Source organism: Carassius auratus, unplaced genomic scaffold, assembly GCF_003368295.1.
Source record: "Carassius auratus strain Wakin unplaced genomic scaffold, ASM336829v1 scaf_tig00004546, whole genome shotgun sequence".
In the NCBI taxonomy this organism is placed as follows: domain Eukaryota; kingdom Metazoa; phylum Chordata; class Actinopteri; order Cypriniformes; family Cyprinidae; genus Carassius; species Carassius auratus.
In genome coordinates this window covers 1-101,451 of record NW_020523602.1, presented here as the reverse complement: position 1 = coordinate 101,451, position 101,451 = coordinate 1, and the positions used below count along the sequence as shown (strand labels likewise).

The following is a 101,451-nucleotide window of genomic DNA, read 5'->3' as shown; positions in this document are numbered from 1 at the left end:
AAAATAAATAAGTATTGATCGTCATTTTTTAATAGCACAAACCATTGCTCAAATCAATATTTCACAGTTTTGCTTCTATCAAAAGAGTGATTACCTTTTTTAAAATAAATGGAAAATGAAGGTAGTAATAAAAGGTAGTTTTATCAAATTTGTGACCTGGGGAAAGGTGATTATAAATCATAAATGGAATCATCAGTCCATTTGTCTTTGGACATTTAATGGATTCATCACCATCCTTCATGAGGTCTGATAAAGCTCATTAATACATTACAGTCAGAGTCACATAACTGATGCAGGGACATTTCTACATTCCTGGACTTGACATCATCCTGGTCATCGTGAATAACTCATTCCTGTCTGAGGGCTATTTAGAGTGTGCCATGATCGATTGGATTTAGGATGTTAGAAGTTGGAACTAATTACCCATGGTGATGAGATGACAAATGCTGCCCTTTAATCTGCCCTTAAAGACAGTAATCACCAGTGTCCCGTATCTGCCTTCTTATCTCTAGATACCAGGTTCATCTCGGCCCTCCACCTGTCTCTCTGATCTCTCTTGTTCATGCATGACTCCAGCATCATCAGCCTCTGTGGAACATCAGAACAAGTTTGTATCATTAAAGCAATTACAGCCCCTCCAACAACCAGAACAGCTACTAATGGCATAATTTATTACTCTTAAAACTTTGCAGGGTGCATATAGAATACACCTGTATGAAATGAATAAATGTATGAACTACTACTTTTGCTAAAATGTGCAGTTTACAACAGAACACATTGCAAGGAATATATTTATGGAATAAAATCCCACAATACAATGGACTCAACCTAACCTTCTATTTCCAGAATAACAAATTACCTAAAAGTTTAAATATTTTTACACAAAAGTTAGGTTAAAACTGCAAAACACCTCAATTAAACATGCACATTGTGACAACAGTATAGTGTACTGTACTATTGTATAAAAAAGGTTTAACATTAGGTTTAACATATTTAAAAAAAAAAAGCTTTGAGTACAAATTGCGCAGTATGCAGTAAGCTATTATTTCACTCCGAACATAGCCTTTGACATCCAGTCTGTTTATAGGATGATATACAGAAAATCAATATAAGTTTATGCATTTCAAGCACCAGAGATGAAATGCAAAGCTTGCTAATCATGTTGCAATGCAGTGAAATAATGACTTAACAGTAATTATAAAGTCAGAATTTTCTGTTTGTTACATTTTCTTTATCACATTAGTATTTACTAGCATTATTTATTGACTCTCTCAGTCTATTTCTGTCTCAAATGTTAACTAAACCACTTTCCTGTTAAAAGAGTAATAAAGAAGAACAAATGTTGCTGGCATCACCTAAAAGCAGACATATAAACTCTGTTAGCAGCGAGTTTCTTTAGTCTAATAGACAAAGCATCATTTTTCACCACAAAATATTAAGAAAGTCAAGTATATCGGTTTGTCTGTAAAATGGAAAGCTTGTTACGATTCGGACTCCGACACAGTTTGATGCTGGTGTATGTGGGACACAAAAAAGACACTTTATACCTGAGCAGAACATCAAAGCAGACCTCAGTAGAACAACCGCAACATAAGTGGCACATCTGATGGCAGGAATAAGAGCCATCATGCACAAACACCTGCTTAACAGCCTGAGAAGCCTGAATAAAAAAGAACATTTTAAAAAGCATCATCAGCCTCTTTATACATAAGTAAATATATAAATAGTACATTGCATGTAGTACATTGCAGCTATAGCTTTTTTGTGTGTACAGTGAAGAGTAGAAGGCCCATTGGACTTCCATAGTAAGTACATCACTGTAAACATTAACATTTGCTTTTATAAACTGATTGATGAGCAGAATTTATAGTCTATGGAAATTGAACCTTCATTTAATATTTATTGTTTTACTCCACCTTGTTCTAGGTTCTCCGGATGATGAACAATGTTCCAACAAAACACATTTACAGTAGTAGTCTCTCTTTGATGAGAGAATGAGACTCATGCATAGGGATGTTTATTGATGGATTTTATGATTACATCATGAAATCCAGCGAGTTTATTAGCTGATAGCACATCACATGGCATCCTTTAAATGAATCTGACTGAATCTGTATATGAATGAGTGCTCTAATTGTCCCTTCTTCTCTTTCGCTCAGCTTTGTGTGGGGTATAAATAATACTTGGATAATCACTCTGAAAACCCTGAAAACATCTCCTCCTAGAGCCTTTGATTCATTTTTAAACTTTGCCTTAAAAAAAACTATGAGGAATGGCTCCAAATCGCAGCTGTCTGTCAAAGACACAGAGGTTTCTAATGTTCAATAAACCTCAGCCTACACTAGAACTACTGCAATGATGACATTCATGTTATACAGAGAAGAGGAATGCCTTTAACTTTCTAAGCGGAGATCATTTCCAGGATTTCATCGCCTCACTGCAGTACGTCTATGGTCAAGCTGTCATCTAAAGATTAATGGGTAGCTTACTGCCCCATTGAGGCTCTTACAATCATGACAGATAGAGGAAAAAAGAATGACACTGTATCATAGCTAGGAGCAATGCAATACCTTTATAGCATCAAGCTTTTTGTCTGTCCAGGGGGGAAAGGAAAAAAGCTGCAGTATGTGACCAAGTCAAGCAAAACACATTTGATACTTGATATACAGCAGGATTTTTGACCACTTTGAGACAGATTTAACTTAATCTCATCATGCCTGGTTAGGACTGTTTGTGGTCATGAGGTTGTTAAGTTCCATCACAAGGCACTCTTTCTTTGATCTATACTATACCGCCTGTGTATTTGAAAAAAAGCAGTGCTTAAAATGAGATTAGGCAGTGCATTCTGGGTATTTCAGTTTATGCTGTATATCAAAATCACTATAATGTCAGCCAAAGTTCACAATATCAACTCCATTTACAAACAAGTCAAACCAGACGGACTGACAATGCCTAATTATGACTGTCATATAAAAAATAAACTGAACATGGAGAACTCAATCATCTGTTTTTCTTTATCCTTTAAGAAAAATTTTTTTTTTTAAATTAATTAACTAATTAATGCATGCATGAGTGAATGAACAGAATGTTTGCCTTCCGCATCCTAGATGATGAATGAAGACCATCAGAAGTCATCATAAAATGAGAGAGACAGAAATGGCCATCCATCCATCTGTGGACTACTTTATACCTGTCAGAAACACATGACACAACCATAACAATCAACCACACCTATACACTCTGAAATGTTAAAACTCTCTCTCTCTTTCTCTCTCACACACACACACACGCACACACACACACCCACGCACGCACACACACACACACACAATCATTGACCTGTTGCTTAGACTGCACTGTAAATTGATTTGACTTGAATACTTAAGAACTATACAGTATCTTAGGTTTACTTACTACACTAGGAAAACTAAAAAAAAAAAAAACCATCAAGCATATCTGGCAGATTGCCTCTTACACCCTCTTAGATGCTTTCACTGATGCCAGAAGAAGACACGTGCCATATAGATATGACCTGTCTTGATAAATAATGGCATACGATACATAATTTAAGCCTTCCTCAACAAGAGGAAGCACTGTGGTTAAAAGCATCTTTATAGCTGAGCTGATGGCATATATCACGGAGCTTCCCCCCATTTAATGCTGTTAATGGTGCAGATGGTTATTAAGTTCATATGAACTGTTACTGCAATAGAATATGTTTTATCAAAATTGGTTAATAATATGGTTTTCTCTTTCCTTTGTATTACATAACAGTTTAGGATCAGTGTTACGTGAACATGCATTTAAGCACTAAACATTGTGACACCAATGACTCAATGACCTGCAATACAGTTTCAGTTGTGCATTAAATGTTGTGCATTTATCAACAACATCACAGTAGAGAATTACATGGTATCATTTGTTGGCTTCATTGTAGCAGTACCATTATGAAATATTCTTATCTTCCTTTTTTGTATGGAGTATGGAGTATGGAGATCACATGATGACATTTCTAGCATTATATAGAGAAATTGTTGAATATCTGGTTACTTAGTGGCCCGAGACACACCTAGACCATTTGAGACCTTAACATGTCTCTGCTTGTGTCTATCATGAAAGAAAAGTGATAAACAGGTTTAACCTTTACATCAAGAACAAGCTGATGTCCATTTAATAATTTAACCAGCTGGTTAATCCTGCTAAAAGCTACACATGTAATTTGATTGGTCCATCAAAGCCTTGGTTTTCTCTGTACCTTTTCCCTAACCATGACTCAGACTTCTGGGACTTTCAGAACGACAGCAAGGCCGTTTATGATGCAACATGACTGAATAATTGGATTAGAGGTTCAAATTTGTAATTTGTTGACAAAGCAAAGCCCGTCACAGGGTCTGACTCCGGAAGGACTTTTTATCTCTATGAATTTATTGCATGTTTAATCCCCAGCCTTATTAAGATTCTCCCTCAAACCCACTGGACCCTGCACGCATTGGGCAGGGGGTTGCAATTTTTTGACCTTATACAGAGAAGCTCTTCACCTGGGAGCAGCATACATTCCTAGAAGGATTTCAGCAAAAAGAGAGGAAGATGAACAAAACTAGGTTGACTTTGTTGAGGTCACACCATGAAAGAATCTTAACTCTAGCAGTAAACACTAAAACAATCATAGATTCATCACTCTGTAACTGCTGCATGTCAGAGCTGGTAGATGGTATGGGCACATGTGCTGTTTAGTAAAATGAAGAGAAGAGAACAGGGTAACTGTGTCTAATAATTGAGCGTTTCAAAAAAGAGGATTAGAAAATCCTTCTATGAACCCTAAAAAAACAGGACAGGACAAGACATTGAGATTACTGTTTTTATTTGGACCTGTACAAGAGCATGTCTGTCCTAAACTGGCGCAGGAAATGATATATTCAAGTTTTCTGGAAGAGCAATTCTTGAACCTTAATAATCAACCAATAAACACATCTTTGGATTTGTTTGTCTAACGGTGTGGAATATGGCTTTAAAGTTAAACTAGCTTTATTTTTTATTTCTATAGTATGGATTTTCATGGAGTGCTAAATCTGTCTACAGTGTGAAGGAATTAGTGCTTTAATGAGACATGATCAGCTTGTGGCTGATGGAAGACAAAATAGCTTCAAGGGCCTTTAATCTTTTTAGACAGAGGCGTCTATGAAAATTCACCCTGTCCACTACAAGAGGGTTCAGCATAAGGGCATGGAAGAACAGGTTTGATCTAGAGAAGCATATGATGCGTGTGCATCACTTAAAAAGCTCCAGCTGGTAACGGGTGCTTGTTATTCCCAGAAGTCTCTCCACCATTCCCAAGAAGATAAAGGTCTTCTAATGAGCCTGGTGTCTCTGTGTCTGGAGTAAGAACTAGTCTAGGAGGAGGATAAGCCACCCATCCTCTGTCTTCCTCATCCTCAGGTCCTGTGGTCGCAGCTGCGGCCGCCGCACACTCCTCTTTAAAGAGCCTGTCGTGCTCCTGTTTCAGCTCCTGGTAGGAGCGGGAAAACATGTGGAAAATGGAAGTGGCTGGGAAGGCCATGATTAGGATCCCACTCAGGATGCTACTGAGAGCCACTACCTGACCAGGTATGCTCCTGGGTACCATGTCCCCATAACCCACTGTAGTCATGGAGATGATCGCCCACCAGTAAGAAGCGGGGATGCTGCTGAAATCCTGTGCTCCGGTCAGCTCGCTCTCCGCCAGGTGCACAAGAGGTGAAAAGAGTGTCACGGCTACGCAGAGAAAGAGCATCAACAGGCCAAATTCGCGCGTACTCCGCCGCACCGTCATCCCCAGAGTCTGCAAGCCCAGAGAGTGGCGGGCCAGCCGCATGACGTACAGGATCCGAAGGGCACGTAGGATCCGCAGTACTAGCCCGAGCTTGTCCAGGTAGCCCTTACCTCCAGAGGGTCGCTCATGTTCACTGGTGGGGTTCTCATCCACTATCAGAGACACATAGTAGGGCAGGATAGCCATGACGTCGATGATGTTCAAGGGTCCACGGAGAAACTCCAGCTTGCTGTGCGCCTGCACGAACCGTAGCAGAAACTCCAGTGAGAACCAGCCCACACAAACAGTCTCGACGATGAACATGTGGTAGCATTTCTGGGAACACACACCCTGTGGAGGGAGAGTGAGTGAGAAACTAATTTAATTCTCGATTCAATTCAGTTAAAATGCTTTGTATCTAAATTTAAAATCAATGCATTTAGGCTCAGTATATTAGAAGATTGAGTAGAAAAAATGTTTGTGAAAGGGAGGTTTAAAATACGCCAGAGATTAAAAGGTTGGTAAACAATACAAAAAAATAGGAAAGGAAAATAAAGATAAGGAGAGGGCAGACTGCCACTACATTTTCCAGAAAACCCAGTGTTTACTTTTAGTATTCAAGCCACATTTACCGATAAGTCAAGCTGTATCAGTTAATTAGCCGTTTTTAGGTGGTCAGGGAAGGAGTGCAAACAGAAAAGACAAACCAGACCACTTTGATCTTGAAATGTCTGATTTACCCCCCCCCCCATTCCATTAACACATTGGAAGTGACCTAAATTTGATTTTCCATTCATGTGACATGCCTCTAGATGTGATCCTTGAAACTACACATCTGATGCAGCCAGATCTGAAATCACCCATTCTTTTAACATGTGCATACAGTATCACCACATCATTTTATCATGTCATTATCATTCAGTGCCAGTAAGTGCTTTGCTAAAATCTTAAAAACGGAGGGAGGAGCAAGCAGAATCAGTGGAAAGATGCTGAGATTTAATTAATATTTGGTGAGATGCATTAGTTCAAGCAAAACTCGAGGGAATGTACCACAGTCATGCCATGTTAGCAAATTAGCTGTTCAATATGCAGATACTTGAAGGCCCTTGAAGATGTAATGGTTTTGATGTTGTAATAAGCATATGCTGGTATAACGTGTGATGTTATTGTTTCTGTACATGCTCACTAACAGGTAATTACTGGCTGTTCACAATGATGCAGGTGTAATTCAAAAACACAAATGTGAACAGTCAAAGAAAAAAGATGAAGGAAGGTGCAGTAAGATCTTTGATGTGAAACCTAGCCTCAGAAAACAAATGTAAGGAATAACCAATCATGCATTGTTTCACTGTCACACATGTTTCCTTTTTAATGTGCTTACCTCAAAAAAAAAAAAAAAAAAAAGAAAAAAAAAAAAAATACATGCCGAAATATTTCAAATTAATATTAAACAACCAAAAAGGAGGAAATATATATACATATTTATTATACTGGAATAAATGTTACTATTACTACTACTAATAATGATAAATAAAAATAGAATAACAAATATTTCTAATGCATTTGTTTTATATTATTGTACTCAAATGATTTATTATTTATTTATTGTGTCTTCATTTTGGTCATTGGACCCTTAAACATAAAGATCATTGGTATTGGCATTGATAGTAAAACAACAACAAAAACATTCTGTCAATCTCTAGTTGCAAGTGCAAACTGTGAACTACTTCAAAGCAATGCAGTAAAAAAAAAAAAAAAAACGGCCTTCCCTGCTCCACAAACACCCTGCCTTGCCAAAAGAAACGTACTCTACAACTCTTACATCTTTCAAAAACCTTTCAAAACACATTCATGTTTTTGCTTGTCGAGTCTGAAAAAACTCTGTAAATTTTCAGGCTTCCACTACAGCAATAAACTCACAGTTAGAGAGGACATATTATCAAACTGCAGCAGTTCTGATGTGATTCATTTGTGTAAATTCAGCAATTTTAAATGCCCAGCACATAATTTCTCCCTCTCCATCCAGCACAAACATCCATTCTGCCACTCTCCCCAGTTCTCAGTCATTCTCATTCCCTTCTTCTACTCTACCACCTTTTTTCCATCTAATTTCTCTGACTTTTACTCCTCATTTCCCAGTGGTGGGGTGAAGTGGTTGTGACTGCAGCAGCTGCAGACATTATGCATGTTAAAGAAGGATAACAATTTGCAACTTGTCAGACAGATTGTCAATTTCTCAGTACTAATGCACTTAGGGTGACCTTATCTCTGCGTTGCCACTAGAAATGTCAATGAAACCCCCCCTCCTTTGTGCCCAAAACCAATCAACCACAGCCCCTAAATCTATACAGTCTGTATACATCTAGAAGTCACTTACAGAGCTGACAAACAGATTACCATTAAGACTTATACCAGGGCTTCTGAGATCAGCATACATAGTGGTAGGATTGCACAAATAATCAAAATAAAACCAAAATGTGATGCTTCCGGTGCTTTTAGCATTACAATCTAAGCAACAGAATGATGCAATGTTAAATATTCATGGGAAAGTATTGTGATAATTATTACACTTTTCACAATATTTAATTAGTAGACTTAAGAATTCAAAGAGCATGATTTTGTGACCAAACTTCAGCTTTGAATATCGGGACTTTACAGTTGGCTCAAATCAAATGCCGCTGTCTCAGAGAAAAATGAAGACATGAAACAACCAAAATGAACTACCACAACAGTTTTGCCAGCACTTTACAGCCTTTGTTAGCACTAAACAGGTTATATGAACTGACAACCACCTTTCCGGTATGAGACTTTGATTGAATGTTAGGTGGAAAGGCTGGTTGTTTGAATCTAAAAGGGAGGGTCTGAGAATGCATAAATGGATGTATTGAATACGAAATGCTTTTGGGATAATCCAATCTTTGAGCTGATTAGTGAATGAGATATGGGGACCTGGGAATGGGGATGCCAGAAACAGACAAGGGGCTGGACAGAGAGTTAAATATTCTGTGTTCCTGTGATCCACCGTAAAGCAGGAAGAAGAAGATGGTGAACATAGGTAAATAACGATATAAATACTGTTCAGTTTCTTGCACAGACCAATCGTTTTGTGTCTTTACACATCAGTGTATATTCACGAGCCGCAGGGTTTAATTTGGTTTTGTTTTTGTATATTTTTTTGACTCTCAAAGCCGTGATCCCAATTCAGTTCCATTATATGACTGACATATTGCAACAGTTCGAGTTAAAAACCTTTGATTGTGTTCTACTCAAGAAACAAAGTCACTTACATCTTGGATGCCAATCCGAGTAAAAAAACCTTTGTTTGTGTTCTACTCAAGAAACAAATCTTGGATGCCCTGGGGGTAAGCAGATTAACATAAAATTGTAATTTTGGGGTGAACTATCCCTTTAAGCAAGCACATATACACACACACTCATGCACAAAAGAGAGAGAGAGAGACAGAGAGGTGGAAGTGAGACTAGGAGGACAGCAGATATCACAAAGCTTGCAGACTTTCCAAGACTGATGTCCTGTCTCTGGCTCAAGAAACAAATTCTGACTTAGTCACAAAAGTGATAAAAAATTAGGCTGAGGACTCTCTCAGAATTCTTTCTACAGGCAAGAGTGATGGGTGATGCCCAAAAAACATAAAAACAATGAAAGAGAAGTAAATTGATATTTAATATTGTGCAGGGAAAGAAGCTGTTTAGTGTGATATGATGTAATGAGATTAAGTCTGCTCTAACACATCAGACATGAGCACATACCCGTTTCTCTTTCCATACCTAGCTTCAGTCATCTAAGTCTATATTACTCATTATCTGTCTCACTGTTTTCCACTTTCTATTGCCAACATTTGTGTTGTCGAACATTCTCTGACACAGAGTCAATAATGCCACATCATTCTTAGCTGCTAGAAAAAGACTGCAGGCAGGAAATTGTTGAGGTCAACATATTGCTTTTATTTAAATCAGTGTACTCTTTCCTCCCCTGGCTGCTATCTATTCAATATTCGCATTGAACATTGTTTCAAAGACATAAAGTATAAAGTAAGCAAAAAAATCTGTAACAGCGTGCTCAATCTGTCATGTTGGGTATTTACCAGGTTGTGTGTGCTGATGAAGGCATATGTCAAAATGACCTTGAGGTCACTTCCAGGGATTGAAAGAGATGCAGAGACAGAGATGGATTGAGTGGGACATTGAAAGAACTCTTGTGTGCTACATCGCAGTAACCCAGAAACCCTCACACTTCTGCTGTGTACTAATACAGTCAAAGAGCGGCGACAGACAGGAACATGACAGATGATCAGATATACTCATGTCTAGGTCTTTCTGGCAGCCAACCTCCATTTTACTCCCTTGAAAATACAAACACACACACACACACACACACACACACACACACACACACACACACACGCACACACACACACACACACAAACACACAAACAAACACACACATTTTAAATAAGAACAAAGATGCATATAACAAAAACAGGACAATTAAATAATAAGAAGGATATAAATTAAATAAACAGTGCTTTAAGTTTTTCAGTTAAAGCAGGTGTAACAGTAGCTTTCATGAAATAAATGCACAGAAATGTAATCAAAAGTTATTTTTTATATATGAAAAAGCAGCTTTTTAACAAATAATGTTTGTCCTAAAATTGCAATAGAACATGTCCTTAGTAGAGAAATGACAGAAACATGACAGCTCAAGTTAGGGCTGTGCGATATGGGGAAAATATCTAATTGCGATTTTTTTGACAAATATTGCGATTGCAATTTGATTTGCGATTTTACATTTGCAAAGTCAAGCTTCAAATCAATATTGTCAATAATGTGCAGCACAGTATGAGTAGCATTACCATGCTGAAAAAAAAAAGAAATAAAAATCTTACAGTTTCCATGAAACCATTACAAAATTCATTTTTGTTTTTGGCATTATTTCAATAGGAATTACTATTGTTCTATCTAATACACTTCCCATTATAATCCTGAAATCCTTTCAATTTTCAATTGTGTTTTGGGAGGGGTTCTATATATATATATATATATATATATATATATATATATATATATATATATATATATATATATACACACATACATACATACATATACATACATATATACAAACTTTTTTTCAGCAGACAAGATTATAATTGTATAAGTCTTGAATCGGGTCCTGCACAAGCTCCCATTCTAGATGTTGACGCAGAAACGTGTTATCAAATGCGTTCAATCCCAGGATTGGTTTGCAGCGATCTTGTAAACTGGCTCATCATGGCCCAGTCCCAAGTTGAGTTGTGCAATCACAGGGATCTGGTGCTTCGGCACCTCAGTCAGTTGGGGCTTCAGGTCATCAGAGAGAAGAGCAAGCTCTCCCTTGTGCAGAGAATATCTAATCTCGTTATTTAGTTAGACTCAGTATGACAGTGCATCTCACCAGCAAGCGTGCCCAGTCGGTGCTGAACTTCAGAGTTCCTTCAGAGGCAGGACAGAGGTACCACTGAAATATTTTCAGAGGCTCCTGGGGCATATAGCATCACGCTCTAATTGCTTCATATGAGACCACTTTGACACTGGTTACACTTCCAAGTCCTGAGATGGGCATGGCGCTGCGGGACACATCGTGTCACAATCACACCGATGTGTCGCTGCCTATTCAGCCCCTGGTCGGACCTGGCTTTTTTTATGGGCTGGGGTGCCCTTAGAACAAGTGTCCCAGCATGTTTTTGCCATGACAGATGCCTGGGCTGGGGCGCAACGTGCAAAGGGCAGGCAGCTTCAGGGTCCTGGACAGGACCTCGACTGCTTTGGAGTTGCTGGCAGTGCATCTAGTTTTTCAGTGGTTTTGGCTGCTGTTGCTAGACAAGCACGTGTTGGTCCGCACGGACAACACTGCGGCTGTTTCCTTCATCAACCGACAGGGCGATCTACGAACACGTCACACATCTCAACTCGCCTGCCATCTCCTTCACTGGGGTCAAGTCGCTGCTCGCTGTCCACATTTTGGGGTAACTCAATCGTGCATCCGATGCGCTCTCATGGCAGCTAACTTTTCCCGGGGAATGGTGTTTCCATCCAATAGTTCAAGTCTTCTGGTTTTTAAATCTCATCTTAGAATCCAGGCTTTTATGTGATTTTAATGTGTTTGTTGTACTGGTTTTATGGACTTTGTAAGTTGTCCTTGAGTGCCATGAAGGTGCCTATAAATAAAATGTATAATAATAATAATAATAATTGTATCAGTCATATTGAATATTTGATTGCAGACTTCACTAAGTTGGCTCATTTGCTCTCCATTTACTCACACTGGTATTTGGGAGAAACTGTTAATAAAGTTAAATATAAAGGCAAAAACTAAACCTTACTTCTTAATACATGTTGCTGATCTTATTGTTATTTCAAAGTTAAATGTTTGTCTGCATAATCTATAATAAAAACACAAAGCTTGCTCTGCATCTGAAATGACCTTACTCTCTAGGTTGTCACCTTACCTTCTTATTTTTTAAAGTCTCTTTCTTTATCTCATCAAGTCTTTCTAACAACGCATGCACACCCAGTTTAAGCCTGATGCTTTAATCTGTGTAATCCTCCAAAATGCACTCCACTCAATTTTTCCTCCTGAATAATAATTTGTCAAACAACAATACATTGCTCCCTCTTTCTCTATCTCCATCCATCCTAGCCCAGAAACCCGAAGTATTGTTTTCCAGATTCTGTGCTTTACGATTTAATACAAATGTAATATCAAAAATGTTGGTAATTAAATTAATGATTTTTATTAACACACAATTGAATTAATCTTTTAAAATGTAATGAATACAATTTTATTTTTCGGCAAACAAATTGCTCCACAACAGAGGTTTACTCTTATATTAACTAAAAACTTTGTTTTAATAAACTGTCTAAATATTATTATTTCTTTGAGAAGTAGATTCTAATGTAAAAATATACAATTGCCAAATTCCTTGACATTATGGATTACACAGTAAATTAAATTTTTATGATTAGAGTCTGCGATTTTAGTCTGTACATTGGGAGGATTTTGAGTACCTTTCGTAATATCTGTCACGGTGCCCATCTGAACTTGACTGTGATCAGCTGTTTGTAGAGAAAGGCTGCAAAGGGTTGTCTGCCGAAAGAGTTCAGATATTGACTCACCCACATATCTCTGACACAAAAACGAATACCATTGCAACTATGACTATAACACGATCTTTGGAGGGACTGGTCACCCACCCACATCTTCCATCTAACTGAATTGCTCTCATTCTGTTCAGTGTCTTCAGCATCCTCCTTCCCCCATCCCCAAAGACCAACGCTGCACTCTGCCCATTTGATCTGTCCTTTATGGCAGGTGACTGCAAATCCTGTCATGCAAGGTTTACTACTGTAGTCCTGCACCTGCAGTTTTGTGGTCTCCTTCTGCCAGAGCATCTCTACATCAGACTATAGACTCTAGAAATCAGAGGTGTAGTCAGTAAGTGAAGATAGTCAATTAATTTAGCTTGCATGACTGTAGTAGAGAAAATACTTTCACATTATTCTTGCTATTTACCAGTTGTAGCTATCTACTTGTCACAGTAACATAACAATGCATGGAAAGTGTATATACAATGGGACAGTCTACTTCCGCTGTTGGCCATGCATTCAAGTATGTTTCTGGCCTAAGTGTAAACGGCACTGTAACATCCTCTCATTCCCTTTCAGAGCAGCATCTCTAGCTTTTAGTTAGGACCCAGGAGACATTGAACAGACATGGATACCTAACAGCCAGCCCATAAACATCACAGTGGAAAAATAACCAAGAGGTCAACGGGTAGATTTATTCATCCTGCTAGTCTGTAAAGAGAAAGTATGAATGCAGTGGGTGCTTGTTGGAAATATACAATTCTTATTTCACCCAAAAATTCTAGTTTTGCCAAAATTTTCTCAACCTCTGACCTTTCTATATTCTGTGGAACACAACAGATGATATTTTGAGGAATTCCAGTGTTTTTGTCATTAAAATGGCAGTCAATGGGCACCAAAATGGTTTGGTTACCAATCTTATTCAACTTATCTTTGTTTGTATTCTCGTTTCATTGAGTTGCATGATATCCCTGGTGTATATAACCGAAAGAAAAACTGCTTCCTGAAAATTAAAAATCGGTGGATTTTTTGATGTATACTATGAGGCTGGAAGACAAAACTGACACTAAATAAATGTTTAATGTTACATGCTAATGCTGCTATACTGCAACTCCCTTAACACATTTTCATAAAACAACTCAAAACTGAGCATATACAGCAATAAGTGTCTGCATTCATGGACTTGCATAGGCTAAGATTCAGGCCTTTGAGTAAAGCTTAGAGATGTGCGCATAATGCTATGCTTCTCTACAGCACTAAGACTTCAAGGGTGATTCATCTTCAAACAGGACAAATACCTGAAGCATACAGCAAAATACACACTTACAACACTAATGTCCAGGAGAGATTCATTCATTCTAATTAAGCATCTGTGAAATGACTTAAACTCTGTAGTTTGCAAACAGTTCCCGCTTAACTTATTGAAGTTGAGGCATCTATCGGTTTTATGTTCGATAGACACAGTAATTGTTGTCAAAGTTCACCCTACTAAGTATTAATTCTAGAAAGAGAGTAAATTACTAAAACATTAAATATTTATATATTATTATAATTCAGTTATTATGCATATTTTATAAGTATTATTTTTAATTACACACATTTGAGTGCCACATATTTTCTTTTTCAAAGTTCACAAATATGAAAAAGCTTCACAAAGTTTATATTGCCTCGTGACTTTAAAACAATGTGAAAAAGTTTGAAACTGTGATTGAAACTGTGGCTTTGTAAAAAAAAAGTGTTTGTATTATATGTCTATGCACAAGCAAGTAGTAAAAGAGTGAGCTAAAATGTAATAAAATAACCCACAATGTGTAGCCTGCACAAGTTGTGTACATCTTGCAATTGAATCCCAGAAAATTATACAGTAGGTGAAGACAACAAGCGGGCAAGCATTAAAAATGCATCTTTAACTCTGGGATGAGGCTACTTGTGGAAAGAATCTTCTGATGGATGGCACGATTAACACCATTTACTATCTCTACATCTGCTGACTCAAAAATGAGTATGCAGCACAAGAAGAAAAATGATCAGACGTGCCCACATACATTAATGGCCTTATAGCACCACACAATCTATCCCATGCATCTTCTCACTGTCGTTTCCTAGCTTCTCTTCTATTGAATTAAATGGAAAGCAAGAAGCCCATTACATTTTTGTATTATCAAACTTTTTGTATACGATGCATTCAGGCCGTCTTGAAGCAACCAGAGTTTGAGTGACTTGCCAATCTGACTAAAACCATCAACCTTACCGTTACCCTGAGCTTGTAACCACTTCACCATATCACCAACAAAGACAAGCACTACAGCATACAGTCAGCCACCTGAGTGCTTGTTTTATACGTACACCTGTGATACGTACACTTTTTGTGAACCCTGTAACCTTGGAACTGAAAAGATGTTAGTGCTCAGAATCGTAAACAGCAGGCCACATTTTCTTTCAAGTCATGCTATTCATTTAAAGAGTTAAAGCAAGTCAATTCATTCGGGACCTCAGCTCCAGCTTTAACAAAGGTGATTCTGGTGCAATATCACTTTTGACCTACACTGACACTTTGTAACTTGAAAACTCCTGCTGTTGAGTGTTATATAAAAACCTATTCTGTAACCTGCATGTGAGAGCAATAATCTCCCAATATCTCCTGTATCAACATTGGAGCACCACAGGGTACCCAGCTCTCTTTCTTCCTATATACGCATGATCAAATGTAGAACTACTACTACTACAAAAAGTCAGCCCATTTGCAGGAGAAAGGCAGTCTGCATTCTCGTAAATTGGAAAAAATTAAACTCAACTCACAAAAAGCCATTGAATTAGTGATTGACCCTCCCAACCCACAGTACAGTATTTTCAAATTTACAAAATATGAACTTTTGTACTAGCTTACTAAAGGTTCTTCCTTTGTCAGAGCATCAGTCAAATCAATTCATGGTTTGACTCAAAGTCATGACTTTAAAATAGTTAGGATAGTTTAAATAGTTTCTAAGAATGACCCACTAAACTCCATCTAATTTCTGTCATTCGTATGTGGTTTAGAATAAACTAGTGGTGCTCAGAAAGGGGCCCGGGGCCCACTATGGGGTCTCAGAAAGATTCCAGGGAGCCTAAAGATCACTTAAAATTATTTAAATCAAGGACAAACAAATAACTTAATATCCCCTCAACTTTTTTCTTTAACTAAAGAACAAGGATTGCCATGGACAAGGTTAAATATAAAATAATATATAAGTAAAAAAAATAAAATAAAAGTGTTATTCTTAGACCTGGAAAAGTCATGTAAATTAATAGAATTTTAAATACCATGGGAATTTTTATAAAGAATATATATTTTTTTCTTTTTAATCTCAAGCTCTAAAATATTTTATTGGGTTGAAAATGTAAAAAGAAACACAAATGAAAACGTCATGGGGCCTGTAAATTTAGTTGGGTATTGGTAAGGGCCTTGAGTCAAAAAGATTGAGAACCACTGGAATAAATCTCATCACTGTCTAATGTGCACATTTGTAAACCAATGTTAATAATGCAAATTGTTGAGGTCTGTATCATGTAAATCAGACCAATAAATTAGTGAGAACATTCTAAAAGATGCAACAACAACAACAAAAACAACAGATCCTGCAAATGCCAAGTATTTAGAGGAACTTATTTGTTTTAGACATTATTACTTAATGTAAATTGCATAAAAAAACATGCCATTAATAGAAACATGCAAGTTCACCCAGTCTTCATCTAGAGTTTCTTTTCCCTTTTCTCACTTACTCACCTGGGCTTATCATGATGGTTCTGACCAGTCAAAACCATCATCTTCCCACTCAAGAGGAAACCTGTGGCGGATTGCACAGTGGATTTTTCACCTTCTCCTGTTTTATAGTAAAAACCCAGGCCAAAGAACATTAGCTGAGATCATTGCTAACCCTGCATCATCACCTGCTCCAGGAACTCCCCTTCTGGCAAATTATAGAGCCAAAATGCAAAACAGCAACACAACACCAAAACCACTCATGCCCTGCACCTGTACCGACACCATCTGACCCTCAGTTATACTCTGTCCAACATAGCATGAACAGGACATGTATAGCGTTAGCTAGTCTGTCACTGATGGTGTGTGGAAACTATGATTGGTCAAGAGGAAAATGAAACCAGCTTTGGTGCACTGACTAAAGGTTCAGAGACCAGCTTCATATGTCTCATGAGTCTCACAGGCGTGAAAGTGATGCAGAGCTGTAAAATGGCTTTAAATGTTCTCTTCTTCTGTGTGCTTAAGTGCAGTCAGGAGGACAGATGATTAATTTACCTATTCATTTTTTTCCTCAGTATTTCATTTAGAATATGTACTGTAGATAACGTGCTCACCTTTGTGGCTCAGAAACAAGGCTGTTCATTATGTCTTAATGCATGTCTAGTGAATACATCTGCAGTATAAAAGATTTTTATTGCTGTAGAGGTAAGTATATGCCAGGTCAAGCGAGGAAGGTTTCCATCAAATCAAACTGATTATGTTGTCTTTTTGTAGCAAATACAAATCCACTTTTTGCTTGATGCACTGGAGACTTTTAGCCAAATTAAAAAGACTGAGTTCATGACATCATACTAAATGATTTATTCTCCTCTACATTTTTCAATTCAGGCCATTTCAAACATGCTTTAGTGTATAATTTGCATATATATTTGCATAATTGTCCTGTTTTTTTTTTTTGCTCAAATGTACTACTAATCTAAATAGTCAATCCTCCAACTAAAACAAGCTCAAAATATTTTTTTAATTTTAATAAATTTTACATTAATTTTATTAGAGCCAGACTGCCGGTGATTTAAATAGCACACTGACAGTGTGCAATATCTTGGTTGTTAGAAAGTAATGAAACTGTAGCATCACATCTTGCACTTTTTATTGAATGCTAACAATGCTAAAAAATGCCAAAAGCTTTGCATTTTTTAAGTAGTGACTCAAAAGGTCCAACTTTCAAAAACAAATCTCCATATCAGGTTAACTCAAAATCAGCCTAATTATTAATGTTTTAAAACTAAAATTTTCAAGTTAAAAAAGGAGGTTGTCAATATTTACTTTTCCTTATGCCATTCTAAATTCTATATCTCTGTCTTTACCTCTTTGAAAAAATTTAATAAATAAAAGCAAAACTATATATATATATATATATGTATATATATATATATATATATATATATATATATATATATATATATATATGTGTATATATATATATATATATATATATATATATATATATATATATATATATATATATATATATATATATACAGTATATAATTATATAAATATATATAAGAGAGAGAGAAAGAGAGATTGAAAATATGTAGTTTTATCCTTAATATTGTCAGTGATACAGCTACATTTTTACAGGACACTTTGAAAAAATGTGTGTGCCACCAGCGCTTGGTGAGTGAGAGGATGCTCATGGCATACAAACACCTTCAATTCGAGTTCTTGCTGCTGTAGTTCAAACAAAGCAAAATTTACACCCGCAGCTCCAGGGAGAAGAAAAGGAGAGAGTGCATAAGACAGCATGGGGGAAGAAAGGGGCAGAGAGTGGTAAACAAGAGTAAAGGTGAGGAAAGGCAGAGAAAAGGAAAGAGGGCAGAGAAGATAGATTGTTTCCAGAAGATAGACTTTATTTCAGAGAGAAACGAAGCCGAGATGTTCTCTGCGAGAAGATCTCTCGAATGCTAGGTTGTATCTCCATATATAGAGAGTTTTCTTGTTTTTAACAGGGTGTTTTCTTTTCACTATAGTTTTCCTTATGCTTACATTTCAGTTCCTCCCTAGAGAGTTGAGACTTGTCATGGTAAAGAAAAAGGCCCATTTGTATGTTTTTCCAGACGTTTCCTATCTGTGGGTCAGGATGTTTTTTTGCAGACAGGCACAGGCTATATATATATATGACTAGATTGTCCTTGATTATACTTGAGTAATACAAATCTTATTAATAAAAATCTTCCACACTGCCTACTAAAAAAATAAAATAAAACATCTGTGGTGCCCAACCTTTCATTCTTCACATGTATTTAGTTAAAGAGGTCATATGATGCAATAAAGAATATCTGTAAAGTTTCAAAGACTAAAGTCTCAAATCTAAAGAGATATTCTTTATAAAAATTAAGAGTCAACTACACCCTCCCAAAATGGCTCATTCTAACATTCCCCCACATGTCTGCATCACAATGTGGGAATATTTGCATAACGCCGCCCAAATGCATAACTGATTCTCGCTGTTGTGCCGGCGTCATATTGTGGAGGCTGTGTTTCATTGTGAAAGAGAAGCTACTTTGTTTGTCCTTGGCTTCTAAAAGAAGATGTAAAATATTATTTCCAATCATACTTTCCCTGCGAGTATATGAAACATGGTATGATTTCTGCTAATAATCCCACATATATTCAAATCAGGTGCCAGGCCACTGGAATTTCTCCCGGTGCTCCCAATCTGGGACATTTCAATGTCTATATACTCTCAAAATATAACTTTAATCTCGTAATTGCTATGACTTTATTCTCGTAATTGTTACTTTATTCTCAAAATATTATGACTTTATTCTCGTAATCTTCTTCTTATTATTACTATTTTTTTTTTCGTGGCACTAAAGCACCTTCATACATATCACAACGAAATATCAAACAAAATTTACTGGGGCACTTAAAATGCCTGAATGTAGTTGCATAATTTATGCTAGCCTTTATTGCAGTCAGGAACCCAGGATTTTTCTTTACTACTGTGGGGCAGCAGGCTGTACACATGTCAATGCCAAACGTTTACGTTTGGGTCCAGTCAGGTTTGAAAATAAATGCCATTGGGTAAGGTCGGACTCGGGTCTAATTCCATCGAGTCTGTCTCAGGTGGGGTTTTTCTTTTAAAAAATGTATTTATACATGTCTGTTTAGGGTAAGAAGTTATTCGGTCAGGAACAGATTTTAAGACCCGAGAAGACCTCTATCCTGTCACACTAATGTCAAGCATTCAGATGAGCCTGTGGGTTATTCACTGCTTTTCTCTATCAGCTAATTGCAAGTTTGCTCAAAGTGTTTTTTTTCTCTGTTTCCTGTTTACTAGAGATTTGCTGCCTTGTCTTTCCGTATCTGATATTGAGATCTAAGTTAAAATTAAAAAATGCAGAAAAGTTTTGTTTGTAAACATACAAAACTGTGAAACATTAATCTGTACATCTACACATTCGAGTACACAAAGAATTGAAAATGCTGCGAGAGATAGAGGAGGTCATCTTGTTATTACTCAATGTACACATGCACACCCATGTATCTGTGCACACACACACATTTATGAACAGAGATGAATGACTCCATGCTCAGGCCTTTCCTTTTCTACCATGCCGCTGACATTGACAAACGGCCCGGTAGTGTGAATTATATATGACAGTCCTGCTGCTTCCAGCGGGACTCTGCCTGTTGGACGCTACATGCTGGCGTAACTGCCTAGACACCGCCAGAATCTTACCTTGACGTATACACAAGCACATCCAATCACAGACGCACAGTATTCGTTTTTTCGATGCAAACATGTGGAGCGAAACTTCAGGCAAATGAAGCTAAAACCAGTGGTCTACCACTTCCACTTTGGATGTTGTGATGCGTCTGCCTAAGGGCGATTAAAATGCATAGTCTTTTAACAGCAAAAAGGTCTAGTCTTTTCAAGTGGACCCCCCTGTGTGCCTGCTGACATTCCAGAGGTCGCTATGGAGCTGGTTCATTATTCTCTGTGTGTGTTTGGTGACATTGTGGAGGCATTGCTGGTCCAGTTCATTACTCTCTGGGTATTTACTGACATTGGGGAGCCCTGCTGAGGTGCATTCATTATTTCTCACTAGCTACAGCATGCACAGGTACAGGTCTGCTTGAAGACCGGAAACACACCTCCAGTCACAAACTCGCATTCTACCTGAGGAGAAGTGAGTCTTCGTTAACAGCTGAACATGCATTTGGATTTTTCTGCTTGAATCTTGTATAAACTCAAAGATTAAGATTAAGAGAATAAGACGTACCAAAGAGAAATGTAAGACATGCATTCCATATAAATCATTTTATTTTCAGTGTGTTGGCTCAGTATGAAAGGATCTATGGGTTTGAGAGCACAGAAATGTTTCAGATTATATAGAATACATTAGTTCAACTAAAAATTAAAATTCTGTCATCATTCATTTAAATCTGTTCATCATATGAAGTGATTGTATACCTTCACAAAACTTAGTTTTGGACAGAGATTTGCAGGGAGGGTGGCAATATGCTTTCAGTGCTATCAGGCTAAAGTTAGCATTTTCCCAGATCTCCTATTGCACATTTAAACCACTCGATTCATATAAATTAATTTTATGATGCTTTTTTGACTTTATGATCTTCTAAGTTTTGCTTATTTGATCTTATGATCTTCTAAGATTTGGTTACCTGGACTTTCAATGGGGGTACAGAAACCACCCAGGTTTCATTTAAAATAACTTAGATTGTGTTTTAAAACTTAAGCAAAGTCTTATGGGTTTGGAAGGACATGAGAATGAGAAAATCCACTAACTCACCCTCATGTCATTCCAAACCTGTATGACTTTCTTTCTCTGGTGGAACACAAACAAAGATATTTTGAACAATTCATACTGGTTTGGAAAGACACAATGACAGACTTTTCATTTTTGGGGTGAAACATCCTCTTGATCAGGCTAGATCAGATAATTTGTTCGCACTCACCCTGTTCTCCTCCTCTCTGAGGTCTGGCATGGTGCTGATGCACAGGCTGATTACTGTTACTGCCACCATCAACACAGACATGCAGGCGAACATCTTTCCTGGCAAACCCGATTGAGGGTTCTCCACCATGTCCCTCAAATCATTCATAAACTTGCGGTAACCTGTCTCCTCAGCAGGAGGGCACAGCTGCATATTGCGTTGACGGCGTTCCTCCTCCCGTCGCTCGAGCTCAGCGACTTCCTCAATCCGAGTGTAGATCTTGCGCTTACAGCAGCGTTCCATGTAGGCCATCTCTATGCCCCAATAGTTGAGCTCCTCATGCAGCGAGAGCGCACACATTTCCCGTAACATTCGGAGCTTTCCTGCTGCTAGGAAGTTGAGGATTACACGGAATGCACTGGGACTACGGTCAAAGAAGAATTCACGGCATGCCTCATCATAATCGTCACAAACACAAGCAATCTCCTCGGGACTGCTGCAGGGTCTGAGACGTCCTAAACGCGTCAAGGGGAACTGCTCTAACGTACTCCAAGGGAAGGTGTAACGGTTGCCCCCCACATTGATGAGGGCCTGCAGGCTGTGGTCAACAGTAAGTAGATCTTCTGGTCGGCGAAGGAACTGAGCCCGCTGATAATAAACTCCCTTGATGGTCTCAGTTTCCGGGATCTCTGTAAAGATGTGGTCCAAGCTGCTGTCGTCACTGACTGAGAGGTTGCTGAAGTCATGATTGGCATTGCTGATGATTGGCATGATGGCACTGAAGAGGAAAGTTAATAAAATGGGTTGGGTGAAGCTCAGGTTGTCTTAGCGTTAGCCTGATACCTGGGTTTTGGGCACTGAGGTATTCATTCGAAGGTAGATCCAAAAGGATTTCATGCACAGTTCAGTGAAGACCCAAACAGCCCACATCTTTTGCACACTGTTGGCGAAAAAAATAAAAAAAAATACAAAGAAGTCAATAAGTTGTGTACATAAAACAGCAAAGCTTCCAATAGTCCTATAACTTTCTAAAATGACATGGAAACTGCATGAAATGTTCTTCGTATTTCAGTAAAGAAGGACACTGTTGTTTGGCGGTCTCTGGAGGCTGGGAGTATTAGCAGAAACCTCCAGACATCCCACAACTTCTAACAGAGATTGAATAATTTGCTGTTGTCAGGGTGTTCCATTATGCTAGGGTGGGAGCTAGAGCGATAAACTATTTTCAATTCCTGTCGGGAGCGAGGCTTGCTTTACTGTGTGGAAAGTTCATTGAGGGAGGTGTGTTAAGCAGCCCAGTGGCAGTGGCTCTATCAGGAACATTCTCTCCAGTACAGGCCGATGAACAGAAAGTGACGGGAGCAAGATTCTTCATAATCACACATAAGCAGGTGTTAAAATACAGAAGGGTGGAAATTAGGAAGGATGTGAACCAAGCACACAATGCATGATAATTGCAAATGTGTCTAAACAATGGCAAAATAATGAGTGATTTACCAACTTTAGCTAATTTAAAAGATCATTATACTGTATAGCTAACTTTAACTCAGAGGGAGTTCTGTAAAAAAAAAAAAAACACATTTCCACAGTGTTCATATCTGGCATCTGGTGGCAAAAAGCATTTTTCTTCATTGACAACCATTCAAAAACTTCTATTCTGACTAATCGTTTTGCAAGCAACATTTAAATCCCAAAATGTTTAAAGTATAGCATGTTATAATATATTATTTCTGAAGAAAAAGTCTGATAATTTTAGTGAATCAGAAATCTGAATTAATCTAACTCACTTACTGAATAGCAATTAGTTATATTTTAGCATTTTATTCAACAATTTTAGAAGCCATTTTTTAAGGATCATTTATGCCATCACTAAAAAAATAAAATAAGTCTTTCAAAAGTCTATGGAAACACATTTTGCAATAACTGAATTAAATTTATTTCTGACTTGCTCTATACACGTTCTGTTGAAATCTGAAATGATCTGATCATCTGTCATGTGTCAACACAGACCAGAAGGCAGCACAAAACGCAATTGTTTAATACAGATAACGTTATTTCTTCCTCAAAAGTACCGACAGAATCGTTCATGGAACCGTTAAGGAATCAGAACCGTTTAAGAAGAATCAGAATCGACAAGATGAATAATTACATTCCTTATCCCTATCCCATCACTGTCAGGTACCATCACAAATACGTACTTAAACTCATTCACGGACCATATAACAATAGAAAATATACTGCTGAATTGTATATGTTCAAATAACATACATTATAGATTAGAAAATGAAATTAAAAATTTCTATGAATACAATTATTAGGCTGTGTGCAGTAAATTCAAGAAAGAACAGACATCAAATCAAGCTAAGCGAAATCAAAAAGCTCAGTTGACAGTCTAAAAGTCGATAAACAAGAAATAAATACAACGATACATACGTTAATGATTAAATAAGTTTATTAAATGAAATCTACAAGAGCATCAAAGTAGAAACTCCCAACTCACCCCACGACAGGACTCCGGTCTTCACTTTCCCCGGCAGAGAAATGTTCTCTCCACAATGCTCCATAACCGGTTTAACGAACTCACTTTAGTATTTACTTAACGGTTCTTGGTGGAATGCTGAAGTCAGGAGCGGGAAAATGATCAGAACGCTAATATTCTTCGCTGACACATCATCACTGTCCCGCACTCAGACCCGAGCTCGTGTGTGTGAGTGAACGCAGGTCGGTCGCGCGCCCCACTCACGCTTGAGAGATTCATTCTAAGTTCAGAGCGAAGTCTAAACCATCGTTGGGATGTTCTGAATGTATCCCTGGTCACGTACCGTTCGCTCTCCTACAATAAACCTTATAAACAGCAGATTATTTTATTATCTTCTCCGGTTTTAAACGAGTTTGATATTCGTGCAAGTCATTGCGTGATGAATTACTATTACACTTGCAATAACACTTGACTTTTCCATTTGAACACTTTTGTGGTCACAATGGCAGTTTTCAAGCTATTTCTGAATTTATTAAATTAATATGAAGAGCATAAGGCATAGTCTGCATTCCCAGCAGGATATCTGTCTCATTAGGGTTGTTTCAGCCGCAATGTAGTTCCATTATACGACTATTCACAGATCTACAGGTAAGTGCATCTAGATTCTATGTTTGCTGCACACACTGTAGATATCATTGTGTCGTATTTATGCATTGCAAACAGTGCAAACACCTCAGGAAAGCCCAGTTAGTTTGATTCAGTATTTGCACACATGCTGTTCAACTGGCAGTACTATTATTGAGTCCACAGCTTACAAACAGGACATTGTGCACTCACACATAGAACCCATGAATAATCACATAGATATGCACTTGCCACCCATCATTTTATTTGGATTTGCACCCTTCAATTATACTGTACATTTACTTCTTTTCTGACATAATAAAGCTGTATTAAGTTTTAGTGCCTTTTTAATACCGTGTACACTGGGGAAGAAAACTGCATTTTCACAATTTTCTCTCAGAAGTTGCTATTAAAATTCACAAATGATTACATAGAAATGGCAAGTAACACACAGAATTAAGCATGAAACTTTGAAGTACAAATGTTATTGTATGAAATTTTGAAATAATATTTTCTTGTAAAATACACTCCAATAATCTTTGTTTTATTTACAATTTAGAAAAAAAATATTTTGATAATTTAATCTTAAATGTTTCCTCCATTTGATTTCCTTCAACCAAGGAAGTATAACATATAAATAGTTAATTTATGTATTTAGTTTAACGATGAGAGCAACATTTAACGTTTAATCACTTGCTAATTTTTTTTTACACAATATAAAAGCATATATACAGAAAACTTTAACTTAATGTGTTCTTTCTGCATAGAATAGTTTTTTAATGCTTTGATCAAGACAACATGGAGATCTGTCTTCAATCATTTTCATTACATATGTTATTGATTTTAGTGATTAGTGGTCCCAATCCTACTCTACTGTATATGCGATTTCAGGGCCATTAGTTGATTCACAGTCCTGAAGAACACTCATACCTTAGTGCACTCCCCAAGGGCACAGGACAATGTTTCTGGTTGTCTCCCAGACAACACCCTTCTGTGGTGTTATCTTATATACATAAACAGGAGGATAAGGATACAGTGGTTGAAGCGACAGACCTACAACATTTTAGAGAGAAAGACTGTTTGAGAATGAGATGGATGGGAAAAAGGACAGGAATCAGTTGGAGGATTAAACTGTAATCCCCAGCGACAGCGAGATGGGGTCAGACTGAGGAGAGAATTGCGCTGGAGACGGGACAGGGAGCAGCTCTGGCAGCTGATGGGCAGTGTTATGTGGTCTTCACATGAGCCACTGAATGTTCGGATCAACCTAACTGCTCCTCAAGCAGATGTGTGAATAGCTACACTGTAATGAATTGCTGTAAAAATTACAGCATTATTTTACAGCCGCGGACTGTTTTTTAATAATACAGCATATTGCTGTAAACTGCAATGCATTCTGGGGTCACGTGTAGGTCTGACTCAAATTTACAGAATTTTGCTGTAAATTTCAAATCTTCGGAGCCGCATCGTCAACGGTCGAGGAGATTAACGTTAAAGACAAGAGGAGTGATTCACAACTGTGGTAAGTGACTTCAGTTTTTTATATTTCTTGTTTGGTAGTTTATAGTATATGAATGCATCTACATTCGCGGATTATATTGGTAACCCCAGATTCAAGCATCATCCGTCCGCGGGGCGCGAGGCAGAATTGCGCGGGGTTTCAGTAGCGCGGTCGCGGTAGGATTTCACACATCCCCCGGCGCTATAGCAGCCATGGACAGAAAATCTCTGGAATCCTTCGTTATGAATGACATGTTTCAGTGCTAATAGTTTATATTCACTGTAACTTAGTGTTTATCAGCACACTTCGTCGTGATTATTTTATGATGTAAAACAACTTTGCACATGCAGTCATCTGTTAACACGGGCGCCGAAATAAAACGCGTTTCTAAAGCCTCGCGGTCAGTCAGGGCCGCTCACGGAGGATGTGTGTGTCATATAAATTCTCAGTGGTGCTTTTCTAAGAGGTTAACGTAACCAGTGAGATGTAGATTTTTTTTGAGCATTTGCTAACTTCAGGTAACGTTAATGTGAAAACTTTAACAAATCTGTTTGATATAAAGTCTGCTTTGTATAGTTAGCCTAATTTATTACCTTAGGGCGACCAAATACGTTTTCCTTGAAATTATTAAATATGCTATTTATATATATGTGTCTATATTTATGTCGGCCGGCAAATCTTGTGTGTATTTTGGCACAGGGTGCACAAATGCTCCTTATCAGTGCGGTGAAACTTGAACAAATGAACTGATCATGCGCGACACTGACCAATAAACAAACGAGTTGTTTTATCGCGTCTATGACTTGAATCTTATCATCAGTTGTAGTGATGGGAAGTTCGGATCATTTTACCGAATCGGACTTTTGAGTCTCGTTCAGCAAAATGAACGAATCTTTTTTCCGAGTCATTTCAAATGAACGAACAACCAGAAGGTTCAGGAAGAAAAAAACAAAGTGCTTGCAGTCTGTTTCACATTAGGAGGCATTTTGCTGCATAATCGATCCACCACAAACCATATGCAACTATGGAAGCTCAACTTCCATTAAATGGACTGAAAACGCTCAAGTAACGTTATAGGTCTCAAAACGCTTGCTCTGCGCCAGTGGATACACACCATAGACAGTAAAAGAAATATGTGCATGTCACAGACTGTCTGGGCATGCACTTCCGCGTTTCAGAGATCCGCCTTTTACCCTCCGTCAACATTACATTAATTAACGTTTAGAAAATTTATTTTTGACATTTGTGAATCAGTTCAGAATCGTCTGCTTATGCATTGCGATACATTTAAGAATCACATTTTTATCCCACCCCTACTAAATATAGTATGTAATGTAAATGTAAAAATCTGAAATACAAAAAAAAAAAATGGTATAGGTATTAATTACTATTGTGATATTGATTGTTTTAGGAGACACTTTGACAAGTGGGCACTGGATGCTGAGTATTGAAGGTGAGGTGGTGTGTGAGGGCACTCAGCCCAGTTTCCTGTCCGGCCTTGCCACTCTGTTTGCTGCTTATTACTAGTTTAATCTTGAGTATCAGGAGGAAGCAGTGTGTACCTTGGAGTTCATTCAAAGGTAATGATTGAATTCTAACAACTTCAGAACCAGCATTTTATAGATAAGTTATATCAGAACATTCCTTTTAATAATGTTATGTTATCAGTGTTATTTCTGTTGATGCCTTTAAAACAATGTGTCTTAACTCGAGAAGAGAATATATTTGTCTCCCTATTTAACACCAGCAAGCTATTGAGTTAAATATGTTTTTTTTTTATTATTAGTGGACATCTCCAACTTTCTTGGAGGTCCTAAAACCGCTCTTAATTACATATTGTCTGTTTCATGACCCTTTAGGTGCTTTGTGGGCATAAATCCAGAGAGAGGACCCAAAGCCAAGGGAAAAGTGCCATCGAAATAAAAACAGGACAAGTGATACAGAAGAAAATGTGTGGCAGTCAACCCACATGTTGCCACTCTTCTGTGCAAATTCCAATGGAATTTCTGAAATGTAAGGATACACACACACCAAGATTGCGTCTTCCTTTTATTGTCCTCTATCTGCCTTTGACTGTACCTCTCATCCCTCTGTCTCTCTCTGACTGTACCTCTCATCCCTGTATCTGTCTCTGACTGTATCTGTCCTCCCCCTATTTATTTCTGAAAGTATTATTATGTTTTGTAATATAACTAATGTATTGTCCTCTTTGCTCTTTTCAATATTTCTAGTCACACTTTGAATCCTGGGATGGAACTTCATCTGGAGCATAATTGTTATTTGGTTGATTTTTATCTGTTTGATGGAAAGTTTGTATGACTTCTGCAAGTGCGCGGCTCCTTCCGGTCAGTCATGCATCACTTTTTTTTGTATGACTTGTTTGGCAATATTGGTCTATTCCTTAATGATGATAGCTATCTGAAAATGTCTTTGTGGTTTTTAAAGGATTAGTTCACCCAAAAATGAAAATTAAGTCAATAATTACTTATGTCGTTTCACACCCGTAAGATCTTCGTTCATCCTCACAACACATAATAAGATGTGGCTCAGTGAAGCGTGCATTTCTAGCAAGATCATTTCTTTTTTTCAATGCCCAGAAAGCCTCTAAAACATTTAAAACAATTCATGTGACTACAGTTGTTCAACCTAAATATTATAAAGCGACGAGAATACTTTTTTTGCCAACCCCCCCCCCCACCCCCATCTCCCAAAACAACGATTTTATTCAACTATATCTAGTGATGGGCGATCTCAAAACACTGCTTCATGAAGCTTAGAAGCTTTACGAATCTTTTGTTTCAAATAATTTGCTCAGAACGTGTATCAAACTGCAAAAGTCACATGAACCATTGAAATTTCAAAACACTTATGACGTAACGAAGCCTCATTTACTGAAATCATGTGACTTTGGCAGTTTGATATGCTCTGATTTGAACTGAAAGATTAATAAAGCTTTGAAGCTTCATGAAGCAGTGTCATCCATCACGAGATACTGTTGAATAGTCATTATTTAGTTTTTTGGCACACAAAAAGTATTTTCATTGCTTCATTACACTAAGGTTGAACCACTGTAGTCACATAAACTGTTTTAAATATGTTTTTAGTACCTTTTTGGGCATTGGAAAGGGAAATGATCTTGCTAGCAATGTAGGCATCACTGGGCCATCAGGTTTTATAAAAAATATCTTAATGTGTGTTGTGAAGATGAACAAAGGTTTTAAGGGTGTGGAATGACATGAGGGTGAGAAATGACAGAATTTTCACTTTTGGGTGAACTGTTTTAATATGACCATGTTGGTCATGTTTCGGTTATAACGCAGTTTGAATTTTTCTTTGTGTCAAGGTCCATGATGGCCATTATGTTCCAAGTAATAAAAAAGAAATCATGCCAAAATTTCATATCCATTTAAAAAAAAAATGAAATAATTTTAAAATAAATAAAAATGAGTTCAAAATAATATACTTTTTATGTCATTTTTTTATGTAAATTTGAAAGTGATATATAACATTTTGACCTGTTTTTTTTAGATTTTAAAAATGTTATTTTTTTATATTTTTTTGGTGAATTAAGTTATGCATTATATAACACTTTATGCAGTTAAAGTTAAGTCAGCAATAGGGAAAATATATTGTATGCTATCATTTTACATACTTTAAATATAGCAAATACACATATGCTTTTTTTCAAAGAATTGCTTTGCACAGTAAACTACTTGAAAGTGTGCATTTGCTATTTAAATAATTGTTAAATGCCATATACAATGTATTAAAAATGCAGTATATAATATATTTTTTTGTAAAAATGCAGTATACAAAATATAAAAAAATTACTGTAAATTTTACAGTAAAATACTGGCAGCAGGGTTGCCAGCCAGTTACTGTAAATTTTACAGTAGTCTTACTGTAATTTAATTTACAGAATTTTACTGTAATTGAGAATACAGGAAAAATCTGTAAATTAAATTACAGTACGACTACTGTAAAATTTACAGTACCTGGCTGGCAACCCTGCTGCCAGTATTTTACTGTAAAATTTACAGTAATTTTTTAACAGTGTAGATTACAGTCGATCTGTGGCCTGACAAGAAAAAGCATGGAGAAGAATGAGCTGTAGAGCTGTGAGACTTTCTCAGTCCCAATAACAGGTGTTTGATTAATTCCCTCCCCCACCATTTGAGTCAACATAATCATAGATGTGATTTTTTTTGTGTGCGTAAAGCACCGTGACTAAGTATGATGGAGCATGAAATGCTGGTTTTGACATAAGCATGCTCTGTTTTGTCATTCGGACTGCAATCCTTATCCAGGATGATTTACATAACATTCAAATTTGTAATCAAATCCCGAAGGCAGCTAGGGGAAGCTTTTCTCCTGGGGGATGGCAGATGTCAGTCATCTGGAATTTGGGGCAGTTGATGGAGATTTTTGAAGAGAGAGATATGGATTCTGAAGCCTTCCAGGGTGTTCTGTATTAAAAATGAATGCTGGAGGACTGGATGAGTGGACCTATCCCTTTATGCAGACATCAAACCCCCCTTTGAGCTCAAATTGAATTTGAGAACAGCCGGGAACGTAAAACTCTCCCAGTCACACCACCTCTCTGCATGTGTCTAGTGCATGTGTGTGTGCTTGTGAGAAAGCAAACTGCATACCGGATATCCCCATACATGAGGGCCAAAAATAGTGTGGTCTTCATCATCTGTGCAGGGTGAAGTACATCTGAGCCTTTCCTGTACCAAAAGTGCCCTGTCAGCATTTCGAACATATCTCACGTTCTATAGAATGAATCCGTCTGCCTATCAACTAACTCTCACATGCAACTCTAGAAGCTTCCACTTCTTGTTGACACATGACATTGGCGTTACTGTAGCCAGCAGTGAAACTAACAGGGGACCGGCCATCTCACAGTGAGGGACTTTCTTTGGGCTCTGCTGTGTGTGCAGTGTTTTATTTCCACAATAATTGAGTCTATTTACATCAGCAGGCTTTACCCTGCTCCTCGGGTTACCTGTAATGACACACCTGGATAAGAACTTGAGAGCTCAACCCGATCATCTCACTTCCCTGATCTCTGATCAGTTTACAGACAGCATGGCTCCATTTCCCAGGCCATGATGAATCAAGTCAGAACACTGGAAATGGTTGCTTACTTTCTCTTTCTTTCTTTCTTTCTTTCTTTCTTTCTTTCTTTCTTTCTTTCTTTCTTTCTTTCTTTCTTTCTTTCTTTCTTTCTTTCTTTCTTTCTTTCTTTCTTTCTTAAGACTGCAATGTCTCATCTCCTGTTAAAGTCAACATAAAACTGCTTTTCCAACCAATTTAACATTTGTAATGTGATACATATATGAGTGAAACAGGGCGAAGAACAAAAAATGGATTGAGATTTGATTTTATCCATCAGAAATTGAATGAAAACTGGGTGCTGAGTACTGGTCCTCTCTTGAAACACCACCAGAACTCACTTTTGAGGATGATTTTTTGACCATGCAGGTCAGGATCACCCTCAGCATCCCAATGCAATATCCCAATGCAAGTATTTTCAATGCAAATCTTTTTCAAATCAGTTGTGCAATCACAGAAATGGCTGGATATTTGAATATTGGTTAGCTAATACTCCAAAAGACCAGCATAGACTCATTGGCAAAACATGTCAGTTTTCCAAAAAAAAAAAAAACTAACACTAGTGTCAGTGATACCAACAACTTTTATTCCTGTAATTATGATTTCAGGGGCATATTAACATTAATAAAGATTCCTTGCATAATACTATTACCTTAAAACACAATTACCATAGTGTTTGATTTTTAAACTAATACATTTTGGTGTTTGCTTTTCTGATATAGCAAACCTGCTCAGTACCTCACCTGAATCTCAATTCCTGTTAAGAATCATTAACTCATTACAGTGAATCCCAGCTTAAAATTAAGTTCCTTCAGCCATTGACATGTATCATAACACCCCCCCCCCCCCCCACCACCCACCCAATAGATTGAATCAGTCAGCCTTTCTCCTCCACACCTCTCCATACCCAGGGGCAAATAAGATTAATAATTAAGTAATGATAAAATAATAATAATTAAAATAATAATTAAAACCCGGCAGAAATTAACTATTTTTATTTTAGCTGAGAGCTAACTCTGATAAGCAAACACCTGCTGGGTTGTTATATTGCCTGGTCCAATTAATCATAACACTCCAACAGAATTCAATATTCTTGTCAGGGAGCATTTGCTAGCTAGCTGAGTTAATAGAGCTCTTTCTCATTTCTTTGCTGATACACTGCATACAGCAGGAATATTGACCACAGCATCAAACATGAGGAGCAAGGCTGGTTCTGCTAGAGTAAGTTTAAGCCGATTGATGTTTTAGCTTGAAGTTGCTTTTGTACAATAATTTTGATAAAAAAAAGCCATGATATTTAAATACATTTTAAAAATTACATTTTGTCATTGTTAACCCACTTTCATGCCATTGCAAACCTGTATGACTTCTTTTTCCATGGAAAAATAAATAAATAAATAACAACTTTACCAGAATGTTTGAAGTAAACAAAAACTGACCTAAAACTATCAAACTTCAAAAAAGTTCTATTGGATGGAAATAATTCTTTAAATATTACAGAAATAATAAAAAAAATCTGCTAAGATTCTTAAGAATATTTTCAGTAAATAATAGCTTAAATGTCTGTTTTAAACGGTGTTGCTAATTAAAAAATAATATAGTTTTTATTACTGAAATACAAAAAAGTAAAACCTAAATGAAAATGAGAAGTGTTACCTTGACAGCTTAATAAAATAAAATAAAAAATACAATAAAAATGACAAAATAAAAATTTAACTGAAATAAAAAAAAAACTGAAATAGGTATTAAAGGTTTAATAAATACTATAATAGTATATAAAAAAAAATACTTAAATAACATCGCTTAAATGTCTGTATATAGTACCTTTCAGCAGACTTTGAATATAGAATGCTTTGTTTGTCTTTTTCGCTCATTTATTTATTGGACTAAAATGCCTTAGATCCTATTATAAAAAAGGAGTGATTTGGACCTATGTTTTCCATGAAGCAGTAGGTTTGGAAAACAGGTTTGTGAGTAAATGGTGAACACAGTACAAGCTCACAAAATGTTCGTCTTTGCGTACAGTCCATATTGAATACCACAGGATTGCCACTGCCTAAGGAGACAAGATCAAGACAAACAGAACAAGGTTAAGGACAAAGCTTCAGGTTCGTAGTTACTTTAAAATACACACCTATGACAACAAATATGAACATAAACCAAGGTTTTAAACCCTCAAGCTCTGTTGAGATTACTTTTTAAAGTCTGAGACCAGAAAACGTATCAAAACCAAGTAGACAAGCATTACAAAAGTGTTATTCCTCTATTTTACCACATAAAAAGCAAGCACTTTTGAGAAATATGATTGATATCCATTCCATACTGAACAAAATCTCTAAAATGTGCGTTTTACTACACAGTAGGCTACAATGCCACAGATGTCGCAAATTTTTAGGGAGTGTGCAACTGGCATGCTGACTGCTGGAATGTCCACCAGAGCTGTTGCCCGTGAATTGAATGTTCATTTCTCTAAAGGCGTTTCAGATAATTTGGCAGTACATCCAACTGGCCTCACAACCACAGACCATGTAACCGACTTATGGCGCCTGCAATGGCGTCTGGTACTTTGGAGAGGTGTTCTCTTCACAGATGAATCCCAGTTTTCACTGTACAGGGTAGATTGCAGACAGTGTGTATGGCATTGGGTGGGTGAGTGGTTTGCTGATGTTAACATTGTGGATTGAGTGGCCCATGGTCGCAGTGGGGTTATGCTACTCTCTATGCAAAGGAGATGTGTTGCACTGCATGAGACAAATGGTGGTCACCCCAGATACTGACTAGGTTTCGGACCACCCAATACAGTAAAATTGCACATTTTAGAGTGGCCTTTTATTGTGGCCAGCCTAAGGCACACCTGTGCAATCAGGGGCACTGCATAAGATCCTGGGCCCTATGCATAGGCAGTCCTAATTGGCCCCCCACCCCTTGGAAATATATATTCCAGACTTTTCAAGGGCCTCCTCTTCCTTTGAGGCCCTGGTAATCAGTACTGCTTTTACCCCCAGTCCGGCGGCCCTGTGTGCAATAATAATGCTGTCTAATCAGCATCTTGATATGCCACATCTGTGAGGTGGATGGATTATCTCTGCAAAGGAGAAGTGCTTACTAAAACAGATTTAGACAGATTTGTGAACAATATTTGAGAGAAATAGGCCTTTTGTATACATAGAAAAAGTCTTAGATCTTTGAGTTCAGCTCATGAAAAATGGAGGCAAAACAAAAGTGTTGCATTTATAATTTTGTTCAGTGTAGTAACATGGCTCTGTTTGATGACAGAAAAAAACAGAAATAAACTTAAAAGACAGATGAAGCATCTTTACACCACACCACACACCGTATTTTCCAAAACTTTGTTTCAGAAGGTTTAGAGATTGGTATAAATTCCAGAATTGCTAATTGGGTGATTCTCCCACTCTCAAAACAAAGAGGAAAACAAAGCATCTTAATCATGATCATAAAGGGATCCTTGGTAAACAATTGAAAACATCTCAGGTATGATTAGCCAATGTAATATAGCTGTGTTGTGAAATGTGTTTAAGATGACAATAAATGGTAATGCCTTGTATTTGAGGTACACTCTGGAGTGTAGCGGGAAGATTAAAATGTTGATACACACACACACACACACATTCTCACACACACAGATACACACACAGACACACACACACCTTTAGGGTACAGAACTCAGCAGCAAGCTCTCTGCATTCTTCTTAATCAAATACAGGTCAGAATCAGCCAGCCTCCCTATTCTCCTTTCACCATGGGCAGTTCTCACCTCTTTTGCTTTTAATCTCACACATCCACTCACATACAATACACATTTGTTAAAGGAACAGTTCATCCAAAAAAGAAAACTGTCAATATTTACATACGCCGAAACAAACTCCACACAACTTCATTTCTCCCTGGTATCCGTAGTGTGACATTCTGAAGAATAACCTGGCCGTTCTATATTATGAAAATGGATGAGGACACGTGCTGTCATAAAAGATATCTAGAAATATGCTCAAGTAATATGTATATTTAAATATGCTCTTTGAAAAACTTGTATTTAAAAAGCACATTACAAACATTGCACACTTACATTAAAAATGTATTAATTTTAAACTAAATTACTCACTCTTGATTGTTGATTGAACAGAGACCAACTTTTTTCACAAAACAATTCACAGAACTTAAAAATTGTATTTTAATGGTTTTCACTCTGATTGCTGGTTCAGATCTATCAGTGACCAAGTGATAAAATGATGACTGAACTGTGCATTTTAAAGATTTACTATCCTAATAAAACATACATGCCAAACTAGAGGCGGTATTTAAGATCATTAAAGTCAGTAAATCTCTCGTGATGGATCGTAATTGAATTTTGTGTCACCAGTTAGGTTTCATTAATATTAGGTTAAATTGAGCATTAATTACAAAATATAAATCTAGCATTTCTATATTTTCTTATCAAAAAGAAAAGTATGCTACCATCCCATTTAAATATGAAAATGTAACCGAAAATGCCCATGAACTGCTCTTTATAGCAATTATAAATTTGATTTGATATGTAGCTTAAAAACATACATTTTTCACTGGCCATGCCGCAGACTAAGAAATAGAGAAAGTAACATTTGATCTCTTGGTCTCACTAAACACACTATACAGAACAATACTAAGCACTATACCAACTGAATTCAATTCTGCCTGAGCAAATAAATGTTGCTTTCCCATCAGGTGTGATGCCAGTATCATTACCAAATAGTTATTTCAAATATGTTACTATAATATACATAACAACCAGAGACACTAATGACAGTCCTTCTTATAGTGATTCGTTCTTTTACCACTGTCTTTCTGTTTCTTTGGATGGAAATTGTTCTGGTAGTGAAGCATGAAGTAAACTCTGTAAATGGAAAATAACTTGAAACCTCTGCTCTGGGTCTCAAAGGGCAGAACTGGGGAGCTTTTTCTAATCCATTGCTGATATGGTTACAGTGCATTCACCTCCACTCTCAACACAATTACCAATATCAAATCTAAAGCTGGCATATTTTGATGTCACAGCAGGGAGACTAGTGTATAGTGGACAGAAATGAGAGCAACACATATGATGAGAAGCGTAGATTTGCCTGCAGATATTGAAGGGTGTAAACAAAGACACATATGGATGGTCACATACCACATAATTTCCAGCTGTTACCATGAGGCTATTCAAAAAAAAAACTGAGTATCTTCGGATTAAAGAGGAAATGGAGAGAAAATAAGAAACAGAGAGAGATGGAGGCTCAATCTTTCATTTCAATAGCTCATTTTCTTCTTTTCTTCTGGTCTCATATTAATCCCTTCATTGGTATTCACAAAACAAACCTAAATAACCAACAAATATAAAGAAACATGGTTTATGAAAACAGTCGCTTATTCTATAGATACTTTGTATTCATTTAGTCTTCTAGCAGTGTTGTATGAATAAAAAAATTAAAAACTTTATTAACTTCTTTTTATTTTTATTCCTGATAGTTAACAATACAAGTCTTACTTTTAAATACCAAGAACCTATTAGAATTGATTACACAGCTCTCAGTTATACATGACTGTGAGAAAATGTTTGTATAATGACCCCTATATTGTTTTTGCACAAATATACAGTATATTTGTTTAATCACCTGACTAATCTCTTTCCTCTCAAACAATAGCTTAATTTCTTCTTAAATCAACAATTCTTTCGGGATGTTTATTTTGTTATAATGACTGCATGACTAAACAATATACCTTACTTACAGTACTGTACAAACACAAATCATGATTCTACATGTTCAAAATGGAATACACTACACTTAGGAGTATTCAGAATATACATGTACGTGCTACTTTAGTTGATTATAAGAGATATTACAGCAGTTACTAACAATTGTTCAGAATTAAGGGTACAAATCTTTTTCACATCCCATGGCCAATAAAAACAAAAGAAAGAGGGAAAATCAGAGAAAGGACACTAAAGGTCACAACTTCAAAGACTTTATGCAGTTGGTCCCATCAATTTCCCCTTAGGTGCGGGAGGGCCTGAGTGTCACCATAGGTCAGCTTGTGGTAAATCACTGGGTTTATTTAATGCATTTTCAGTGTTCACACTGCACTGTGAAGCGGGTCAGGGACAGGTTAGAGGAAGTGGAAAAGAGAGATGTTCAGATAGAAGACGCCCATCTCGTGATCAATTTCAGGAAGTGAAGAGAGTGCTCCTAGTTTTTTTATGATAATCTCTAGGCATTTAAACGCTATCGCTAAAGTCACACTGCTTTGTCCATCATTACAGAGTACTTAATAACTCCTGACAGAACAGTTTTTAAACAGGGTAATGAAAGTCACTGTGGTGCCATCACACTGATCACAGACAAACACAGACACACACATGATTTTTGATTAAATAAATGGAGCTTTGGTGAGCATAAGAGACCTTTCAAAACTCTTACATCAAACATGAGGTTCACAAGATTTCAGCACAATACTACGGGGAATAGTTTCATCTGCAAAATGCTTTCTCTCTCCAAAAATGGTTACTTTTCATCTGCCAACCTGACCAGGGCTTAGAACAGCATGGAAACTTAACCCACAATGCTCAGGATCCCTTTCAATGATCTCAGTCTTTCCCAAGCTCAGATTATCTTACACAGAACATTCATTATTTAAAATAAAAATGGGAGGGAGAAAGACAGAAGAAGAAGAATGAATATACAGCAGAGGATTGAACCTAAAGAACAATCTACAAGTCAGGTCCACTGAGTGAACTAGATGTAGCATCAACCAGGCTGTGAATTTTTCATGAGGTGTCTAGTAGAAAAAGTGCAAATGTAAGTCCTCTGAAAACTATTTGGAGCTGCTCTAATGTCTGTAGGGCAGAAGAGGTTAAATTTCAGTTAAATCTTGCCAATATTTTCACCTTCTCCAAAGAATTCTCCCCATCTGTCTAGGGGAGGTCTACAATACCTGTTAAAAACTATCTGTTAGCAGCATTCCTACTTATCTCATCTGCAGTTTGCAGTCAGCACCAGTTAGATTATACAGCTATGTTTGAAAGGCTTTCAATGGAAAACAGACTTTTTGCCCACATAATGGAGTAGCCAAACCCTACCTGGAATGGTGAAAACTTCACCCGAGAACAGTGAATATATATGAAATGAAGAAATTATGCAAATGAGGCAAAGGCTAGTGTAGTTAAGTGTAGACCCCTTTACTATTCAATGTTCTGAAACAGATAAATCCCAAATGCACATTTCCTGCTAGTGATTCTGCTATGCCTGCCAGAGTTGGATTTGTTGGAATTAATTGAAATCTAACTTTGTAGAAACAGTCTTGGTTTCTCATAATTGCATTTCCTCTCACTACCACATTAAACGAACTTGTTCTTGACGAGCAAAGTGCTTCGACTGAGGGCCAGTTCAGAGGTTCTGACAAATCAGAAATTTTAAATGATTCTTTGAATCTATTTCTGCTTAATGATGCACACATTTTTTTTTTCGAGACCACCAAAACTGGCCTTGATGTCGCACAAGCTCCCTGCTGAAACTAAAGCAATGAATTCTATACACTCTCAGAAAAAAAGGTACATGGTGGTACAAATAATGTTCCTCGAAGGACGGTTTTGTACCTTTTTAATAATTGTACCCTAAATGGTACAGGAAAGACCTCTGATGAAACTGTTTGGTACCTTTTAAGGTACATCTGAAATGAAGGTACAAAATTGTTCTCACATCAAGGGTACATTGAATACCTGTCAACCTTGATAGACAGCTCCCTTATTATTACATTTGCAAATAGCATACAATCTCTGTGAACGAAAATGATTAAATCGTAAAGATATGAATAATTTACAGATTAAAATATTTAAATGAGTTTATACAACTGTCTTAAATGTACATTATCATAACAGTTCTGAAAATAGTGCTAAAAACATGTGAAAACCACTAGGAAACAGGTTTTGTGATATTTATAAAACAAAATACATGCAGTTTTTTTAATAAATATTTTAATAGACAATCATGATTAAATACATTTATCATTGGTATCCACGCAATTTGTCTTTTGCTTTCCTTTGCAATCCAACCAAATTACTGTTTCATGCACGATTGGTTGCTGTGTTAAATAATTTGCATAGCAACAAGACACTGATTGGTCGAATTCGGCATCGCTGCTGCAGCCGTTACGGAATTTTCTGTCATTACGGAGAGCGGGAAGAAGCACTTCTGAAACACACGTCCAGGCATTTTGCTTCTGTCTTTTTCGACTTAAAAGCTCAAAAATATTAAGAAGCTGGATTTAAATGATCAAATAGTTTGTAGACGAAATGTAAAGGTGAGTTTTGATTATTTGTGTTTATAGTTTTTATATAATTAGTACATGTGACAAACAATTTAAATGTTTCAACTACTCAAAGCGAAATTAGAAACGTAAATTTAGCATATACGACAGCATGCAATGCTGTTATCCATTTGTGTACACGTTTTGACATTTTTAAAGCAGTTAATTACTTAAATATTACGTTACAATACACAATATGTCATAGGCATAGCAACACGACATTGATTGGCCAAAGAATTTTCAAACAGAACGGAGAGCGGGAAGCAGACAACCATGGCTTTGTCGTCGATGTCGTCAGAAGAACTCCTTTTAAAATTAACAGAGGCCGGACTCGAATTCTCAGAGGAAGAAAAGAGAAAATTCAAAGGTGAGTTTTATATTTAATCCAATCAAAAATGTATAAAATGTTACAGCTATTTAAGCATGGCATTAGCAAGTTTATTTAGCTTATGTACGAATCCAGTGCTATTAACCGTCCGCTTATAGTATAAAGTGATTTAGTTTGTGTGCTGCAATTCTGGTAAATTAAGTTATGCCTGGTTCAGATTAATTTACAAGATTTTTGTGTCAGTTATGATAGTCACGGTGTCTCGCCCACACACACTGTCGCTCACTCACTCGCGCACACACACACACACACACACACACACACACACACACTCACTGTTGTTCGCTCACATACTCACTCACTCTTGACAGAACCGTCGTGGATGACCGTTAAAAATTAAACATGCTAGTCGTGATGTCGTGAAGCATCGCACTCGCGACATTGTTTGTCGCCTATTATGAAAGTGACGTGACATTCAGCCAAGTATGGTGACCCATGCTCAGAATTCGTGCTCTGCATTTAACCCATCCGAAGTGCGCGCACACACACAGAGCGGTGAACACACACACACTGTGAACACACACCCGGAGCAGTGGGCAGTTATGACACACTATACGAGATGAAACTATTGAATCTTGCGTCCCGACGCCCGTTGTGGTTTATGAATCCCCACGACACCCTGCGTCAAACTGATCTGTTAAATGTTATCGTGTAATCTGAACCAGGCGTTAATTTAACGTTTGACATTCGTTACACATACGGTTTCATACCTATTAAACTCTGTGCATTTCATGTTTTCAGCCCAAACCCAACTCTGATATACAAATAACGTCCGTCTTGTGCATGTTCAAAAAGTAGATATCTTGCAAAAGTCCAGACAAACTTGTGACGTGTGTTCTTTGTGTTCTGCCCATCAATCTTTCCCCGTGTTTAAAATAGTGTGATTAACGTTACCTGATTCTGCCCTATCTATAAGTCATATACATTTCATTCATTGTAAGTTTTTTGAAACTTAGCAAATGTCTCTTTGACTCTTAGATTTTGAAGTTGATGGGGAAACTGTCAGTGCTGGTCTCACGGATCACATGATAGCACAACTTTTTGAGAAGTCTTTTAAGAAGCAAGTTAAATTTATCAAACTTATCCAACAACTTGAAGAGAACCAGAGTGAAGAACCGTCTGAAAGTCTGACTACACCTTCAGCTTTGAGGCAAGTATTCGTATTGTTTTATTTATGTTCCCTTATATTTTCTTCTGATTGACTGATTTTCTTTAAGTCCTTAAATTTTGTATTATTTTTTTTGCCAGAATGACATTGATGTCAGTCTTGATAAAGCACAGTAAAACTGCACTTCAAAGTCTGAAAGATTTCACAGAAGTAACTTTATTAGAAGTCTATTAACCCAAACTCTGATGCTTCAAAACTTCAATAAAGAGATCGTAAAATAAGTCCAAATGAATTAAGTCGGTTAATTAATTTGTTTATTTAAAATCTGGCCATCATTTTATGTTACAAAAAGTGCATAATGCTGCTTATTTTTGTTGGTTTCGACATATAACTCTGTGAAGTGATTTCAGTATATGTGAGTACTTTTTGAACATTCCAGAACATTTTATCAATAGCTGCGTTTACATGGACACTTGTAATTTAATTGATGGCTCAATCGGACTAAAAAACCTTCATGTAAACACCTTAATCGATCTGATTTAGCTTGATCCGGATGAAATTTAGATCGGATTGAAATGGGCGGTTTATCCCTTTTGTAATCCGATCGAGAGAACCGGATTGAAAACCGAAACTGAAAGGACTGTGCAATGACGTTAAATAGCGTAATGACGTATGACGCGTGGAACGAGCTGTTCTTCCTGTTGAATAAAGTGTCATATTAATAAGTTTCCCGTCATTCTAAAATCCTAATTTCACTCGCGTCTCTGTGAAGTGAAGCAGGACAACGTCCCACCAGTCCTTGTTTTGGATTCTTATCCAAAGATGTCTGGTTTTGGCCGTGGTGAGGGGCATTTTTCCTGCGTGATCAATAAGCAGCACGGCAAAACGGTTAATCTACTCTAAATTATGACCAGAGACAAATTAATATTATGTCTGCTGTTTAAAACAAATAAATAACCAATAGAGGAGAATATTTATGCACGAACAGCCGGAAACTCTGTATATTTGTGCAGTGTGCGCATGTCAAAACATCAAATCCGATTTGAAACTTGTGACACATAAACGCGCACATCAACCTGATTACTTTATTTATCATTCATGTAAACACCTTGTTCGGATTCATCAATTGTATTTATTTCATTCTGATTGTGTCCATGTAAACGTAGCTAATGCTGTTAAAATTCAGAGATCATTTTGGTCACTATAATCGTGATATGAACATTTTTGTACTGTTTCATCTCTATTCTGTGTCATTCCTCTGTCTAAACAGCCAAGAGCAAAGAATTTCAGCCCCATTCCTCGTCTTCTCACTACCAAATTCCCAAAGGATGTTCAGTTAAAATTGGATAACAAAGAATCACGTCATAAGATCAGCACTTACCGGCATAAAATTGTACGAGTGCTGCACGAGACTATGGCTCAGCACACACTGTAAGTTTAATAAACACTATTTTGTTTTTTAAATTCCAAACCCTGGTAAACATTTGTAGTAAATTTGCGCACTTTTTTTAATCTTCTGATAGATATCCTTCAAACAGTGACTATGTTTGTGCAGTCAAGGCTCTTATCTCCAAATACCCTTACCTGAGAGATGCAGAGGGAAATGGATATGTAAGTCAACTGTTTAATATTTATTTTTTAGACATTAAAGTAATATACAATTTATAGACATGCTTAAAAGGTCATGAAACCTGCTGTTTTAGCACCAGTTGGTTCTTGCTACAGTTAAATTTTTTTTTTTATTCTATTATGGCAATATTCACTAGTTCAGTGCTGAAAAATAGTATAAAGTTCCCATTAGAGCATGGTGTGTGAACTGTTGCTTTATACTATGGTGAGAAAATAAATAACATTAATTAAAATTAATTGTTTTTTGTTTTTTTTTTCGTATTTGTATTTGTTATTCCAGGAAATGGGTCGAATGCATGCCGTAAATTTAAGCCGGTGTTTCCAGGATTCCTTCAGCAAAATTGTGTCCAATGTTTTGAGTTTGGCTAAGGGGAAATCCGTTATAGAAGCACATTACATGGATGCCAGAAGAGAAGCTGTTGCAGAGAGTCTTTGTGGTATGCATGTTTTCCGTTTAGACAGCTTGTATTGAAAATACAAATTGAATATTGTACGTCTTTATACAGGCTATAAGCTGCCTGGGGGGCGGGATGTTAAATCACTAATTCGAGAGTAAAACGTTCACATTTTTTAAATAAGAAATTAATAATTATTTTTTAAAAAGTAGTTTTCGGCCAAGTGCATCTAGAAGTTTTGGCCCTGAATTTATTCGGTGCATCCCTGAAAGTAAGATGATATAAAAACTATTCTGGCTTAAGTGTAGATAGACAGTTGTAACTAGTCATTGGGAATATGAATTTAATCCAGATTTACTTTTGATGTTTGTAATATTGTTTTTTCCATTCTGTTTAGGAAGAACCAGCCACACCATATCCCACTGTACAGATTTTGGGAGCGTCTAACTGGAAACAGGTCTTCAGCGAGAAGAGAATTTTCAGCACTGTGAAAATGAAGGGATCTTTGCTGAGCAGTTGGGGTGGAGGACAGTGTTCTCTCTGCTTTTTGCACGTATTTTGTATTCAACCTTTCGTCCCTCATACAACAGGAACACACTACTCTTTCTCCAAAGGCATGTGTTGAAGCTAACTGCACCTGGTGACAAACCATTGCCAACTGCTGTTGTCAGGATTATTTTATCTTAGACTGAGAGGATGCCACGACCCTATGCATGTCCAAATTGTTCACAGACATTCATGAATATTGCTGCTTCCTTAAGCAAAAGACACCAATTCAAACAGTGTTGGGAGTTTTCATCAGAAAGCATGTTGAGTGATTATGAAAAAGTGACTGGAACAAGCATACGCACTCCATTTACATTTTTACCCAGAGAGCTTCAAAATACACTTAAAAGTCACAAAAGTTGTCAAGCCATAGATTTTGCAGGTAAAACACTTCAACGTGTAAATAATGTAAAGTACAGCACCAAAGATGTGTTTGTTATTGATGTTGTGCATACAGAGGAAGTTCCTTTATTCTTTCAGGTTAAGTACGTTTTCAGTGTAGATACATTGTGGATACTGTGTGGGAAACTGTTGCTCCCACAATCGTTTGACTCTCATTTCCATGCATTTCGTGTTTCAAATGATAAGGATTGGTTTTGTGTGATGCCAGCAGAGAAACTTGACCAACAGGCACTTGACCTTTATGTGGTTGATGACCATTTGTATGTAAGAGCCAGATATGCATAGTCACTCACCTACAAAACATTAGGTTTACATCTCATTAAAATGTTTATAATGCTATACATAATTTAATTACTCCTTTAAAACTGTTAATGTTATGTAAATTCAAGGCTATTGTGTGGAAGTTAAAAATTTAAAAGTCTAAGTTGTATTGTGAATAGCTTGTGAATTTTTATTGTAGATTGGAAAATGAAATTGACATTTGACATTTTAGTGAAATATTTTATATTATAAATGGAGAAATGTTTTTATGTTCTGTTAAAAATTTTTAAATCTTCATTGTAAAGTGTACAGATGTATTTACAAAACAAGAAATATTTGAACTTGTAACAAAGTATTCAAACATGTATTTATGTGTATTGTGAATAGCTTGTTTTTTTTTTTTTTAGATGGGAAAATGAAATCGACATATTGTGACAATTTAGTGAAATATTTTGTAGCAAATGGAGAAATGTCCTGTTAAAAATGTTTGAAAACTTCATTGTAAACTGCAGAGATGTATTTTACAAAATAACCTGTAACAAAGTATTCAAATACAATGTATTTATGTGTATTGTTTCTCATATTAAATTGATTTTATTCAATAGAAAAATGGCCTTTAATAGTTCTTGAAGGAACATATTTGACACGATTAAGGTACAAAAGGGCTTGTCACTGGGGTGGTACCTTAAAGGATCAAATTTGTACCTTAGATAAAGGTACAATATTGTACCAGTAAGTAAAAAAAAAAAAAGGTACATTTTGGTTTTCCATGGTACAAATCATGTCCTTAAAGGTACAAACTATAATGGTACAAATTTGTTACTTCACATTAAGGTACAATTTTGTACCAGTAAAAGGTACTGCCCCAGTGACAAGGGTTTGTACCTTCTTTGGTACAAAATTGTACCTTTTTTTCCGAGAGTGTATCATGTAATGTGAATCCATTTCTATTTGAAATGGCAACATGAGAAGTAATGAATATCAATGGAGAGAATGAAAGATAAAGCACCTCATAAGATATAAATAACTAAATATACAGGAACAAGCAGAGCCATATAGAATATTATACATTAAGTAACTTTATATCTTCTTGCTGAAATGCACATTAGCATCGAATGAACAAAACAAAGCTACCTGCGTCATGAGGTTCTCATGGTCACCTTCAGCAGTGACAAGGAGGGTCCCGTACTATGTTCTGTACTGGTTTTGATCCTGTTTAATGAGACTGTGTGGGATGACTGCCCAGGGGATGGGTAATAACATTCACCAGGGGGAGGTGGTTGGAGCAGGCCACAGAATAGACCAGGATGCCCTTGACGTCCCCTCATGTAATAAGAGTCATGCCTAACAAAAGGGGTCTACCCTGGGGGACACAATGTATAGAAATGTATGGCAAGAACACATTCAGGCAGCTATTCACCAAAGAGATGGGTTGGAAATGAGGGGGCATAAGGAACAGCGAAAGGTGAGAGAGATGGGAGCTGTGACTGATAGAAGGAGATAAAACTCAGCAAGTGTGGACAGAAATAATAATTAGCCTCGGCGCTACATATATTTGCATTTCCCAAAGGCTGTGGCTATAGCATGAGCACAGCGTCAATGCAGGCAAATAAAAGAGGATTCAAGGACATTGGATTAATATCATGGGTACTTATGGAAAGGATACACAGAATGCAATAGCAATAAATGTGCAGCTGTTCATAAATTTTCATGATAAAACAGGGTCAAATTCTAAGAAATGTAAGGAAGTGGAACTCAAATGAACTGAAATTCATATTTTTCATATTATTCATAATTGTAATTTCTAAATTAAAAAATTGACAGAAGTACCGCAAGACAGATAGATAGATAATCATAGGCAACTTCTCTGACTGAACTGAAATATAATTGTTTTCATAAAATTCCTCCTGCACTTGTCCATATTTTTTATATAAGCCTGCCAGGGAGCAGTTTGGAAACAAGAGTGCTTGGTTCTGTTCCTGAAATCAAATTTTCTGTGATGTGAGGAAGGAAAGAGAGCCGCATGGACCATTTCTGAGCTGAAACACACCATGTTAGTGTGACTCCTAATGTCTCCTCTGCTCTTTGATCACTTTTCATGGAAGGTTAAGAGAGGTTGTGCGTACTCTTACAGAGATGTTATCTAAAAAGTATTACCAACATCTATAAAATAGAAACCGGTAGAAAAAATAAATAATTATAGAAAATAAATAAATTACTTCCGTTTAGATTACAGCAAACAAAGAGCAGCATAGAAATTCTATATATAATGACAGAACCTTCCATTTTGAGTGAACTGTCCCTTTAAAAGCAAGGGGAGGGGTGCGGCCATAAACAAAAGTGATATTCCTCTGTCATAATCTCTCACAGATGCCTTCGTACCGAAGTTACGCTCCATTTCCAAAGCCTTTGCATGACTTTTTGCAATTCCCCAGTTGGACATTTTCTCCAGTGTGCCTATAGCATGGATGAAAAGACAATGACAGTTATGATCTATATCAGTCATAGTAATATATGCTTCATCATTATGCTAAAAACCTAATTCAATATTTCCCCATTATTAAATGGAGGAAAGTAAGAGAAAGGTTGTGCGCACCATAAACTTACCGTATAATTTAACATGGCTCATAACAAACTGTGAGCAGAAAATATCTCCACTGCCAAATGGCCCGATTAGTGATTGTTTCATTTGAATCACCAGTAATGAGAAAAAAGTTGTAATTGTTGGGAGAGAAACTGATATTGATTTAAATACGGTGTATCAGAGTGATTCAGGCTGAGATGGAGACTGCCCTCAATCAGACTGAGGGCTAATTGCTCGGGTAAAGGAGCCCAGGGGCATTCAGAGGAAGTCATTCAGGGAAGTCAGTGAGTGCAGCCCCTCTGCTAACCATTTGGAACAGCAGTGGCAGGGCACAGTATCGGCGGCAGTGAGTCATTTTGTTGACTACCGTTGGCGCTGCAGTTTGTCTGAGAGGGTGTGTGAGCTGACAGCCTGACCTTACACAGAAAAGAAAGAATGAAAGAAAGAAAAATCCAAAGGGAAGCAAAATAAATAAATGGCATGTCTAAAGCACTTTAAAAAATGCTAACAGAAGAAAAAAAGAAGAATTGCTTCAGAAAAAACAAGTAATTGTTTAACTCTTAGTTATCATACCATACAATATAAAATGTATATTTAATTTAACAAGACAATACATTTACATTTTCTACAGTTAAAATTATTAATATTATAAGCAAAAGTATAATTTTTAAATTGTATTTAACATTAAAATATCAATGAAATTCTATGTACATAGGCTACACATTCAGAATCAGAATCAGAATCAGAATCAGAATGAGCTTTATTGCCAGGTATGTTTACACATACGAGGAATTTGTTTTCGTGACAGAAGCTCCACAGTACAACAGAATGACAGCGACAGAACATAAAACACATAATAAAAGAATAAAAAATTCAAATAAGTAGATAGTGAATGACAATATACAAATTGACAATTGTAGGCAGGTATATTACAAAAATGCAGTTATGTATGTACATGTGTATTATGTGCAAAAATGTATGTATGTGTGTTAGATAAATAAGTGTATGTGTATATAAATATAAAGTGTAGTGTGTTCGCAGTTATTATCAGCTGAAAATTCAGAAATGATGCACACACACACACATACATACACACACATAATATATATATACATACATATACAATTATTAAATCTGATAGTTTAATAAGAAGGTCTCATGCACAAGAGAGGTTGAAATATCTTGTCACCAAGCTACACCTGGCTTACAACTGTACTGTGCAGTGCAGGGACTGCACCACTGCATCACACCTTTATTCACAGGATTTGAGTTATATTTAAGTACAAAAAAGGCAGAAATTCACTGTAATATATATATATATATATATATATATATATATATATATATATATATTACAGTGAATTTCTGCCTTTTTTGTACTTAAATATAACTCAAATCCTGTGAATAAAGGTGTGATGCAGTGGTGCAGTCCCTGCACTGCACAGTATATATATATTACAGTGAATTTCTGCCTTTTTTGTACTTAAATATAACTCAAATCCTGTGAATAAAGGTGTGATGCAGTGGTGCAGTCCCTGCACTGCACAGTACAGTTGTAAGCCAGGTGTAGCTTGGTGACAAGATATTTCAACCTCTTCTTGTGCATGAGACCTTCTTATTACACTATCAGATTTAATAATTTAGACTGGGTAGACTGAAAGAGGCGTTTATGACAATTTAAAACAATCACAGGTATCACAGAGCCTCTCCATCATTCAGCGAAGCAGCATCCCTGGAATCTGTTCAGGTCAATGTTCATACAGGATAGGAAGAGATGAAGACAGGGAAAGAGATGGAAACATACAACTGATCAGTCAGTACTAATGATGGTCCTTGTGTTATTTACACGTGGAGTGATGCTTGTATACAGATGGGGAAATATCAAAAAAAGAAATAATTTATTTATATACAGGTGCATCTCAATAAATTAGAATGTTGTGGACAAGCTAATTTATTTCTGCTTAACTTTCCCTTATATTGTCCATCTATTAACAAGCAAGCAACATGACCAAATCTGTATAAATAATTTATACACTACCACTTAAAAGTTCAAAATAATTATTGTTTTAATGCTTTCGAATTAATTATTTTATGCTCACCAAGGTTGCATACTGTATATTGGATCTAAAATACAGTAAAAATATGATTCTGAAATATTATTACAGTATATCTAAACAATTTATTTTAATTTTTAATATATTTTAAATTACTTTTCTGCTGCCATTATTAGTCTTCATTGTCACATGATCCTTCATAAATCATTCTAATTTGCTGATTTGGTGCTCAGTTATTAAAAATGATTATTGGTGGTTCTAATTACTATAATTGTTGAAAACTCTTTGATGAATAGAAAGTTCAAAAGAACAGAATTAATGTGAAATACAAATTATTATAAACGTCTTGACAGTCACTTTCAACCTATTAATATTATTTAAGATATTTTTTATCATGTTTTTTTTTAATCACCGTTTTCACAAAAAGTATTAAGCAGCGGTGTGTGTGTGTGTGTCACCTGCAAATGTTTAATGATATCTGTAATGGTATCTCAAGTGAAGAGCTAAAGTGCAGCATGACCTCCTGACCCCATTAGATGATGATGTGCAGATACTGTAGGAACAAAATATCCAACTGCCCACATACTTCATAAAGCATCTACAATACATCACCGACAGCAGCTGAATCTAGACATATACTGCTCGCTTTAAGAACCTTTTAATAAAAGCATTGCATTATTGTACAGTATAGTTTCTGGCATGTTGCCTTTATCAGAATAGCTTATGTCCTGTGGAATATGACACCTGCACTATAGTTAGGTAACAAACATCACTGGCAACATTCCACATGTTTTTGTGTCTATAAAAGGAAATTAATACAAACATCAATCATCTCACAGATGACACAATTGCCCTTTCTCTCAGGTAACTGTAAATAAATGGGAAAACCGATATTAAGGCAAAGGAGAAATGTACCATAACTCAGGTCAGGTCAAGCCACAGCTGTAGAAGCAATTATCAGGACATCTCAAGAACAGCTTTAAAGCACAGCAGAGATGTCCACATGACATAAGATGGTCCATCAAGAAAGTTGAGCAAGAATCATCTGTTATTAGATATATATTAGATATATGTTATTTTTTACCATACTATTAATGGAAGGGATTTCAATTAATGGATGGATACAGGTATCCAGAAGGCTTAGTCTCTCATCTATAAAATATCATGCAGCCTTGTAAAGTGCAGTACTGTCAAGTTCAGAACTGTGGGTCAGAGTGCAGTGCAGGAAAGCTGAACACTTTGTGATCAGCGAAGCGGTCTTCATGATCAGTAAGGGTCATTCACTGTCTCTGTCACACATGCTCAGTACAGGATCAGGGAAGGATGGAATTTGGTTTTTCAATTTTACACCCCACTACACTGGTCACACAAGCAATTTACATGTAATTTCAAATGTGCAATCATGCATCAGAGGTTATTAAATCAAATGTCGCTGGAGCTTTGCAAATACAAATAATTCAGCAAATAAAAAATAAAAAAATTCAACAATCAGTACAGATCTTGTTACATAACATGCTGACAATGTGGGTTCATCTGGTATTCACAACAGGATATAAGGAAGACAAAGACAAAATAAATAAAGGACAAAAGTACAGAGTATTGTTTGGTTATTTCATGTGTTTTTATATGAAATATTGATTTTTTTTCATACAATAACATTGCAGTCATTTATTGTGTACATAATACCATAATCACTAATATCCTGAAAAAAAAAAAAAAGAATAATGTCCATAATGCTGCATTCATAATGACAGGTTAAAGATTGTTTGATGTGTCATTTTTTAAGGCACATTTTTAACCTGAATGACAAAAATGTTTTTTTTTTTTTTTTTTGACTAGACCATTGAGGCAGCATTAAACGATCATTATACCACACCATTAAACACATAATAGACCGTTATCTTGCTCATCAGTGCGATTTCCTCACTGATGATGAGAGAATTACAAAGCTATTTACTGTACCAGTCATGTGCAACTAACAAAACTGTGAAAATTGGAAACATAAATGGACACAATAAAACAATATCCATGATTATTTAAAAAAGGAAGTCTTTGGATGTTAAAAAAAATGGCACAAATCATGAACACAACCATTCAAAGTTTGAGGATGATTAAGTAATATTGTAAAATATGATTACGATCTAATATAAATGTTTTTAAATGTAATTTATTCTTGTGATACAAAGCTGAATGTTCAGCAGTTTTCAGTGTCACATTATCCTTCAGAAATCCTTCAAATATGCTGATTTGCTGCTCAAAAAAAAAAAAAAATTCTTCTTATTAAAAGTTCTTATTATTAAAAAAAGGACCCAAAACTTTTGAACGGTAGTGTATGTTATCAATCAGGCAATATTAACTTAAAATGAACAAAGGTACATATCTCCATATGACATTCAAACATATGTATTTCATAGTGCTACATTAATGCAATGTATTCTTTTTTTAGAGAAGAGTGGGCTCACACGTGGTTTTGACCTTTGCTGGGGTCAGATATGTTAATGAGGTGGTTAACAGCACAACAGAACAAATATTTACCGCACACAAAGTCTTACCACAATGAGAATTAAAGCCAAAAATGCTGCCCATGCAGGGAGTAAACAGCTGAGAGGCTGAGGCCTTGTGACCATCTGTCATAACCAACGGCTAAACGCTGACGATAAATGAATGCTAAAGGAGCCAACGGGCTTAAACACTCCATTGGCATGTCAAAATCCCTACTGTGTAATATGGGCAGCGAGGAAGAAAGAGAGCCAAAAGTGAGAAGGAATCTGAAAGTGCATTTTTAAGGCCACAAATGTAGTCCTCCCTGAGCAGCCTGGCGCTACAGTGGGATTTAAACTTGTATTGACCTTTTTTTCGCAACGATAAATAGAACATAACTCCGTTCCGGTGTGAATGATAACTTAATAGAGTGTAACTATTTTATGATGAGGTCTCCTCATAGCTGATCAACCACAGATGCATCTGAGTTGAGGTGACTGCATTTTTTTCTCTCAGCAGTCCAGAAACATTCCAAATGTCAATATTTGTGGGTAGACTGCCCTTCATCTTGGTGTGACATGCATGGATAAACATGTGATATATGACTGGTTGAGGTACTCGCTGTCATCTTTAAAGGACAGGGCAGACTATGAACCCAATATGGCCCAAAGCTGTCCATCTCTGGCTTTGTGTGGTTAACTAACTACAATTGCTTTTTCATTGGACTATTACACATTTTCATTACACATTTCCCAATCAAAAACTTTGGATAAAAATAAATATTTTTCAAAACACTGGCACTAACAGTAAAATGAAATTACTGTGCTAAAAAAGGACTATTGATATATGAGATAAAAACAAATAAAAAAAATGTTTTTGTCATTTGAAATGCAATCATTCATGATAAATCAGTTGAGCATAACATATTTAAGGCATAACGTGATGTATTTCCACTGATACGGTTTGGTAATTAAAGTTAGGTAATAAAATCATTCATCAGCAATTGAGCAAAGACTCATGTTTAAAAGCCTAACATTAATCTGCTGCTTAAAATTTGGATTTTTGTGTGCAACTAAGCAAGTAACAATGATTTAAGTGCTCTAAGATGAAAAAGGACCACAGATTGTTGAGAAATGAGCTAGCAGTTTGAATCCAGTGTGTGGAAGATACATAGCACATGCATTCCCCAGCACTTCAATTGCACTAAGAGCATATTTGCTCTCACAAAAGCTAGCAAAAATACAGATAATGTAAAAAATTGAAAAAAAAGTTCGAAGGAATTCATTTCTCAGGTTGTAGTCAATCTGTAGGCTTGATTAGTATCTATATATATATATAAAAAAAAAAAAGTATAAGGATGTCCAGCCAGTGCATATAAGGCCTGTTCACTCTTCTTTGAATGAAACCTTATATATAACTTGAAATAACTTGAATAAGGCAAAAAAGTCTGGGATCCAAAATAAAATTTATACAAAAAGGTCAGATTATTATTACTATTTAATTATTATTAGCCAAATAAGTTAACATTTCCAATGGAGAGTTTCACACAAATTGTCATGCTAATCATGCAATTCTTAAAAAGAAAAACTATTGATAAAATAATAAATAAATATATGATTAAATATAATCATTAAATCTAAGACATATTCGATAAGAGAAAAGCAAAATTGAACTTCTTTCACTAGCAGTCTCAGACTTTTGAACCCCACTGTGTATTAAAAAAAAAAATAGTGAAAGTAAAATCATGTAGTTTTGCAGGTAAGAAGAATGCAGAATATCCTTATTTAGGAGTGTTGATCACCATCATTACTGTAGTGATCTCAGCCCAGTTTGATCCTGGTGTCCTGGCCGTAGTAGCCCACCTGGAGCAGAATAGCAATGTCAATTAAGATCTGTACCGCACCACAGACAACGAACTGGGTGGGGCTTTCATTGATCACAAAATACGTGGTCTTAAAGATGTCACCAGCCGTCCATAAAAGCACCATCTTGACACTGAAAAAGAGGGAGAGAGACAGAGAAATAGAAAATTTGACTGAAGTTTTGATATATACACACATATATATATATACACATATGTATGAAAAATCTCTCAGCAGTTGGAAACATCCCACTCAGCTATAAAGCTCTGATAAATGAACCTCATTCGAAACCTTTTAAGGCGTCACCAACACATCAGACTAATGTATTATACAATCTTCTGTCCTCCTACTTTATGAAGTCGTACATCTGTATATCACACACATATACAAGACTCTGGAGTCTTGTGCAATAGAGTGCAATGGGGTGTCGCTTTCAGAATTGAATTTTTGAATTTAGAGGGAGCAATTATTTATATTACATTTTTATAAAATCGTGAAGGGATGAGGAAATGGGTAGACACAATTGTCTAACTTAAGGTATATAACGGCTCATAGAAGCTATGAATAGATCCATTTATGCATCATATGCAGAGAATTCATCCTGGGACAGGTGGGAACACCAAAGCACAGTACTTGTTATTGTCAATCCTCCTTCATTTTTGAAAAGTTTAGCTGTGAAAACTTCCAAGAAGAAACCAAGCTGCTTTCTCAGCAGTATTTATGCTGAATGAGTTCATTAACTTCATTCAAGTGTAAACAGAGAAAAGGTGGGATAAAGATGTGTACAGACTATACATCATCTGTCACAGACAGAGAGAAATGATCATTGGACTTTTCATACTCATAGCAGTTGCCCCGACAGAATAAATAAGACACTCAAACAACATTGGGCAGCAGAAGCAGACAGCTACTAATGAAATGATTAATTCTAGCTAGTTGTCTATGGAGCCAGAAGAGTCTCAATAAAGATAAATGCACACACTACAGTCACATATGCACACATAGGATTCATACATGCACACACATAATTCATAAATACACACACAGGATACACAAATGAACACAAAATTCACAAATGCACACACAAAATTTAAAAAGCACAGAAGATTCACAAATGCATACAAAATTCAGAAATGCACACAAAATTCAGAAATACACACACAATTCAGAAATGCAAACAACATTTACAAATGCACTCAAGATTCACAAATGCACAGGACAAGATTCACAAATGTATTTCTGATGCACACACACATATATCTTGATTTACAAACTGCTTGCGGTTTGTGAACTTCACTGCATTTGTGTGTGAATTTTGAGACTCCCCTGACTTGGCTCGACACACAAATGCCTTTTTTAAAACAGGGAATGATCTGCAACCAATCAGATATCTCCCTTGTTTTAGCCAATCACAAGAATGCACCCCACGTGGGGGATTGTTTACTTATAAGCCAATCAGCGAACGACTCACTTACCTCACGCAGCCGGCGACTCACTTTGCGCAGCCAGCGACCCACTTTGCGCAGCGAACGACTCACTTTCCTCACGAGTCACGCAGCGAACGACTCACTTTCCTCACCCAGCGAGCGACTCACTTTCCTCACAAGTCACGCAGCGAACGATTCACTTTCCTCAGGAGTCACGCAGCGAACGACTCACTTTCCTCATCCAGCGAGCGACTCACTTTCCTCAGCGAACGATTCACTTTCCTCAAGCAGCGAAGTTGAGCGAACGATTCACTTTCCTCACGCAGCGATCAACTCACTTTCCTAAGCGAACGACAGCCGGAGACCCACTTTTCGCAGCCAGAGAGCCACTTTCCTCTTGCAGCGGACCACTGACTCTCTCTTCATGTAGGGACTGAATATTATAACTAAAGTGACTTCTATATTGCATCCAAAAGAATATTTAGATATATTTAAATATTCAAAAAGTTGTAAACATTTTTTTTTTTTTTTTACTTCCATTAAAATATTTCAATAAAAATGAAATAATTGCCTATTGCAAATTTATGAATCCATGGTTAACTTTTTTTTCTGCAGTCACTGGGCTATATGTATTGAGACATTTTTTAAATTTATATTTTGTAAAAAAATAATAAAAAATAAACCTGAATTGTAATCTAAACATCTGTATTTTCATACAATTTAATACAATTGCTGTGTGAACACGTTCATGTGATTGGCTTATAAGTAAACAATCCCCCACGTGGGGTGCATTCTTGTGATTGGCTAAAAGAAGGGAGATATCTGATTGGTTGCAGATCATTCCCTGTTTAAAAAAAAGCATTTGTGTGTCGAGCCAAGTCAGGGGAGTCTCAAAATTCACACACAAATGCAGTGAAGTTCACAGACCGCAAGCAGTTTGTGAATCAAGATATATGTGTGTGTGCATCAGAAATACATTTCTGAATCTTGTTCTGTGCATTTGTGAATCTTGAGTGCATTTGTAAATGTTGTTTGCATTTCTGAATTGTGTGTGTATTTCTGAATTTTGTATGCATTTGTGAATCTTCTGTGCTTTATAAATTTTGTGTGTGCATTTGTGAATTTTGTGCGCATTTGTGCATCTTGTGTGTGTATTTATGAATCATGTGTGTGCATCTATGAATCCTGTGTGTGCATATGTGAATGTAGTGTGTGCATTTATCTTTATTGAGACTCTTCTGGCTCCATAGTTGTCTACTTGATGTTGCAAACTCACCCATCTCAGCATGACATTGATTATTGTGCATTATGTTCTTTCTTATCATTCTCTATGCATTGTTTTGGTGTCACAGGAAGATTGTGAATGAGGATGCAGGAACATCTGTTGGGAGGAGATGCAATGTTTGCTAACAGCAGTGTGAAATGTCTTCATTTATCTGGATCTCAGACACTTTACTGTGCTAAAACGCCTTTTTATGGACACTGCCCTGCTAACTCAAAAAAATTAGGCACTACTGTACATCTTCATAGTCCTGGAGCACTTTCTCCACCAAACGCTTAAGGTTGGTGCTACAAAAGCCCCTACAAAAGTGCAATCAAGGTGAATAAGGTATAGAAATAAACTGGAAAGACCAATATGGAATGTTCCTTTTGTAAAATGGAATGTTTAATTGCTGGAAATGCCGTTTAATATGCTTTGAGACGAAATGTTTCCTTTACGACTGATCTTAAAGTTAAACCCCTCTCTCTTCTCCTCCTTCATTCGTCTTTAGCATTAGTTTACTCTAGACTAGAGACCATCTTCAAACATCATTAATGGGGATGAAACATTAATGAGGTAATTAAGGAGCGTGGGTCATCTGTACAAGAGCAACGATAACAGTGACTACACAAAAACCACTTAATGGTTCTCCATCTTCCGCCTAGAGAGCGGAAACATTTTCAACTGTTCCCAAACATTCATTCTAAGACAAACACACCCTTTCTCGCTCACAAAAACAAACCGCTATCTTTTCCCCTGCTACTCTCCGAGCCCTATGCGGATTGACAGCAGATGAAAGAAACGCTCAGCAAACAGCGAGCAGCGCTTCAGGGCATATGAGAGAGGTAGAAGTGATTATTGCATTGATTGGGAGAACTGAAGCCACGGTTACAGCACTCCCAGTCCACACTGAACAGCCCTGCACTCAACCCTGACAAGCCTTCAATTGATCCTCTTCAACCCGACACTCTCATATCTGCACTGAGAGGAAAGAGATAGGCGCTAGTGAAGAAAGAAAGAAAAAAAAGGATTTATTGTAACCAAAATGGAAGAAAAGACATATAGATAAAGACAGATACATTGACAGAACAAATGATAGAGCACTAGACAGAGCATTACCATCATAAATAGACAGATACAAAGTTACAACAGCCAGACAGAATGAGGAAAAGAGTGAAGATAGAAGATAGAAGAAGTTGTGTAGATGTTGGGACTGATGTGATAAACACTATATGGAATCCAAAAACTTAAAAGCTCAATATCACTAAATTCCTCAGAATGCAGATAGAGCCTTATAATTCCAATGTGATAAAATGTCCACAAAGGGACAGAAGAGAAACAGAAACTCATCCTGCTTCTATAGTCGCTCTTCGCCTGTGGAAAGAAAAAGACAAGCGAAAACAAAATCTTGAGAATCGGTCAGAGAAAGCTACTGTATGAACTATTCATGGTAAAGTGAGCTCTTCAAAAGTTTGGCACGTTTGAAGACGGGTGATAAGAGAAAAGACAGGCCATCCTCAAAAGCACAAAAAATTTAATATGTATGTAGATCGATCCATCCGGCTCAAACACAGAAGAGTTTGCACTTTTCCTAAAAGAGATTAGTCTCCAACACACACACACACACACACAAAGAAAAACCAGAGAAAAACCTCTAAGAGAAAGACAGACAAAAAATGATGGAGACATTAAAGGCCTCAAGTCAAATTATGTTTCTTTACTATATGGTTATCAAACAAAGCTTAAACCAATCAAAACAGTCTGGAAATACATTCAGCACAGCTGCAACATACTTTGGATGGAAGTAGAGTGTTCAAGCGACCTTTAAATCAGTACTCTTGGAAATTATAACACCTCCCATGATATATCTCTACTTCTGTATACAGAAACCCATTAAGAGTGATGCTAATGTCATATAAATGTGCATGTCAGCCAAAAAAAAAACAAAAAAAAAAACAATGGTTTTGTCTTTCATTCCCTCCAGAACACCAGCACTCTGCCGTCTTGTATATTTCTTGTTTCTTTCCCCCTGCTCCACTGTGCAGTTGCCCTGGAGGGAATGTGAATAATTCTGTTGCGGTACTGGTCCTGGCAAGTCGTGGTTGCTAGCGGCTCCTCTAATTCAATCACACGGCTCGGTCTGATCAATGGGGAATGTGCAGTATTCCGGCAAACCCAACCACACATTGGATCATGTGGGGATCCACTCCAATGGCTTTTTCTTCTCTAATTAACCCAGACATGACAGCCAACAGCTGTAACTGTATGTTTGCGTGCCTCTAAGCGATAGCAACTCAAAGATCGAAATATGTCTAGACATACAGTACCTTGCTAATGTGTGCGGAGGTGAAAAATTTAGAACACAATACTACCATACTATTTCTGGACTATGAATTATGAATTATATGCTCTGTATTAGGGATGCAATAAATATTTGCAAAATATTGGTTATCAGCCATGAAGGACAACATTCTTTGATTTAACAGTAGGGGACTATATTGGGTATTCAAAAATTTAAGATTTAGATAACTCCTGCATCTCTTGAATAAAATTTGTTTAGATTAGATTTACAATATATATGATTTATCAGATATTGGACATAACATGAAAATTATCATTGGCTCAGCATATCACAATTATTGGCTTGTATTTAATATCGTGTGACTCTATACAGTATGTTTATTTTCTATATGCAGGAAACAACTGACGTTCACTACATTGATGGAGAAAAAAAATTTTTTAGCAGCTTTGCCACCTCAGGAATAATTTACATTTTAAAATATAGCATTAAAATTGAAAATAGTGATTCTAAACTGTAATAACATGCCAAAATTTTACAGTATTGTTTTTTTAACTGTAAAAAAAAGCCCTAATGAGCATAAGAGACTTCTTTCAAACATTTTACTGACCCCAAACTTGTACCGTACATTGTGAAATAATATTTACTTAATATGTGTGTAATTTGTTTTTCAGTAAAGTTTCTAATACATGATAGTTTTACTTGCAAAGCAAAACTGTGTAAGATAATAAGACTTATTTTCAGAGAATATACATACATATTTCATGTTATTAAACAACAGGAAGTAGTATACAATGTATACTTCATTCTGAAAGTATAGTAGCCAATTTTCTTGCCGTTAAGTAGGAAAGAGAAAAAGCATTCCTCATTGTTGACTTGTTTTAGTTTAATAAAGCATTTCCTTCACTCTCCATGTATCCATTTTTCTGCATTTCCTTAGCTAGCTATGATAAATTAAGGTTTTTTGGCCACCTGAGTGTATCACTGAGCACCATTTGAAGTGAATATTAGGTAGATCACATGCACAAACAGACCACAGAAAGACAAATAGCTCCCACCAGTTGTCATAACAGCAGCCACAACAAATCAGACCTGCATCTATACTAGTGAGGACAGTTTCTGTTCCCCAGATTCCCAGTACAGCGAAGTCACATCCACTGCTTCCTTATTTTTATAAATATGGGAAACGTTTCCTTTGAGCATGAAACTCCCTGGGGTAATCAAGGCCGATCAGGGCTCTGTGTGAGCAGCAAGGCCCATGGCGAAGCTCAGTTTCGTGGGAGAATCTGGCTGTGTGTCTCTGCTTGTTACGGAGACAGATTACAGCGCACTCAGCTTCATCAACACAGCACGGTCCTGATGCTAACTACACTCTTGACTTAGCATGGAGCCCAAACCCCAGAAACTGGTTTCAGCCGACTTTAGAGCTGAATGGCTCGAACTTTTTTTTGTTAACTTTTTTTATTTTTATTCATTTAAAGCTCCTGTGGAGGTATCTGAGCTAGGAAAAGTGAGAGACAGCAGACAATGTGATGTTGTGTAATAGAGTATTTGGGACTTAATTAAATATAGTGCTTTGAATTAAAGAAATACATTTTTTCAATTTGAAAATAATCTCATAATTCACAAAAAAATGTGCATACTGTAGTATCGATTTACCTTTATTTACATACTAAATTGTGCTAAAACAGCTGGTTTTATGAATAGCCAATGTCTTAAAACATAACTTTAACACTATTGAAGCAGTAGAGCCAGTATTGTAAAATCAGAAAAGGTTTTCATTTTCTTGAGGCCCATTAACACCAAGAATGATAGGTACACATTTCGATAACCAATAATACAGTATATAGATAACAATAATATACAGTTTTTAAGCAATTCATCACACTAACGGTAATAATATTTTATTTTAAGCTGCAGTTATTTTTGTCATTAGATTCTAACTATTAGAACGGTTATTAAATCTTTATAGTTATAGTTGTCATTATAAGTCTTTGTCTGAATGGCCCTCTACCCCAACAACCTGTATCCAGGACTGTATCCAGGACTCAAATTGAGGGGGGATGCATTCAATGAAAGAAAAAATACCAACGTATCAGTTTTTATGCTTTTATATCCATTGCACAAGCAATGTACTTTTCTGAATATCAGCACATACGTAAATAGGCTAATAATATAGGGGGACCATATGAGCCATTTTCCCAGGATGCATCCTATGGTCACCCTATAATAATATTATACAACAGTGTAGAGCAATGCGGTGTTTAATTCTTTGAATATTTTTTTTTTTGAATGAATCATGTGGGCCATTGATTCAACGGTCCATTCACTTTTCTAATTGAATCAGCCATTTTGAACTAATCATTTGATTTGATTGATTCAATAAATTATTTATTAAAACAAGGATTTGCTGCCACCAATGGCCGGTTTTATTGACATTTTTATTTACCCATGACAGTCCTAAGACAAGGTGCCGGCACAAGAACAAATATAAAAAGCACAAAAAGCAAAATATCACACCATACCCCCTGATTTTTCTTCTCTCACAATTCGACCACTGCCTGTATCTAAGGTCTTTGCTTGCATCAGACAATATGGAAACCGAGGATAATGAGAATGAGTCAATGTGTTAGAGACTATGCTTTAGGAGAAAAAAAGTGTTCATAGGGTGAATATGAAATATATATTCACAAATTTGCCATTTGAAATATAATTCACACTGAAAATGGCTGTCAGACACACACACACACACACACACACACACACACACAATAGTGTGAAATAAATAAAAAAAAAAAAAAAAAAAAAAAAACTCCCTTTGCTCACATGTGTCAACAGAGCCCTCAGGGTCAAAAATCTGAAATGAAAAAGATTAGGAATCCATTTCTGTGAAAATACAAACATGAACACACAAAAAAGCCCATGTCAAGAATTCTGATGGCCTTTCAAAATCTGAAAAATGGGGTGAAGCCTCATAGGAGAAAGGAGCCAGTGTGGATGCCATTAATGTCAGTCACAGTCTGTGACACACATTGCCCTATTGTTTCTCACTTCATCCTGTTCTTACATCTGTGTTTCCACCAGAGCGACATGAATTTAAACAGCAGCAGAAGTGGACACAGAATCAACGAGAAGTTCAAACGAGGAGAGGGAAGGTCAACAAGAGATGGGAACTTCAGAGAATAGCATGGGGGGTTGGGCCATTTAAATCCATCAGGATCAATAAATGTCTGGCTCAAGGGCACAGCACTGGACCCTCCCAGCTTCAGTGGCCCGTATTAAAGACTGTTAGAGTGTATGGATGGTTGGTCTTGTTAAAGACAGTAGTGCATGTGTCATTGGTAGCGCTACTGATGTGTAGACTATCAATACCTCATAAAACTCTCTCTACAAGGGCACAGCAACAGCAACACAAACACAAGCTCTGCTCCACAATCTAGTGAGCTGCCCACCTCAAAAGCATTTTACAACTCGATGGGGGAAAAACCGTGCCTATACTGACATTTTTGCAATATTAAAAAAATGTACCTACACATACAATTCTTTGCAGTTTCCATATGAAATGAACATTAAAACACCAAAACCTTTTCACACAAAAAGTATTTAGAGAAGCAGATATAATGTTAGCAAAGAATATAGTATGGTTCCTTGCTCAATGTCCACTTTTACCATAGTGCATGATTTGAAAATGACGTTTGTATCACATAACTTGCTCCAGATGTATGGTTTTTCAGACATAGCAGACTTGCTTGGTAGCACACTTGGTAGAGCAATACACTCAGGTAAGGGTACTGTGAAACAAGAGTTATGATAAAAGAGCTCAAAGACATGTAGAAGCAAGCTAAAATTGTATGAGTGTTCCATCAAATGTGCTTCTATCTCAGTTTGGTTTAGTGTACATGGTATGTTATGTTCTAACACAGTAGAGTCCTATAAGAGCCACTGTAGAGCTGCAATATATACAGCAACCACCGTAATAAAACATTGCCAGATTCATCTCTTTTTTAAAACTGGACTATTAAGAGCTGGCAAATGTACAAAAAGCAAGTATAATTTAGCAGAAATATTGCCATAGGCACGTTTTCCAATAAGCCTAAGTTTGAATTTTAAGATATTATTTTCCGTAGTCAAACAATAACGTTGTATGAATCTAAATTTCTCAATATTCATTATCTGCAGAAGCTCTCAATTCTCATTCACATGGCTGTATACTGAAACATTATCACAGACAGATCACAAATGCAATATGTCAAACCTGGCATGATGCATTTATACTTCAGGATGAGTAAATGCTGATAGATTTTTCTTTTGTTCTTTTTTTGAGTACATTTTTTAAATATTGTTTTAGTAGTCACATTGAATAATTTTAGACACAATCCCAACAAGTTTGTTCTGAGCCTTTTTGGGTTTAAAGGTTCACTACATATTTATATGCAGGCATACTGTATAAACACACAAGAACAATGCAGTGCTGTCTTGGTGATAGACATTTTTTACTCATAGATGTTGAAGGACGGCTTTAAAAACACACTCTGAACCATGTCTCTAAAGTCTTTGCCAATAATAAATTCTCTTGCATACGCAAAGAAACACAGATGTCAGTGCAGTGATCGGTCGAGGGCCGTCGACGCCTGCAGACACTCTGAAATCCCATCAAGGGCAAAGGCATTACACACTACACGTTATGGCAGTGACACATTCACTGTGTTCATAAAAAGATGGATTTCCAGAGAAATGCCATTTACATTAGCTTCCATTTTCCCTCTCTCAGCCTAAACTGTGCTCACGATGTTTAATTTGGCTCATAAAGAGGAGCCTGGAGCGTGTGTCACACTGAGTTCTGTGGAGAAGACCATGAGATAAGGGCTTTTTCCTTTTTTTTTTTTTTTTTACAATAAAAAGTGGGAAAAAGAGCTTGCTTCAGCTGAAGTGGAGTTGAAATTGAGCTGTGATTACTATTGCTGACTGAAGCCCGGGGCTAAAGATATTAGCTTTGCTCTAAATTCTCTCTGGTGCTCATTGAGGACTTTTCCCCTCCAAAAAGTACCAGTAAGGTCAACTTTGTTTCAGTCTTCGGATTTGAGCAGAGTTGGCTATGGCATCAATTAACAAGCTCATTAGATGTCTAATATTAATTATCATTATTATGTGCCTTTAATGAAAGATGTCGTGGGGGAGGCATGTCCTGCAAACATTTACCATGTGTGAATTTTAAATAGCGACAGATATTATGGCAACAATGAACAAAAACTGCCACAAGAGGATTTGACAAGTTTGCTGTTGCATGGTTTGAACATTATCAATGTGTACTTGGAACATAACAGGAATGAAAAGTGCTGTTGTAGTTATTTTTTCTTTTCTTTTTTACATGGGCAGAACTGTGTGAGCTTCTCACGTAAAGCACATAGAAGACTTAATTTCATTATATACATCAATACTGGGTAAACAGTTATTTCTTCTGCATAAAAATTAAACTATATATTTACTAGGCATGCACTAATATGAGTGTTTAAACAACTGCTAAAAACTTTAAGAAACAAAATCCATCATTTGTTTCTTAAAAACATGCAGCTTTTCACTTTACAAAATGTTAATTGATGAACTGAAGTCGTGTGGATTACTTGTAGATTTTTGGAATGTTTTTATCAGTTGTTTGGACTTTCATTCTGACGGCACCCATTCACTGCAGAGGATCCATCAATGAGCAAGTTATGTAATGCTAAATTTCTTCAAATCTGTATCTTGGATAGTCTGATGGTGAGTGCATTTTCAGCTAACGTTCATTTTTGGGTGAAATTTACCTTTAGGCATCATAACATATTGTACATTATGACATTTTTTTTTATTCATTTTCAGATTCATCTGGGATAGAGCTGCTATTAAATGATTAGTGCTTTTAAAGAATATCTTCACCTTTGCTGTAATCTAATGCTCACTTAATCAAAATGCAAATGTAAAAATATAGGGGAAATGAGCATGAACAATGAAACATCCAAAAATATACATTACCTCTAATATCAGCTGAGAAATTATATGGTACTGATATATTGTGCATCCCTAATATTTACCGTCAGCATTACTTAAACTGCATTTTTATACTACACCCAATGAATTCTGGGATTGCATTTTCAAGTTGGTATTTTAATGTAACATTTTAATGTAATTTAAGGCCTAAATTAAAAATTTTAATTAAAGATCAATAACAGTTTGGGCCATGTTTACCTCATGCCTCGGGTGGAGCGTTTGTTGTAGTTCTGCAGCAGCTGAGGCAGTCCCAGCATGGCTTCAAACATCACAGCCAAAGAGCCCAAGGCCTCCACAAATAGGACCCAGTCCAGAAAGAGGAACGTTATGAAAGCACACAGCAGCGTGAAAGCAAAGCAGAATATCAAATAGTCCCCAAAAGAACTCCAGCTCCAGAAATACAGAAGGTCCAAATCTGTAGGAGAGACAAAGAAAGAAAGACAAAAAAGTATCTTAAAATGTCACAATGCTCAACACCTCACACAAACTCCCTCATGCTATATGAAAAGTTAAATGAGCTTTGAAACCTGTGTGCCTCTTTCTTCAAATCTCCATTATATAAAGAAACTCATTTATGACAACTCAACTTTTAATTTTCCTAAGAGCCGTGAAATAAATGACCAGGCTCTCCAGGGGAACACAGACAAACATTCTGCAGTGAGGATTAAGCACTAGCATAAAATAAAGACAAAACCTTGACTGTTCTCTAGTCAGCAGAAAAGAAACCACACACACACACACAGATATATATATATATATATATATATATATATATATATATATATATATATATATATATATATATATATATATATATATATTACTAAAAACTTTGTATAAAATATGTACAGAAATTATACAGAGATTCCAGCACAAATTAACTAATAAACTTTACAACAATAGAAATCATTACAATAATTTGGTAACACTTGAAGCCTTTCTATATAAAGCATTATATATATATATTCATAATGTACACTGTAATTAATTATGTATTTTCATATCTATTTATAACCTAATTATAAATAATTAATTAAAAAGCAGTTATTCAAATTAGCAGCAAATGTGGGATGTGTTTTGTCCTTTCTCTTAAGAATCAATAAGGAGGAAAACAAATAAGACACAAGATAGTAAAGATAGCTTTTGCATCACATTGGTAATTTATACATTAGTGATCATGCACCATGTAAGACATCCTGACATGATCAACGAGTACCCGTGTCTCCCCCAAACTGATGGCACAGGATCCTGAAATGAGCTGACATCAGCTCCAGAGAACTGATAGCTAAATAATAGCCCTATTTGTTACAGCTCTGACTGGAGTGTCATGTTCAGCAGCAGAGAGCCCACACACCACACGCTGTCATTTAGTAGGTTGTATCTCCTGATTACTTGCATGCGGCTACCTGTAGTGTGGCTGCCGCGCCATCCGCTGTCTGAAAACATTTGCATGACTGTGTGGTAAAGCAAGGGGTGAGATGTCCGGATGTGTGTTTGTGTGATTAATGCACCGTATATTATCTGAAAACTCACAGCTTGAAATTAGAGAACAGATAGGATCAGTAATTAAAAAGCCTCATTAATCACATCACAAAATTAGCCATCAATTAAGGAAATCTTGCACTAAATATATAATTATTTAAAGTTTTTCTGTGCATATTTGTGGTAAACAGATCGGTCATGTTTTTCATAAAAGACAGTATTTTATTTGAATCACATCAGCAAAGATCAGATGAACGTTATATTTATCAACCAACAAAAAAAAAAAAAAAAAAAAAAAAAAAATCCACTAAAATATTCTTAAGTACAACTGTTTTAAACAAAGAATTATAAGAAGTGTTTCATCAAATCAGCTTAATTTCAGAATTAATTTCAGAAGGATCATGTGACACTGGAGTAATGGTAGCTGAAAATTTAGCTTTGGCATCACAGGAACAAATTACATTTTAAAATATATTCAAATAGAAACCACATTTAAACCATATTTCACAATATTACAGGACTACAAGCTCCTTGCATGGATCAAAGCAGTTGCTTTCTGGTTAGCAGCTCTAAAAATGAAGCACTACTATGTAAATTCAGATATCCACAAATTAAGCACAAATGCAGTACTATCATTTGGTGCACAAGACCAACACTGATGCTTCATTTATAAAAAGTAGCATTAAAGAGCCACACAGATGGGAAATCAAAAATAACCTGTATTACAGTGTATGATGTAGCTGTCCATCAGTGTAAACAATGTGCAAAGTAATTAAACCAAAAAGTACACGATTTATAAAGTTATTGGCTTCTAAAGTAAGGAGTCGACTCTGAATCGCTGAAACGAGTCGTTATAGATTTCAAATCTTTTGCCCATCTCTATGTACGTCACTAGGAACACTTTGCATAATAATCTCCGCCTACCGTGTTGGGAGAAACAAAGCTCTGACCTGCCCCACCCCCCCACACAGACGCTCTGGTTGGTGTGATAGCATCATGTCGAGGAGACTGTAGGTTTTTAATTGTAAAGGCAAGTTTGTTTTATTTTCACTGCCAAAGAATGAAGATCAGAAGAACCAATGGCTAAAATTCATTTTTACCACAATACCAGAGCAGTACAACAAATCCCTTTTGTTGTGTTCACAACATTTCACTGATGACTGTTTTTCTAATCTCGGTGAGTACAGCAGGATTTTCAAAGCGTTTGGCCATAAAAGAGGGTTCATTACCAACTTTATTTAGACCAACAAGCATCTCCGAATCACAACTCGAAGTATGATTATGAAGTTATGTGTTTGTTTTCTCCCGAGCGTCTTATCAGTATGTGTGCTGTGTGCAGCCTTTGTCTGCGCTGATCTTCATTTACAAACACGTCATTAAAATGAAGTGTAACAAGTACTGCTAATAGATATTCAGTGATAAAGTAATCCATATGAAAACAACGCGATGTCTGGTTTTCACGTCTCCCTTCTAATGTGACCACGCCCCCGCGCTGAACGCGCTATTCAGATTCAAACTGAAGCGCGCGGCTTGAATACGCACACACAGAAGAAAAAGCAGCGAGACTGTTCAAGTTTTTTATTTTACTGTTTGCTTCGCGATGAGAGGAATAAGACATAATTCACCCCAAAAAGATGCTAACACATTGTTTACCATGAAATTGTGTGTGGAACAACCAATCAAAACTGACTATGTTAGTTGACCAATCAGAACACAGTATGCTACCGAAAGGTGGGGATAAGGAAACTTTTTTGAACAGCTTTTGAACAGCTTCGCGCAAACCGTTTGGGGATCTCTGAGAATTGAGGTAATTTTAAAATTATATTTTGACAAAATTACATTACAATGTTTTTTAACCTTGGATGGATTTAAACCTAATGTACAGGACTTATAAACAGTGATAGGAAGCTTAGAATTTTCATCTTACTGGCTCTTTAAATAAAAAGCTCTAACAATTTCATTATTCATCTGTGTGCAGAACTATATTAAAAGATACTCCGTTAATTAATTCCTTACCTTAATAACATATTGTTAAGTATTAAAATTCACCATGTAGGTCATCCCACACTGTAAATGAAACCTCAGATCATATGGGTTGTTCCTGAGAGATGTGTTATTACCTTTCTAAAGGAATGAACTGACAGACTATACAACAGGCCAAACGAATCCAGCAGACTCACATTGAACGAGTCATCCACACCGTAATTTAGGACAAGATCATCATGGGCTTTTTTGACCAGCAAACACCCAGAACACCCTAGTAACAGTTTATAAAATGCCATCATCCTTCATCCTGGCTGGTGAGAAAGCTATATCCTGGCATGCTCAGGACATCTTGTTCTCTACTAGTAGCATTCAGAATGGAACGGTCACGCTTCAAAACAAAGATAAAGAGCACAGCCTTTTCTTCTTATATGTCCATGGATCAAACATTTCAATTAGTAACACACCACCTCAAAGTCTGAAGTGTGCCTTAACCTTTGTGTGTGTGTTGTGGCATTAATCTCTTGAAAAAGAGTAGTCTCAGCTCACATCAAGATCTCAGGCCAGTAACATAGATTTTAGCTTCCTACTGCTTCACGAGCCACTTCAATCTTAGCTAGAACAAAAAGAGAATGACAACTACTGTAATAAGGAGGCCCATCCAAATAAACCATCTCTTCCGCTTCTCTCACAGTCGCCCTATTCCCAAGGTTTACAGCCTGATGAGCCCTTTTCAAGTTCTGTTCATGCCTGGATGAAGCTCAAGGATCCTATGGCAGATGTTTGTCCAGGCTCTGTAATTTTTCTAGGCTATGCCCATTAGCTGCAAACTCAAAGCCATTCAAAGCCATGCTGAAGTTTTGCAGAATCCCATGAGTGTTTATTTATGCACAAATTTATTTTGCATGCATGATCATGCATATTTATTTGCAGATGCAGATGTCTCTGGTATGATATGAATCCTTGATTATGTGCTGCCAACATGCAAGACGTGTGTGTGTGTGTGTGTGTGTGTGTGTTCCTAATATATATCTATGTGTGTATATATATGTATATGTATGTGTACATACTAAGGATGTATGATATGTGGGCTGTTGCAGACACCGCATCATATTCCATTTTAGCTTACAAGCCAATTACAAGCCAATATTTAATTTTAATGTTTGGTTTTTATGTTTAATACATAAAAAGAGCAGCTTATCTTGATCAGCCAGAATTTTAATATTGATGCATCCAAAATCATAAATGATTGGCCCTCCCTAGAATGGACAAAATTAAATTGTCACTTTTTGGGACATAATCATATTTAAAAGAGGAAAAATAAATAAATAATAACTCAATTAATAATCATGAGCCAAATCTTTCCCTGCAGAGTTTAAGAGCTGAACCGTACCATAAAGAAAACTTCCCGAAGTGTGAAAATGTGATCACTGACAATAAAAAATATGATATATATGATATATGATATACATAGATTAACATTTGTTGCAATAATACTTCAGGTATAATAAGTAAACCTAAAAAAAAAATTTGAGGAAAGTTTCATTTTAAATGGAATCTCCTATTCGTCTCAATTAGGCATTTAGGACTGTATCATACTTTTGACGATACGATTTTTTATTTTGCTGGGAAGGATCGTTCCTATGTCTCTGCCAATGTGTGGACGCTATCTTTGGTGGCTGCAGCAGGCTTCTGGGTTTTGAGAACACTAAAATTAAAGGCATGCTGAAGAACAGATGTCCAGGACTGCTGAAGCTGGTAACATGTGCAAAAATAGCCATGTTTAGTTCACACATACACTTTGGTTTATCAATAATCCACAGAAGCCTTAACACCGCCTCCTCTTTTGAATATTCAGTACATTTCTATTTTCTTTTTGACTGACATAACAACTGCTTAAACCTGATGCACTTCATGAATATTTATACAATTTGGTGATACTACTTTGTATTGATGATTAGTATTCACATGTTCTTTATATTTTCGGTCAAGTGTGACGGTTCTATTTATATTAAGCTGTTCTTTCTCTCTTATACAGACAGTTTATCCATGATAAGCAGTATGAGTCCTAATGAACCTTCTCATTCAGTGTCTTTTTGACTGACAAAACTACTCTAAGTTGATTTACTCACTGAATATCCATGAAATACAGTGACACACACACATACTTTGCAATGGATTTCATGCATGCATACCCATAGCTTGCAGTTATTTCCTGCCAAGTGTGACCAGTCTATCTACTTTAACATCCCTTTAGAGCTCAGTGAATATTAATTAGCAACCTTGTAGGTTAATTAGTGAAGCAGTTCCTCAAGAAAAGTGTCGTATATGTGAAATGTTTTGGTGGGAATATGAGGAAGCATCTGGAACAGGCACAGAGCAAGTCCAACTCCGAATGCCCCAACCTGAACGTCTCCACAGCCTACAGGTAACCTTGGTGAGCTCTGATAGCCCTGATGCAACTTTACAGCAACACATCGTGAAATAATAAGAAGGTGGTTGTGAAAACTATGATAGTGTGATGGGACACCTCAAGGCTTGCCCTTGGCTGGCTAGCATTTTGTGTTGGAAATAGGTGATCGATTGAGATCCTGCTTAAGTAGAGACTTTAAATTAGATGAAAAGAGATAATTAAGTAAGGGATTAGGAAGGGTAATTAAGCAGTTGACCCTAAGGGAAGTGACTAGAACAGCATGTGCTGAGAAAACAACTTAGCATCTAGAGGTCAAACATCTTTGTCACAATGTGGGGAGATGTTACTAGGGGTTTGACTGCCTGACAATACAAAAGTCAAATGATTCATTTAACCTTAGTAAGTCACGGCACTGCAGCGTGACCTTCTGTGATCCATGATGGTCGATGTGCTTCTTTCACAAAGCATCCTTAGGCCATAGAGGGTGGTGATTCAGGAAGATTGACTTCTTCAGACAAACATCACCCATAACCTTCAGTATGGGAACTCTATCACAAAAGCCAACAAAACTACACTGTAGAAAATTATTTTGATTCTAACAGTAAAAGACTGTAAAAATGCTACAGTAAAAAAAATATATGTTGGTTTATTAACATTACATCAGTTTATGAAATTTTATTTTATTGTGAATTTAAGTTTGTAAAACCTAAAATGTTGCTACCATATTTTTTATGATGAAGTTCTGGCAACCACAGCTGCTGGTATTTTACTGTAAATGTCACAGATTGTTTTTACAGTGTAGAATATACAGCACTCGCAGCAAAGCAAAATGATTATTGGTTGGCATCAGCGATGCTGGAAAATGTTTTGAAATAGAAGATAAATAGAACTAGAAATAGAAAATAGGAATAGAACAGCTATGTTTAAGCTGATTGTGACATCATCAAGGAAAAAAAATCCAAAAGAAAACCAGATAATGTCCGGAAATAAAATTACCAGTACATTTCCTTCAACCACAAAACATCAAACAATGCAATGCTTATTTCAAAATACAGGTAAAACACCTGTAAAAAATCAATACAGAAAATTACTTAACCTGTTAACTGTCACCCGTCCACCCTGTGGGACACCTACCTTTACTTCACTATATTACAATTAAATCTAATCTAATCTTGACAAACTATATATCGTTGGAAAGGTCTAAGACTCCCAAATATATATTTTATCAATGTTTTTTTGTTAAAAATTATGTAGGAAAAGTAATAGATTAATTTATGACAAGAGTGCACCCTCAAAAATCTACATTATAACAGGAATTTTGACCTTTGTTAAAAAAACAAGACTTCTTTGTTTTTAAACACATTTTAGAAATCATCAGAAGTTATATATCAACTGAAAACTTAAAATCTCAAAATTCATCCTTTAAAACTCATTTTAAAATCAGAAATTGCATTACAATGTAAATGGTACATCAATATCATGTTACAAAATATTTTCATTCATGAATAATAAAAATTTAAGTTTGGATCGTGCACTACAAAGTCAATGTTCAAAAATATGAGTGACAGTTAAGGGGTTAATAACACAGTATGGTAGAGAGTTACAATGCTGAGTTTTTTTTTTTTTTACCTAAAAATAAACTAACTTAGGATTTTGAAAAGTTTATATAGCCGTTTTTTTTTTGTCTTTTTATTATTGTTTTGATATTCATACACAAAGAGGAGGGAAAAAATGTATAAATAAATAAATAAATAAAAACCCAGAAAAACCACCAATGGATACAGTAAGTAGAATAATTATGGTAATAATAACAAAGGAAATCAATAGCACAAAAAAGAGAGAAAAATCCAGTTTCAACTATGGTCAGATTTTTTTTTTACGTTTTGGAAAGTTTAGCCATGCCATTTTACGATTGTAGCTCTGTGTAGCTGTTTATCTTTTGAAATCTCTCTTACTATCAGTCTCTGTTGTTTAAACTGCTAAAATATAACTTAATTCTCACCATATCTCTGATATTATCCATCAAACGAATTTAACATTGTTCACTTTTTAATCTAAACTGCTAGTGCAGCATGTTAGCATTCTGTTAGGATGTCATTAGTGCCTACCATTTCCTATCATTTCTTTTCTCTTTCTTTTCACAGTGAGTCATGGCTTCTTATCCTGTTATTGTCACTTGCACTGCTTCCCACATGTATAGTGTAGCCTTCTCTGTCAGTGGTAAGGGATTCATATGTGATAAATATAGGGAAATAGTTAGGCTGACATGCATCCAAACTTTAATTGAGGATAGTAAGAATATGAGCACCTTAGATACGGCTTTTGATTCTACTAACTGTTACTCCAGCAGCAGGGTGGCTGGCTGACTGTGTGAGGTCTGCATAGTTGTCGAAAACAACACCGCTCTTCCATTACGATCAAAACGTTAAACAAGTTCTCCTCTCTCAGTGACGCACCCCCTGAGAAATCTGATGAAAGTGACCTTGTTACTGGTGATTCTATTGTACAGTCTATTGTACAGAACGTGAAAATAGAGCCACCAGCCACCATAGTGTAATGTTTACCGGGTGCCAGAGTGCCTTGGCAAAAGTGCTGGCAAATGCTAAATGTAAATTCAGTAAGATTGTTATTCACGCCGACACTAATGATATTTGATGTCACCAGTCGGAGATCACTAAAAAAAACATTAAAGAGGTGTGTGAACTTGCAAGGACGATGACAGGCACTGTAATATGCTCTGGCCGCCTCCTTGCTTACTGTGGTGACAAGATAAATAGCAGACTGTCATTACTCAATGGCTGGGTGTCTAAGTGATGCCCGCAGGATAACATACTATAGGTTTCATAGACAGTTGGATGAGTTTTTGGGACAGATCTGACATGTTGAAAAGAGATGGTCTTCATCCTTCTAGGGGTGGTGCCACTCTTCTCTATAGAAATATGGCACACAGCCTTAGAGTTTGTGCTTGACTAACTGGGGCCCAGGTCAGGAAGCAGACGGACTGGCTAAACCAACCATCGCATGCTAACTTATAGAAGTCAGTTAATTCTCAGCACTCAGAGACACTTTCACCTAGATATCACACTATAGATACTGTGTGTGTTCCCCGAACCAGCAAATACAAAAACATTGATGCTCAACAATTACAAAACAGATATAATAAAGATAAACACATGATAAAACTTGGTTTAATGAAAATTAGATTTCTACAAAAAGCACTTTTTGTAAATTATATGATCACAGATCACAAACTAGATGTGCTCTGTTTGACAGAAACAATGAGTCTACCTCCAAGATTACTGTTATAAACATGAACCACATCCAAAAGGTAAAGGGAGAGGTGTTGCTACAATTTATATCAATAGTTTTATTATTTCTAAGAGGTCTGGCTTCAAGTATAATTTTTTTAAAGTAATAGTACTTTATATAACAATCTAGTGTAATAAGTGTTATTGATAAATTCCTTGTGATTTTTGTACAGGCTACTGTATACAGACCACCAGGGCCCCATACAGATTTTATCAGTGAATCTGTCTTAATTGATGTCAATTTAAATATCCATGTAGATGATGAAAAAGATGCTTTGAGGTCAGCATTAATAGACATTCTAAACTATATAGTGGTTAGACAACATTGTCATAATCATACTTTAGATTTAATACTATCACCGTTGAAAAACAAATCTTCCCAATTTGTCTCAATTCCTGAGCATATCCAAAAGCTCAGAAAAATTTGATGGTGTAACAGAAATGATTGACACTTTAGACATGGTCACTCCTTTACGTTTAAAGAAGATTAAGGAAAACAGTTTGACACTATGGTATAATGAGCACACTCCCACCCTAAAGAAAGCAGCCTGAAAAAATGGAGCGCAGTTGGAAGAAAGTACTTCTTCATTCAGAAAAGTGTTAAAAACCACTATCTCTGCTTAATTTGAATCTCTTTTAGAAGAAAACAAACAAAACCCCCGGTATGTATACAATACAGTGGCTAAACTAACAAAAAATAAAGCATCAGCAGGTGCAGACATTTCCCAACAGCATAGCAGAAATTACTTTATACACTACTTTACTTCCATGATAGATACTATTAGAGATAAAATTATAACCATGCAGCTGTCAGCTACAGTATTGCATCAGACAGTGCACTATAGATTACCTGAGGATAAATTCTCTGCTATAGGATAGGAAGAATGTTATTTTATATTAAATGTCTACTTATATAAGTACTTACAGATAGACAGACAATCAGACAGACTAGGAAAATTACAAATAGCATGTAATGACAAAAATGACTGCTGGCCTAATTAATATGAGTGAATAGTGGGCTTTGTAAATACAAGTCTTGTTCAGAATTGAATTAAAAGGCTGTCAGGTGTACCATTAGACTTGGCATTGAAATTGAGTATTAAACAATCTTTTTGTTTTTATAATTATTGTAAAGAACATAACTTCATTTTTACATGTCCAATATGTAATGCCACCAATTTAACATTGAAAATGTATTATACCACATTAAAAGTACAAACCAGCTAAATGGAACTTTAGTTGTACACTGTTTTAAGATGAATGGTTATCAACAATATTTTTTTGTGTACTATAAATTCCTTATTAGGTTCACCAGATTTTTTTGCTATTAGGTCAGTCAGTGTAAACTGACGTATGGAAAAAGGCCTCACTGCCTCATCAGAGACCACATACACTAGGGATTATCGGTCATTTAAAGCATTTTATCTTCCTCTCAGCTGCTTGTTGATGGTGTGTACTGGTCGACATTTAAAGCCATTATTGAACAGAGGAATATTTTTTTAGTCCATCTCTGCTTATCACACCTCTTCTCTGTACAGCTGCTTTGCTACTGATGGACATCCAGATCACCTTTACACCGGTGTGTGTGCGTGCATATGTCAGGATTATCCTACAAAACCTTAATCTTTCTCTGTGATAAATTTAAGTGGCCATAAAATGAGAGGGGAAAAAGAGAGTTATGAGGGTAAAAGCATTTTCTCAGACTGTGGCCTGAATGACTATATTCTGTTTGAGTTCACCAGTCATGCTCGACCATTCTCTAACGTCAGGCAATGACATCAAGATAGCTTTAACAAGGCAATTTTTCACATCCACCTGTGCATTCCTTGTCGGCCATCAGCCGATCATAAGAACCAGATGAGTCCTCTGCTCAATCTGACCTGCACTGCAGCCTGGAGACCAGAGAAGAACTGTCCCTCCCGACTGAGCCTGGTTTCTCCCAAGTTTTTTTTTCCATTTCTGTCACCGATGGAGCTTTTGTCTCCAACTAAGCGCGCCAAAAGTGACAATGGTCTTTTGGCTTGCTTAATTGGAGACACAATTTCAGGAAACATTGTTGACTTGACTTCACAGACACTAATAGAAGAGAACTGAACTAAGCTGGATGATGACATCACTGAATCAACAATTAACTGATTTTAACTGTTAAACTGACTGTTTATTTATTGTCCTTTTGCATTATCAGCACACATTTTACTAATCCTATTTATCACTGTAAAGCAGTATGTAGTTTTACTCTAATTCGTAGGTCACATTGAACTCAACGAGTCAACCAATAAGGGGGCCACAGTTCACTACATGGGATGTGTGAGATCATTGAAAAGCAATTAAGTAACTCTAAACTCCAGCGTCCACACTACCACATCAATGTCAAGTGATGAACACTCTACTATATGATGAAATCTTACCCTCACTGCTTTCCTCTCGGCCTGTCAGTGATTACCCGAGCAAAAACACACCGGACTGTCTGGATTTCTTTAGGGATTCTGGAGTTACAAGGCAGCATTAGGCATGCAGGAGAAGGAGAGAAAGGCTAGATGAGAGAGAAAGAGAGGAGAGCACTAAAAGCAACTCTGATACAGGTTACATAAGACTACGCAAGACACTGACAGTGAGTCAAGGACACAGCATAAAGAACACACACATACACACACACACACACAGAGACTCTGCAGGAGGGATTCCCCAAACAATGAGGGTGAGTCAGTGCAAGATTTACCTGCTATGACAATGCAGCCGTTTGTGCCGCACCATGACTGCATAAAGACTGCAGAGATCCAGGATGTGCTGCACAATTTAGTCAATGACATAATTCACAGTGAAAGGGAAGGGTGTGAAACTCATGCTAATGAGAAAGGGGAAAAAAGTGCCATCAGGACAAAAACGGACAAAGTACAAATGAGAGTGGGTGAGAAGAGAGATTAGAAACTCATTTCAAAGTCAGAAAAGAACAATTCATCAACAACTAAAGCAGGATGTGGGATTATTATGTTGCAAGGTGAATCTGTCATTTCATCAACGCGTAGTTCTTCAAATATACTTTGTCTTTCTCTTCAAAGGAGTTTATTTTTTATTTTTTCTGTTATATGAAGGTCACATTAAAACTGTCTTGGACACTTTTTAATATGAAATTCAACATTTATTTTGATAATTGATTCTTTATGCTTCCATCATTTAATACAGCAAGATTAAATCATGTAATTATTTCCTATACACTGTCATAAAAAAATAATAATAATAATAACAATAATAATCATTATATATATATATATATATATATATATATATATATATATATATATACATATATATATATATATATATATATTTAAAGATAAATAAATTTTGGCACAAATAGTTTCAAAATAATAAATAATTTGTTCCTCAGTTGTGGCATAATTTCACAATGACCAACAATTCTGCTCTCAGTAATTGTCTGGCCTTGTTTATCATGGAGACAATGTCAGTAAAGAGCATGAAATATGAGACAAGTGAAAAGAAAACTGAGAAAAATTAAGTTTTGAACAGCATATTCTCTGTAAATTGACCAAATTATGAAAAAGCGTGAATCATATTATGATTTTCATATTTAGAATACAAAAGCGATATGAAAGTAGCACTGGCATTTTGCCAGGGACAAAAGTGATATACATCTTAGCAGTCATTAGTCAGAAATATCTGACCGCTCAATGCCATAGCTCAAATATTCAAGAGAGCTGTGTAATAAAAAGCAGGATGTATAGCCACAGGACTTGAATGAATTATTTAGTTTGAGCGTCTCTTATACTGCGTTACTCCCTGAATGAATTTGCAGTGTGGTGCAGTGCACTATACTGACTATCAGCTATTTGCCACAGCAGACACAGAAAGAAATGGACAGGAGAGAACTATAGAACCATGTGAAACACACACAGACACATAACCATACACACATTTGCACTTTATGGGCTGTTGCACTTGTAAGCAAATGCATTTCATCAAATCCCCTCTTGCTTTCCGTCTGTCATTCATATTTAATGTTGATGCTTTACTGTCCTCTTCATCTTACCGTCTCACCACAGGGGTCAAGAGGGTTAAAGTTCATTATTTACAATTTAACTTGATGCTCATGCCTCAGTGTATATTGGAGGACTTGAATGACATCTTCATGCCACAATCACGTAGAAAGCATTTTTCTTTAAATATGGGCACTTTTAAAATTTAAATTCACTTTTCACACTCTCACCAATTTATTTCTATAAGCAATGTCCAACAATAAATATACTATAAGTATAAGGCCGTACAAGTTCAACTTAAATTAAATTATAGAATATAAATAAATATTCCTAGAATTTATTTATATAAAGTTTTTATATAAAGATTGTTGTTTATTTGACTCTTTACTTAGATTATCATACTTTGAATTTCATACTTAAATGTACAAATTCATATTTTTATTTATTTTCCCAGGATCAGGATTGAAAATTCAACTGTCAACTATCAACTCTTCCTTAAATAAAAATCAAACAACAGTGTGTTAATTTGGATAGAAATATATCTTTGAGACAAAAGATTCCCTTAAATAAAATAAAAGCAGCAGCACATAGATGTGGTTGATCTAGAACGGATATCTTCCATGTGAAATGGCTATGACTCAAAACAAGAAGTGGGTCTGTAAACACCGGGAGATCCAGAAACAGCTTTCCACAAAAGCTCTCACAAACAAAAACATAATCAAAACTTTTAGTAGACAAATAAAAGTTATCTATTTCTCAAGTAGCTCAGTGTAGCACAGAGCAGTGGGCACCTTTTATCTTCTACCTAATGAAATGGGTGGAATCTGTCTGCACGAGACTGATGGATGATACAGATCCGGTTTTAATGGGCCTTGAGAGAGAGAGAGAGAAAGCAAAGAAAATGAGAAAGAGAAAGCGAATGAGGAAATGAGAGAAACAGAAAAGCTGAGAGAGAGAGAGAGAGAGAGAGAGAGAGAGAGATAGATAGATAGAGAGAGAGAGATAAAGAACACGAGTCTGAGACAGAATGAGAGAGTGCAATCAAAGGAATGAGTCTGAGGTCACTGGAAAAAGCTAAAGGAAGAAGTAAAGAAAAGTGTGGACCATTAGAAGAAATATGCAGCTGCGCTAACCGTGAGGCAGAACCCAACTCTGGGGTCTGAGTGGGCATCGGAGAGCTGTATCTGATATCTTTTAATGAGGCAACAAGGGAACTGAACACCAGAAAGCACAGCATGATACGCATGGTCAGGCCAGAACAAAGCCCAAAAGAAACCCCCAGCTAACTATTGAGCATCTAATCTGCATTATACCAAGTTAAGATGAGGATTGTATAAATGTATATATTTTCTGAATACAGAAAAGGAATGTAAAACACTACAGGAAAAAAACAGCTTGGTTAACATAACAGTTATAAGGATAAAAAATAAAAATAAAATGTAAAAGTAAATTGAATAAACTGTTGAATAGAAATTAAATAAAATTGAAGACTAATTGAATAAAAATTAAATACCTTAAGTTAAATTAACTTGAATTTTGAAGGTGAAAATACTTAACATTCTAAGTATATACAACTTAACTGAGTTAAAGCAATAGGATAACTAAATAAATTAAGTAAGTACGAAAAAATATAGTTTATGCATCTAATCTATATACAAGTATCAGCAATTAAGTATCAGCAATTAATGACAGGCAATGAATGATGAACTCTGATTCATCATATAGCTTCCTACTGTGCCACCTCTGTTATTTTGGTGGTTATCAGTACATTTTAAAATAAAAAAATGATTTATTATTGAAATAAGTTATATATAGGCACCAATATGCAATAAATACCAGAAACATTATCAGTTGATCAAATACACTGAGTAAAGAGGGAGAATTTAGGAGTCATTGCATTGTCTATTATAAAGATACTTTCATGTGGCATACTACGTCATGTTTGTCCATAATGGTATCTCTAACTGTAAAATGTAAACTTGATTGTAGGTGTGAGCCCATGGGGAGTCAAATGAATCATGCAATGTAAATTCAAGTTATGAACGGTATTATGCATTACATGTAAACTAAAATAATGGGATCATCCTTTTATTCTGAATCTTGCATCAGAAATAACCAAGGCAGCAGTCCCTAAAATAATTAATGAGTGGAACAATCACTACAAAGAGAAAGCTAGAGGGGTGAATCTCATTAAAACATGTCCAGAGTCACATTTCACCCAAAAGAAAAAAATATTTTTCATAAAGAATATATATATATTGTTTTTTTCATTGCAACATTATTTTAATGACATTTAAGCACAGGTTTTATGAGAAATTTACCCAGCTAGAGAAAAAAGTAGCGAATGATAGAGAAGGAGCCAAAGGTATTATGGAAATCAGATTTGGGAAAGAGCAGCAAAAGGGCAGCAGGAAAATGGAAGTGCGTAAAAGGAGAAATAGATTTAGACTCGCTGGAGAGCTCTCGAAAAGGCATCTTAAGAAGAGCTTAGAGAGCTTGACCCTCCGGTGCTGTTTCAAGCCCTAAAATACTCTCTCCTTACTGAGTCTTCACCTTGTTATGTGCCATTTGACTGTTCTGTCAGAGCTCAGTAAGGGTGAAGTGATTGAGGGATGGGGAGGTGACCCACCTGTCAGAATGCACTGCTGATTCAGTGAGAGAGAAGCCCCTGCTGAGACCAGACCCCAGAACTGAGGGCCAAAGATTATGAATTTATAAAAGCAACTCACAAATATCCAGCAGACACAGCCACCGCCGCACACTAAAGAACCAAAGAGCTTTCCTGCACTAATGGATGAGCTGTACGAACTCCTGACTCAAAGTAAAGTGATGCAGATATGTGCAGAGTGAATGGGGAAAATGGCTATTTTAAAAATGTGGGTGGTGCAATGCATATAAAAGTGCAACGATGGGGTTTCTAAGACATTGGTATTTGTATATATATATATATATATATATATATATATATATATATATATATATATATATATATATATATATATATATATATATATATATACAGTACAGACCAAAAGTTTGGACACACCTTCTCATTCAAAGTGTTTTCTTTATTTTCATGACTATGAAAATTATAGATTCACACTGAAGGCATCAAGGGCTATTTGACCAAGAAGGAGAGTGATGGGGTGCTGCGCCAGAAGACCTGGCCTCCACAGTCACCAGACCTGAACCCAATCCAGATGGTTTAGGGGTGAGCTGGACCGCAGGCAGAAGGCAAAAGGGCCAACAAGTGCTAAGCATCTCTCGGAGAACTCCTTCAAGACTGTTGGAAGACCATTTCAGGTGACTACCTCTTGACGCTCATCAAGAGAATGCCAAGAGTGTGCAAAGCAGTAATCAAAGCACAAGGTGGCTACTTTGAAGAACCTTGAATATGACGTATTTTCAGTTGTTTTACACTTTTTTGTTATGTATATAATTCCATATATAATTCCACATGTGTTAATTCATAGTTTTGATGCCTTCAGAGTGAATCTACAATTTTCATAGTCATGAAAATAAAGAAAACTCTTTGAATGAGAAGCTGTGTCCAAACTTATGGTCTGTACTGTATACAGGTCCTTCTAAAAAAATTTGCATATTGTGAAAAAGTTCATTATTTTTCATAATGTAATGATACAAATTACATTTTAATAAATTTTAGATTCATTGCACACCAACTGAAATATTTCAGGTCTTTTATTGTTTTAATACTGATGATTTTGGCATACAGCTCATGAAAACCCAAAATTCCTATCTCAAAAAATTAGCATATTTTATCCGACCAATAAAAGCTGCTGAGGTGTTTTGGAGGCCCAGGATGCTTCGATAGCAACCTTAAGCTCATCCAGAGTGTTGGGTCTTGCGTCTCTCAACTTTCTCTTCACAATATCCCACAGATTCTCTATGGGGTTTAGGTCAGGAGAGTTGGCACGTCAATTGAGCACAGTAATACCATGGTCAGTAAACCATTTACCAGTGGTTTTGGCACTGTGAGCAGGTGCCAGGTCGTGCTGAAAAACGAAATCTTCATCTCCATAAAGCTTTTCAGCAGATGGAAGCATGAAGTGCCCCAAAATCTCTTGCAATGGCATGCAAAATTTGCTTTCATCCGAAAAAAGTACTTTGGACCACTGAGCAACAGTCCAGTGCTGCTTCTCTGTAGCCCATTTCCTGCACACGCCTGTGCACGGTGGCTCTGGATGTTTCTACTCCAGACTCAGTCCACTGCTTCCGCAGGTCGCCCAAGGTCTGGAATCGGTCCTTCTCCACAATCTTCCTCAGGGTCCGGTCACCTCTTCTCTTTGTGCAGCGTTTTTTGCCACACTTTTTCCTTCCCACAGACTTCCCACTGAGGTGCCTTGATACAGCACTCTGAGAACAGCCTATTCGTTCAGAAATGTATTTCTGTGTCTTACCCTCTCGCTTGAGGGTGTCAATGATGGCCTTCTGGACAGCAGTCAGGTCAGCAGTCTTACCCCTGATTGCGGTTTTGAGTAATGAACCAGGCTGGGAGTTTTTAAAAGCCTCAGGAATCTTTTGCAGGTGTTTAGAGTTAATTAGTTGATTCAGATGATTACGTTAATAGCTCGTTTAGAGAACCTTTTCATGATATGCAAATTTTTTGAGATAGGAATTTTGGCTTTTCATGAGCTGTATGCCAAAATCATCATCAGACTGAAATATTTCAGTTGGTGTGCAATGAATCTAAAATATATGAAAGTTTAATTTTTATCATTACATTATGGAAAATAATGAACTTTTTCACAATATGCTAATTTTTTTAGAAGTACCTTTATATATATATATATATATATATATATATATATATATATATATATATATATATATTGTTATTGTTATACTTAATACTTTTTGTGGAAACTGTACATTCAAACTCGAGAATAAAATAAATCCAGCTGTCTTATTGTGTTCCTCTAGAACAGTGGCTCCCAACCTTTTTCAACTCGCGGCCCACACAACCAAACACATATTGTCAGGAGGAAACACATTGACAGCCATCTATGTTGACAGCCATTTATGCATGTTTGAATTTGTTGTTCTGTAGCATATGCTGCAAAAATATAAATTGGTGGTTTATTCTTAAACCAATCAGCGAGCTTGAATAGTGGAAGCATATTTACAGTTTAATATATATTTTTGTTATTTAATTATATATATATATATATGAAATGATGTTATTATGTTATGACTTAGACCTTTTTACATATATTAACAATATTTGTTTTATTTTATTGTAATTGGCGGTCCACCTGCAATACCACCTCGACCCACTAGGGGGCCGCGGACCACAGGTTGAGAACCACTGCTCTATAAAATCCTAAGCCTTATTGTTTTTAAATGTAATAGCACATCTGCAATACTGTTTGAAATATCTTTTAAATCTGTAGTATAAACAATGCAGGACCTGTTACATGCCAAAGAGTCATGCCTGACTTAGCAAGAAGATGGAAATGTGCGCAGATTAATTCCTGCTGTATAATATTATCCATATTTCACATAAGCTGACATTTACACAGCATTTACACAGGAGCCTGTATAAAAATATCAAAACATGTTCAGTCAGAGGGAAAGACAAGGCAGGGATCTATGATATATTGCATGTAGCCTTAATAATTCATGTACTGTAAGCATCTTTACAGCAGAAGTGTTAAGCCTTACAACTATGTCAAATATTCACAAGACAGCGGGAGCTCCAGGTGGACTTTTCACATATTAATGAATCAGAACTTCACACTGCTGTAAAGCTAAAGTGTGCATGAACATACAAAGAAATTCTAACAAATAAATAATGGATACAGCTGAACTGTTGTATTAGCAACTAAATCTTCGGCAGAACCATGTCACCTGGATGCATAAACTTATTAAATTACAATTTGACTTAATTGGAGACACACCAGGATGTTAATGAAATGAGTATCAGAGCTGAGATTCTAAGCAGCCACACTTGTTTGTTTATCACTTAAATTTGTTTCTCAACTAAGTTCATGTATATCCCATAAAAATATCACCCTCACACTACAAAATAGTTTTTGGGGCCCTGTAGATTCAAACTCAAGTCATGATCCACATGTCTCCACAAGAGGGCTCTGCTGTTCTAGTTTTTAATGTCTCATTACTTTAATTTAACAAAAGGGTCCTTTAAAAGTCAGGGATCCACTTTAACTTTGATTAAAACATCAGTAAATAAATAATAATTAAATAATCAATAACCCAAGACATACCTGCGGGCTAAATATTTACAGTTCAAAAGCTTGGGTCACTAAAAAATTATTTGAATTAATACTTTGATCAAGAAAAAATATATATATATATAAATTATAAATATAAATTTTAAATTACAATTATTAAATTGACTAAAAGTGAGATTAAATACATTTATAATCTTAAATATAATGTCAAATAAATGCAGGTAGCCTTTTGAACTTCTATTCATAAAAGATTCCAGAATAATGGTTTCAACAAAAAACATTAAGCAGGACAACAGTTTCCTAAGCACCAAATCAACATTAAAATGATTTCTAAAGGATCATGTGACACAAAAGAAATATACGTTTGCAATCACAGGAATAAATTACATTTAAAAAAATATCAAAATTGAAATTTAGTAGAACATTCTTTTAAATGGTAATTTTTTTGGTAAGGTTTTTACTGCATACTGCACATGCCTGGATAAGCATTAAATACTTCTTTCAAAAACAATAAAACACTGACCACAAACTTCTGAACAATAGTGTAAGATCCTAACTGCAGGATGAATGTAGTTTTATCATAATGACAGTAATAAAACGGCTAATTACTGTAAAGCAGCGACACAGTTTTGCTAAAAATATATGTAGATATACTCTGAAAAGGCCACAAGAAGGAAAAGTAAACTGAATGAAATCGAACTGACACAAACTCCAGGGCAAAGCACACTGGCATTCAAGCACACTCTAAAACAACAGATGAAACAGATATGGGACATTGGCTTCCTTAATTTGGTCTTCTAAAGGTCACACTGTAACACCTCTCTCAATGAGTCAATCCAAAATCATTCATAGCTCGCAGTGGAAAACAAGACTCAGGTTTACATGTGACATGATCTTACATATTCCCTATCACCGGCAATACAAAATTTGTGAGGGTACATCATACAGCACAGATACATAAGCACATAAGTTAATTGGTCACTTTGAGCATAGACTTCAAAAATGTATGTAGCCTGTGTGTGTGTGTGTGTGTGTGTGTGTGTGTTTGTGTATAGGTGTGAAGGTGTGAACGTATGCAGGGACAGGTGGGCAGTAGGTCGCACATAGCCAACGGGATAGTCAGTGATTAAAGAGGGTCTCACATGATGTCTAACTTTGCTATTCTGGGTCCAGCACACACCCTTCCCTTCTGTCCCTGCTGCAACCGGACACCTTAACCGCCTTTCAGACAAAACACGCTGACGCACACTGTTCAGCACTGACACTACTGCTAGCAGACACACTAGGGGGAGCTGATACAAGAAAAAAAAAAAAAAAAAAAAATAAATAAAATTTGAAAATTGTGTTAAAATCCACATGTTAGTGTTCCATCAGAAAACACACTTTACAGAAATTAACTTAAAGCAAAATAGCAAATCCCTTTCTCCAACTTACAAGATTGAAGTTAAAGTAACATTTATTTAAAAAATAATAATAAAAAACATGAATTAATAAATAAATACTTGCATAAGTTTAGGCTTTTCTAATTATTATTATAAATAGGGAACAAGGTGTAATTGCTGCCCTCAAAAACATCACAGAATAGTTTAGTATTACTATATGTATCTATTTGATTTCATTTAATCATTTTTTAAGTGCAATTATTCAAATTGTTTAGAATCAGCATAAATCTGCTCACTGTGAAAACAAATGTATTCAATTAAAAAGTATAAACCACTAAAATATGACAAGACTAATTTTGATAATAAGTCAAACATTTATAACATTTAAAAAAATGACTTATTGATGATAAATATATAAACCTGGTTATTGTGTATTTAGAAAAAAAACAACATTTACTTTATCAAATATTTCTTGTTTTTTACTGGTTTCAATTATGCATGACTGATAAATATTCATTACATTATTAGTTTATGTTAAAACTGTATAATCCGGAAAATTGTTATATACAATACATAAATCTTAAATTTATGCCTAAACATTATTTTGAGGGGTGATATTAGAATTCAGTCTGTTGACTGTCCGATTAAAATGTTGATTTCTTTAAATCTAACAATGTGTGCTGATCAGCATTAACACAGACTTTGTAAACTGTAACCTTATAAATTATAACAAAGTGAATGAGCGAGCTAAAGCCTTCATCTTAATCAGTCAACGTGACTGGAAAATTAGGGCTCTGTCTGATTTCACATTAAATTTTCTAATTATTACAACATAACAAAATGTTATCATCCAAGCTCCCTCCCAGAAAGTGATCTCATTAAAGAAAGACTACTTGAGACCCAGAAAAAGCCAATCAACTGGAATCTAACTTTATCATTAATCAATTCTGTGGAAGAGCAAAATGGAAATTACACACGGTTTGCACCTTGGCCCAAGTTATGCCAATATTCTCATACACTTAACATCTTCATTATAAATGAATGTGGGACTAGACTGGCATGATTTATGTTTTAATAGGATCCCCCAAAATACTTGACACATTAACCACACTTAAAAATGTATGAGATAACAAAATAGTGAACCCAAACTTTATGTAGCTAAAGCTCAGTTTTCAAGCAAAGTGTTTCAGACTGTAACTGGATACAGAGTGTTCAAAATGATTACCTGTGATGTGGTGCTGTTTAGTACTGACGCGGTTACGGCTCTGGATGGAACAGCACAGATGTAACATAGCCAACATGGTGAGAATCATCACCACACTCTGCAGGAGCAAAGGCAGCTCAAACTGCTTGCCTATCCTGCAAAACAAAGCAATTAACTTAAATGTGAGGTGTGTATAAGCTATGCCACAGGAGAAACCAAAAATAACTGTTTTTAAACAGGTTTCCCAAATGGAAAGCCCTGCCCCAAATACACGCCATTTGTTGAGCCATTGTTAGGCTGGTTCAGATACTCAAACAAAGGTCATTTTGACATGGTTTGGATGGAAAACAACCTTTTAATAGCTTAATAAGGTTGTCTTTGTACATTAAAGGAATAGTTCACCAAAAAAATAAAATGTGGAGAAAACAATAGTAATGTGGATTATGCTTATTACTTATGGATTATTATTTTGTTTTTATCGGCTGTATGAAATCTCATTCATTAATCAACATCTTACCCTGAGGGTGAGTAAATATTCAGCAAGTGTTTTTTTTTTTTTACTATTCCTTTAAAGTCATGAGGTAACTGAAATAGAGACAGATCTTCACTTCCACATTATGATGCATATGTAAGTGAAAAGAAAAAAAAAAAAATGTTGGATAGGGTCTGCTTCTATCCACCGGCCATTCATTGGATGGGGGCAGATCTGAGTGCTAATTTTCAGTCAAATGTGAAAAGGTGCGGGGTTTAAGCAGACTAAATTATTTTAGAAGTCCAACATATATCCTACAGTGGGGGGAAATATTTATTTGATCAAATAAATATTTTCCCCCACTGTATGATATATGTCAGACTTCTAACATAATTAAAGTTTTGCTGCCAACTTGCAAAAAGAAATGAAGGGTCGGTCATTTTTATGGTAGGTTTATTTTAATGGGTAGAGACAGAATATTAACTAAAAAATCCAGAAAGAACAAATTATATAAAGGTTAGAAACCGATTTGCATTTCAGTGAAGAAATGCTATTAAAAAAAAAAAAGGGACCTAAATAAACAAATACAAAACATATACTACACTTTAGCCTTTATTCATTTGATTTAACTCTCCTCCACTCACCAGAAGAAAATGCGAAGTATATTAGCAACGAGCAGCACCAGACAGACTCTTGTTGAGAATCCTTCAGCGTTATTGGTCCTCTGGATGTCCTGGTACTGGGGGACGTAGGGCACCGCACCTCCAAACACCATCACACCAGAAGCCAGCCAGGAGAGCAGAGTCCATGAGCTCTCCATGTTCTCCTCTGAACCCTGCTCCATCGCTTAGTCCTTAATAACCAGTTTTTATACTCCCATACCCTGCAAGAAGAGGTTAGGAAGCGTTTACATTTGATCAAAAATATATAAAGTGCAATGCAATGTAGTTAAGATTGTATGCTAGGTAAAAAAAAAGCTAAAACTAATAAAATAGGCATATATTGCTGCAACAAACCCTTACAGCACCAATAAAAGCAACAGTGCCACCTTCAGTAACCTTAAAGCTCCCACAGGAACAACAATACCTACAATATAAACACACTGTAAATGATTCATCTGGGCCTTTCTGGACATGAAATACAATGAGGGACGATTTTCAGAGTAGTCAGGAACAGTAATAGTCATCTACATGCTGCCACCCATTCTGATGGTATCTCAGCTAAACAGGAAGCTTGGGCTCACAGGAGGTCTGTGCACCAAAAGATAAGGGTCCTTTTTGTTTCTGACCAAACGTAACATCAGAAGAACAAGCTGAGTTGCATGCTCTAGAATACACAGCTGAGAAGTTATGAAATAGTTTTGAGCTTACTTTAGAGCTTCAGTTCCCCAATTCAGAACAGACATGTTTCCTGAGGGTGTGAATGTTCTTTAAAGGATGTAAGAAAAGGTTTGTGATGCAAGAAAGAATAATCTATGCTTACATATCATTAAATTGTTTTTCTGTTTAATTCAGATTTCTACTTGAGTAGCAGCTTTACTGGCCCACACACATTAAAGAAAGAAAGAAAGAAAGAAAGAAAGAAAGAAAGAAAGAAAAGAAAGAAAGAATTTAAATTGTAATTGTATATAATGTATATTTTTAAACATGAATTATAATTGTATTATAAACCCTTTACGGTTTTAAATAAATAAATATAAGAGCTTTTGTAATACATAATTTTACATTAAAAAACACTTAAATATTTATTATATTTTTCACACATATAATTTAGTTTTCATCAAATGTTACATTTTCTTTACAGAAAACAAAACAATAGCTGGAAATTAAACAGTCATAATAATTAATCTGAAACATCAAGAGAGCTATAAATCCGTTAAAAATACTGCATTTTATATTCAATACTGTCCTATATTTGTACATTTCAGTGTTTTAATTTTGTGTGCATATATTTAGATTACCTCCCTTTTCTTGTTTTTTCCCCTGTGTGTTCAAAAAAATATATATTTAAATTTAAATTCTATTTTTATTTAAAACACATACAGTATAACCATTTACATAAAACTATAAAATAAATACTACCAACCCACCCAAAAGAAAAAATCAATTATTGGAATATGGTAGCATAGATGGCAAAAGAGAGTGGTTTGTCATTTTCAAACAGTTCTTAGAGATGTTGTCACTTTCAACAAAACTTTATCTTTTCTGGCCAGTACTTTAGCTTGCTAGTGTTGATGGTTGACAAGGAAATTTGCAATCTTAAAACTAAAGATCAGAATCAAGTCTAAAGGTCCTGCAACATTTTAAATGAGATTTTGTGGGTTTAAGTGATCAGATTAGTAAAGAATGTTCCCTAATCCCCATGAAGTCAGCTGGAACCCAGTACTTGAGCATTGCTCGTGATCCAGAGGTCTAGCAATGAGAGCTCCTACTGTACTGTATATAGAGGTGTTGCATAACTTCTGCATTCCGTAAGGGGTTGGGCTCTTCTGACATGTCTCCACTTCTCTCTATTCTGTCTCCTACATGAACAGATCATTAGATCCAAACCTACTGTAAACAGTTTTTGGGCTTTGTTGGACATATGAAGGCTATACGTTTTCTAGAAATGCAAACATGGGCATAAAATAAATTTGGTAGGCCTATGCTTGAGGGACTTCATAATGCCAGGTGCACATATGTGTTATCATCTTTAGAAATCGGATCCAGCAGCAAATTTAGACAGTAGGGAAATCCCTTAAGTTGGTTCCAACCAAAAGAGTCGGTTTACTTAAAAATAGGTTTTTGATGCATTTGAAACAGTCAAACAGTTGAAAAGTTCAGTCGCACTCCAATAGCTGTTTTAAGACCAATAAAGTATGGTGTGTATTGCCACTAAGACTATTATTAGCGATGGGAAGTCTGAATCATTTGACTCGATTCTTTTGAACAATTCGTTTCGATCGATCGGTTCATAAAATGATTCAGTTGTAGCCAACTTTTACGTCATGTATCATGTTTTGGGTTAAAGAATAAAGCCGTGTATGCATATTTATTCTATATTTTAAATTAAGTTTTAGTATTTGGAGTTTAATCATTTGACAGCCACTTTGTCACAGCCATGATTCAACTCATAAAATGTGATTTAGAAGTAAATTTAGGTTGATTTGAATGTAAAGTATTATATAGTCAAATTTATTTACCACAAAGTGGAAATAAGTTATTTAAAACAATCGAATCATAAAAACCTCAGTTACTCTATTTCTCTATTCAATAACTGAAGCAACTTATGGCTTATCAGCTAAATCAAATTAGTCTAGGCTACTTTAAAGTTAGCCTATATAAAATCACTAATGGCTTCTCGAATCATAACAAATCGCACATATTCCAAGAGTTATGAAGGTTATAATTTCGAGGCACAAAGGATAAAAACATCAACCCCACCTTGTTAACTCGATGTTGTTTCAGATTTATTCATGAACGACATCGTTTTGTGATCCGGCTCAAATTATTCATTGAAAAAGATTCGATTCATAAGAACAATTCGTGCACGGTTCACGTACAGATTTGTCCATAAGGACATGGACAAACGATTCGGGGATACACATGAATCCGATTGTAGCATACATGTTTTAACGACTGCTGTATCATCGCGTGCAAGAACTCACCGAAGCTGTTAAACGCAATAACACTGTTGATTTTCGCTCAAACTCAAACTTTTTCTGCATCTCTTTCTGCAAACTCGAAAACGAAGCGCATGTTTTGCTTTACTTTCAACGAACCTGCTTGATATACCCTAACAGTAAAAAGTTGCAAAGTAGAGAAAAAATCTTAGGAAGTTCAAGCATACCTTGTCGGGCGAAGACTTTGTTTAGCACACACACACACACACACTCGAGAATATGGTGTCTCATCTAGCCATCATCTAGTCTAAATCAGGCTGATGCAGTTGGAAGATGTTGGATCGACCGAGCAGCTCTCGTTGGTCTAATGTTACAGAGGAACAGGAAGGGAAAAAATACAAATAAACAGGGAACACCACGAGATCTAACCAATTATTAGTTTGAGTAGCGCTACTACTCCCACTGTCTTCATTTTGAGGGTAGAGTAGCCTATGGTAAAACGTGGTAATAACAAAACAACGTCCCCCAGTTTATTTCTGCCAAATCTTTACTAATTCTAATGGCTAGGCTATACTTCATAGGATTGGTTATTTTAAATCCTGTTTAGGCTATTTAGGCTACCAAGACTTCGCACTTTAATGTATTATGATTTAATAAAAGTGAATTGTTTAAAATCCAATATCCACTTTTAAAAATCGAAAAGCACAAAGAAGTCTTGTAAGTCTTTTAAATTAATTTATGTGATGTCCATTTTGTTACCTTCTTTTAAGTTGTATTTTAAGTTTTTTTATTTTATTTAAATTGTTTCAATTTGTACTTACAAAATCTGTAAATGGGAGAAATTTGTCAAGTACTTGCAGTTGAATTCTGTAAAAAAAAAAAAAAAACTATGATAAAAAAAATCGCTCCCTTGTTATATATATATATATATATATATATATATATATATATATATATATATATATATATATATATATATATATATATATATATATATATATATATATATATAGCTATATATGGGCTATACAAAGACTTTGGAAATCTCGGCACCTGAAATGGGTCAAAAACAACAACAACAACAAACATTAGCTGAATTATCTCTATACATTTTGGCCTATACTGGTGTAACCCTTTACGGTTTTTTCTCCCCCTATTTTAATAGATGAAATGACTGCATCGTTTGATCACGCAAGAGGTTGATTTGCCTGCCTGCAGCTGCGGAAGTCTCGAACTGAGAGATCTCTAAAATCTCGCGATATTTGTCACGACTCCGCGTTTCATCCAACAGCTGATCACTAGAAGGAAAAGAGCTGAGAAGATACACAATTTAAAGAAGAATAAACATCTTTTTGCTTTTGTACAGATTATTTATTTAAAAAATATGTCAGAGACAGACCCGAAATCGGCGCAGGATCTCACAGCAGTGGTAGGTTTGATAATACACTACATATTGTTGTGGTTTCCTAAGCTATAGGCTAATGCTAGGCCCTGTTTTAGTGTTTATGTGTTCTAGCTGGATTATTTTGATGCGATGTCAACTTCGTTTAATATTCTAAATGAGATATTGTTTTCTGAGAATATTGTTGCCGTGACTTACGCTGATTTATTTGTTTTATATTTTTATTTTATTTAATTGCATATCTTTCTGCATTTTTACATGTGTCGGATTAACGTTAAATTAATGTTTCTCCCTGATAGGTACAGACATTGCTGCAGCAGATGCAGGATAAGTTCCAGACAATGTCAGACCAGATCATCGGGAGGAATATCCTTTCTTGTTTTTAGAATAGCTGTATAATACATTTTTCAGTGAAGCGGACGTGGTCCCAGAGATAATGCCCCAAATTTTACACAAAGTCCATGTGAAACATGAGAGCAAAATGCCCTACTCTGAGAAAGAGGGTTTCTGCAGGTCTTAAAGTATTAATACGCACTTCCACAAATTAAAGAAAAAATTAAATATATAAAGACTTAAATCAGAGCAGAAGATATTAAATCCATAGCCATGGCATTACATGTTGCATACACTGCTAAAAGATCTTCCATCCTTAGTAATGTGTCTTTTTTAGGGCTGCGATATTTAAGCATCTTGTCAGTAACCACAAGATCAAAATCCCATGGCTACCCCATGGCCAGGTTCATAAAACTAGCTACAAAAATCCAAATGCATACATGATTTAATTCACTGTGCAGGTGTAGTAAACACAATTTTAGTTCACAGTCAAAATCTTTAGTCATGCACTCAATGCTTGTGTATTTAAACAGTGGTGTTACCTGTACTTGATCCCATCTTCCTTAATAAGATTCACTTGATGAAATGAGTACCCGCATCGATGATCTAGAGAAGAATATAGCAGACCTGATGACTCAGGCAGGAGTGGAAGAGATTGAGGGGGAGAACAAGGTCAAAGAGGGAGAGGCTTCCTAGTAGAGGTAATTTCTTATTTCTATAGATATTTTAGAAACCAGATAAGAATGTCTGATTCTAAATGGAAATTTGAAATGAGTTTCATACTTGTATACTATATTAAAATGCATTGCCCTGATCCAGTGTTATCTTTCACAGAATGCTGAGTTAGAAGAAACAAAAAAAACTCTTCAGGAGCAGCAACTTTTTCTCTATGGTGACTAAAATATTTTGTTTTGCTGTAATGAAAAAAGATTTAAAGTCAGTCCTAAAACTTTGACTGTAACCGCCCCCCCCCCCCCCCCCCCACACACAAACACACACTTTTTTCTGCAATGGATTGCAAAGGACTTTTTAAACATGACATTCAACTGTAGAACCGAACCCTGCATTATTGTAAGAGCACTAGCCCAAGTGCCAAACTAACACCATTCCTGTTAAAGTGAATTTGTTTGTCGAATTAAAGTTGTTTATTAAAACCTGTGTCCTTATGTCTCTTTACTGGTATAGCCAAACTGAGAAGTTTGTAACATCACTATGTTTCACTGTTTCACTTGCTCCTCTCTAGCAGTTGCAAGTAAGTTAAACATATCAAAGAAACATATGCTTATATGCAAAATCTCTTGGGTCAAATACGTACAAGCTAATACTGACTGAATTCTTAGAAATGTAAATGACTTTGTTTATATCTGATCAATATTTAAGCTGGGTGAGATGATGATTAACACATTTTCTATGCAATTTAAAACCATACCACTATCAAAGGTCTACAGCATAATGCGGTACATCAAGTGCTTCAGTTAAAATTTGACTAAATCACTTGAGAAGACTTCCAACCCAAGGAAAATCTATTTTTGAATCTGGACTCCGGGAGGGAAAATGACTTGCATTGGTAGATTATATTGGTCTTAAAACAAATCAGTAAAAAAAAAAAAAAAAAGGGTCAAACCATGAGTATTTTCCCCCAAAATAATTCATATTTTAAATGAAATCTAATTTATATTAGATTTATAATAAAAATGCATTCGTGAATCATGGAAATTAGTTGTACAGAATCTAATAAACCTGGATCAGGCCCAGGTGATTTTCTTTACTGTATTATTTTTTTTCCACATTATTTTAATGAGAATTACTGTATATTTTGAACATATTTGTGATGATAATGTCGCAATGCATAAATAAAAAATCTTATTTGTTCTAAATTAATAACCTTTATTTTTTTATTCTCTCCTTTTTTTCCTTCTGATTTTGGGGTGAAATATAACCTATATATATATATATATATATATATATATATATATTGTGAGTTTTGTCTCTCAAAAAGCTTTCGTAATAACAGTAAAAAAAAAACCTGAGGGATTTTATTACAAAGAAAGACCATTTATTAAACTTTCTTAAAATAACTTGGAACATGTGAATCTGGTTGATATAAAAACTGAACAATATAAAAGGGCCAACATCTTTAAAACATGGCCGCACAATTTAGTTAACAGATTCAATTAAATTTTGCATAAAACATATTGGAAGATAAATCACACTCGGAACACAACATCATGTTCAGTCATGTCGATAGCCCAGGCAAACTTATCCTTTAAGGTTTTGTTATACATTTTTTCCAGTGTCACCTCCATGTTCTTACACCTAGAAGCAGAAAATAAAGTAAAGAAACACTGAAAATATTCTAATATCTGTCTGTGTAGCATGTTGGTTTATTTGAGAGTGACATCATCACCAGGCCACGGTAGTTGAATTTGGAGGTGCTCACGGCGATCTGTTTTTTCTCCTCTCTGTCTGTAGCCTGAACCTCCATCTTCAGCAGCTGTTCCTCACCTCTGCACAGCTTTCTTTTTCTTCTCCACGACCTTGAACTCACATAAAATGTTTTATACATGTGTATATCATATTCATCTACAAAGGGACTCTAATAGCTGGAAGAGCAAACAAATGTCCCCTTATTCAGAGGTCTGGAATGAGATACTGACATAAACAGCTTGTTTCCTGAGCTCCCTTTGGCTTCTTTCTTGGCCTGCTTTAGCTTTTTCTTAGCCAAGTCCAGCTGCTCCTTCCTGCTGTCAATCTTTATAAAAGAAGAGAAGAGAGAGAGAGAAAAAATAATAAGATATTCAGATGCTTTTTTCATGATATTAAAATTATTTTCTTACGATTCAGTTTCATACAGGTGCATCTTAAAAAATTAGAATATCATGGAAAAGTTTTTTTTTTATTATTATTCAAAAATGCAGACTTTCTTATATTGTAGATTCATTGCACACAAACTGAAATATTTCAAGAGTTTAATGTTTTAATTCTGATGGTAACGACTTACAGCTTAGAAAAAAAATCAATGCAATTAATCTAGAATATAAAAAAGTTTGCTTCTTTAAATTAAATAATAATAATAATAATAAATACATTTTCCCTGATGATCTTATATATATATATATATATATATATATATATATATATATATATATATATATATATATATATATATATATATATGCACCTGTGCCCGGTTGCATGAAACTCCTTAAGCCTTATCTCCAGTGCCTTTGCCTGCAGGTTAGCCATGGATTGTTCAAAGGTCTTTGGCGGCGCCCGCTGATGGTTACATTGAATTGCAAACGCACGGTTTGCCCTGTTGTAAGAGAGCAACTTCTCTGCCACATTGTCCATCGCTGTAGTAAGAATTATGGGGGTGAGTGTTTATATGAATGTATCTTTGAAGGAAACTGACGGTTTTTAATAAAGTTAAGATGATATCTTATTTTTATGTCGTCTCTGTAATGCATAGTAATGCAGTGTTTATAAGCGCAGCTGCTTTGTTTACAGCGGTAACCAAGGAAACGCCGTCTCTGCTGTTTAAAGGGTTAGTTCGCCCAAAAATGAAAATTATGTCATTAATAACTCACCCTTACGCTGTTCCAAACATGTAAGACCTCCTTTTATCTTCGGAACACAGTTTAAGATATTTTAGATTTAGTCCGAGAGCTCTCAGTCCCTCCATTGAAGCTGTGTGTACGGTATACTGTCCATGTCCAGAAAGGTAAGAAAAACATAATCAAAGTAGTCCATGTGACATCAGAGGGTCCGTTGGAATTTTTTGAAGCATCGGAAATACATTTTGGTCCAAAAATAGCAAAAATGACGACTTTATTCAGCATTGTCTTCTCTTCTGTGTCTGTTGTGACTGAGAGAGTTCAAATCAAAGCAGTCTGGATATCCGGTTCGCGAACGAATCATTCAGTTCACCAAATCGAAATGAATCGTTTTAAACGGTTCGCATCTCTAATACGCATTAATCCATCAATGATTTAAGATGTTAACTTTTTTTAATGTGGCTGACACTCCCTCTGAGTTCAAACAAACCAATATCCCGGAGTAATGCGTGCACTCAAACAGTACATTGACTGAACTGCTGTGATGAACACCGAGCCGAGCCAGATAATGAACAATAGACTCACTTGTTCACGAGTGAAGAACCGGTTGCATCGGTTATCGGATCACCAGTAGTTCTTTTGGACAGTTCGATTCAATAAACCGGTTGAAGAAAACGGTTCACCGGTTCTTTTTCGCTCGACATAATGGCGTCATTTGCGATGATTGCCCTTGATTCAAGCCTTCGGTTTACCCGCTCATAACACTAGCACAGAATCAGTTCAGAATCAATCATTAAAATAAAGTTCACCTTATTGTAAAGAGAATCGTGCTTAATAGTAATATAAATAATTTTAAAAAGGCTTGATAAATTCGTAAAGGTTATAAAAATTCAAAAGCACTTTCCTCATTGAAAACTGTAATTTTTTATTTTTTTTTACTTGAGGTGAAATCAAGGGGGGGGGGGGAGCCAAAAACATGGTTAAAATGCAAAAAAAAAGTGTATAATTACAGGACCTTAAACAGGCTTGTCTGTGTAAATTTGTAAATTCCAGGCCAACATGCCCACTACTTACACACACAAAGCACGTGGGACCTGATGTGCGAGACGCTGCGACACACTGAGCTGATTAAATTAGATCTTGTAGCGGATGCAGAAAACAGATTTCCTCTCAGTGGCGATCTGACACCTCCACCCCAGCATTACACACACATCACATGCACACACACTGCAGCGCTCACTCTAGAGAGACTCAGTTAGTTATACTACTCACAGACATTCAGCAGTCTCTCATTAGCACAAACACACAATACAGTAATTAATGAGAATCCCATTCACAGAGAATCCATCAAACTGTGTCCTAACCAGTCATGGTGAGCTAAAAGCAAAAGTTTTTTTCTTAATATTTCATGACTATAACAAGCTAAGAGCAACAGGACATTTTCTCAAACAGTTGAATTAAATGTATATAATGAAATAAGCCGAAAAACTTGATTGCTGTATTCTTTTTCTATTCTATTGGTTTTCTTTTTATTTATTATATTATTTAAAAGCCCTTGCTAAGTATGCTGCGTTTAAGCTAACTGAGACTTGTTATACCACTTGTATATCATTGCTCTTTTGTTGATTTTGATTGCTTCCATTGTCCTCATTTGTAAGTCGCTTTGGATAAAAGCATCTGCTAAATGACTAAATGTAAATGTAATATAATTTATAAAACAGTGAATTATAACATTATATTTTTAATTTAAAATAAATTCACCATATTTATACGACCATTATTTCTAGAACATTAATCTTATTTTTACAAGTAGCTTAAAAAAAAAAAGTGAATATCTTTTGGTGGTTATAGAAACTAAATGTAACATAACATAACTAAATTGAAGAGACAACCTGAAAACAAAATACAAATGAAAACCACACAGAGTAATATTAAAAAAAACAAGAAAACGAATAACCCTGATGGACAGTCTGACTGTGGCTAAACACGTTGTGTGTTTCGCAAAGTAGAGACTATGTTGATTATGTTGCTTACATAAAGTTTGGACACACTGACATACTAACAATATCCATACGTTCCTGTGGATTCAAAGTTGTCAAAATGTACAACGTTGTTTTGAACAATCTTGACAGCAATCCATATTGGCATCATATTCAAACATTTTAAGCAAATGATTCAACATAAATCCATACTGACGCCATGACAGAACATCTGGAAGCTGTACTAGTTGAATGCTGAATGTTTATTTAAAAATTTGACTGATAGAATGGAGAAAGAAAATAGGAGAGAGAAAGAGAAGGGAAAAGACACTCGTGGAGTTCTCTCAAGCTGTAGCTGCAGGGTTATGGAGGCATTGTATGTCCTAAAACCTTTGCAGTCAATCCTGGCATAAGGGAACTCAGTCTTCAAAGGCAAAAACAACACTTTAAAGGTAGTATTCAAACATAAACATGGAGAAATCATCATATTTTACCATTCAGCTTCACTGTTAACCACAAGATGGCAATGTTGCCTTACTGTCTAGAAATAAATACAAAAAAAAAAAAAAAAAAAAAAATAAGAACAAGAGCAAACCTCCACAGAGCAGTCTTTTTTCTTCTTCCAAAGATATCAGACACTTGTTCCAACTTTAATGGATTTGTGAGTTTCAGGAGTATGGGTTGTATGTTCCAGACATAAAGAAAACATATCCATTAAATCTGCCTACATCAACAAGATGTGTCTTAAAAAGGGCTCACAACAAGCTATGCAACCAACAAGCTGTCTGATGTGCGCCCACATCACACCCATTTGAAATCTTTTTAACACTAAAACCCTTTCTCACTTTTCCTTTAAGACCAATGTACTAAAAATCTAAATATTTACTTCAGAAACTGTGTGATCCAGGGGAAGACGATACAAGTACAGTCATACATTCTAATGAAGCTTGATGTTATATCTTCAACCCTCTATGGCATAGTGTTGCTTTCAGGCAACAAACCACTTTTTTAGATAAAAAAAATTAGATACACAATGCAGTGACGCACACACACACACACACACACACACACACACATACACAGTGGCACACACAAAGTGGCACACCCAGTGACATAAACATGCAGTGGTACACACACAATGACACACAAGCAGTGACACACACACACACACACACACATATACACAAGGACACAGTCATTTGGATGTTGGTTAACAGTATGCTAATGTTATATGAGGAACATTTATACATGAAGTGTTGTAATTATTAGTAATTTGTTTGATGTTTTTGATTGGTTTGGAATAATTGTGATCAAAATAATATTTTTTTCTAATGCATATATTTGGGGGGGTGAGGGTAAGGGTATGGGGGGTAAAAATGGTATGAAGGATATTATCAGGGATCCCCAAGCTTCCAAAAAATGAGGCGAAATATTATTTTCCCCCCAAAAATAAAAAGTTGTGCCATAGAGATACTAAATGCTAATGACACCAGCTGTGTCCTAGCATGTCAACCGCTGCTGATGTTCAGCACACGCACTGCCGTCTGATGATGACACGCGGATGGCAAGACACTTGATGCATGTTGAACACGTCGGTCTGTTGGACACTGTTCACCAGGGAACACTGTGACATTTGGGCTAGGACACCAAATGACTCAAAGCAACACAGCTGGTTTTAACCAAACTATACTTCTGGGAACACAACTGCTGCTAAATGTCCCTCAAATGTTAGCTAAACCTGACAAGCTACTGTTGAGGACATCCTCATAAAAATGACTAAATGTCCCTTTTCAGCTCTAAAGTTGTATTATAAGGATAAGACTATAATTAGTAGACATGCATATTAGTTTGTATATAATTATAGGTAGCCTTTTTCATTATTTTGGCCTTTTTGCCATTGTGTGGATATGAATATGAAGAGAAGAAACAAAACAACAGTGGAAACTGTGGAAACAAGTGGAAACATTGATGGTGTATTTTCTCCCATTTTATTGTGCACGTAAAAAAAGTAAAGAAAAGGAATAGAACATGTAATAGGTGAGTTAATAACCCTATTTTTATCCTCCTATGCAAGCTTTTCTTTATTAAAATATTTGTTTAGATAGCTAGGTAAATGATTGCAACTGGCTGTGTGTAATATATAAAACAATGTGAGCATCATATATGCACAAACTTAAAAGCACAGCAGCATGCGTTAAGATTTGCTGCAGTTTGTGGAAGAGGGACAGAATTACTCTATCGCGTCCTCCCCTCATTCACCCCTTCGCTCTGCCTTTCGCCGAGTCAATCGAAAGAACACAAAGTACAGATTAACGTTCCCTTCCCAAAATGGTCCGTCATTACCAACCTGACTTCACTGAAAGGGCACATTTCTCTCTCTATCTCTCTCTTTCTCTCTCTCACACACACACACAAAACTGTTTTTTTATTTTTCAATTTTCTTTCAAAATCCGTCTTTCTGTTCTTCAGTGAGGGCAGAATTTTTCAGCTGCAAAAATTAAGACTGAAATATATATATACGTATATATATATATAATATAAAAACAGGTTGAAAAGAAAAAACACCATTCTTTAGCGCAAGCTCTTATGATGCAAGTCTCTCGAGAATCGTATCCCTCAGAATGAAAAATCTATGACTGTCTTGCTGCCGTTTCAGAACATTACACTCACATTGAGTCAATCAAAGAGGTCGTCTCCTTGCTTGTTTTTCACAAAAAGCTTGAGGTTTTTGAAAACCTGAAACAGAAAACACATGTTAGATAGTTTATCATATGCACAGAACAGAGGTTTAGAGGAAAGGAAAGAGATAGTGAGAGGCACTCTCAATTATATTTGACATTTCGCAGAAGTCCTGTTTTCCTCCACTCCTGCTAAACAAACTAGCTAAAATATGCATGGAACCAATTAATGGTAGCAGATGTTGGTGCTTTTAAATCAGTCTCATTTGAATAACAATCTATCCTTGAGCCAAATGCATGAAGAAGAAAGTAAACAGACCACTCGACAAGCAATGACGGTATTTATATTTCTGGAACATTTTCCCGCAATTTAACACCGTCGTATGGTAGTAATGATTGATTCATATGCTGACCTTCCTGTCTAATAAGCACACAGAGGGGAGATCAAAATTAACATGATCATTACATTCAAAACTCACCCTAATAAAGCAGGTCCAAATAGATTTTCTTTTTTAAATTACAAATTATATTATCAGCATATAATAGTTTGAGTGTAAAGTTAAATGGGACATTAATGTGAATTCTACTTTGTCTTAGTATTTGTTTTGATTTGTCAGATGATCATATTCTCCAGTAAGATTTGAGATGTTCTGAAAAAACAACTTGCACTTCAACTGATCAGTTACCTGATCAATCTCACAAATTTCATTATTTAGTTAGTGAGTTAAAAATAGTGCAGAATCTTAACTATTTATTTATTTATTATTATTTCATTTCTACATTACATTTACATTTAGCAGACATTTTTTTTTTTTAAAGACTTACAAATGAGGACAAAGGAAGCAATCAAAATCAACAAAAGAGCAATGATATACAAGGGCTATAACAAGTCTCAGTTAGCTTAAACGCAGCACACTTAGCAAGGGCTTTTAAATAATATAATAAATAAAAAACAGTCACAATTAAGAAAAGATGCAATTGAAAATACTGCTAAAATGAGAAATAGTCTCAACTAATAGATATGAATTTATAGTGAA

General features: G+C 36.0%; 3 protein-coding genes and 1 long non-coding RNA gene across 5 annotated transcripts; 1 reads left to right on the top strand and 3 right to left on the bottom strand.

Moving 5' to 3' along the window:
- Window positions 1–4,844: 4,844 nt before the first annotated feature.
- LOC113070494 (potassium voltage-gated channel subfamily G member 4-like) lies at window positions 4,845–24,351 on the bottom strand. Its single transcript, XM_026243795.1, has 3 exons — window positions 24,137–24,351; window positions 21,658–22,576; window positions 4,845–6,139 (listed from the first exon to the last, which is right to left on the bottom strand). The coding sequence occupies exons 2-3, from the start codon at window positions 22,405–22,407 to the stop codon at window positions 5,273–5,275; spliced, it is 1,617 nt and encodes a 538-aa protein (XP_026099580.1). The 5' UTR covers window positions 22,408–22,576; window positions 24,137–24,351; the 3' UTR covers window positions 4,845–5,272.
- A 26,509-nt stretch (window positions 24,352–50,860) lies between these two features.
- On the bottom strand, window positions 50,861–90,848 carry LOC113070493 (PQ-loop repeat-containing protein 1-like). Of its 2 annotated transcripts, none has more exons than XM_026243793.1 (5): window positions 90,696–90,848; window positions 87,512–87,750; window positions 86,417–86,550; window positions 64,615–64,831; window positions 50,861–53,538 (listed from the first exon to the last, which is right to left on the bottom strand). In XM_026243793.1, exons 2-5 carry the CDS (start codon window positions 87,709–87,711, stop codon window positions 53,364–53,366), a joined length of 726 nt encoding a protein of 241 aa, XP_026099578.1. In that variant the 5' UTR covers window positions 87,712–87,750; window positions 90,696–90,848; the 3' UTR covers window positions 50,861–53,363. The 2 variants fall into 2 exon arrangements, with proteins under 2 accessions (XP_026099578.1, XP_026099579.1); XM_026243794.1 differs by lacking the exon at window positions 90,696–90,848 and adding an exon at window positions 87,958–88,378.
- An 858-nt stretch (window positions 90,849–91,706) lies between these two features.
- LOC113070492 (heat shock factor-binding protein 1-like) lies at window positions 91,707–93,357 on the top strand. Its single transcript, XM_026243792.1, has 4 exons — window positions 91,707–91,897; window positions 92,170–92,236; window positions 92,781–92,904; window positions 93,038–93,357. The coding sequence occupies exons 1-3, from the start codon at window positions 91,853–91,855 to the stop codon at window positions 92,897–92,899; spliced, it is 231 nt and encodes a 76-aa protein (XP_026099577.1). The 5' UTR covers window positions 91,707–91,852; the 3' UTR covers window positions 92,900–92,904; window positions 93,038–93,357.
- Window positions 93,358–94,262: 905 nt separating this feature from the next.
- LOC113070491 (uncharacterized) lies at window positions 94,263–95,483 on the bottom strand. Its single transcript, XR_003279934.1, has 3 exons — window positions 95,385–95,483; window positions 94,611–94,955; window positions 94,263–94,519 (listed from the first exon to the last, which is right to left on the bottom strand). It is a non-coding gene; the product is annotated as an uncharacterized LOC113070491 (long non-coding RNA).
- Window positions 95,484–101,451: the final 5,968 nt, after the last annotated feature.

What these genes read in the sequence shown, in the direction of transcription:
- LOC113070492 (XM_026243792.1), top strand. Translation starts at nt 91,853, where the DNA reads ATGTCAGAGACAGACCCGAAATCGGCGCAGGATCTCACAGCAGTG. An exon ending in CGCAGGATCTCACAGCAGTG is followed by an intron (nt 91,898 to 92,169) that starts GTAGGTTTGATA and finishes TCTCCCTGATAG; the next exon opens with GTACAGACATTGCTGCAGCA. An exon ending in AGACCAGATCATCGGGAGGA is followed by an intron (nt 92,237 to 92,780) that starts ATATCCTTTCTT and finishes AATAAGATTCAC; the next exon opens with TTGATGAAATGAGTACCCGC.
- LOC113070494 (XM_026243795.1), bottom strand. Translation starts at nt 22,407, where the DNA reads ATGCCAATCATCAGCAATGCCAATCATGACTTCAGCAACCTCTCAGTC. An exon ending in TCAGAGAGGAGGAGAACAGG is followed by an intron (nt 6,140 to 21,657) that starts GTGAGTGCGAAC and finishes CTCCCTCCACAG; the next exon opens with GGTGTGTGTTCCCAGAAATG.
- LOC113070493 (XM_026243793.1), bottom strand. Translation starts at nt 87,711, where the DNA reads ATGGAGCAGGGTTCAGAGGAGAACATGGAGAGCTCATGGACTCTGCTC. An exon ending in ATACTTCGCATTTTCTTCTG is followed by an intron (nt 86,551 to 87,511) that starts GTGAGTGGAGGA and finishes TTTGTTTTGCAG; the next exon opens with GATAGGCAAGCAGTTTGAGC. An exon ending in CGCTCCACCCGAGGCATGAG is followed by an intron (nt 53,539 to 64,614) that starts GTAAACATGGCC and finishes CCTCTTTTTCAG; the next exon opens with TGTCAAGATGGTGCTTTTAT.